We start from the raw sequence: 144,179 nt of genomic DNA, 5'->3' as shown, positions 1-144,179 counted from the left end.
GCAAGGTCAGTCTTTCCTTTCAAAGAAGTGATGCTCACAACTATAATATTGTTTTGTCATCATATGTTATTAATTATACTCCATAAAATACCAAACTTTTTTGTAAGCACCATTGCATTGAAAGTAGTCGCTTCGGAGTTGAGGAATCGCATACCATGCAGAGAGCTGAAGTTGTAAAAGGCTCCGTTTTTCAAAAACTATACCTAAAATTGCTGGTCAAACAATTTCTGAAAACACACGGCGTTGTTTGCATGTGGCCTTGCTTATACTTGCGGCCCGATTATCATGGTCTCAAAATGTGTCTATTTCAGCTTGAGTCAACGTGTACATACATTTGGAACCAGTTTATTACCAAATCCAGATATCAATCAAATTTTATTAGCAAGGATGTAACTAGTCTGGAGAGTTTGGCATTAAATGTACACACTGCCTCGAAAAAAGGTTCTTGAATATCCATCGTCACCTCCTTCAGTGTCGATCGCACTATATGTAAAGAAATCTGACGCTGAGAACTCGCCATGATGTGTTCTTAATTTTTGTTACGTAGAAATACTTCGATGTCGCGCCCTCTACATAGGACGTTCTGGAATGTAATCAGTTAGCGAAGTTCACGTTAGACCGAGTTTGCCTCTTTAGCTGGTTAGCAAGTTTGGTAAGGCCGAGTTGGTTTCGGCTTAGACCAAGTTGACCATGAACCAGTAATACGGTAGTTGTTCAAGTTGAACTTCAAAAAAGAAACAGTTATAGTTGCAAATTGTCCCCGTGTCAAGGATTACCGAGTTTCATCTTACAGTGGGACACAAGACCATTTAGAATGTTTTTCGTAAATTTGTTCTGATTTTTGATGCATTACTTTTCGTAAAACGTAACTCGCTTCGTTTACGAGTCACGGTGATGCGTATAACATTACAGAAAATTGACTCAAAAACCTAAAATGATTTCATCAGAAAATTCGCCTAAGTTGACAAAGTCACATTTTTTAGCAATAAGTTAGTGTTTTCAGAAAAAAAAACATTTGTGATACGGGATACTGATTTGCCATGTCATAATAATTGTACTCAATATTTTCACATGAGTCAATTAACGCCTTTCTTTATTATCAACTGACCTTCAGTTTACATATTCTTTTATGGCAAAGGATATTATATTAACCCGATGGTACAATTTACATATTCCTTGCTAACCAAATAAATAGAAAAAGATGCTTTATTAACTTGATCTAAGGTAGGTATACATTGGCTTTTTATCAAAGATTTATAATGTTCAATGTTTCTGCTCTAATTATAAGTTGTAAAATAAGTGCCAAAACCTTTTCGTTTCTAAGTTTGTGTTTTGTCCTGGTTCCTTTAACCTTTTTCGTCAGTTACTTTGTCCCGTAACCATTTTTATTTCTCTTTACTAAACCCTCCTATTCGTGCAGATGGAGATATGGTTTTATTTCGTATCTGCAATTGAGTTAGAAATTAATATTTTAAGGTCGGTAAATATGAATATAAAATACATATTTCCCTAACCACTAATCAGTACTTTGCCTGGAGCTGGTTATTAATATACCTTGAACGATAGTTATTCTTGCACCTATTTCGATGCCAAACTATTATACAAAGAATGCAAACTTGACTAGACCAAATCTTGCCTTCGGAGGACATAATGTGACTCAACAAACGGAATGATTGCCTTCCAACGACATCTCTTTTCTACTTATAACATACCTATGTAATTTATCAATGTAACCTAATATAATTGTTTTAAAGGTTTTACCTAATATGGTTGCTGCCATACCGAGTCCTGTTCCGATAAAACCCGTCAGAAATCTGAAAGTGATGAAGGCGGCAGTGTTTGGCGGGAAGGCAGAAACGATTCCAAAGATCGTCATCCCAACAGCACCGATCATGGCAGTTGCTAAGCGACCAATTCTAAATGAAGATCGAAAAGCACACATTCAGTTATTATTAAATAGTACGAACATGAGTTGCTAACTCTTGCCTATGAAAAAGATAAGGATTTTGAAACAGCGTTTAAGATATAACAGGAACGTCAACATTCTGAACCTTTTAAGGAGGCGAATTCTATACGCAGGCTTTACGAGTAAGTATACTTATTTGCACCTCCTTTCACAATTCGCTGTCTCCCACCGGGAATAGCCGTTCAGAGACCATTGGGTTACAGAAACAGAGTATTGACTAAGGGTCCTTAAAGATAACATCATTTATTTTTTATACATGGGTGTCACGTGTTTTCCCTTCTTTGCCTGTATTTGTAACAACATAGTTATGTACAGTGGTTATAGGCATACCATGAAAATGTAAAGTCACTGTACATGTTGATATCATGCAGGATCGGATCCGCGCACTCTGTGACGTCAATATCATATCATTTTAATGGTTTTGTTTATGAGTTCACAAAGCAAAGGGTATCAAGTGTGGTGGGTGAAAGTAATAAATGTACGAACTTCGACGTATTACATAATAATAGCAAAATTGATATCAATGTGAATGACCTGTATAACAACCTACCTGTCGGAGAGATAGACAAAGGGGATAGGTGCCATGAAAACACCCAGCATATATACCGATGATGATATTGAAGCCATGTAATATCGATCACAGACAAGATTAAACTGAAACGAAAAAAAAAGCCGATGTGATAAAATATACTTCGGTACGGGATGACTCATCTGAACAAACAATAACAAGGCCATCTTAGTGGCAATATTTTCAATTGCGTTATCTTGTGACGGGATGATTACAAAGTTGCTGGCTGATATTATGCATGGTATACATTTTGACAGGTAGATATGACTGGCAAAAACCCAAAGACCTTAGCATAACATGCTCGGATTTATGATTTTCTGACTTAGTGTTGATTATAGCATTGTATTCAGTAACCCCCATTCATCGTGGCAGTAATTATGCCCTACCTCCTGAATTACTGTTGACTTGTATGTAGAACGGTCGTACTTCCATCCATGGTCACACTTTATCGTTGAATTGGTGTACTTGGTGACATCTTTACCAGGATGATCGACGGCTGTGATGTTATAACGGTAGCATTTACTGTACACCAGCCTATCCCCACAGGCACCATCACTCTCCTCCAACGGGATGGTGAAATTCTTGAAAGTTTCCAAGCAGATTTCATAGGTGTTTTCATTTGTGCAGTTGGCGTTGTAGTACTGTTCGAGTTGAGGAACGTAGCACCAATGGTCGGTCTCAGCCAGTATGAAAACTGGAGAGAATATGTGCAGCGCTAAAACAGCACTCAGTAAGAAAAGAAGACAGTGGGTGCGTCTTTGAAAAGGCCCAAAGTCGCCAAGATATTCTAAAATGTCATCGAATTTTACCATTTTAGAAAACAATGATTACTCCAGTAAGTATTTACCCCGCTCGCTCGACAAAAACAGAAGTTACGATATCAGACGTTGTCCATTGAAATGTAACCAGTAGAACATCTGAAGTGCCTTGTTAAACCACTTTTTGACAGTAGCAATGTATCATTAACAAACAACCTATTGTTATGTAAAGGCATTTCATTTTAGAAGTCGCACTGGGTGCCATATCACAAGCGCCCATGGGTTGGGTATCTACTAGATCGATCGATTTTCAGCTCAATCTATCGATACAGTGCTCGATCTGCCCGCCACTGTAACCTAAATACTCTATATTTAGGTTGCAGTGGTTGCCAGGGCGCCCGTGTGCCATTTATAGCCTTACCGTTCTTCAGCAGACTTTCCTGGGGTACTATAAGTAGTACAAGGTCCAATTGGAGCGCACATATCGCGTAACTCGATATTATGTTATTTAATTTTACGAAATAAACAAAAGTTTGTATACCATTCTAGCTTGAGGTACCACCCATAAGAAGCCTGAAGGGATGTCAGAACGGATGAATGCAATTGCGTCGGCTGCACACAACACAACAGACTTGGCGCGAAGAAACTTTCCCATCACGCACAGGGATCAAATGTCAATCAAAATTCAATACAAAGTTTCTCTGCCTTGGCAATAATATTATGACCCGGTCGCGTTTACTTGACCCGCTTGTTCTGTTTAAAGCAAAGGTTACACAACCCACAGAGGTCGCATAAGTCAACGAATTCGACCCATAAAAAGAAGTATAAATCAGCGAGTAATATGCCAATACATATATTTGGCATATTTGCTCCCTGGGTTGTCAACCCTAGCAACGTATAGGTATACCCTTATAAAGCACAAATTCTTCAATTTTCCATGAAATGGAGGAGGGGAGAGTTTTGGGAAGATATTTTAGTCAAAGCATTTTCTACAAAATAATGTGTCAAAAGTTCAATTGGGATAAAACGTTGTGTTAGAGTAAAAAGGGGTCAAAAGTCCAACATTTTATCAACTTTTCTAGGTTCAATAAAATCGGATCAAGCATATTCGTCTCAGGACATAAAAGCTTCAAGGACAAAATGGCTGTTAGATACCAAATTTTGTACTGTGAAACAAATGAAGTTCATTATGTAATATTATTGTTCATGATGCTTTGCCGAGTTTTACAAAAACTACTAGAGACTGTCAGTGTTATTGGTAAAGACATAAAATGTTTTAAATGTATTCAAACTAAGCCAGATATACATGTGGAAATTGATTATAGTAAAGTTGAAATCATCTCCCTTGTCGCAAAGTCTTGTAGAAAGGTGGCCATTAGAATCAAATCCGAGCTTAGTCACTTCTCACTTGCAGAGTAGATGTGCCCAAAAGTCTTTAATTTAAGTCAAACTGTACAGATATCACATTTTTGTTTAACCTTTTCTGCACGGTTAAAAGGCAACCGGTAAATTTAGTATGATCACAAAATCTTTCACCTAGCAAAAAATTTCTGTCACGGTCACATGAAATTGTGAATATTTGTACGTAAAGTAGAGAAATGCTGTCGACAACTTAATATTTTTGCGTCATCTAGAAAAAAAACAACCAAAAGAAAAGGTCAAAGTTCAAAAGGTGATAGCGTTTGGTCTTCAAATGAGAAGCATGAAGCCAAGAAGACAGAAAAGGAATGGAAAGAGATTGGATACATCAGCTAAAACCAGCATTAATGTTGAAAGTGAGACAACTGAATTGTAAAGATCCTATTTTGAGTACTAAAACTTACTACTCATGAAATATTGTACTATGAATTCACAATAGCAGCTCTAACTTCTATGTGGTCTGAGGATTCAAACGTTCAACTTCCTGCATTGTTTTCATTTTATACGTGCTGATCACTGCTCCAAGTTAACGTCAGAAAAACATATTAAATCACCTCTTTAGATTGCGGTACCTGTTCCAGCTGTTTTAGGAAGAGTTTTGGAAATTTAATGTTTGTTTATGACAAGACATCATATTATCCGCACATAACTACAAACACGTAAGTACGCCCATGAGGGTACAGGAAATACAGAATTATAAGATCAAAGCCGCTATTTTTAGACTCTGTAATACATTTTTATATCCGTTCTTATTGAATTTGAGCTCTTGAAAGAACATACCACACTGTCCATGTGTTCGCGTTGACTTGCCTTGCTTTTACTCTTTTTAACATCGTACTATGACGTAATTAGTATTTTTACCACTTCAGGAATTATTATATATCATCCACCTACAGTGGTGCACAAATTGTCATGCATATTGTCTTACATGAGTCAAAACTAGTCGACAAAAGAAAGGTAGCGAACAAATTATTACGTTGTATCAGCATATATAGAAGCTTCATGAGCTGCTGTACAGAACTTAAAAGAAATCAAATTATGCAATTATTGACGGATCAATGTTTACAGTGCAGGCAATTTCAGGGTTTCGTAAATGAATCGAAGAAACGGCTTTGCTTTACTTGAGGATTTAAACTTGTGAAATATGTAAAATTTACAAGGACTTACAGTTTAAAATATCTATTCATTGCGACATGTTCTGATTTGTATATTATTAAATGTATCCTTCTTTTTACGACCATTTGATTACATTTCATATGTTCATCATTCATTTGGTCAAGCTTGTAATTGTATAGCGTTGTGTAACTGAGAAGCTGTTATGCTGTCATACTTCTCGAGACTCTTATAACATACGAGAAAATTCGATAAATGAACGAACTTTGAAAAGATTGTATCACATGTGAAGGTTAACATGTCCATTATGTCTCCCTTAACTCACCAATTTTATCACACAGTAGCATTATATCAGGACAAATTTAACAGCATCGCAAGTCTAGATATTAGTCAGATATCAATGCTAGATAGTGACTATCAGTAGCTCTCCTGTGTTACTCTGCCAGATAATGGTAAATAGTCACTGTCTTCTACTAAACACAGTTATATTACTCTGACAATCAGTCACTCTGCAAGAGAGCGACGATCAGTTTCTCTACTCCTCCAGGTATTGGAAACCAATCGCTCTGCTAGATAGTGAGAAATAGTGACAATACTGACAAAGGGTCACTCTGGCTTTTTCAAAATACTCCTCTATTGTATTTGACGTAACAAAAATTACACCATTATATACACTGTTGCATTAATTTGTTAATTCCCGGAAATACTCGTAGTATCTCAAATTTATGTTCATGTCCTTTGCATTGGTATACCTTATATTGAATTAATTCATTTTCAAAAGTGTTTCAATGGAAAAATTATCTTTAGTTATCATTGAATATAATAAATTGATAAAACACGCCACAGAGTATGCTGCTGCAGCAAAGTGGCATCACTATTCACTATCTAAATAAAACTATGACCATGGTAACGCAATCCATATGGCATCTTTGCTTCCGACTAATCTTCACATTCACATGGCTTGCAGTGCTTGCAGTTGGTATTTCACAATAACATGCTTTACATCTCAACAGTTGTAACTACTTTCGGGCAATATTCAATAAGATTTTGTACTTTATAACAGATATCTTCGTGTATAAATATTACAGAAGCAAAGTACTGTATCTTTGATACAGCAAGATGTTTTCTAATAACAGTTCGCCTATAAATTGTGAGATGACGCATGTATTGAACAGTTTTCTAGTGTCTTTGTGGTAGCTTTTGTGAGCTAAATTTGAAATAAGTAGAAAATCAAAATCATGAATGTTGTGCAATATAAAAAGCCATGTCATCAATTGAACATGTAATTGCTAGCAGGTCCATAATGTGCGATATCGGCCTGCAATTCGACTTATTTTGTACTTGATTCATTGGTTTGAGTGCCAAAATCAACATTTGAAGTAACTGACACATTGATTTGTCCGATTAGAATGGCAGCACCTTGACCAGCATTGTGAGTAGTTTTTCCTGAAGGAGAATAAAAATTCGCGTGTCAGCATTTTGTATTTTGGAGAGAACTATTTCCACCTGTCGATTAATTCCAAATGCTGCAAGTTGTTGACAGAAATTCTTTTCAGTAGGCGACTGCTGCGTACCGAGCAAAAGATCGTAATAGTCAACAGTTCTTATACTTACTTTCCGAACTCTTCTCGTTCTGCTACTGTGTCGAGTATTTCTCTTTCCTTGTTTCTAGCAATGACAACGTCAACAAACCAGATAAAATCGAAAACACTCCGAAGATAACACCTGGCAAATGTGTCCAGAGCGTCCTCAGTGTCAGCGACTGAGGGGCCAACACAGTTCCAATGCGGAAACACATAAAACACAGACCAAACCCCGTAGCTCTGATTAAAAATAAAAGTAACAGAAGTGACTATAGGACAGTGGTACTCTAACATTTTACACCCACAGAAAATTCTATCGAAAAAACGTCTACAGATACGAATGTTTACAGAACACCATATCTGATTTCGAGTAAAATTGATGATTTATTGAGGAAATATACTAGCCTTATGAAGTATTATCCTGTGGGTGTGTACAGCAGCAATAAACGCGACATTTACTTTTACCTTAAAGGAGTTGGGTAAAGTTCTGCTGTAAAGACAGCAATGATCGAGAATGCGGCTGTAATGCAAAATTTACCAATCATAGTTAACGTAATTCCAATGCACTCCATCTCACCTTTGTCAGATGTATAGATTATTGAGTCAGTGTGTCAAATAATTAAAGTATCCACATCCAAAACGTATAACAACATATGTAATAAAGCCATGGTAAGGTTTCCGTCATTCTCCCTCACCCGTCTACGATCATTTAGAAATCTTTAATTCTTTGACTGGTGAACGAATATATCTGTCTGCTAAAGACAATGCCGGCGAATAGTTTGCACATCAACGAATAAAGCATTGTTTTAGAAGCCTACCTAATATTTCGCAATATGAATGTGCATTTAAAGACAAAATCTTCAATATCTGTACCTGAACGTATTAATGACAAGTAGTGGACTTCGTATTCTTAGTAGAACTCCATAAAATACAAATGGGCCACGGGTTAGTCAGAGTGAAGAGTGAAGTAATTAAAGCAGCGCCCCCAAACCACGAAAGTGCCACATATAGACCACCTTCTTCCAAGAACCATCTCTGGTACGTATAGGCCAGCAGCAGACGCAGAAAGCAATGGTTCTTATGAAAATATATCTGTGTTTGTGTGAAACTAATTGTAAGCTTACCTAGGCGGTGTATACTTGAGCAGTTGAGAAATGCGATAGACTTTACTGTGCATGACAAGTTTGAAGTGAATGTCGTCATATACATTGGTTTGGTTTAGTTAATGAAATACACGTACATGGACTCTAGTGTCACAATGAGAAAATTAGTTCATTTGTGGCATCAAAATAAGTCCAGCGTCTACTCATGTCTTTTTGGTTTCGCTCATTTAAATGTTACAGTTTAATTGAAAAAGAAAGATGATATAAAGTAACGATTTAATGGTATATCTGCTTGATTTATTGATAGGTGTACTAGTGTTACAATATATTTCATTCGTTTCCTCTAACAATCGCATTTTGACTGTGATGACTCAGCAAAACTGTATGCGCGAAACCCAATATACATTAGCGGGTGTTGTTCGTGTTAAAAGCTTATCTGTACGAGAATGGAAACTTAAATAGTGTGATGCTGAAGAGACTTTTTGTGGTAAAATATTTCCTGTAAACCTAGAGACTTACCATCAGAAGAACAACTTCACTGTTCTTTTTCTCATGTTAAGATATCTAAATAAATCAAGACGACTGTTGCATTGCTTTGCATTGTCTTCTTCCTAAATATTGACCTGAAGATGAGTATCCTCTGATGGCATTTCAACATTTTGTAACCCTTATTTTTCATGGATTCATAGGTATAGTTCTGTGAAGTTTATAACAGCTGTAAGATGATAAAATCATCAAGTATTCCGACTGAAAGCCCTGTGCCTTGTAGCGTAGTTTCGAAATAAGGGTACGTTGATAATCTAAAGACGGATCAGTATTCTCTGTTTTCGTCTAATGTAATTTACTTTCTTTGTTGTTTCTGGTGCAGCTCTTATTTCGTCAAAGACAGTCTATGTTACGTGGGTACTATTGACTCTTTGTATTTTGCGAATAAGTCTCTCGGCTTTGTTTGTTCTTCCGGTCGTAAGAAGCCATCTCGGTGACTCAGAAGCTACGCTAGATCACAAAAGGCGGGTCGCAAGGTGTGGAAAATACAAAACAAACGAAAATGATGAAAAGGTTTTAATATATTAAATAACTTCTGTAATTTGTCTTGAAACGTTGAGTGTACCCAGGACCCGTATTCTTGATTGTTGTTGTTTCATGCGACACAATTATCGAATTTTTCAATCTTGTACGGTTATCTTGGCGTATGATGTAAACCCTGAACTCGATTATGCAGGGTGTCTTAACTCATAAGAATACATCGAATGCATACTACCAAACGGATAATTAACGGAACACTTGACAGGCCTATAACCAGTTGAAGTATCCACCATTCGCGAATAAAGTAAGCCAAGGCAGCCAATACTATGTAGCCAACGGAGAAGCAAACGTTTCTCGCCGATTGAATGGAAATTCTCCATGAAGGGCCAACCAGTTTGGTACCTATTAAAAGTAATGGCGAATCTGTCGTTAATTAGAGACGTTTTACTGTTTGTATGACGGAAGGACAAAGATACATTAGCTTAGTACATGATGAAGCTGTAGACTTGTGTAAAATGTTTTCATTTTCATTTTTGCACATTTTTATCAAAGTCAGGACAAATTTTCATTTTTACATAGTGTTATCCAGGTTTTATCTACTTAAATGTAAACATTATAACTCCTTCGTATTCCCTATTCCCCTTTCCCCGTTCGTTTCCGGGTCACCCACATAACGCCCTGGATCAAAGTAGAGAATAAGCATTTATTCGATGTCGCAATGGGGTGCTTCTACGGTACCGAGATATGTGAATTTGTGGGTCTGTTTATCCTTAGCACGCTAGCCCAGAAGTATGATAAAAATCAAATCGGCTTATACCGGGCGGGCTTGGCGTACTCAAGAATACCACGGCCAGCAAGGTAGAAAATTTGAAAAAGGAAATCACGAAGTTATTTCGTGACATTGGTCTGAAGATCACAATGGAGACAATCTAGAAAATAACAAACTTCTTGGATGTGACATTTAATCCGAATGACGGTAAGGTCTTTCCGTATCCATACGACCAAACAATGCATGTCAACAAGCAGTCTAATCACCCGCCGACTATAATGAAAGATATACCTGACGCAATATGCAAACGCTTCTCAGCAATATTCAGTGATAAGGGCATCTTTGATAGATACGAAGGTCACTACAATCGGTGCTGAAGACAAGTGGATACACCGAACAGATTAAATATGTCAAGACCAACCAATCAGCGAAAAGAAATAATAACAGGAAACGTAACTTCACGTGGTTAAACCCCCTTTCAGCAGAAACGTTGATACTAATACCGGCAAGAAATTTCTTATACTTGTTGACAAACACTTTCCAAAGGGGTGTAAACTTCACAAGATCGTCAATAGGAACACAATTAAGTGAGTTACCGCTGAACGAAGAATAGGGCTATTATAATCAAATCGCAAAATAAGAGGGTAATCACCGGAGATCAGCGTAAAGATCTACCAGCTAATTGTAATTTCCGGAACAAATCTACAAGCCCCTTGAAGGGTGACTGTCAAGTGAAAGATGTAGTTTACAAGGCCAGGGTATCAACGGGACAGCACAGAGAAGGTTTACATCGGCCTCACTAATAACACCTTCCAGGTGCTCATCGCTAATCACATGCAATCGTTCCGTACCGGAACTGCACAGACCTGTCAAAGTGTATTTGGTCTTTAAAAGACAAGAACCAGGTCTTGAACGCCAGTTATCGACAAAGCATGATGTTACTCTAATATAACAAGCGATATAATCTTTGTATATCTGAAAAGCTACACGTTGGTTCAAAATGTCTCCAACAAAACAATTATTATTTGTCAAATTTTAATACCACCTGCAAATAGAATGGTACATGCCAACCATATAAATCAATACTATGAATACTTTTAGTAATGTCTAAAGATTGCGGGATGTATGAAACTTAAGCAACAGATAGTATTACTTTGTACTTGAAGTAATTCGTATCATTATTTATAACGCTCTGCTTTTCTAAAGTGTAAATACAGTATTTGAATGAGCTGTGAATGTATTTCAAACTTCATATGCAAAACCAAATGTCCAGAAGTGACAGTTGTACATAAATTGATGTAAATCACTAATATCAAAGAAAGAATACCAGTAAATCAAAAACTTCTGTAGGTAATTAGCTACATACTGTTGCCACTTACCATGTTAAGTGTTTACGAACCCATGGGTGAAATTTGTGAGGGACAGTCAGTTGTATCTTTTGACAAGCTACATTTTATAAGTAGTAGCTAAATATGATGTGCACAGTGTCTGAGAGGAAATTTGAAGATACCATAATTCCACAGCTAATAATGACGAAATACTGTCTTTTGTTGACTATAATAATACGAAATATGAAACAATCGCCTTTTATTTGAACCTGTTCAACCTAACATTAACCATAGATATCCCGCAAGAAATTGTTACGTTAGAAGTTTTCAATCAAGAACCAAGCGCAAAGGATTCCAGCCCAGTTGTTTATCGTGTTAATTCATTACGCTATTGAATGTGGATTTTGTCATTTGTGATCATCATGTTGTTAATGTATGCGCCACCTTCAGTGTGAAACTGCGCAGAGTTTGGGTGACCATTTTGTCGAATGCCTTCGTACAGTGAACTTTTGGAAAGTGTTTTTTTTCAAAATGTATCTCTTTATTAGAAGTGTGATAACAAATAGGTTGTACAATACTGATAATTCAAGACACATTACATATTCTATGCTTGCAAAAGAAAATCACAAAGATCTAATTAAATCCCCTACAACTGAATATTTTTCATCATCTGAGAAATTGTTAGTTCCTCTTTAAGAAGCCGGTAATATGATTTGCACCAATTATTTTTGTTTCCAATGTAGCTGAATATTAAATTTCATACTTTTGTTTATGGAATTGTTTATAAATTCCCAGAAATGTCTTACAAAATTGCATGTGAAGAGAAAATGCTCGCAGGAGTCTACTTGACCGCAAAAATTACAATTAGCTGTATCTATTATTTTTAATTTACAAAGGTTGTAATTATGAGGTATTTGGTTATGTAAGAGGAGATAATTAAACTGTGCCACCTTCTTGATATAAAGATATTTTACTTTAAAAGCCCAGGTCTTGCTCTTGCTTGTATAGTTGATATGTAAATCACTCAAAATTAAAGGTGAATATGATTTGTCGGTTTTTCCGCTTACAATGGCCAAATAGAAATCTTTCCTATGAAAATAAAGATATATCTTTTGTTTTACCGTCATAACCGTATCTAAAATTTATTCTTTTTTTCTGAACAATTATTCTTCCATGAACATCTTTGATGAGTGACATCCATTCTATAGGGATTGCCCTTTTCAGTATTAACAATTGTACAATCAAATTCCTGCTGGTTTTTACCATGTCTTTAAAAGGCATTGAAGATAGATAATGACCGTTAAAATACATCAATAAGATAAACTTTACCACTGTCGATCCGTTTTTTAAAAAATGAAGGCTTGTTTTTACATGGGATTACATGGGATTACATAGATTAAGTATCTTATGGTGTTTCGGAACAAAAGACGGGGTTCCTTCATCAGTCGCTCTCTTGTTTTGTATCCCCTTCGCTTGGTTGTGTGATAAAGTCATCTTCGTCCTCGAAGAGGAGAAGTCAGATTCGTTATTAGAGAGTTGATCACAGTGTAGCAGGCTTTCGGGATAGAATTTAGAGCATCGCAAGTCCGGATATTGGTCAGATATGAATGCTAGATAGTGACCATCTACTATGCTACCCTGTTAGATATCAGGTGCAGCCAACGGAGCTATTCATCGAAAAAGCTATTCAGGAAGAATTTTTTAGAGGAGGGAAAATTTTAAACTTTGCTTGGGCAGGGGACATATTTTTAGCTGGCAGGGAGCTGATTTTTTATCGTCAGGGAAGATATGGTTTGATTGGCCCGGGGACCGGGATTACGGGAAAAATGAGGAGAGAGGAAGTTACTTGCCTTTTTACAGGGCAGGGGAAAATCGACAGGTATTTTCATAACAAGGAAGGGGAGGGGGCTTCATGTGAGCAGGGGAATAAACATTTTAATGGGATTTTTTTTCAAGGGAAGGGGAAATCGACAAGTTTTTTAACAGGTTTTTTCGCCACTGGGCATGGGAGCTTTCAAAAGTAACAATGGGGAGAGGAAACAGGCAAAAAATATGTGCGGAGTGGGTGAAAATGAAGTTTGAGTGGGGGAGGGTAAGTCGAAAAATTTTCAGTTGGAGGGCAAATTATGAACTGCTAATTGATTACCATCTGGACTTAAAATTAGTCAGTTCACATTACTTGTCCTACACAATATATCTTATCATAATAAGGACCCCTTTAAAAGTGTATTATTCGTTTGCTGCACCTGAGAGATTCAAAATACTCACTGTATTCTACTCGACATAGTTGCTTTACTCTGACAATCAGTCAACCAATCAACCCCTTTATTGCTTTTAACTTAACCGAAGAATTACATCAATATGTCCACTGTTACATTAATTGGTTGATTCTCTGGAAAGCTTGTATATGTAGTATCTCGACTTTTCTGTTCATGTTTTGTAAGATTATACTTTCGTTGAATTCGATTTTGAAAATTGTTTGAACAGACACATTAACATTAATTATCATTTAGTGTAATGCACTGCTCGGTAGAACACGCCGTAGAGTATGCTACTGCAACAAATTGGCATCATTATCTAAATAAATGGTAACGCAGTGCATGTCACATATTTGCTTCCAACTAATCCTCTCACTCATATGGCTTGCAGTGCTTTCATCTGAAATTTCATATTAACATGTTTGATACCTCAAGAGGTATAACTACTTTCAAGCACTAAATTGATATTTTTCTTTTACTGTTAACAAAGTTGTCAATAATATTGTGAACTTTATAATAGATATCTTCTGGTATACCTATTACAGAATCAAGGTACAGTATTTTTGAAACAGCAAGAGATTTGTAATAAGAATTCGCCAATAAATTGTGAAATGACGCCTTCTCCATGAATTTAACAGTTTTCGAGTGACTTTGTGGCAACTTATAAGCTAAATCCAAACTTCAGCGGCAAATGCAATTTATGAACGTTGTGAACAGTTGAGCAAGTTAGTGTTAGCAAGATCACTATGAGCGATACCAGCCTGCAATTCGACTTGTCATGTACTTGGTTCAGCGGTTTGAATGCCAATGTCAACATTTGAAGTAATCGACATATTGATGTGTCCAATATGAATATCAGCATCTTGACCAGCATCCTGAGTCATTTTCCTGAAGGTGAATCAAAATTCACGTGTCATAATTTTGCATTTATGAGGAAACCATTTCCACCTGTCGATTATGAATAACTAAAATAATGTGAGCAGTTTACATAAATTCTTTTGGATCCTTCATGAATGACAGAAGGCGACTGCTTCGTACCAAGCGAAAGATCGTAATTGTAGCGCATTCTTACTTACTTCCCAAATTCTTCTCCTTCTGCTACTGTCTCAAGTAATTTCTCTTTCCTTGTTTCTGGCAATGACAGCATCAACAAACCAGATAAAATCGAAAACACTCCGAAGATTACACCTGGCAAGTGTGTCCAGAGCGTCCTGAGTGTCAGCATCTGAGGGGCCAGCACTGCTCCAATGCGGGAACACATAAAACACAGACCAAACCCTGTTGCTCTGGATAAAAATAACAAATGACTGTAGAACAAGTAAAGCTTTTTTTGTACAACTTAACTTTGGGCTATGACACTAGTACTGTAACATTTTACACCATAGGAACATTATATCGAAAAGACTTGTGCAGATATTAATGTTTACTGAACACCAAAACTGATTTCGTGGGAAATTGATTATTTGAGAAAAAAAACTAGCAGTATGAAATGTTATCCCGTGGGTTTGTAAAGCAGCAATAAACGCGACATTTGCTTTTACCTTAAAGGAGTTGGGTAAAGTTCTTCTGTGAATACATAAATGATCGTGAAGGCGATTGTGATGCAAAATTTACCAATCATTGCTAATGTAATTCCAATCCACTCCATTTCACCTGTGTGGAAATTTATAAATTATTGCGTAAGTTAAAAAATAAAAACACATGGCAGCAAAATGGCTCTGAGCAAGAGGATGGCGGGAGCTCAGCTGGGAAAGGTGCATCGGCTACTGGCCGGTGCGACGTGCCCGTCACATGGCTTCCAATATTTTCGCATTTAATGTTGGTTCATGCCGAGATTATATATAAGAGAGGGTGCCATATTGGCCTTGGCGGTGGAAGGGTGATCCGTCCCAGGAGACAGGGATTTGGCGTCCCAAATGCGTTAGAACGCCCATGCAAATTTTCACCCTCCACCCTGGTTCACGCCAAGAAGAGGAAAATGTGCCAGCAAGAATGCACGGGGACTGCAGGAGGCTAGGCGGTAGAGGCGTGCAGAGCTCCGGCAGGGCCCTTAAGCTCCTGCAGGAGAGCGGCAGGAGGCCTGGTGGGAGAGGTGCATCGGCTCCCGTGCGGCGCCCGACGTGCCCAGCACATGGCTGCCAATATTTTCACCTGCACGGTGGTTCATGCCAAGACTATAAGAGAGGGTGCCGTCTCGGCCTTGCCAGTGGAAGGGTGATCCGACTCGGCCAGAATGCCCTCGCAAAAATTTCGCCCTATACCCTGGTTCATGCTAAGACTATATATTAATTCTTGACCGCGGAGTGACGTCACTTTTACCTCATGCACGCGAGTGAGGTGAATTGGGATTTGACTATACATGACAGTGAACAATGCAGAAATTATGTGACAAAGGACAGAACTTAGTGTTTACCATTGACATAATGTTGAAACTTTGAATACTGGTGTAAAGGTTGAAAAATCCACACTTCAATATTTTGTTCTCACGGCAGTGTGACGCAAAAATGACGTGAAAAAACCGCAAGTTCCCGGATGTCTGCGGTAAAAAATACGGCTAGTTTTCAATCAGGTTCGAACCCACAACATACGGCATCAGTCGCCTAGCGGAGAGGCAGCAGACAGAGCCGCATGGCTAAATCCCCACTCTCAAAAACGAGTGGTTAATTAGCCGGCTAAGTTGTTACAATTTCCTGACTGCGACCACTCCACACGTTGTAGAGTTCGTGAAGCACTCACGCACGTACGCTCACTATCACACATCGCACACACAAACTTTATCGAAGCGAAGCAATGAATACAACGCTATAACTGGGCGAACGAGTAGTCTCGGGGACAATTCTGTCCACCAACAGAACTATCAACCCAGGGTAGAAAATACGGCTAGCTTTCAATCGGGTTCGAACCCACCCATTAAAGAGAGACATGTGCAAGCAGGACTGCACGGAGACTACAGGAGGTAGAGCGGCAGAGGCGTTTAGGGCCACGGCCGAACTCTTTGGCTCCCATAGGAGAGGGGCCGAGAGGCTAAAGCAAGAATTTGTCTTCTTGGACGCGAGAGCAGGGGTTTACCGAGAGAACTGTGACGGTCGGAGACCCTGCTTGGAGAGGTGCATCGGCTTCCGGCCAGCGCCTGACATACCCCACACAGGCTGCCTTCCTGGACCCGAGAGTAGGGGCATGCCGAGAGGACGATGATGATGGTAGGCCTGGCGGGAGAGGTGCGTCGGGTCCCGGTCGGCGCCCGACGTGCCCGACACAGACTGCTTCGTGGACCCAAGAGCACAGGTATGCCAAGAGCACGGTGATGGCGGGAGGCCCAACAGGAGAGGTGCGGCGGTTCCCAGCTGGCGCCTAAGTTGCCCGACACAGGCTGTCAGTATTTTTACCCTCCATGGTAGTTCATGCCGAGATTTGTGGGGGGAGGTTCTTTAATATCGGACGTCACTGAGAAAACAGCTGGACTCGGAATAGTTAACAATAAACACGTAACTATTTATTGAAAACACTGGAGAGAGGATCCTGAACTCCTCACGTTACATGGAAAGTCGGAGCCCAAAAACGTGGAAAGCCTCCTTTCCTTTCCCAAAACGGCGGGAAAGCCACACAAAAACTTGTATCAAAGTTAGAATAAACATGAACGTCATTGGCTAATTTTCCAATGTCATGCGTGGAAACAAATCCTGGTTTTCGATTACGTTCGCACTGTGATGTCAAACAAGTTTAGGATCCTATTTAAACATCAAGCTATAGCACGCAAAATATGCAGCTTATGAAAACACAACAAAATCACTCAACAATCTCAAATTTTCACGCCGAGATTATATATAAGAGCGGGTGCCATCTCGGCTTTGCTGGCGGAAGGGTAATCCGGCCCGGCAGACAGGGATTTGGCATCCCGTAACTGTCATTACACCCTTGCAAAATTTTGCCCTCCAACCTGGTTCACAATGAGACTATATATAAGAGGGACAAGTGACAGCAAAATAGTCTGTAATAACGACGCGATATGGTTTCCGTCAATCTGCCTCACCCATCTACCATCATTTAGCTATCATTAATTCTTCGAATGGTGAACAAATATAGCTCTCTGCTAAACATGACAATGTTGGCAAATAGTTTGCACAGCTCCAAATAAACATTGTTTTAGTAGGCTACCGGACATTTCACAATATATAATATGCATCAAAGACAGAGTCTTCAATATCTGTACTGGAATGAATTGAAAACTAGTGGATTCCGTACACTTTGTATTACCCAATGAATTTTAAATGGACCATTGGTTAGCGTGAGGAAAAGGCTTCACTTACACGAGGGAGCGAAGAGTGCAGTAATTAAAGTAACGCCTCCAACCACGAAAGTGCCACACATAGACCACCTTCTTCCAAGAACTGTCTCTGGTATGTATAAGCTAGCAGCGTTCGCAGGGATCTCAACTGCACCAGAAATTGCTGTGTTGAGATAATCGTTCCCTCCAAGGTTAGACGTGTTCAGTGATAGTCCATAGTATACCAGACTGACAGTAAACCTGCGTGAATATTTAGAAAGCAATGATTCTCATAAACATATCTCTGTTTTTGTGTGAAACTATTCGCATAAACATATCTCTGTTTTTGTGTGAAACTATTCGCAAGCTTACAAAAGTAGTGTGTACTCGAGCAGATGAGAAATTCGATGGGCCTTACTGTGCACGACAAGCTGGACGTGAATGTGGCCATATACGTGGATTTGGTTAAATTAGCGAAAAACATGTGGACTCTGGTGTCACTTTGGGAAATTTAGTCTCATTTTTCGCCCCTTAAAATTATCAAGCGTCCGATCATGTCTTTGGGTTTCGCTCATTACATCTGGCTTAGTCATTTAATGTTAAATTTTGTTACAAAAAGAATGATAAAATAACGTTTTAACGGTATATCTGCTTAATTTATTGATAGGTGTACTAGTGTTGTAATATAGTTTTATTCGTTTCCTCTAACAACCGAATTTTGACTGTGATGACTCAGCAGAATCGAAATGCGCTGAACCCAGTGTACATTAGCGGGTGTTGTTCGTGTTAAGTCTTATCTGTATGACAATGGTACCTAAAACAGTTTGACGATGGAGAGACGTTTCATGCTAAGAGCTTTCCTGTAAACCTAGAGACTTACCAGCAGAAGAATAACTTCACTGTTCTTTTTCTCAAGTTAGGATATCTAAATAAATCAAGACGACTGTTGCATTGCTTTGCATGATCTTCTTCCTAAATGTTGACGAGAAAATGATTATCCTCTGATGGCATTTCAACATTTTATCATTTTTGTTCTCATACGTTCATAAGTATAGTTCTGTGAAATTTATTACAGGGTTGAGATAATAAAATCATCAGGTACTTCCGACTGAAAGCCAAGCGCCTTGTAGCCTACACTTCAGAAATAAGGGTACACGTTGGTAATCTGAAGACGGATTTTGTTTTCGTCCAATGAAACTTACTTTATTTGTTATTTCTGGTGCAGCTCTTATTTCGTCAAAGACAGTCTCTGGTACGTTGGTACTATTGACTCTATCTATTTTGCGAATGAGTTTCTCTGCTTTCTTTGTTCTCCCGGTCGCCAGAAGCCATCTCGGTGACTCTGCAGCTACCCTAGATCACAAGACGTGGGTCGCCAAGTGTTGAAATTAAATACAAAATAAACGAGAAATGATGAAGAGGTCATAAAAATACTAAATAACTACTGTAATTTGTTTTAAAAATTGAGTGAACCCACGGCTCGTATTCTTGACTGTTGTTATTTCATACGACACAATTTTCGAATATTTTAATCTTGCAGGGTAATCTTGGCGTATATATAAACCCATATTGGATTGTGAATATATTGATCTTGCAGGGTAATCTTGGCGTATGATATAAACCCTATATTGGATTGTGCAGGATGCGTTGAGTAATAACAATAGTTGAATGCATACCACCAAACGGATAATAACGGAACAATACACAGGCCTATAACCAGTTGAAGTATCCACCATTCGCGAATAAAGTAAGCCAAGGCAGCCAATAACATGTAGCCAACGGAGAAGCAAATGTTTCTCGCCGATTGAGTGAAAATTCTCCATGAAGGGCCTACCAGTTCGGTACCTATTCAAAGTGATGGCGAATCTGTGGTTAATTAGAGACGAACAGACTTACAGACATCATCTTATTACAGGATTAAGCTGTAAACTAGTGTAAAATATGTTTTTTGTTTGATAATCCTCGTCAATGTGGTTAATATAATCACATGAATATGATAACATTATCTGCGAGATTCTCTCAAAGGTATCACATTTCATGGAAATACAAATTTAATTTCGGCTCAAAGGTACCTTTGACCATGTGCCAGATATTACCAATGAGCGTAATGATGTCACCTTTCCAAAAGTACCAACAATATGTTCGGGTTGTTACTCCAAACCCGTTATGGCTGTACAAAGTTTACTTTGTATCGATGCCACCTAACTTTCTTTTAGTGTTGCGTGACTTTGTTTATACCATCGTTTCCGTATACTATTTTCTCCAAAATGAAAAAAAAATGTATATATATATTTAATGTATTGAATTAGCAAAACAAATGAGCACGCGCTCATTGGAACGACCGCGACTTTACATACTTTACATACTTAACGCTCTAAGTTGTACATTAATTGCCAAAGCGTTTCGCTTCTAAGTTTGTGTTTTGTCTTCGTTCCTCTAAACTTTTTCTTCAGTTACTTTGTCCTGTAACCACTTGTTATTTCTCGGTACTAAGCCACCCCTCCCCGTTCGTGCAGATAGAGATAGGGTTTTTGTTTCGCCCATCTGTATTTGAGTTAGATATAATTATTTTAAGCCCGGTAAAATATGAATATATAATACATATTTCAGTAGGTTGCTTTGAGCTGGTTATAAATATACCTGGAACGATATTTGCTCTTGCACCTATTTCGATGCCATACTATTTTACAAACAAAAGCAAAATTGCCAAGACTAATCTTGCCTTCGAAGGACAAAATGTGGCTCAACAAACAGAATGATTGCCTACCTACGGCATTTTTATCCTTACTAATTGCATACCTATGTATATTACCAATCTCACCTTATAAAATTGTTTTAAACGGTTTACCTAATATGCCTGATGCCATACCGAGTCCTGATCCAATAAAACCCGTCAGAAATCTGAAAGTGATGAAGGCGGCGGTGTTTGGCGGGAAGGCAGAAACGATTCCAAAGATCGTCATCCCAACAGCACCGATCATGGCAGTTGCTAAGCGACCAATCCTAAATGAAGATCGAAAAGCACACATTTAGATATATTTAAAAAGTACGAACACCCTAGCCTATGAAAAAGATAAGCATTTTGAAACTTAATGTGTAAGATATAACAGGGACGTCAACTTTCAGAAGCTTTTAAGGAGGCGAATTCTATATGCAGGCTCTACGGGAAAGTGTACGTATTTGCAACTCCTTTCACAGTTCGCTGTCTCCCATTGGGAATAGCCAGTCAGCAGTCATTGGGTTACAGAAACAGAGTATTGGCTAAGAGTCCTTAAAGATAACACCGTTTATTTTTTATACATCGGTGTCTCGTATTTTCCCTTCTTTGCCTGTATTTGAAACGACATAGTTATGTACCGTGGTTAAAAGCATCGATGAAAATGTACACTCATAGTACCATCGCCTGTAAATGTTGATATCATGCACGATCAGATCCGAGCACTCTGCGACGTCAATATCACATCATTTTATAGTTTTGTTTATGAGTTCACAAAGCGAACGGTATCAAGTGAGGTGGGTGAAAGTAATAAATGCACGACCTTTTGACGTGTTACATAATATTAGCAAAGTTGACGTCAAAAGGGATGACCTCTGTAACGACCTACCTGTCGGCGAGATATCCGAAGGGGATAGGTGCTAAGAAAACACCCAGCATATATACCGATGATGACAGTGAAGCCAGGTAATATCGATCGCAGACAAGATTAAACTGAAACGAAAAAAAGATGATGTGATAAAATTTGCTTAGGTACGGGGTGACATATCTGAACAAACAATAAAAAGCTATCTTAGTATACTCAGGAAATATATTTTTACGAATACCTGAGCTAGCGGCTGCTCGATCCACAGTCTATAACCGTTCGAGACAGCCATGGACACCCCCCGTCCAACAGAAATCCGTACTGACATTTGCATCATACCTCGTCTCCAGATCTACTGTGCAACATTCGGCGACGAACGTTAAAAAAAGAAAACTCAAGCAGTTTTTTAGGTCATTGTTGGTCTGTTTCTAGTAATGAGACAACTTTTCGATTTTTACTTCTGATAATTTTGGAGAAATGATCGACAAAATATGATTTGCTTTCAAATTGACAAAGCCTAAACAGGGGACTGATAATTAACGTCATTTGTCTGTAATACTGCATGTTAAAACGGCCTTTTTCAGAGTTTTCCTATGTATTGCACCTTTTGTGTATATGTCCATAATTTTTACTGAAATGAGTTGTCAGCGAACTTCATATGTCATGATTTCTCTGTATGTTTCAAGTGTCAGTCAATGCAAAGTTGAATTCCACAGGGCACACTTTTGTATTTTACTCGAATACGTTACCACAGTGCTTTTACCCTTGGATGTCTGGTTTCTGGGTAAATGCTCTTACACGTTGGATAGCTCTATTGGAAACAAATTGAGAATAACCTCATACGACAAACCATTTGATAATGCGGTGAACCTGGCGTTCAAAATCGGTAAATCGGTTTGATTAGAGCAAATAGCAATATTCCACTCAACGGACAACGCCGAAAGAAATAACAGCAAAAGGGATAGTTCGCCAATGCGGTAGCCGGGTGTGAAATTATCAAAAGGGTAGAATCGCTGGAAAGTTGTAATTTTGGGTTCAACAGTCAGATTTTTTCCCGTTACATGATTAATATTCATATAGTATAAGAATACTATGGGCGAGCTGGCAAACTTTAACCTTTTCCCCAAAAATATTACCAATTTCAACCATGTGTATCTTCATTCAGGTATAACTTCGTAATATAGGTCATTACCAGCGCAAAATTCAGTTCCTTGCTGACTTTGCCCGACTTTCAGAAAAGTTCCATCCTGGTTGCAGATCAGTTATTATTTGATTCATCGACTCCTCAAGTTCGCGAGTTTATAGTCATAACAGCAATCTATTACCTAACGGAACCATTCTATACATCGCGACTTCCAGAGTGATCAAACATAATATTGAAAGTGAATATGAAATTGTAAAATGATGGATTTGTTGATGACAACGGCAATAAATTGACAGGTATCCGATAAATGTAGTTTTCAGCAACAACTGCATATTGTGTATCATGAAATGTATATATGTAAATGTTATAGGTGATAAAAGTGGCGACATACTGATGGATCACAATGGATACGAAACGTAGAATGTACTGTAAAGTAAAGTAACAAGTAAAGAACACCAGGCATTGTGGTTGTTCATACGCGTAAATCTGGAAAGATGAGTCAGAGATATGTATCACTCGGAAGAGTTCACCCGGAGGTGAGGCACGTTACGCGGAGGTGAGTTACGCGGAGAGAGGCACAGCAGGACAATGACGTAACAGGAGATGCCAGTGATACTACTAGGGCCGTAGTCGGGGGGAGCCCCCCTAGGAATTTTCCACATCGTTAATATGTATATATGTAAATTTCCCAAATCGCAGCTTCTGCCCCTTTGCAATTTGGTTAGGCTACCAATTAATCGATAAAAAGAACAAACACACAGCATATCCTCCTAGTACTGCTTTTATAAGACTTTATAAGGAACGGAAACATTAGAGATCGTCATGTGCGCACTAACTTATACGATCGTTTCAGTTTAAAGGTATTATTTATTGTACCGATTGAAGACGTTGTAGCAAGGTATGAATTGGCAAAAAATCACGTTAACAAAGATTTTGATCTTTGTACTACCATGTCGGCGACTGTTTTGCCAGACACCTTCGTACCCTGAAAGAGTCGAATTAATTGTAAGTTATAAAGTGATCAGGCATTTCTATGCCTCTCTTGTAAGGCTGATGTGGGTGTTACAGTTTAAATGTCCATTCAAGATAATCAATCAGTACGTCAAACCAGAGAACAAATCCTTATTTACAATTCTCGGATCTTATTTTCGTATTCAAGCTACTGAACTTAGCATCTTATCTATCAACTTTCGAATCCTGGCAAAATACGAAAAGTGTGGACCTAAGCTAAGAATCTGTTAGCTTAGTTTCGGGTTGACTATTTGCCATATGTATATCCGGCTGCACAAAAAGATGACTTCCCCTTATGCGTAATTTCATGACCCTTGCAAAACTAGGGAAGATGACCATTTCTCAACCACCAAAACATTGGTCCAACCCGTGTTATTCTACCCTGTCCCTTAGTGTCAATATTTTCAACTGCGTTATCTTTTGATAGGGTGATTACAAAGTTGCTGATATTATGCATGGTATACATTTGAATTGGTCGATATGACTGCCATAGTGCTCGAGATAACATACTCAGATTCATATCATGACGTCTTATGACCTTGTCTTGGTTATAGCATTGTATTCAGTAACCCCTTTTCACAGTAATTTTACCCTACCTCCTGAATTACCGTTGACTTGTATGTAGAACGGTCGTACGTCCACCCATGGTCACACTTTGTCGTTGTATTGGTGTACTTGGTGACGTCTTCGCCAGGATGAAAATCGACGGCTGTGATGTTATGACGGTAACATTTACTGTACACCAGCCTATCGCCACAAGCACCATCACTCTCCTCAAACGGAATGGTGAAATTCTTGAAAGTTTCCAAGCAGAAGTCATAGGTGTTTTCATTTGTGCAGTTGGCGTTGTAGTACTGTTCGAGTTGAGGAACGTAGCACCAATGGTCAGTCTCAGCCAGTATGAAAACTGGAGAGAATATGTGCAGCGCTAAAACAGCACTCAGGAAGCAAAGTAGACAAAAGATGCGTTTTTGGAAAGGCCCAAAGCCGCCAAGATATTCTAAAATGTCGTCGAACTTTACCATTTTACGAAACAATGAAAGTATTTACCCAGCGAGCTCGACACAAACAGAAGTCAACGAGATCAGACATCCTTCCAATTGTAAGCTGTAAGATGTTTGAAAAGCCTTCTTAAATCACTTTTTTACAGGTGCAATGTATCATCAAACTGCCCATTGTATGCAAAGGCACTTCATTTTTGCGGTAGTCACGGGATACCATATATAGCCGTACCAATCCTCAACAGACTTTCCTTTGAGTGCTATAAGTAGTACTGAGAACGCATATCTCGCGAAACACGATATTACAATTCAATTTTAAGGCATAAACAAGAGTGTGTAAAAATTTTAGCTGGCGGAACCAAGTAAAAGAAGACTAAAGTTACGTCAAAGCCTATCGATGTCATGCAACTGCCCCGTCTGCCATAAATAATAAAACCAAAGACAGATGAACTTTGAGCATAGAACCGTTCCTGTCACGCACAGATCAAACTTCGATACACAGTTTCTCTCCCTTGCTATGCATACCACGACCCGGTCGCATTTACTTGACCTTCTTTATCTGTTAAAAAACATTAGGTTACACATAGAGGTCTTAAAGTCAACAAATTCGAAGCGTAAAAAGAAATATCAATCAAAGCGCGCAATCTGTCAATATATATTTGGCATGTTTGCTCGTTTGGAGCGATCAACCCTAGTTTCGTACAGGTATGTCCTGTAGAGTTTGAACTTCAAAGCACAAATTATTCAATTTTCCGTTAAATGGAGGAAGCGGAGAGGATTTAATAGCCTACAATGTATGGCAAATACTTTGGTCAAAACTCGACATTTTTCTACAAAATAATGGGTCAAAAGTGTTCATGTGGGATTTAAAAATGTGCGAGAGTAAATAGACAAGGGTCAAAAGTCCAAAATTTTGTCGGCATTTCTCCGTTATGAATCTAACAAATACAAAAGTTGGTTCAAAACCGTGTTGCATAAGGGGCAACATCAAAAGTTCAATATAATAAATCTAACTTAATTGCTTAAGTTTGGCCTCAGACCCCCCCCCCCCCTTTTACTTAACTGAACTAAAACTGAAAAACATTGCGGACTCATACCCTGTACTAATTCTTTCAAACGACGTACCAATTACCATTGAATTAAATAAAAATTGAAAACCATTATAAAGTAACAAAAATACGGGTGACTGGATCGGTTTTAGCGTACAAAAAACAGTCGTGAAATCGTAAAATTTGCCAAAAAGACGTTAAATCGTTTTTGACTGCACAGAAATTAATTTGGCCAAAACCCCCCACCCCCAACTTAAGAATTAAGTTTTTCTTCAAACATCGATCTTTTGACGTCGCCCCTAAGCTTATGTGTATACCTTTCTTATGGCAGTGAACCATCCGGGCGGTATACCAAAGTTTGTTGTCTTTAGGGTAGCATATCATAGTCAACATCGACAAGCGGGGCAATGAAACGTTGTTCTTATGAGTACTTTGGTGCTCAAATTGTCTAAAACGTTTCACACAGTCCTACGTACGATTAAAAAACACAATTTGTGTTTTTGACAAATTCTAGTGCTTCCTAAATTGATAAAGTGTATGTGAAATATAAAATTATATTGACAAATTCATGTCTGTGTTATATTTTAAGTAAACTTAGGCACCATACCAGTAGGCAGTAGTTGCATAAAGGCTAGAACACGATTGAAACGGTTTCAGATAATCAGCTCTGTATATCTTTCAAATTATTCAAAGGTGTTAGGTGCCCTATAGCTGAATGTTGCAATACTACAAATTACTCATAAAAAGTGTGTAACTTATAAAGAAAAAGTTGATGAGCTTACATTTGCAGTCTACTGCATAGGAGATGTATTCGGGTAATATAAGCCCAAATAAACAGCTCTCTTTATTTTTTATTATTAGACTACTGTTAGTCGAAAAAGTCATACTCACAAATAAACTACAACAAACACGGGAACAGCAAACACAATTCCTAGAACGTGATATAATAACGCTTCAATAGAAAAACAAGATGTTAACTGAATGTGCTCACGTGTTTTACAAAAGGTTCATTTATAGTAGTACGCTACACAGAACAATCAGATATCTGTTATATTACTATATGTAGCAGGTTTCATCAACTTTTTCACAGTACTCTAAGAGTTAAATCAGTATTTACAAAACTTTATTTCATATGCAAATGAGCTGTTTATGAACTTGACACTGCTCAATGCTCTATGGAACAATAAGCTATCTATCAGATCAACATTAGTAGCACGTTTCATTAATTTTATGCCGTAATTTTGGAGTAATATCACTACTTACAAAGTTCATTAACTATGTAAACGAACCCTTAATTAACTTGACACTGCTCAATGTTTCATTGCACAATTAGATATTTATCAGATCAATATCTGCAGCAGGTTTCGCCAAATGTGGTGCCGTAATTTCGGAGTTTTATACCTAATTACAAAGTTCATTAAGTATGTAAATGAAACGCTTTAGAACACAGTCAGATATCCGTTGGATCAGTATCTGCAGCAGATTTCATCAAATATGGTGCAGTTATATCGGAGTTATATGACTAATTACAAAACTTAATTGAAATATGCAAATGAGCCATATGTTAACTTGACAATGCCCAGTGCTTCTCAGTACAATTAGATATTTATCAGATCAATATCTGTAGCACGTTTCACTGAATTGGTGCCGAAATTTCAGAGTTATATACCTAATTACAAAGTTACTAAAATATGCAAATGAACCCTTTATTAACTTCACACTACTAAATACTTTACATTAAAGTGTAAAGCGATGAATTCGTTTCTTTGCTTCGATAAAGTTTGTATGTGCGATGTGTGATAGTGAGCATGCGTGTGTGAGTGCTTCACGATCTCTACAACGTGTGGAGCGTTCTCAGTCAGAAAAATGTAACAACTTAGCCGGCTATTGAACCACTCTTTTTGGGAGTGGAGATTTAGCCGAGCGGTTCTCTCTGTGGCCTCTCCGCTAAGCGACTGATGCCGTATGTTGTGGGTTCGAACCTGATTGAAAACTAGCCGTATATTAGATATCTGTCGGATCAGTATCTGCAGCAGATTTCATTACATTTGGTGCAGTTATATTGGAGTTATATGACTACTTACAAAACTTCATTAAATATGCAAATGAACTATTTATTAACTTGACGCTGCCAAATGCTTCTCAGTACAATGAGACATCTATCAGATCAGTAGCTGTTGCATGTATCATCAACTTTGATGTAGGAATTGCAGAGTTATGTCACTAATTACAAAAATGCATTAAATATGCAAATTAACAGATAATTGACATGACACTTACAGTATTATCATAACGTTCTGAGATTGTCATCTGTGAAAAGTTTCATGAAATTGAATTTTGTAAAGCATTTCTTGATATATGTCGACACTGTCATTACTGTCTCAGTATGGAAACCATTATATGAAAAAATGATATCGCATAACTTCATTAATATGCAAGCCATACCAACCAAAATCTAATCAGTTCTTGCAATTAACATATGGTACCTGTCTACCAAATCTAACTAGAATCTGTTCAGGCGTTTTTGAATCATCGTTGTAAACAAACAGACAGGCAGACACACACACGGACAAACAGACAAACATCGCTGTGACATTAGCTCACGTGTGTGAAGACATGAGCTAAAAACTGAATCGACCACGCAGATTGATCTCTTGTTAGGATATTGATTTATACTCTCACCTGTGCAAATCAAGTGCAAGTATAAACGTTGACTGATTTTAAAGTTGAGTGCACACGTGGCGACTAAACTGTTGATGAGCCTCACTTGGTGCACTCAGAAATTATGTTTGTATAATGTCAAAACCAGCTATACCAACGGTTACAGATGAAAGGTTAAGATTGACACAACATTGTCATGTCATTGTAACTTATAGACTATTGTCTGCAGACCAAAAGGAAATTCTCCTGCATACATTTCTACTTATCACAGTGCTTTTTAGGTTATGAAAATTTACAAACATAATTTCCGATTTCATGAAGTCAGCTTAGGGAGCATTCAGTTATTACGGCAGGGGTTGGGCTGGCAAAATCCAGGGGGGTCACCTCAAATTTGAAAACTGCAAAGGGGAGGGGAGTCATGTATTTTTCAGACAGCTCAGAAGGGGGGGTCACTTAATTTTTATAGGCATCCGTTCCGTCAAAAAGCAGTTTCAGTGTTCAGAAATATTCTGGGAGATAAAAATGATTCGTTGCATGATTTACTTCTCTGAAGTCATTCAACTGTAAATCTGCACAAAAGTATAATTATCTGTCACATGAACATCTTGACTTGGAAACTCTGAGGCTTGTCTTATTGTAAATCGAGCTCACTGAGGGCAATGAACAATACCTACTACTTACATATTAGAGTTATAGCAAGTTTTGTCAAGGAAATTATTTAACAGTTACCTGTAGACTACTAGTACCATTAAAAGTTAAGTAATTCTTGTAGGTGAAATTCCTATATCATAATTGTTATCAACATCTGAACTTTCAAATACCCTATTTGAATCAAGTACATTTATATCAATTATCAAACACCTATAAAAGCACAAATTCATTGACTTTAGCATTGTAAAAAGATATTCATAGTGTTCTCAAAGACTCCAATGTATAGTGAAGCAACATTTTGGTGAAATTCCAAAATCCAATTTCTTGCACACATATCAACCTTTAACCATCCCAGTCTAATCAAGTACTTTAAAATGAATTATCAAACGTCTATAAATACACAGATTTAGATATTTTGTATCGGTAAAAAAATCTTCATAGTTTCCGTATAGACTACCATGTATAGTGAATCGACATTTTGGTGAAATTCTAAAATCCAATTTCTTGCAAACATGTCCATTTTAATCAGCCTAGTCTACTCAAGTACATTAATATTAATAATCGAGAGTACATAAATTCACAGATTCACCTATTTTTGTATTGGAAAAAAATTACTGATAGTTTCCTCATAGACACAAATGTACAGTGAATCTACATTTCGGTGAAATTCCAAAATCCAATTTCTGGCGAACATATTCATTTGTTACCACCCTAGTCTAATCAAGTACATTAATATTTATAATCGAGAGTACATAAATACACAGATTTACCTATTTTAGTTTGGAAAAAAATTATTCATAGTTTCCTCATAGACTCCCATGTACAGTGGATGAACATTTTCATTGAAATTCCAAAATCATATTTCTTGTACACATAATATGCATCTTTAACAATTATATTCTAATCAAGTACAATTATGTTAATTATTCAACGTCCGTATATGCACAAGTATAGCACGTTTTTCATAGGAAAAAAATTATTCAAAATTTTATCATAGACACCCAAAATGGTGAACATAGATGAACATTTTTGGTGAAATTCTAATGTCAATTTTTTTGTCCATACCAGTTGTAACAATCCTATTCCAATTAAGTACATTTGTGTCAATTATCAAATATCTATAAATGCATAGATATAGTTTTTTATTGAAAAAAGTATAACATAGTTTTCTCATACACTATCATGTATAGTGAATCAAAATCATCAACAGCTGATTATCAATGAAATCCAAATACCAAAATTTTGTATACACACGCTTCCGCAAAAATATTGCGATCCACCAGTAATTTCTGTCCAATCCCTTTGAGGGGTACACTGCGTGAAAAGGCTAAAATACAGAGTGTATTGACCCTGTATTTTGGCTGTATTTGCTGCAAATTCAGACAGATACAGGTAAATACAGCCATGTATTTATGGTAAATACAGGTAAATACAGCCTGTATTTACCTGTATATGCACTGTTGATACATGGTAAATACATCTCCTGTATTTACCTATATTCACTGTAAATAAAGGGCTACATTTGCCTGTATTTACGTGTATTTCTAGCCAATGTACTGGCAGCGCTTCCTGTTTATTTTTCAGGATTTACATAAATTCTGGTTAATACAGTTCTGTATTTATATACAAATGTTACCATATATGGTATCTGTAATTATCATATTTGGTTTGAGCTTCTCAAACATTAGAATGCTGGCAGTGAACAATACTGAATTTTCACGGAATAATTTCAGCCACTCAATCAATGAAAGCCCACCGAGAGGCGTGTACTAATCTACAAGGCAAATTATTTCATTTCAACAGTAACTTAGGACAGTAACTGAGTTACTGCTACAAATAAAAACATTGGATCCGATTATAAACTTGAGGATCACTGTTGTGATTCGATATTTAAATCATGTGAGGGTAAGAAGGACTCATCTGGGTAAAAAGTTGTCTATGTATCTATAGATCTTTTACCAACATGATGACATATTTTCGCCAGAAGTAGTGTCACTTATCACACGCACACTCAACAAATATTTTACACAGCAAATATTTACAAAGAAAAATTAAAACTTTATTTCAAAACTAGAATTCAATCAGAGTTTTAAAAAATAAATACATAAAGGAGTAAAAAGAACCACTAGAACTGTAAACAATATTTCAGAACAGTTGCATGTTGCACAGATATTTGAATTACTCCACTGGTCTTTGGGAAATTCTCTAATCGCGGGTATAGCACATGTTCTTTTTTGTTTGGAAAGAAAACAAGCTATGTTGCGGCTAACAGAGCCCCTTTGTGATATTGGCATGCATTACAACTCATCAATGGGGATAAACATATATCAGAAGACAACTTACTCAGATCACCAGTGGCAACCTGAGTGCAAAATTTCAAAGGAATAAGTTGAGTTGCAGTTTCTCAGAAGATATTTGTTTCATTAAAAGGGCTAAAATTGCCACCAAAATACAATTACATGCAAACTTCACCATAATTTGATAAAATCTTACTCGGTTGTTTTGGCTTCAGGAACCTGCCTACTAAATTTCAAAGCAAATGAACAAGTGGATTAAGAGAAAATTTCATGTATAACAAAGTTCACAACAAGTTGTTTTAAGATATGTTAACTATGGAGGGACAGGTGGAGGGCCAAGAGATAATCAGCGTTTGAAAAAATTGAGTCAACAATGGTAGTGAAATCTGGGTTATCATAATGCGTTGATAAGATGAGATCTGCTGCGTATTTCTCACTGTTTTCAGATGCAATGAGTAGAATGACTCCTTCCTCTTAGAATTTTAAAATACACTTTTTCTTTTAGACAGGCATCTAATGTACATGAAAGTTCATTCAATGGGTTTGCTCTTCAAGCAGGAGACCTCAAGATGACAAATACACCCTCCTCTTTTTCATCTTACATCAGTTCAGGAGTAAACCCGTCAAGAGTCATGTTGTCGTCATTCAGAAGCACACGATGATTCGTCTTCATGGCCTGCAAGACAAAATAAATTGAAAACAGATTAGTAAAAAGGGTAACTAATCACAGAGGCAGTAAATGAATAAATAAAAGATAAGGGTCACTGCGTTATTGAATAACAGTGTTATTTATATTTGTGTTCGCAATTTATCTATGAAAATTGTGTGATATTTTTATCTCTTGATTCTTCATTTTCAGCTTTTTAACATTGCTGAAAAAGATGTTATTATTTGCTATAAAACAATACTGCATTAACATTGGCTCAAGGAATTGTGTGAATCTTTCAGCGCTAAAGCATCAGCTTGACTTTCTTGTCACTGAAAGGAAACCCAAATTTTTAGAAGTTCGGAAAGGTTTGGTCAGGTGTGAAAAGTCTGCTCCCAAGGAATTACTGATAGCAAAATGGCTTATTTGCATAACAATGTAATTAATTATAGTAGTGGCCATCGCTGAATGGCAACTGAGTGAATGGAGATGCATATGCCTCTAAGAATGCTACCAAAACGACCCCCAAAATTGAATAGGGCTCTTCCCATCATGAAATCACAATACATGGAACATAAATTTTGAGATGTAAGAATTAAGAGTCTGGTCATATTAATCCAAAATCCTCGCAACATATTTATACAATGACTGCACTTTGAGAGGAAAACAAAAGACAGAAACGCCTAGTCTTCTCAAGACTTCAGTTTTTACGATCCCTGACCTTTTCGAGTCGGGATTTAACGAACGGTAGAACGTAAACCATTCCTGTTACTTTGTCATTTTAGGGCTTATGCGTGTACATATGTCTGCAAGGCATTTACACTCTTCCCTGGGTCTGATGCAGGGCATGGCATGAAAAGGTCAAATTAGCATAAAGCCTTTATAAAGGGCTTTGGAACGGAGAGCTAGGAATTGGTGTACATTTGCAACAGTCAGGACTATTGGTGAATGAAAACATATTAAAATGTTAGATACTTGTACCTTATAAAGATATTTCTATAAAGAGGTATACAAGAAAAAGTATCGAAAACACTGGGACAAGTTGAGAGAACAACGATACATACCTGGATTAGACAACGACTGTCCAGCTGATGTTGTATAACTATGATAGCGGCGATTTAGGTACTTGGCGACATGTCGCTGTTGTTGAAAAGTTTGCTCTCTTCCGTCCAAGTTTCGAAAATGGGTTGTGTAGTTTCGTCATGGTTAAACTGGGGTTGAACGGAGAATAACTTGAATAAAACGTGTTGCTTGTCGAACTGGACGGCTCGTAACTGCATGACAACCCACTCCAGGGACCAGGTACAACTTTAACAGGTACAGCAAAGTCATCAAGGTGGCGCTTTACTGTTTACGACCCCCTAAGTGCTCAAATATTCACAGGAAGAATTTGCTTAGAAGTTATTATTATTAATGTTCAATTATGACAAAATGCAATTTCTGTCACTCTTGTTAGACAAAAAATATTACACAATGCACCATATATTTGTGATTCACCAGATTAATTAAGAGACAGGTTCGAATTCATCTACGAAGAGCAGCTGCAGGCTAGGGGGATCATTTTTTATATACAGACTTGCCTGTGCCACAGTCCCTCTATCCACTGTGCCTATCCCGTCCGTCTATTTACAGATTCACTGACTCGTTCTAGCTGTTTGAGTCAATCGATAAAAATATTTTCATCTTCAATATGCTGTGTTAATTTGACCGATATAGTATCCTAAATTACTGTGGCGGGTTCCTTGCGAACGCATACGGACGTGTCCCATGCAATAAGCCGGAAAGCTGACGAGATCTTTGGCAAAACAACCACGTTTCGGCCTGAGTACGGAATTAGTAAGAGCATGGAGGTACTACCTCCACGGTAAGAGCTATTCTAATTCCATGGCCTGAGTGAGTAATACGGAGGCGGCTAAGACCTTCATACTGACTGAGGACTGAGTATTCCCTCACGGAACGGAGATGTCAGGGAAAGACGAGTTTACTTTTCAGAAAAATAAAACGTTCATTCTCGTTATGTTAGTCAATAAATCGAAATATTTTCCTTCCCTGTTGATGAAATCATAGACAGTCTAACTGTGATTAGACTGTGATTAGATATTTGACACATGCTTGATAAAAAGAATTTTTATCGACTATATTATATTCTTATTTGACCGAAATAATATCCAGCCTACTGTCATTAGTTCCTTTAACATTACAAAGACGTAGCCCATGCCCCAAAGTTGAAAGTTGGCGAGATGTTTTTCGAAGCGGCGAAGAAATGTATTTGTAAGTACGACAGCGCCCAACCAGGTCGGTCTACTATGTATGTGCACAGACAAGGAGAAGTGTCTGTGCGTGAAAGAGAAATGGATTTCAAGACAAGCATGTGTGTCTAGACTATAGCAAGTGCGATAAATAAGTTCAATTGAAAAAAAAAACAGAACTTTTTTTGACATTTTATCTTATTATGTCAATTTTTATGAACGCTTTTCAGATATATTGATAACTATTGTTTAGCCTACATGTCTGATTTCTGTCGGGCGAAAATTAACTATACATTCATGATTTATGCAATCTCATCGGGACACAGCCTCGCCTTCATATGCAGGACTAGGTTAGTATTTCTTGACCACTTGACGCGGGATTCGATTCAGAAACTAGAAATTAAAATTTCTTGCGCCGCTGTTGGACTCAGTCGCGATGTCTTTGTGTTTTTTAATAGCAACTTTAAAGTGAAAAACGTAGAGCCTCGAAGTCTATATACTTGTCGATTCGATGTACGACCGTACGATACACAGCTGTCAGATGAACTGATGTATTTATATGTTCTAAAAACCAATAAAAAGTCCACAACATACACGTCGCTGGTGTCTTTTCCTGGACGTCCTTCGACCCGTGACTGCGACCCTTGTGTTGTATTCTGTAGTTGAGTATAATATATAATTGATGAATTTACAGATTCACATAACTGAATGATCTTGTTGATGTGTAGGAGCGAGACGGCGAAAGTCTAAGCCCAAAGGGGGCAGTAAGTAATACATCACATGTTTTCTGAGAAAGAACCACCTGTTTCCAAAGCTACCATGCAAAATCCGGGCTTGATCAATGCTACTGTCCTGGTTCCGACAATAACTTTCGTGCGGTGAAGCTAGTTATATCCAGTTTCAAATATTCTAATGTTTTGCATTCAAATTAATAGCAATCACACCCATCTGTAATCCAAAAGTCGTAGGCAAAAGTCATGTTACACAGTTATAGTACAGGTCAAAAGTAAAGCACAACTACATTATCAACCAAAGTACCGGTATACATGTCAGTCAAAGTCGTGAGAGAAAGATATGTGGACCTCCAGTAAAACAATCACGAATGACGTCAGGTGCGTCTTGATTACATAGAGGATAGTCAACGTTATATTGTTGTTAGTTTTGGGGACCAAACAAGCCTACAAGGTTGTAATATTTCTACAACTCACTCTTGCGTGCTGTTGCGATGAAAAAAATCACGCTGTTTTTCTGAAGTCGGTATCATTGCTCCGTCATGTTTCATTCTTACTGTCGTACACATTCTCAGCGGTAAAAATTAATATTGCCATTCAACGTGAACTTGCCCGTGCGTTTAAGTTTATACACTTATAATGGTGATAACTTGCTCCATGCTTTGACATGTCATCAGTTACGAATTTTACTGGCTTTCAAGACTAAAGCCGCAATATTACCAGCGTTGTTCCTGTTCTAAGTGTCTGATATTGAGCACGGCAGTAATAAATCACTAAAGTGACGACAGAGACCATACCCGTTATCGGAAATGAACATCAACATACAGTGGTGACTGCGAACCCGAAATAAATGTCGACAAATCAAAACATCGAAACGGCTAGACAGAGAGAGAGAGAGAGAGAGAGAGAGAGAGAGAGAGAGAGAGAGAGAGAGAGAGAGAGAGAGATATTTTTACGCTTCCACGAACCGATCATGATCTTTCGGAAATCGCCGTCGGCTTGCACAATTACGCTGTACGGATCACGAACGGATACTTTCAGGAAATTTGACTGACATTACAACATGCGTAGAACACGAGGACACCGCGACATTGCACTTTTATATGATATCCGATATTTACGGCTACTAGACTCTACAATATCGAACTTAGATTGAACCGTGAGGTGGTGAAATCTCCGATATATATCGGATATTTACTTGCGATTTGACGGAATCTAGTATCGTCTAGTATCGATGCTAGAGTCAGTCCTTTAAAGTCGGCTTGGCCAGAACCTTGACGTGGTGAAATCTCCAATACATATCGGATATTTACTTGCGATTTGACTGAATCTAGTATCGTCTAGTATCGGTGCTAGAGTCAGTCCTTGGAAGTCGGGCTTGGCCAGAACTGTAAGATGGTGAAATCTCCGATATATATCGGATATTTACTTGCGATTTGACTGAATCTAGTATCGTCTAGTATCGATGCTAGAGTCGGTCCTTTGAAGTCAGGCTTGGCCAGAACTGTGAGGTGGTGAAATCTCCGATATATATCGGATATTTACTTGCGATTTGACTGAATCTAGTATCGTCTAGTATCGATGCTAGAGTCAGTCCTTTAAAGTCAGGCTTGGCCAGAACCTTGAGGTGGTGAAATCTCCGGTCATTCTAGTATCGTCTAGTATCGATACTAGTCCCGAAATCGTCGACATGTCAAACTTCGATACTAGATTGTAAATATCGGATATTTAAAAATTGTGCAAAGTCGCGCCTTCATGGAGGTAGAACACAGCCAAAAAGTTGAAGTCTTCTGATGTTGGTTTCGCAAGTTTTCAAACTTAGAATACTCACAGGAAAATGGTCGCCATGGTCTTCTCAGACTGTTAAAATGTTCTTCAACATCGCGTTTCTTACGATCGGTGATGTCATTTTATTATTATTTGATAGACGTAGATAATGCACTGTACGTCTCATATATCTCATATTACCTGCCTGTCACGAGTTACTATTTATTTTCTATTTACTGTTTATTTTCAAGGGCCGACACAACTTGTTCATTTGTGACGTACAGTATAGAACTACTGAATGACGACCATTTGTCGATGTCGAGGCACCAAAAAATTCACCCATCCTTTGAAGCAGTCTACAAATAAAAACATGTTTCATTTAAACTTTCACAATCGTCTCGTCTATTAATTCGACCATTTATTTCGGCAGTTTTGATTTCCTTTCAAATTCGATCCGACAATTTAAAATCATAATCATTTTTGTGTTCGAATTATATGGGTTTTTACGGTAATATTAAGATCCCGTACACATTGACAACGCTGGGTTTTTTACCCGCAATTTGGCAATTAAATGATCAACTGAATTGCGTCCAGCACATGTCCAATTTTCAGTCTTGAGACAGGCAGTTGAACAAGCGTACGGTCCGACAAACAAACCTGGCATGAAGTGGATGTGCATGTGGCTTCAAAACCTCCCTGCGGACCATAGACCCTCGAGGGTCATTGTGCGAACTAACCGCCGTGTGCTAACAACGTCGAAACCACAATTTGTATATTGCGTTGATTTGGGTCACTTTAGCCTTTACAGTGGACGGTGTGAGGCTGGGGTAATAGCACCAAACTCATGACCGGTGACATTTTTGCCAGGGCCATTTTAATAAAGTTCGGTTGGTCACTGTTGTGAGCCTGCCGTTGTCTATGCTGTGGGTTGGTGTTGACCTGGTTGGTTAGGCAAAAAATGAATTGTATGCATTTTCAGGGGTTCAGGGCGGTCAAACACTGGCCACAACATTTCATCTGTGTTCAAGCAAAAATCAAATGCCAAGTAACGAATGCGTGATTTTATGGATTTTTTTCTGTCTTTCTTTTACTTCCGTGTTTACGTAGCTCTAAAAAGTTTAGGGTCGGCAGGTAAAATAGCGCAGGTCGGGTTATCGGAACAGCACAATTTTTTTTGTTTGGCCTCAGCCCACTGACAAAAAGTGGTTAGTGCCAGGGCCTGTACGGAGGCTGCGGGCTTGTCAAACACCTACTTGTGTCAACAGATTAGTCAATTAGCGGGCGCTTATCCAACAGGTAGCTGTTGAAAAAAACAATACATTGATTATAATAGGGAGAATGGTAAATTAGGTGGCAAGGTGTTTTTCCCACAGAGCACAGATCAGTGATGGAGGGACTCTACACACAGTGCAGACTGCATGTCTAGAGGCATATCAAAATATGGTCTGAGGTTGACACAGTATAAAACACATTACAGCAATAGAATACAAATCTGTATTGGGAAATGTGTATTTTCTTTCCAATAGAGCCTTAAAACATTTTTGATCAGCGTGGTCGCTTTTTACCTCCATACACACGGGACTGTGACATACACTCACGTGTATCGTGCCTGGTTTAACAATTTCCCCGGACTGCCAGTGAATCCCTGTCCTGCCAAACAGATATATTCTCTTCGTTTTTTAATGACAAAATTCGTTCAGTACATGGTGAAATAATTTGACAGAGTGAATAGATTGTGGCATGGTCTTTATGGCATTACATTTATCATACATAATACCGACAACGGCTCTGTAAAAATGTAAAAACTATGAGAGTATAAACCTTAGACTTGGTTCAAGTCTGTGATTTGTGAATGTTTGAGTGGAGTGAACGCAATGATTTGTATTTTGCTTTCATGTGAAACGCGCGCGTGAGTGGACGCGATGAGTAGGGTGAACGCGATGAGTGGAGTGAACGCTATACAGCGGAGTTTCACCCGGAATCCGGCAGAAACTAACTCACTACTGCGCAGACTTAAACGTGACGCATTCAATCGCTGGGAAAATCTGGCGTGAGCTGCCAAATTCCGGATAGGTTTGTACGAAATAGGAGAGACACAAGAGAAACTATTATAAATGATTAAGATGATAAGAAAAAATGATAAGAAAAGTGAATAAAAATTGCTCAGATAAATGGAGCTAATCTGAAATTAGCTCCATTTATCTGAAAGTAGCTCGATTCCTAAAATGGCAGATTGTGTTTCGCTTTCAGCAGTTTGACAATCGGTCATCACTTTTATGTTATATATGTTCGTTTTTTGTCTCAAGGCTCTTGGCAAGATAAGTCTACACACGCCTTGTCAATGTTCAATTCAGCAATGCGTCAAGCCATTTAGCAAAACGGTTCACTCAGGTTCCTTTGAGGCTAAGAAATTCATGGCAAATCTAGGCATAATACATGGTAAATTCAAGCCATGGAAATACATCCCAAATACAGGAATGAATATAGATGGATTTAAACCAGACAAATTCATGGCAAATACATGATTGATACAGATTGTATTTATAATCTGTATTAACCTTTATTTACCTGTATTTACAATGTATTTGTAAGAGTGCATATACAGGTAAATACAGGCATAAATACAGGGTCTGTATTTGTGTTTCCTGTATTACTGTGTATTGCCCTTACATGTATTCACCCTAAATACAGGCTAAAATACGTGCCTGTATTGGCCTGTATTATAGGGTTTTCACCCAGTGGTACTTTCAAAATTATAGCAAGTCAGAAGGGGAAATTTGAACATTAAACTTTGTGAAAAAAACTGAAATTTGAAAAAATCTGAGAATCTTTTTTATAGATTCTATCACCCCCCCCCCCTGAGGTGTTTGCGTTTGCAGCTTTACTCAAGAAATGTGGTGGGGTCATAAAGTTTTTGTCATCTTAAAAGGGGGTCATCAATTTTTTGGTGCAATGGGTAGGGGAGTTCGCTTATTTTGACTGATGCGCAGGAAGAATTTGCCGGCCAACCCCCGGCTATAATAACTGAACGCTACCTTAATCAACAGTTAAGTGGTCACGGGTGTAAAATGAACCAAATTAAGAGACGTTTTGTAAGTTGAGAAAAAAATATGAACCTTTTGTCAACGAGTATCAAGTCATACAGTAAATGACATTCATGCCGAAAGAGTCAATGTACTTCAAGGTTGATCGTTAAATGGTTTGAGTTCCAATGTCAGCTGTTGAAGCAATGGACTTACTGACGACTAGCTCTCCGACTGTAATACTTCGACCCGTTACTTCATTACGTCTCGTTTTCCTGTCGATGAACCAAAGCCAACCGTTCATCTATCAATGTCCAGTGGCTACGAAATACGAGAAGCGCTGGCTTAATACGCCGCTGACAGGTTTAGTGGTCTGCTTAAAGCTAACATCATTCAAACCGAATCAATTACTTCATACTTAGACTGATCTGGAGATGTTCTTACACTGCACGTACTTTCGTCTGTCTTTCAGAGCGCCATCTTTCGAAAGTAATGGAAACATTTATCAACTAATCCCGCCTAATCCTTTGAAGATCTTAAATATCAACTTACTTTCCAAATTCCTCGCCTTCTTCTGTTGTCTCAAGCAATTTCTCATTCTTTGTTTCTGGTAACAGCAGCATCAAAAAGCCAGACAAAATTGAAAATGCCCCAAAGATAACATTAGGCAAGGGTTCCCAGAGCGCCCTCAGTGACAGCGCCAGAGGGGCCAGCACTGCACCAATTCGGGACCACATGAAACACAGGCTACAACCAGTTGCCCTTGATTAAATAACAAACGAAAGGGACCATTTCGAGCAAATTTGACTCACATTCAAAACATAAATGTGAGTAGCGTTCATAGATATGTATATTTTGACATTCCAATTATCAATTATTGACGCCTTGCCTTCATTGTAAGTGTAATCACATACGACAGTTATGAACAAAAATAATGGTCTTACCTCAGAGGAGTTGGATAAAGTTCTGCTGTGTACACAAAATTTATCGAATAAGCGATGGAAATGAAGAATTTACCAATCATCGCAAGCGTTATTCCAATCCAAACCATTTCACCTGTTTAAAATTTATAGAAATGAGAAACAAAATTCAAGACCAACACATCAGTTTGAAAATATCACCGATGACACTTTTTGTCAAAACAAATATACGAAGTCACTACAAATTTTCATTTTGCATTGAAACAATACGTTATCAGTCAAGAAAACTAACAAGGTACATCAATCACTTGAGGTTTTTTATTATGGTGTTTTTCGTTTTGCAAGCCATTGTGAGATAACGACAAATTATGCCGTACTAGTAGTAAACGAAAACCAGATGTGAACTGAATGTACTCACGTGGTTTGCAACAGGTTCATTACATAGTGGTACACTTCACAGAACAATCAGATATCTGTCAACATTATATGTAGCAGGTTTCATCAACTTTCGCACAGTACTCTCGGAGGTAAAAGACTAATTATAAAAACTTCATTTAATATGCAAATGAGCTGTTTATCAACTTGGCACTGCTCAATGCTTCATGGGACAATTAGATATCTATCAGATCAACATCTGATCAACAGACAGACAGACACACTCACATACACACACTCACACACACACTGACAGACAGACATCCAGACAGACAGACATTGCTACGACATTAGCTCAAGTGTGTGAACACGTAAGCTAATGACTTACAAGAAGGGGTGAAGAGTGAAATTATTAAGGCAATGCCTCCAGTGACGAAGGTGCCACACATGGACCATCGCCGTCCGACCATTGTGTCCGGTATTATCCAGCCAGCGAAGTAGGCAGGGATCTCAAGCGCAGCAGAAATAGCTGCATTAAGATAATCATTACCGCCGATATTTGAAGTATTCAATGACAGACCATAGTACACAAGGCTGACAGTAAACCTGTGTGAATGTTGACAAAATTAAACAACAATTCTTTATCGTAATAATTTTCGTGTTGTCTGGATTTTTTTTTGTAACAGTAGCGTTATAAGCAAAATAAAAAAAATCAACTAGATTCAGTAAGAAAGACGACGATGTTAAAGTACATAGGCCGATATTCGTAATGTGTCGGTTTTCATGTTACAGTGGAAAACCTAAGTTTATAGCCTTCAAATTTCGCCAGGGTGAAAATGAACGTCATCTCAGATACCTCTTTACGCACAATGTGAAGTGTATTTTTCTCTCTGAAGCAATCAGCGTTTTGATAAACACCCCTACGTCCTTAAATTCAATGAAAAGGGATTCCCAGATACTCACCAGCCGAGGAACAAGTTCATTGTTCTTTTTCTCATGTAAGGATATCTAAATATATCCAAACTGTTGCCTTTTCCAACCGCAGTTTCTTCTTCCTAAAATTTATGAAGTATAAATTCTATGGTGAAGTCTATCACTTTCTCTTCATTATTTACATGAATGTAGCTGAAAATTGAGTTTACATATACGCCACAACATAAAGGGCGATCGCTGCATGTTGTGTCTGTGGTTGAAGAACCAGCATTTGGAAAGAATGCTCGTCAGTGTTAGCCTCCATCGCCCAAATCGTTTCTGGTCAATGCGCACGTTATTTCAGAACCTGCGCGTTATGGCTTTTTTTTTGGGGGGGGGGGGGGGGTTACATACTCATCAGTACAACTATCTTTGATATCCCTGTTTGAATATCCAAAAATGCTAAAGAGAAAACGGAAGTATTATGCAGTCGGTGATAAAAGACAATAACTGTTGCATTAATAGTGCCAAACCAGCATTGTTAGGAATAAAGAAAAAAGAAAACCGCGTTGTCGTATCATTTTTGCTGAATGTTTAGGACCAGAAACACTTTTTTTTTTGCCTCAATGCATTACTAAGAAATTCTATAGTTTTTGAGGAAACACCAATTTTTATTTTGTCTTTGACCGACTCTCAACTTACCTTCTGCGCTTTTTCTGGATTTGCTTTTATTTCTTCAAACACACTTTCTGGCACCAGCGCACCATTTGCCTTTTGCATTTTTCTGATGATTTTCTCTGCTTTCTTTACTTTTCCACTCGACAACAGCCATCTTGGTGATTCTGAAGCTGTCCTGTTTGAAATATTTATATAAGGAATTTGATGTTGAAGAGGTGTGCTCGATCGCTATTCTATACGAGGTAGCCCTTTTAGCTGTGTTTAAATTGTGTGTCAAAACAAAGTACATAGTGTAATCACATCTGCTCAGTGTAAGATAAGTTAAACTTTCATAACATTCGTCCGTTTAAAGTCAGCAAATCCTTTGCACTTTGCAAATTTTGGCGAAATCCAGGGCATGGAAAAATCGAGCAAATCAGCAATCTTCAAAAAATGTTTCTTTAATTTATTTATAGAAATGTTCTTTAGTGCTTAGGCAAACTTTCCCGTATTTTATCACGAGATAATCAACAGATACATACCACCACAACGTTAACAAAGGAACACTTAGCAGGCTCATAATGAGTTGAAGCACCCACCAGTAACGAATGAAGTAAGCCAAGAGAGCTAAGAACAAGTAACCAAAGGCGAATGAAAAGTTTCTAACAAAATTGGCAAGGAGTCGCTTTGACGGCCCAACGAGTTCGGTACCTGTTGAAAAGTACAAGACCAGCAAAGTATGAATCTTCTCAAGTTTTGACTTGGTCTGATTCGTCTTGATCATAGTTACAAGCCAACAACTGTCAGAGTAGGCAATTCCTTTTGTAATAGTGATATTATTTTCACTACTAAAATATTTTACTATGAAGTCAGGGTGGTACATCAGTGTACCTGAAAAAGTTTACCCCTCCGGCCTATCTTTCTCCGTTCTTTACTTTAATTTGCATATGTCGATATGAATTTCGGTTGCAGTTTGGATATCAATTGAACATAAAGGCTAAGCATATATTTTAAAATATTGTTATGTGATTTAGATCTTGTAGAATTTTTTTTTCAAATCTACCGGCATTGAACAGAAAATCTTGTACCCTGGGACGTGAAAAGATATATTGCTAACACATTACTGATCATTTAAAAATCTTTAAAGCTTTTTTGCATCTCTGTGTTTGTCTATGGCAAGCAACCGGCCGTCTGTATGTTAGCCTTTTTTGTCATTTCATCGCGCTTTCCCTTACAAATACAACACCAGAAATCCACGATCGTAGACGATGAAATTTAAACGGTAATTCAATTATCACTCCCTCCAACAAAATCTTCTCCTGCTAGTTTTCTGACTCTGTGCTACCTATAGTTTTGAGGTTTTACCTATAAGATCCGTCGCTATAATGATGCCCGTTGACGTGAAGCCAATGAAAAGCCTGAAACCGGAGAAAGTGACTATAGTCGGCGAGAAGGCAGTGACAATGCTGAAGACTGTAAATCCAACCGCACAGATCGTGGCAGTGGGTAAACGACCAATCCTGAAAGAAGATAGAACCACAGGCGACCCAATAAGTTCTGAGTTTTTCACACTGTTTTCTCTATCATTTTCTCTTCTTTCTTCATGCTCTGAATGATCGGAATAAATAAAATAAATGGTTTATATAACCTAACCTAGCCTCTGTGACTCTTTATTTATTTTACACTCCATTACAAGGATATATATCTCTCATACACACATGCTGTAATTAATTAGTCAACACAACTAATTATGCTAATCCGTGAACTTATCAGGGATTTTACGGGTTGGTCAACATCGCGAAAGATAGGAATGATTTATGATTTGAGGTATATCAAAACAAGCCAAGACAGGTCATGCGGCGGGCAATTAGTCGTAGCAAAATCAGCAGAGCATATGCATTATTTTGTGGTAGAATTGTAGCTGCCCAAATCATTAAATACAATGACAATGGCAATAACAAAGGTAGAGCAAGTTAAAGTTCTTCGAAGTATAAAGATGTCAAAATCATGATTTTTACAATATTTTATATCAGACTGTAGCAAATACAGTCAATGTAGTGTGTTTATAGGGTTGTATTTATGAGGCTTTTAACACTTTTGGATATCAGACTTTAACTACTGGTGTTACCTTGACTACCATTTCTACCTTGACCACTCTTGTTACTTTTACAACTGGTGTTGCGTTCTTCAACTTGGTCTTTCTCAATAAACCATCTCTTTGTTTCTAACTCCCTAACGGTCTTTGCGACAAGAGGTCTGGGGTAGACTCATCTATCGCAAGGACCAATGGTAATCATTTTGATAACTACATTCGAACAGATCTTTTAATAACTGAAAGCTGATGTCCTAAAATGTATGAACGAATTTTTTCAATCCATCGGCTACACATGAAAGTTCTTCTCAAGAAGTAAATTTTGAAAGTTTTACAAGGACTTTTGGTATCGGGTAGCTAAATAACGGTGGCTCATTTGTTGGTTTTTCACAAATTATGAAATACAGCATTAAATTACTCAAACACCAATATTCAGTTCCAGGCATTTACTGCTCCGGTCTCACAACGCAATTAACAGTAGGTCATCACGATTTAGGTTATTTTGGGAATTTTGAGATATTTTGCTGTTTGAGAACATTAACTTACATTGTTGTATTCAGGATTATGTACGGTAGCTGTCGCCAGTCGTTTACGGCATTTTCGTTGCTGCAGTGTCACGGCTGAGGCCTTGTGCTTTTGGCACTCATGGTCATGCTTCAACATCCCCGATTTGAGCATTCGGCGCTACGCTTGAGAACCATCCCCCGGCCCCCGACTCCAAACCCCGTATGTGCGAGAGACTCGGGTGTCCTATGTCATTTTCTAAAAGTTTTACTCAGTAAAAACCTCTCAGATTGCACCAGACTGCACTATTGCACACATCAATTTCGCAAAATTTTCCACTCAACAGAGGGGACACCCCCTTCTGGCATTCTCCTCCTCAGCCTCTCGCGTGCCCCCCCCCCCCCGTTGTGCGAGAAATGCATCACCAATGTTCACAATTACCGATAAATTGTAATATGGTTCACAAGCTGCTCTTTAAAGTGACCTTGACTTATCAAAGCACGTTATATGCAGCCTCTTCAAAGTTTGGAAAGCACCATAAATTTACTCATAAACGAAAACACTGTTGATAGGTGTCGTTATGGTGTGAGAAAGTCACGATGGTATACTAAAATCATCGTCTGCCACATATGCATAAAGTGTGATTAGATTGGTGGCAAATATCCTTGTACAAAACTAAAGACGATCTTTCTTAACTTACTTAAATTTCTATTTCCATCGGAAAATCAGCTATGGAAACAGGTGAGCCTTTCAAAACCTAAGACAGTATCGACCAAAATTTACACAACGCCTCATATTCAACATTTCTTATACGGTCATTTAAAAGACGAACGTCACGCAACTAGATTCTGAGTATTAAGTGGTTAAAATATTTGCAATTAGAGAAGATTTTTAAAGTTTATATTAGAATTGATAAAATGGGATCTCATTACCTCTATATACTAAATTCGAATAAAAGATTCAATGATTTCATTAATATAAGGTTTGTTTATGAAATTCTATAAGTTATATTTCATCATAAATAATCATGAACTGACAATGCTCCGTCTTTATGAAAACGGACAAAAACTGAAACACTTTCAAAAAGTTTGCATCTTGATTTTACACTCTAAATTTCATTTTATAAAGTTTTAATTTTTTTCAGATACCTGAACCAACACTTTTCTTTCATTTTTGCATACATTGATGGTTATTTGTCACCGGGCTATCTTCTGCATCGCACATAGAACTACACGACTCTAACCTCCACCCCCAATCGCCCCGACTTTTCATTCGAGCAATTTTAATGAGATTTGTTCATACTTATAACTACTCTGTATTGTATATTATGCAAATATCATTCTACAGTCTTTAGAAGCGAAAGAAACGGCAAAAATTGCAACTAAGTGTATCTTAATACTAGTACGCTATTTGTCATTAAACTACCCATGATGCATTGCAAAACGTCGTGCATTCCTAGATCCTTTAAGAAACGATGCTTACTTGAACAATGTTTGTAAGTTTCATGGAACATGAGCAATGTCGGATGCGTTTCATTTTGGCTTAATGATTACAATTACATTATATTCTACTCATACGTACTCCTTATAATCTCTCTTGATCGTATTATTCTCCTGAGGACATGTCACGTGGCTTAATGACAATAAGCTGATATGACCTCACTACTCTCATATCTAAGGAATCAAGAATTAAGAAAATTGTGTCCCATGCGCATGTAGTTCCTTTATAATATTTATCTACTATTATCAGATGAAGACGATATTCAGCTTCAGTCGCTTTAAATTCCATCCGGCTGGCTTTCGGTCTATCTCTGGAGTAAAGATGCGAGAAATGTCGGTGTCTTGTCACTTCTACAAGATTTATGGTCTTAATTATTCAATATTTATTCTAACCTTCGAGAATGATAAGCGGCGAATCAGCAGGAGATGAGATCTAAATACACTAGTACCGTTTAATGATCAAACGCATACAGAAAATCCACGGTTGCCAGAACTTTATTGAAAGTATACCATTTGGTCCTAGTTGGATCTTAGTCTACATTAACATTGATTGGATTGGTAGCAGTTTTCAGTCGGAAAGTCTTAACAAAGTACTTGGTATTCATTTGACTAAAATCACCATCCTAAGACAATAGGTTCGGGTGACTTTCATATCATCGTAATCTATCATTTCTTATACATAACCAGTCATGCTTCATCAATATTTTATCAACGTGGATGGTAAATACAACAACAAGCAATTTTTTACTCCCTTTGCCAAACAATAAGGATTTGCAATACATCACATCAAGTATTCCGGCTCAATATGATGCTATATGTCCTCACTACGGCCTCGATTTGAAGTGAGTCACAGACGGTCTCTTAGTTGTTCGAATCTGTCTCTACGGTACACTTTGTTATAATTATATATTGGGGTAGGACGTCACCTTCAAAGATCTTGAACCATAAATAACATGGTGTATATTTATCAATTCTCTCCCACTGCTATTCATCACAGATAAAATCAAAACACTTTGACCAATAACTATCGTCAGGCCATCGTTCTATGTAGACGTAGATCACACCGCTATTAAGTTTCGGAAAGCTCATTAAAGCCCCAGTATTTGTAACTTTTAGCAATTTTTTTCATATTTTTGATTAAAATGACATCCTCAGTATGTGAAAGTAGACCATAATTAATACTGAATCGCATGGTTTGCATGCCCAGCCCGCCTCATAAACGTGTACGGTTAACAGTAAAAGGAGTGAAAATGACTTCTTGTCCGGACCAGAAGTCAGGCAGGTGCAGCCAACGAACAAGGCACTTTTTAAAAGGTCCTTACTATGATAAGATATATTGTGCATGACAAATAATGTGAACTGACTAATTTTAAGTCAAGAGGGTAATTAATTGAATGTTCATAATTTGCCCTCCCACAGAAAATTTTTCGACTTACCCTCCCACTCTCAAATTTCATTTTTACCCACTCCCCACTTATGTTTGCCTGTTTTCCCTCCCACTGTGATTTTTGAAGCTCCCTCGCCCTGTGGCGAAAAAAACTTGCCACTTTCCCTGCCCTGGAAACAATTCCCCTCAAAAAGTTTTTTCGCAAGCCCTGTCCCCAGGACAATCACCGATATCCGCCCTGCCCTACAAAACAACTAAAATTTGCTCCCCTATCACCTAAAAACATGTCCCCTGCCCTAGAAAAATTAAAATTTCCCCTGCCCTCAAAAATCGCTCCTGGAATAGCTTTTTCGATGAATAGCTCCGTTGGCTGCACCTGGTCAGGCTTGTTGACACACGAAACGAAACGTAATCACACACCGCGCATGCTCAACCACATCTACGCAAATTTTACTGTGGCGTCCATAGAAACCTACGCTCTTCGAAAAGGTCTGGTCCATCGAAACTGGAGACTCGGCTTAAAACGCGCGAAAGTTGGGCGAAATACCGGAAAGATATAAATATGTAAGTGTTTACAGATTGTTCCGACTATAATGAGCCGTGCAAACAAACGTTTTTGAACAGCTAAACTAACGATGGAGGCAGTCGATTGTAAGCTTCATGCACTGCATTGCACGTTGTGACCGACGGTACGGAGATCAAGTTTGCTGAATGAATTGAGAGAGAAAAACATATATAAATAAAAATTCAATACTTCACCATCGTAATCATTGAACTAGTCGTTTCTTCCATTATGGAGTATAATGAAAATTTCGTTGAAATAATGACGGGACTGATTCTGCTCCATCTACTCAAACGAAGTTTAGTGTAAGGCCAGGCTTACGCTGCAGGCAACACGGCCTATCAACTTCGCATGTCGTTTCCGTAACTGAAAACGCTCAGAAAGGAACAAATTGTATCTTGAATGCAGTACAAAAGTCTTACTTATTAAATTTAAAAGTATTTCCAAATAATATCGAACGCAACGGGTATCTAATCCTCACAAGGACTACCGTAGTGCAATTACCGACTAGCTGCGATGCGACGGAGCTCCAGGCATGGTGGCAGAAGTTCGAACACAAGAGCAGTTCGTTACCACTCTAAATTTGGAGGGTCGTTTTCGAACGACTGCGCATGCCCAGATCTCAACTCGATTACGTCACTGACTTCGAAGTCTTCGTGTTTTGATTTTGACATCGGCTAATTTCGGCCTTTCTTTTAACGCTATGCAAGGCCAAGTTAGGAAAAATTCGGTCGTGGTTAACCTTCTGACTAACCTCACTACAACATCATGGCAGCAAGAGAGCATGATAAGTCGTAATTTGCCAACTTTTCGAGCTTTCTGTTTGACGTAGTGCGATCGTGACCCCAATGTTTTCAGTATCTGCAGTGACAGGTCAAGCACCTGCAGTTCAAAAATGTCCCATTTTCGCGTCCTAATGTGTTTGTGAGCAATGTCATTCAAGTTATTCAATCGATAAATATAGATGAACAAAGGATGGCAGTTTAATTGAGCTACGTTGATGGGGGACGTTGGGGGACATCTTTGAAAATCTGTCACCCTTCCAAATTGTATTCGTTTAGCCTGGTCAAGCCAGCGAAATTGATGTTCGCCGAACTGTGGATGGTTTAAAGACTTTTGAAGTGCAGATTTTTGATAAAGAGCTATGTTTATTGACTGAATGTAATTGAGGCATTTATCAAACTTCATAAGATTATTTCCAAATACCCACACTAGGGTAGTACGTGGGTAGGGGTTGACATTGACTTCGTACTTTCCACTGTCCCTTATAAAGTTAAACCACATCGTAAATATGTTAAGCTTCAGCATGCTCGAGATACAGGTTTTAATACAGATACACTGCTGTTAGTCAAACACGTGTATGTCACACATTCAGAACCGACCTAGACACATTGGGCACGGAGTGAAATCAGTTACTTTGCACGTCTCCTCTAAGTTCAGCTTAATTCGCATTTCGAAACGGCATCATTATAGTACATACAGTGATAATACCAATGAATTGTCCCGGGAATTTACCAATGAATGGGCGCTCAGTTATGAACACGGACGAAAATGTACGGCAAAGCGAACATTGAGGTCTAAATCAGCTTGAAATTGGTGTGTAAACAACCTATTTACCTTCGCTAAGTGATCGGTCCCGGCATTATTAGCCTACCGGGTACCAGTCAACTCGCACCTTTTCCAACCCGCCCAGAACCAACTCGCCCGATTCCAACTCGTCCGATTCCAACTCGCCCGATACCGACTCGCCCGATGCCAACTCGCCCGATACTATTTTGCAATTTTTATGAGTACTTGGTACGTAAAAAAAGTTTTATTTCTTAAAACAGCCTACAACAAATATTTCTAACATTGAGAACCATAGGTGCGGCTAGTTATAGGGCTTGAAATATGTGCCAACGCGGAAAAGTTTTTATTTGCGATATTTCATGTTTTGCAAATCTCTTGAAAGAATAAATTTCGTTCGGTTTCTTTACGTATAGGAAAATTTACTGCAGTTACTGGCTCATGTCTTTAGGAACAGTAGGACCGTCTTTTGCGAGTTACTGGCTCGGCATGAAAATAGCTGGCCTCTAGCTCTGCATGGCAGGGCTATGTGTTACCGGCGTTATAGGGCCTCCCACCACATGGGCAGAGCAAGCTGGCCTCGGGCCATCGGGTTTGCGTACATGGAATCTACAACTACATCTCAAACAACGAGCAACTTGGCATCGGGCGAGTTGGAATCGGGCGACTTGGTATCGGGCGACTTGGAATTGGGCAAGTTGGTTCTGGGCGGGTTGGGAAAGGTGCGAGTTGACTGTAATTCGTTACCCGGCTGTACTGTGGCCGGTCATCGTCCATTTCCGCGTCAGATAACGTAGGCAACATGTACGTACATAGATTCCCACAGTAATCCGTTTGATGCATTCTGGGATTGAATACGCATGCGAATATCAAAGTTCACCGAGGTCATCCAATCTGCGATTGGGCAAACGACCCTCCAAATTTAGAGTGGTAACGAACTGAAGAGAGATCCCGGCCTCACTGCAAAGTCGTCCCGAGCGCACCCTGCCCGACAGCAAACTACATGTAACCCTTGGTTTGATTCTGTTGTTTACTTAGGGACTGGTCAGTTTCTTCAGCCTGGGGGGGGCCGGTGGATTCATGGGGGGGGGGGTCACCCTGTTTTTGACTTTGGTGATAGGGGGGGGTCACCATGTTTTTGAAATGCCCAATAGGGGGGGTCAGTGTGTTTTTGAATTTTGACACAGGCTCATCATTGCCTAAAATGCTAGTGTCAGCCACAAAATTCATCATTCAGTTGTATTTTTCGGCGCGGCCTTCGGGCGCGTAACTTTAATTAATAATCAGTCATATTTTTCAGCACGCCCAACTTTAACATATCAAGCATACATACATCAGAGATATCTGTATGTTCAATATTTTTCAGCGTGCTCTTCAAGCTCATTACTTTAATATATCATACATCTTTCAGCATGCCCTTCAGGTGCATGACTTTAATATACAAGGCATATATATCAGAGATATCAGGATGTTTCATATTTTTTGGCGCGCCCTTCGGGCGCCATACTTTCAGAGATATCTTGATGTTTGCTAAGTGAAAGTGTACCATTATGAAATCTGCATTTCATATGAAAAGGATGACAAATTCCTGATACTTTTCTGTTCTCTCTGTGAGAATTCAGTATGAGAAAGCAACATGCACAAATATTTCACAATATATATTTGATACAGTGACTTATTTTAGAGATAGAAAAATGACAAGATATCTTTCCTTCTCATTGATGCAATTATTTTCCTTTGTTTCATAGGTTTTCTGTAGAAAGATGCTTTTTATGAACAAAATAACAGTTAAAAAAGGTAGTTTTTTGTCATTATTAGCTGTGCTTTTATGGTTTCAATGTTACACAAGAAAGGTCCTCTCAGACACTGTACACATCAGATTTGGCTAAAAAAGCTCTCTATGGCTCCTCAGTAGATTTAATTGGATGGTTGGCAAGTCTTAACACCCATCAAAGTTTTTGATTCACTGCTTTTTCCTCTTTGATATTAATGATTGACATCCATTTCTGTACAACAGTTCAGGACATCTGGTTAAGCAGAGAAAGTGTGAAATACATTCACAGCTCATTCAAAATACAGCTCATTCAAATGTACTGTATTTAAACTTTAAGATTGACACTTTGAAATTCCTATCTTACAACTGACATGTCAACAATTTCACTAAAACATAGAATGACTATTTAAAATATAAATATATGTAAAATGTAAAATATAATATATATATATATATATATATATATATATATATATATATATATATATATATTATATATAATTTATGTCCATCTTTTGTTTTACCTTTGTCGAGCCGGGGGGGGGGGTCACCCTGTTTTAGAAATTTGGAATAGGGGGGGTCACCCTGTTTTCAAAATTGGAATAGGGGGGGTCAGCCACTTTTTGACTTCGGCAAAAAATAATCCACCGCCCCCCCCAGGCCGAAGAAACTGACCAGTCCCTTACTTTTGGAAAGAATTCTTGATACATATATCTGACTTTCACAACTGCACAATTTGCTTAGGACTGTGATTTTGACTGTAGTCTAGAGACAATCGGGGGGAGCTAAGGCAGGCCCCAAATTTGCATGGACAATGCCCGGGACGATTTATACACGCAGACACGCAGCTCGATGAGAAAGTCGTTCACATAAACCTAAATGAAGTGATCAATACAAAAGTTTTAAACATCAGTTGTTCTGTAAATTTATGATCAATGGTTCTGACCTACGGATTTTACACTGCGGCGTCGTTTTGGTTATTTTTGCGTTTGGCAGGCTACTAGTCCTGTAAGACTGTACTACATGGAGGTAGTAGACTTTACAAGTGCACCAAGGCCGTGCCGAGATTGGCGCGCGTGGGGCCTGTAGCAAGGTAAAGTTGACAGCGTCCATTGCAGAATGCCCGCGTCTTCGCTTTTCGCGTTTGGGAGGAAATTTACCGCTGTATTCAGAATGCCTTTCTACCGGTATAAAAGCTCAAAAACTGATGCATCAAAAGCCAAAAGTCTGTAAATTTCTTAGCAGTAGCTTCATTGTTGTTTCTAAATTTTCGCTGAGATATCAGCCGTGCGTGTGCTGGTCCCGGTCGTTCTGACTCGGGCGTACACAGCTGTTTAGGGAGCCGTCATTATTTACGGCCGGGGGGTCGGAGGAATTACATTAGAAACTCCGAAATTTTGAGTCACACCCCAGCCAACCATGATGAATTTGAGTAACCCCCTCTCTTACACAGAAATTTTGGCTTACCTGAGCCCATGTAACAATATGTAGATATAAAAGCTCACCTAATAACCAGTCTCCGATCATATAGTATTGTTGAATTTGGATGGGTAGCATGTCATTATGGTATGGTTAAATGTCCAAATAGTTGTTGAACTGAAGTCAATTAAAATATACATTTCTGTGATAATACAGAGGATGAATTCACAACAGTTCAGTTTTGTCCTAGATCCTGTGCACTAATAATGGTATCTCGAGAACATTTCTCCATGACCCAGCCTCTCCTTCCACCTCTGGTAACGACTGTAGAAAACTACTGTGTGACATCATCATCACCACTGTCGATCCTCATCTTCACTGTCGCTCGTACCATTGAGTACATGAACAATGATATCATTCTCATCGTTACTATCTTCTCTTTCATAATAAGTATTGCTAGTATTGGCAGCTACTTGCAGTCTTACCTGGCTTCATGTAGTTGATATTTATTGTTCTGTTAAAGTATTTATTTGCTCTTTATTTAACATGTATCACAGTAAAATATACATTATCAATTTATCATTATGTCATTGAGGACAAAGTAAGACAAATAACATTTTGAGCACCCCTTTATAGCTTTCAAATTTTGAATGACCCCCAGGTCGTAAATACTGACGGTTCCCTTGCTTGCCGCCAAAGGCCATCGCGTTCACTGCATTCGATAGCCTGCCATACGTTGCCAAAGTATGTTGCTTCGATTTCGCAATCACCTTGCCGCTAGAACAACAATCAGCTGAAATTTATTACTTCAAGTTACTGAATTTTGATAGTTATTTGCCGACAGAAGTGAGCTAAGTGTATTCAGTGTCGTCTTGATTTTACATCGGTACCGGGAGTTCCTGAGTGACCAACTGCAGGGTGCGCATCGGTGCACTGCCGACTGCAGTTTGAATAATCCGTATATAACGCACACTGTAGCCTACCAGAATAGAATGTCAGGCTTCTCTGTTAAGTTCTGTATCCTCTGAAACACAGTAGCGGAACGTAGGTGAAGAGAGAAGAACAAAATAAATCATTCGCAGGTCATTCAGCCAGCGACCGTGGGCGATTGCCCGGTCAGAGCGGTGTGGCATGGCATGGCCGCAGGAATGTTGCGAGCTCGATGATGTCATCAGTATCGGCGTTCTCGGTCACGTGATGAATGTGAGAGAATAACATGTAATTTCGAACGTAAAAAGGTTAAAAGCTGCAAATACTGGGGCTTTAACAACCTCAGTAGTAGTATGGTTTTACATTTTTCTCACATTCCTGGCCACTGGGAGTTTATTACTTCAAGTTACTGATCCGTCGATCCCACTGGGAGTGTGGGATCGACGGTGTAGGAAAAATCGATCCAACACTCTCAGAAATCGTCCCACACTCTGCAGTATAGATTACAGGACTCTGATTGGATAATAAACCGCCTTTCGTTTCACTCACAAAATATTATCCAATGGCACGACGAGTAACACACGGACTACAAATACAAAGTAGACAAGTCAGAGTGCAGTGGTAGACGACAGCGTTGTCACGATTTGGGATAATGTTGTACGTCGTTGGTGACAGACTCACAAAAGACGGTCGAATCTTTCAAATAACTGGTGAACATAGGCCACTTGGAACATATCGCAAATGTTTTCCTGATGGATATCTCGTCCGCAGCAGAAGTTAAAATCTCGACGGTGAAACTCGCTACGGAGTTCGTGTTAATGACGCTGAATAATAAATGCCCACGAAGTAGGACAATCACTGAAACAGACCATTAAATGATCGTTCAATGTTCCCAGTGTGAATTTGATGCATTTTGTGGTCACGAGAGAAAAAGAATCTCACACACCAAGGACCTTGGATCAGATTTCTCACACTCGTTGTCGATGCTAATGTGAGAAAAAATATCCCCAAGTCGTGTGAGAAATCTGACCCCAGGTCCTTGGGGTCTTGAGATTCTATTAATCTCAACAGTTTGATGTTTACCTCACAAACATAACAGAGGTGTATCACGTGATTGCTCATTTGCTTTCCATATACTCATATAATATGTGACAGTAAACATAAGTACGGGAATAAAATTAGGTGTACACTAAAATGATGTCGCTAAAGCCTAAAATCTAGTCAGCGACATATGTATCCACGGTAGATTTACAAACGATATATCTGAAATTTGAGGTCAGCAAACGCTTATCATACTGATAAAGCACTATCACATTAATCAATGAAGATATTGCTGGCATTGTTTAAGAGAAATAACGTATAGGTTGGGGTGATCATAAAAACAGATGACTGTTTGGGGAAAATACAAAAACATGCAATACTGAGGGCAAGACAATCCATCTGTTTCGTAGATTGTGCAAAGGTACGTTACTATTTTGTAATATGTCGATGTAAAAGAAGAACAAAAACGATGCAGAGAAGTTTCTTGTGTTTTTCGAATTTCACATGTATTGAGGAAAGCTGTATTCAAGAATTAGATATGTCAACTAATAGGCCTTTCTTCCCTGATAGGCTTTTCTTTTGAAACTTTTATCTAAAAACATTAAAAGTGTCAACGCACACAGTTTGGTCAAATAAGCAGAGCATTACACGGTTAAGGGAGTATCAATTATTGTTGATTTATGGAAATGACACAGAGTGGAAGAGACCAACGTAGAATCACAATCAAATGCAATCGAAACATTATTTACTATAAGCATTGGCTGTGAAAACCGACAATAGTTCAAAAGACTTGGCATGGCCGTGAAGGTTATCTACATTTTCCTTAGGAGCATTCCTTGTTTGTTTCACAAGAATGAACAATATACAGAATATGTCTATGTGTATATATCAAACAGGTCAGATCATTTGGTCTGATAGAAAGGTTTGCAATTTTGTCGAGGTATCTTAGATAAGAACATGTTGATGTTGTCTTATCTTTGCTAATGATTGGTATGGTTAGTAACAGTGCAAGTATATTCAAAATGAATGTTTACATGTTACGGTGCCAATGATAAGGTAGCGACCATAATTACTGACAAGGGGAAGGAATTCAGCTGAAGAGTTCATGCTTTTAAAAGTCCACATTTGTTAAAACAGGTCACATTTAAATTGTCGTAATTATTCCAGTTTTTATATATATATGAGAGTATGGCCTTGAATGGAATAGAAAGGTACATAAGGGAAACTCAAATTTTCACGAAAGATATTCGAGTAATTTGGATGACCAACGTTCAAAAATAACGAATTCTATAACATACTGCAGGCAAATTTTACTTACGTTCAAGAGCGTATTTTGGAAGAAATTGGATGACGGTAAAACAAGAAAAGTTGATACATTCCAAGTGAGAATAAAATATTCAAAGTATAGCGCTTTGTAATATGACTTCAAATCAATTCCAGATATCGTTATCATTCAAGGCAAGTAAAGCGCCAGGTCCAGAAAACATTACCAAAAAAAACACTGATAAAATCAATAGTGCAATCTCGAATCACTATTTAACTGGTGATACCAGGTGTCCGGAATGGGTAAGCGTACCCTGCTAGCATGCTGCACTCGTCAAGATTGAACGAAAATGACAAAGTAATTGTACAGTAATTCAGCTAGCTGCCAAATTACTGTTGTGAGTCAAAGCCAGGAATACTGTCCCTCATCATCTGAGTAACATATTTGTCATTATTTTGATATAAGATCTCCATATCTACCGCAGAACTTTTTAAATGATCTAGCCAACCTACTTTGCGAAAATCCCTGTCTCACTAGCTTTAAGACTAGAAAGCTGTGTCTCGCTTAAAAGTCTTCATATGAATCACAAGCTCTACAGTATCTCAGGAGTTGTGAAATGTATACACCATAACATAGCACAACTTATGCATAAGCCAGACCCGACGGAATATTTCTGGTTAAGTAGGAAAAGTTAATGATTTCAAAATTAAAATTGCCCCTTTTATCATACAGCTTAGTGTGCAATTTATTTCGTCTAATTTCAAAACACAGATCGAGGTATGAGGCTAAGCCCACACTTTAAAACACTTTCCAACTCTTTTAGATCCGGGACTATTAAGAGACTGCATGAACTCAGCTTCATAAGAATACAAAAGTAAGTCTGCAAGAAGTGGTGCACGGTTTGTCCCCATTGGAATACCTATAGTTTGCCTGAATGTCATTCAAGCAAATGTGATACATTGTCAATTAGGAAGTGTAGCATTGCAATTACTTCCGTGACGGTGTATTTGCATTTGGCATCACTGTTGTTACTGAAACAGCCTCAGTTGTGTTTGATAACAATGTATTCATACATACGACTGCTATTCCTGAGGAACAAGGCTTGCTTAACCAATGATGACAACCTAGTTATAAGCTTGTTGTGTAGGATTGTGGTATATAGTGTAGAAAGAATATGTGGATCGAACTGTACATGCTGTTGTTGGTTTCTAAAGCATGCAATAATTCTTTAAATTTTTTTAATATCCATATCTGATTAATCCCACTAGTTTCATAAACCTTGTCACAACAGCGTACCAGACCAGATTTTATGGTGGATAAAATCATGGTCAAGAGTTGTGACAAGCGCTTGGTTGTACATCTGCTGGAACCAGCTATGAAACGTTGTTTATTGGGATTCTTGTGGATGTTAGGAATCCAATAAAGCCAAGGTAAAACCCTGTCATCATTCGTCAACTTGATGCCAAATTCATTAAATAATTATAAATGATTCCGAAATATTTCCTCTTCAGATAGAGTTGAGAGACAGAAGGTGGTATTACTCGCGCCTGAATTAATTTCAGTTCATACATCAAACACTGAATATGGTATTGCTTGCAGACAAAAATGATGTTATTTGGATACATGGTCTCCAGATCTACCATAGAACTTCTTAAATGATGATAACTATAAGTGTTGTGCAGATAAATTGAAAACATTATCCAACACTGTTATTTGAATAAGCAATGTCAACAAATATGTAAACAAGCTACTGGTAAAATAAGGTTTAACCTTATAAGATGATATAACTATACTATATGGCATTGTACCCCGAGAAGGGCACGAGACGTTGGTTAAAGCTAACTTGAAAGATGCCCATATGACAACATTTAGGGTCAGTACATACTTAACAATCTTAACAATCTTTTCAAATCCTATGCAACCATTTTTTCAAGTACCCTTCGACATGTCAAAAGTCTTCAAGTCTTGTTCACATATTGACCCAGCCGCTTAGACTGGTGTATTCTCTCACACATACAGGGGCGGCGAATGCTGCAAGTATATAAACCGCGAGTGCTTAAGCTAGACATAACGGTGCTGGCGGCAATCGCGTTCATGCCAGCAGCATTTCCAGTTCGGGACCCCCCTCCGTATGTGCGAGAGACTATAATAATAATAGAAAAAAGGCACGAGGAACTGTCTACAGTCTACCCGCCTCTCAATACTTGTGAAAACAGCCTTAGCGAGGCCCCCTCTTTTCATAGAACCGAGCCACTTTTAATGCTTTGCCATCAGCAGTTAATCGTGCACAACAAAAACCTCCGAGGTTGGACGTCGCAAGATGGTGAAATATGATAACATTTTGCAGCATCTCGGCGAGTTTGGACGTTGCCAAAAACGAGTTTGTTTCTATCTTTGCTTCATATCAATATTTCTGGCTTTGCACGCATTTTCTACTGTCTTCTTAGCAGCTGAGACCGAGCACTGGTGTTATGTCCCCGAGCTAGACAGTTACTTCGAGACCTACTGTATGGGTCAAGACTATAATGATGGCTGCCTTGAAACTATCAAAAACTTCAGCATCCCCTTCGAAGAGATCTCTGGTGCCTGTGGCGACACCCTGGTCTACAGCGCTTGTTACCGTTATAACATAACCATCAATGGAAATTATTCAAGTGAACATGTAATGGAATATACAAATACAACGGTACAATGTGACCACGGTTGGAAGTATGATCGCACTCAATATAAGTCAACCGTATTTCAAGAGGTGAGACTGAATTTCTAGTAACCGTAGTTTTTGACAGTGTTTGTCAGAACTTTGATTAGAGTATTGAGAAGTCTCTAATTGGAAATTTTGAAGTCATTTTGGAATGCCATGACTGGGGTTGTCTCTTTTCGGAGCAAGCTGCGAGCCAAGCTACTTTGTTCCTGAACGAGACAGAAGCTACGTTCTCAAACATTTAGGAGAGGGTTTTTGTAGGTGAAGGCCGTGACCGGACGACCCCAAATTGTTATTCTCCCAGTGTGCAGTTCCAATAACAGGTTAAAGTTTGATATATCTCATTGTTCAGTTTACTAACAGCCTTAAATTATGGTAGACAAACTTGCAAGTGAAGTGGTGTCTACACTAAAGCAGACTGTTTTTATTTTGTCTTCGCTATTGTTGGCAGAGAATGTGATAATATATTGTCTTGTCGATGTTGAACACATGGAACAATTAATGATCCATGAACTGCTGTGATCAAGTACGCTTAGAATGCTTGTATTTACAAAAATGCGTATTCGCAAACTCACTTCTAAGTTTGCGTGGACGCAGCCGTCTTTTCTCTCTTACAACTTCACCGAAAAATTGCTTCGTTAAAGAACATCACCTTCGTTTACATCTTCTGCTCCTGCATTAATTAAGTTTTTCCAACTCCATTAAGTTTTGTATGTAGAAGCTGTACCAATGTGAACGGTCAAGTAACAATCTTCATCGCCGTAAACTTGTAGTAAGAAATCAAACGAAAGATGTGTAACAGATGGAGGTGACCTAGTTTAGTACGACAAATTACCAGCTGTTTATTTTGCTATCATATTCAAGTACCTGCACACAGCACACTCTACTGTCCACAGTCTGCCATCGATAAGCGCAGAATGAGCCAAAAGCTAAAAGCTAACATCAACTTAGAAGCCTTCAACTATTACATTTAGTTCGATCGTTAACATAAGAGTGATCAGACAGTTACTTTATGTGCCACTGAGTCCCTTCTTTCACTCCACTTTACATATGAGCATCAACACTTCAAATCATAAGCAACTATGCTTTTCAGCACTCTGGTGTATTATAATGCCCTAGGGTGATTATATACTCGTCAGGGTCAGGTCTGATCGGCTAAACCATGGCGAAGCGATCTGAAGCTCAGTGAGGGAGGGTGGGAGAATTCAGCGCCCTAGTCACTACAGCTCTACCCTTTGTGTCCGCTCTGGTTGTGTTCTCCTTTGTTATGTTGTAATGAGGGAGAAAGTCTAAAGGACACGTCTCCTATTTATACATACTTAATTTTATATGGCGTATTGATTTTGCTATGTGATGTAGCTTTAAATATAGCTGTACAAGTACTTTTTGATGAAGGTAACATAATTAGGTGAGATGACAAAATTATTTCCATATTGTAGTTTACGTTATTTTGACAGAGCCTTACGCAAAAAAGATTATGAAGCTAAAACAAGCAATTTTATTTTCAATTTAGTCATTGTGACTGTAGTGTGCGTACATCATTTGCAATATTTTCGAAGACTGCAAGTACAGTCCAAGTCTCCTGTATGCCGTAATGGTATTATTGAATTAAAGCCACCTGAAAAAAGGAAATATTCAAATTACCGAATCAGGAAGTTCAGCATGAATTGGCTGATAATTGGCATTTGATAAGTAAGTAAAACAAAGTGTACAAAGGCAATACCACCCACTTGCTCTCTGCCAAACTAGCGATGAAAGTTGTGTCTTGTTCTGGTCGCAAATCAACATCAACATTGTGAGAATTTTCTTTGGAGTACTTGCAAATAAAAAGAGAGGCGTATAGAAAAATCTCCCGGCCAAAGCCTTTTTAAGTACAATCACAAGAGAATTTCGAAACAAGAGATAAAAACAGGTGGAGTTCGAAATAAATAAATAAATAAATAAATCAATAAATAAATAAATAAATAAATAAATAAATAAAATAAAATAGATAAATAAATAAATAAAGTTGTAACAAAAGCTTGCATGTAGTCCAAACCTTATGTTACAGTGTATTTTTGGTGCAGACTGTAAAATGTTTCACTGAAATGTTTACTCTTGTCTGGCTGCAAGCAGAGTTGGGCTTGTGCACAGCTGACCTGTATTTCAGCAGGTTTCAAGATGTCAAACGAACGACACAAACTACTTTTTATACCGAACATATTCTTGAAAAAAACCTTTAAGGTAGAATGCGATAAGGGAAGACTTTGTTGAATGTCAAATATCAGTAAATTTCAGACATTTTGTTTCTATAATCCCAAATTTGATCCTCGACCTCTGATTTTTTGCCTTTGAGTTATAAATGGTATACAGTACCCCAGAAAAGTTTGATGAGATAAGTGATACATTGTTTTCCGATAGCCAGAATTTCTACTGTTTCAGGACCATGAGATAATGCATGACTTAAAATTACTGTTGCTTAAATTTTTTTGAATTTCATGATACAAGTGAGTGAGCACTACGCTGGCAGAAGATAGCATCCCTTCACAAAATACAAAATTGTAACAGGCTTGTTTCCGTCATTTTGTAGTTGATACTATCTCTTTGCAAAGAACTCTAGAATTAGATGATCCTGATGTTAAATCAAAGAAAACACTTAAAATCTTCATGATTACAAGAACTTCCTCTTTCATTTTGTATTTTAAATCATCTCATTCTGTTGCCTTTGTCGTTACAATGCAGTTCGACTTGGTGTGTGATCGTTACTATCTGGGGGCGCTGTCAACGTCCATGTACATGGTAGGTCTGCTGGTTGGGTCATATTTGTTCGGCATTCTCTCTGACAAGTGAGTATGAGTTTTCTCCAATCTTAATCAAGTTTTCTGCTCACGCAAACGGTTGTAAGGCGATTAGATCATCACATTCAATGTGCATTTTGTTAGCATGACAATTGTTTTGTAACTATGATTACAGAAAATAGTAGCATTTCCTTTCTACGGTACAACTACGCAGAGCGCCGATTTCCCCCTCCCCCACCCATCCCGAAATTTTAGGCGGTTAACGCTTTGCAGGAAATACTCTCCTTCATGGTGAAATTTTGCTGCTTAAGTGACAACAGAATATATAGATGAACCACTGAAATACCCTACTTGTAACATTTATAGCATGAAACCAACATCTTTATCGAATATGAAATTACTGGATCATGAGATTGCTTATATCATGACTCGGATATCATGACCCTTGATACCGATAATGTGCATTTTCCTTTCCACCTTCAGGATTGGTCGGTTACCAGCGTTCGTTACCGCATTCATCTCTCTATCCATCATTGGCAGTGCTTGTGCATTTTCACCGAATATTGTTGTTTTCTGTATTTTCCGATTTGCTAATGGAGCTGTTGCATCGGGAATACTCATCGCTGGACTTGTTCTCGGTGAAGCAGCAAATGAAAATATACACTGGTTCATGGCAGCCATTGATAATACATTTTAATACTGAGTTTTAATACTTTGCTAGTTTTCTGATTTCTGATTTTCTGATTTTATAATTTTGACTCGTAAGGAAGATTAAAAGAACCAAACGCAAAGTTTAAGAAGTTTGATCGTTATCCGGTTTGAAAGACCGGCATTATTATGACAAACCTGATTGTTGCGAAATGTGAAATTATTTGCTTTTATTATCATGCAACAGACGATGCATTATTATCTCTGTTACTTTGCCGAATGGTGCCAGAATACAACCTTTTATCACATTAGCTATTTAATTACGAGTTACACCTTCCGGATTGACTGAGAGTATGTCATGATTGTATTCCTCTTCCTATCTGCCTATTCAACACCACGGACATAATATAATAATATTGGGTTCTTATATAGGGCACATATCCACAAGTACATGTGATCAAGGCGCTTTGCAATTATTATTACCCCTGGTCACTGGACCTAATATGATACCACTCAACTCCCTGGGGAGCAAACAACAGCTCACATGTGCAGCCGATAAGCGCAGCACATAACAAGGCACACATAACAACCTCCGTCCTACCCATCACTCCTGGGTAGGGAGAAACAATGAGGAATAAAGTGCCTTGCTCAAGGACACAACACCATAGCCATGCCGGGGCTCGAACTCGCTTTCCTTTGATCGTGAGTCCACTGCTCTATTCACTGGCCCATGATGCCTCGACAATATTCGTAGAAACCTAACGGATGTCCATTAGTCAGACACATAAATGTCAACTTATTTCGTGATGCTTAATATAAATAGCTACCTAGTACCTGTCGACAATCAATAGATATAAGGTAACCATTAAATTCAACGACATTCATTTGCAGTTATTGAACACGTCGGTCAGTCGAAGAGAATCTTTGCTGGAATGATGTTACAGTATTCCTTCGCCATTGGTTACATGCTGTTGGCGGGAATCGCCTATTTTGTTCGCTATTGGTGGCTTCTGCAGTTAATAATTAGTCTTCCATGTGTACTGTTCTTGAGTTATTATTGGTAAGCACGAATTTCTTTTTTACGTTAATGTACTTTAAGCAAAGGGAAAGAAGACAATGGCCGCCTCAATAAATCCTAACAAAGAGTAAAGAAGTTACAGTTCCTCAATTTGAAGGCAAATAGAAAATTCGAATATCTTAATGGTAAATATACTTTAAACTATTCAGCTCTTACATAAAATTCGCAAAAAACTTTAGTCTCCTTTTTTAATCATACGTATATGTTAAGACATGAGTCTGGACTTTTTACATATCAGAGTACGTAAGGATCAAGTTTTTGAAAGTTCTAATCGAATAACTTAAATGTCGGCAACAATACATTTTTAAGTACATTTACACGGAATTTTGCAAAAAGTTTAGATTTTGACGAAGACACGTGACTGACAGCATAGTATATTTTCCCGCCAAAATCATTTAATGGTATATAATGCGATTATTCAACTTAAAGACAAATTTATTCAAACTAAATTATTAGATTCAAGTAGCATGAAAGTTCATATAAAAGCCTTTTGACTAATTCAAACTTAATACGTTTTGATAATTATTTTCTTCAAAAACAGTTCCAGGACATTTTTAAATATTTATGAGATATGACAAATTGTTTATTCAGGCTAAGGTGCCTGTTGTGTTGAGTGATAATTGCTCTTTCAGAATATGCAGAAAAACAGACAAAAAGTTTGAGTCTCCAAGTTGAAATTTAATCATTTCTTAAATGTATGAATTTTTGCGGGAAAAGGGCACTTTTCAGTCAGGTGACAATGTCTGTCAACATTTATCATATTCTATCCGTTGAAATATAACAAAACAAAAAGGACCAATTTTTAGTCAACTCTGACCGTATCCCTTGAATTAATACAGTAACCCCCGCCTCAATGTACTTGCGCACTTTTGCCGACACGATTTCGACTTCTCCAATAGCTGTATATTCTGGTGCTTTCTTTTTGTTTTTCATCTAAGGATTATTCCAGAATCCCCACGGTGGTTGATATCGACTGGGAGAGTGAAAAAAGCTGAAAAAGTAATCAGACTAATTGAGAAAGAAAACTCTGTCCATTTACCAAACGAAATTTCTGAAATAATGAAAGAAAAGGGAAAATTAAAGGAGGTAGGTCGCTTGTAGTAAGAAATTAATACAGTTTCTAATCTACCCACATATTGTTTGAATTGGGCATTTGAAGTTCACGTATTGCATTTGTGAACTTGACGTTGTATGCGTTTGCTTTGCGGGGTGCTTTTTCACGGTTTGGAGGAATCATGGTACATATCTGTCTCGTTAACAACGCTCGGTTACGGGCTCTGAGGTCCCGTTTTGCCCACGTTCCATATATTTCAAATAGGTTTTCTAACATTTGTTGCGCAAACTACGAGGTAAACAACTTTTGAATACAAGAAACAGACATGCTGTTATAGAAAACAGCAGAAAGAGTTTGAAACAACATGAATTGTTTCCCTCACTGTAAATATTTATGTGTATACGAGTAATAGATCTGGTTTTTAACGAGTTATAAAAGTTGCTTTGTATATAATGGAAGAAAATGAATGCTCGCCATCAACATTAAACATGATATCAGAAAACGCTCCACAGTCATTACAATTTTTAAAAGTAGCTATGTCATGATAACACTGCATATGTTCAAACGATGGGGTATCACGAAAGAAGGCAAAATATTGGTTTAGTCTTGTCACGCCCAGGTTTTTCAGAATAAATGATACATAAAGATCAAAATTATTGTAGAATACCGTCTCCAGGGAAATCAGATCAATTGTGCCAGAAATGTTTGGCAGATAATCTTTGATTAGATTAGTTAATGCCGAGTTATGTATTTCACTCTATCACTTTCTAACCAGTGACATAAGCTGTCCTATTGCCTCTCTTTCAGAATCTAGAAAACAAAGGAACGGAAGTCACTGTTCTCGACATCTTCAGAAGTCCAACTATGACAAAGACGTCAATTAATCTATTTTTCGCAATGTGAGCAACTTAATAACTTAATAATTGTACGACATGTGAACGGTAGGTATGACAAGATCCAAGCACAGAAAGAGACATTTATGTAAGCAACGGCAAAGATCTATTCGATATTCTTTACGAATTAACTTTTTAAAAACTCTTGGTAAATGTTAATTAACTCCAGCATTTAATTCATCACTTTACAACTATCATTCATTCCTCACATCCATTTCGGGTTTCTTTCTTTTAATTTGCAGGTTTACCATTACTCTGGTGTACTATGACCTGTCTTTAAACACGTCTAACCTAGGTGGCAATGATTACGTCAATGCTTTTATTTCTGCAGCAGTTGAAATACCAGCGTACACGATCAGTTTGTACTTGCCAAATACAGTGCTCGGTCGATGATGGTCCGTGTCTGGCACCATGGTTATTGGGGGCGCTGCCTGTATCGCAGTAATCTTCACACCATCGTGTAACTTGAATTTATTTACTCAGTTGACGCATAACCAGTATAACATGTATCACCAGTAGCCTGATCACTTCACATACATAATTGTTAAAGAATCACCAGTCCAGTTGTAGTTCCTTTGTGTATTTTGGGGTAGTGTACATCACAACTGGCGCGAGACCGATCACTCCATTACCACATTTAGTACGTTTGTGATAATAGTAACCGGCATGACATTTCAACTCATGGCCACGGGCTAATTCGTAGCGTTTTTCAAAAATATAACTTTAATTCAATCGCATACCTGTGAATGCTGTATATTTTAGATTTAATTTTACTTTCTGTTTGAAACTTGCTACAAGCCTCCTTGTTTCAAATTTGGAATTACCCAAATATAAATGCGCGGACTGATTAATCATAGATGCCATGTTACTACTGTGTTTCTGAATTTAGCTCTTATTGTCTGAAATTCGCTTCTCGACAGCGACAATGTATGGTGACAATATAGGACTCGTAAAAATAATTATTTCAACACATATATATTTTTTTGTTCTAACTACTAGGTGGTATGCAGTCGATAGGTATATCTATTGCAATGTTGGGAAAGTGTGCAATTACAGTTGCGTTTTCGATCATAGGTGTTTTTGCTGCTGAGCTTTATCCAACAGCAGTAAGGTAAGATCAAAAAAATTAAACGGTAATTTGAATCCCATTTTTGTATAAAAGTGTATGCATGGACGAGTGACTGAGCTGATGGGTGGTTAGATTACTGGTTTGGTGGAAGGTGTGAATGGATGAGAAGGCCACTGATTGGGTCACTGAGTCATTGTGAGTGACTTGAAAGGAAAGTAAATATTACACGTTTCTCATCGAAAAAATATATTTTCAGAAACGTTGGTACAGGGCTGTGTTGGATGTGTGGTCGTATTGGTGGAATATTAGCTCCTCAGATGCTACTGATGAGAACGATATGGGCGCCTTTGCCACTGATTGTGTTTGGAACAACACCAATATTATCCGGATTGTTGGTTTTACTATTACCTGAAACCAGAGGATTAAAGAATTTGCCTGACACCATAAAAGAAGCAGAAAAGACAGGAAGGTAAAGTACCATTTAATCTTATGGCGTGAATTAAAAGTATTGCGTTATTGATGCATGATGCAGTAAATGATATCAAACAGTGAGAAAGTACCGGTGGTACGGGGGTAGTAACAATATGAATACCGGTCAAATATAGATATATTTTCCCCTATTGTGATAAACAACTGCCAAAGCATCAATAACAAAAAGAGAGCTCTGGCACTTCAAATTGAGTAGGATTTGGGAAATGAAATATCGATTTCTTTTATGATGTTAATATAACATATCCATTATGATGGAATAAGTCAATGTTTAAGGGATATGTATTTCAAAATCGAGATTGATTGTGTGGATGACTGATTAACTGGATTGACCTATTCTTAGCTGGAACTTTGTATTTCATATATTGACGGTGGTTTTACAAATTACACGGGTGAATTTATCGTGCAGTTTTTCTCAACAGTATTCTATAAATACGTTATGTTGTATTCTATAGATATGCTGTGATTCGCAAAAAGTACGTTCTCAAATACATACGGCTGAGATAAACACTTACAATAAATTTTGTTTCCTTTCGATCGTTGAAAGACATCAAAACCCACGATCAATAATTAATAAAATTAAAAGGCATGATTTTTCGAATTATCTGATTTTATTTGGTAACCTGTGACACACATATAGAACTGAGTTTCTTACTTTAAACATGATATATTTAAATATGATCTTATAAAAGTCAATATTATTATGACAATATGACTGTAACAAGCAAGTCTGTATTGAGTATCAACAATCAAATATAAAAGACAGCTCATCTTAAAAACTAACAAATCTAACTTAAGGTTCCAAGACAAGAAATTTGACCTTTTAATCTAACAATTCTCTAAAGGTTAATAAGCTCAGAACTCCTGTAAAATATACATTTCCTGAAAGCCTAGATATACGGGAACATTTTGGTAACCACAGTGTCTCCATTGTTTACATAACTATCACGTGACACTGTAATTTGCATAACCTTTCAAAAAACGGTTTTCCCTATGTTTTGTCTCAATGCTTCAAAATATCTGACTCAAACTTGCTGAAATGCAAGCTGTCACAACGTTCTTCCAAAGTGTGTCTCAGATTTTTTATATCTTGCTTAGTTTTTTTGGAGCACAATTTTAAAGAAATCAACTATGCTTAAATTCACTGCTCTGGAAGTTTTTCTGGCATAAAAACTGTTGTAGAAGGTTTAAAAAAATTCTGAGACACACTTTTGAAGACCCTTCAGAAAGCTTGCACTCACACAAATTTCAGCCACATATCTCAAAGCATTGAAACAAAACATAGGGAAAACAGATTTTTGAAAGGTTATGCAAATTACCTGTCACGTGATAGTTATGTAAACAATGGTGACACTATGGTAACCAAACTGTTCCCCTATATGTAGGCTTTCCGAAAATATACAATTTACGGGGGTTCTGAGCTAATTAAACACTAGAGAATTGTTGGTTTAAAATGGTCAATTTCTTGTCTTGGAACCTTAAGGTAGAACGCACTCGGGAACAGATATTCAGACTCTCAAAATTTCACAATTCTTTTCTGATATACCACTCGTAGGAGGGGTTCGTTATAAAGCTCCTGGTGTAAGAAAACTTTTCACCAGTAAGTTTTTCGAAATTCAAAATTTTAATTTTCTTCATAGAGTCAACACAGGGATGGCGGCCATTTTTGAATTTCAAATATCGGTTAATCTTGAGTTGTTTTCTCTAGTACCAAAATTTGCACGGTGACTCCGATTTTTCTTCTTGATTTTGAAAGTGAATGGTTGAAAGATATCTTAAGGAAAGCTTCATCAAAAGTTCAAGTCTTTCACTTTCGAGGCCCATACTAACTTGATCACAGTATACATTATCTTTGTTTTTACACGGTACGTATACATTGTATATTCAATACTTCTTTATAGAGATGAAGAACAGCCATTGACTTCTGGCCATTACCAGTCTATCAAGTTTGAATTTAATAGATAAATGAGTAAACACAGAAACAAAAACAATTATAATAATGATAATAAATGCGATATGAAACATTAACTAGAGTAACATAAACGTTTGCAGTCATATTTAAAGTGAGGAAGACGTGTCGTTTAAACGTTGGGGAACGAAAATGCCTTCTACAGGTTTGACACCTTTTAAATGAAGCTGTTTAACTCAAACTGTTAACACTTTTTTCTAGGAAAATAGCCGAAACAGAAGAGGTAGAAGATAAGAAAACTGACCAAGTAGAGCTTCAGGCTAATTGATCAAGAACTGAACAAGAAGATTGCCTCACAGAGCAACTATGTTTTGTTCTCTCAGCGACTTAAACACATGCCACATAATGACAGCAATAACAATTGTGAATGAACTTTAATTATTTAGACCTACATTTTCGTTTACAGCATGCTAACATGTCAGGTGTTTGAAAGCTAAAGCCTGACTCCGGTCCTGTAAATGGTTAACAAATACCAGAAACATTATTAGTTTCGCAGCAAATACAATCCCAAAAGACATTTTCACCATTCTTCGTTATGCTGTAGATATGATCACTCACAAACGCGAGAGTTACACACTGTGATTATTCAATTTCATTATGATCTGTTCTAACAGATATTGTGTCAGCAAGACCGCCGAGTCGCCTAGTTGTATAGAAATTCACAGAGGACTGTTAGACATTCAAAGTGTTCAGTTTTACGCTCATATTCATTCTCGTTGTAATTCAAATGGATTGAAAAAATATTTGTTGTTCGTGGGAGGAGATAGCAATTAATAAAGGTTGCAAAAGGTTTTGCAGACATTCAAATACAGTTGTCTTAACACAACTAGATGCACTTATTTTCGCCAATATGAAGCAAGAGTAGTAACTTTTTAGATGACAAAGGGACTTACATGATGTTACGGTGAATGGCTTCCAAACTGTCAATAGTTAAGTCCAGTAAACCCTTAATATGGTAAATTTCTAACCCTCTCCGTTTTCGAGACAGCGACTTTGTTTGACGTGACCTGAAAATTTGACAGTTAAATAAATATTCAGTAAACTATCGATCGGATTAATTCGAACTCACAAGATACGGCATCACCTAACACTATGCCGCCAATAATTCAGAACATCATGCGTGTAATCAAACTCAAAGATGTTCAAAGGAGAGCAAGATCGACGATGTACCAAAGCGGTAGTCCCCAATGCCCGTTTTTTCCTTTGACTATTTATTTGATGTAAATCTTTTGTTCTCAATTTCAAAGAAACGGAGTATGTTGAAAATTCAAGAACGAAAATTTTACCATTAATCAAGCTTTACTGTCACTGTCAGTACTGCACATTTTTTGTGTTAAGTGTTAACATCTTGGATAGCAATCCTCTGTCAGGAACTAACATTTATAGTTCCTTGTCACAATAATCTACTAAGTCCAGTCAATCAATTTGTTTTGAGATGACGTTGATACAAAACTGTCCCTTGAGAGTGAAAATTCGAGCTCAATGAAGGGGAATTTTATAAGCTTTTAGTTTTACAAAACCGATACTTTTTTGTCTTTGATAAACTTCGTCAGTTTTTATTCCCACCAATCGTTACAATGAAATTACTCTTCTCAAATCTGAGCTGATCCGGTTCGAAACTTTTTCAAACCGTTTAAATAGTCTGCAGCTGATATTTCGTGTCCCTGAAATTTAGAAATTGTCTTTTAATCTCTTTTAGTAACATAGATTTATCCTTGGTGTGATACATATATTGTGGTAATTCTGAAGCTTGAAAAGTAACATTTTTGATACACAATTTCCACTAACACATGACTTGTTTAAAAATTTGTTGTCAGGTCGTCTTTTTTCCAAAAACAGTCTTACATTTTATAACATGTGTTAATCCAATTTATGAATTTGTGTCCGGAATTATCATTAAACCATTTTTGGCTTTCTGGAGATCACACATCCTGCAGACATTGTGGTGCAAAATGTCTTTCTACACAGTGCAGTGTTCTCACTAAAAGCCAGTATTAAATAGTATCCGCAGATACTGTAATTATATAAAAACAATAAAAGCTAACTTACATAACAATTAAATCTATTGTTATGTAAAAACAGCTTTTAGTAGTGTTTCATAAACTCCTTCAGAGAATACTGCAGAGGTTAGGGGGGAGGGTAAAGTTTTCGAATGTCGGACATAGGGGAGGGTCACACTTTAGACTCATGGATGGGAGGAGGGTCACATTTTAGAGTACAAGTGTGCCCTGAATTCCCCCGGCCACACCCCTGTAATTACTGAAGGCTCCCTTAGAGCATATGAAAAGGACTGACAACTATAGTCAAGTGTCTCTTTTTCCCATTGAATCATCAGTTCGTCTGTGGCACGCATTCATTTCATTTAGTCAAATCAGACAGTACAATGTATCTACCCCCCTCGCCCCTACCAAGTTCACTCATTCAGATCAATCTTGTACACTTTTTCCTGAATTTCGAAATGAATGTTGGAAAGGCCCGGTAAGCAAAGGGCATACGAACTAAGTCTATGTCTTTGCTTTGGTTGTATTTACCTGCAAATGCCGATATCTGACGAAACAGACGGCAACGTTAGCCTCTTTAAATATGAATGTTAAGTATAAATAAGAACACTGCACTGAAGTTGTTTTACAGTGAATATATAGGCGCTTTAAGAAGATGGTCAGACGAAAACCTCGAATGTGTTGTTAAAACCAGAGGACATCGCAAAATACAGTCTCTCTTATTCTCAGCAAGATCACCTTTCATAAAACGTTTTAATATCTTTCATATTCGATTTAGACGGATCCGACCGCTAGATCAACTTTATTGTCTGGGATAATAAACACATCACCATCGATGGAAAACAGTATAGAACCCTATATTACTTAACGATGTTACAAGCCTCCTCATTGAAATTGTTGTTTGCCCGGGGAAGACCTGCTTTCCAATATCTCAATGAATCGCCTCATCTTTAGGGCGGGCTTAAGTGGACTCACTTTAAAATGATCAGATCTATCACAATGTGAAACACCCGAAGTACAAGCCATACTAGCCACCTTTTGACTGTAGTGTTTATTGGAGTAACCAGAAAGTTATAAGATGGTCATCCTTTGTCAAGAAAAGCCTACATCACTAAGTGAAAAGTACCGAACAAGAGTGTATGGCTTCATTTAGCATGGCCAATTACTTACTATTGCTTTTTAAGTATCTATGATTACAGAATCATGTGAATTTAAATTTAAACACATTCACCATATTTTCTACATCGACTGTGATCTCCACAAATAGCACATGGATCAGACACCCTTCTGCTACTTCTATAGAAACATTGCAACAATATTTTACTCAAGTAAAGTCACTGAATCTCCTTGGACAAATTACATATTTATTACATTTCTATAACGAATCTCTCTTTCTTGTTTTGATACTTAGCCTTCATGATGTACTTCGCGGAGACACATATAGCTCTAGTATTCTCACAATTGTAGAAAAGCGATATCTCTGTAAAAGGAATTGCCATCGAAAAATTTTGCTATATATCTTGCGACAATTGAAACTGCTTTGGAGAAAGGTAAAGGAGAATCGCATTGCTGTAACTGAAATACACATAACAATAATGATTGAAAACTTTACAGTTAAACCTAAAAATGAGTGTCTTATCATAGAAACCCCCAGAAAAGGAGATCTTGAAATTTTGCTCAACGAGAATGGATACCCAGCCATACTGCTATCCATGCCACAATCTGGTTGATGTTGTACTCAGTTTCTCAATATGTTTTAGTTGTACAGCAACCTTCATATAAGGGAAGTCATTTTACATATACAGAATGAAATACACCCTGTATATAACCACAATTATATTATAGCTTTGTCAATACTAGTGAACTTGTGATGTCGTACTCTCGGATTATCACTGATAGCGTATCCGATTATCCATCATGTTTTCTACATCTACAAATTCACTAACATCGCCAAACTATAAAACAATAGCAATAATGTACCCCTTCAATAATGGACTCAACCAAACTTTGCACTCCATAATGTACTCGGCTCCGCCTCGTACATTATGTTGTGCAAATAATCATGTTATTGCTTTAAGTACAGTCGTCCATCTAATTCAAGATGCGAATATGTTAGTGCTGTAATTACACTTCCTTGCCCAGACTTCGCTTCACTCGCTACAGTTCGATACGCAACGAGAAATGAGTCAATAAAAAGTTCGCACCGCGGATCTTGCTGTGCATGCTGCCGTCTGTTATTCACATATTTCATGTTGCTGTTAATCGTTTTTGAACTCCAGTCGATGAGAATAATGACATTGCATGGCCGTCTTTTTTGGAGGCTTTTGGAGGCTTTTTGGACTCTAGACTTTAGACAAGACTTTGTGGCAAGGCTTAGACTTTTGTCAGACTCGGCGTCCCCTGGCCTCGGCAGACTTTTCATTGGTCCCATCCGGCTGTGAATCGATAAAATAATCGCAATCATACCAATCCATAATCCAATAACACTAGGTCAGAAGTCATCTACTTCAACTTTGCGGCGTCCCTGTGTAGTAGTATCCTAGTGGTACCTCTCGTCGAGCTGATTCGCTGAGAGAAGTTGTCAACCGTAAATGAACAGTGATAACAGTCGTTATATAATTCGATATTCACACAATTCCACAATTCCAGAGTTTTGAGAGTGCTTGTATTCAGGTCAGGTATGCATACATGCTATCACAATTTCCAACGATGATACCATCCGCGCTTTGCCTTACACATGAAATATTCCCTGTAAATGAAAGCAGATACATTAGCAAAAACAGGAGAATATCAACCTAGCATCACCAGCCATCCCTCGATCCTTTCCTCACACGAATATGATCACCATTTATGTATATACACATATACGTATACATGCACAGCACTTTTACTCAACTCATTTATCTATTTTGATGTCGAACACTGGCTGGTACTTCGTACTGATGTTTCAATGATTGATTCAAATTTTGGCCATAAAGATAAGGATGATAATTCCTTACTAACCATGTCTTCACGAGTAAACATCTCATCAAGGATGTCAACAGCCTTGGACGCTGTGAGACGTTCCTGGGGATTCTTTGTCCAACATCTTAGCATCAAATTATAGAATTCTTCAGAACAGTGTTGTGGTTTAGGAAGTCGATACCCTTCTTGCAATCGCTGTGGTATATCAGCAGAGTTGATGTTATGATATGGTGTTCCTCCTGCAAAACGGAAGAAACACTATTTTTCGGAGCTACTCAAAAAGAAACACATGCTGTTTTCTACATCTGACTGACAATTTTGTCATTTGTAATGAGAAGCATAAAAAATTGTGTGGACATTCCACTCAATGTAATACCAATCGGGTTTATGAAATTCTATGTCTTGCTTTCTAAGCTCTCTCTTAGAAATTTAATGAACAAGATTTATGCTGGGATTAAGATTCGAACCACTTAACTACCAAAACCATTGTTCAGGACCGAAATTAAGATGTCTTTTGGCAAGGCTGATAATACACATCTGTACTTTCAAAACCACCAACTCAATATAGTAAATGAAATGTAACACTTGGTGAGAGGGTTACTCAGCTTGTGAGGATATGTGCCATAAAAATGTTTCTGTGAACACTGTCTTGCTATGTTTTAACGACGCCTGATGACCTTTTACTTTTATGGTATTGGTGAAAGGAAGACGTATACATAAGTTTGTCAACTCATTCCGAAAATGAATATACTGGCTCATGAAAGTGAATGTCCGATATACAATGCATTCTTTATTAAACAATGGAGAAATCGTGAAATGGAATGTGGAATGCCAGGTGTTAAATATATGAAAACATCACTTTTACCTAAAGTAGCTGCCTCCCAGAGGAACACTCCGTATGACCACCTGAAAATGATGTTTAATGGACATTTGCAATTAGAAAAAGCTAGAAATAACAGATAACATTCTCCGTTGCTCACATAAAATTATTAATGAGCTTAAGTTTGGAAAAAAAGTATGTGAATATGCATATTGGTAACTCACTTGCCATACATGTCAATACTTCACAAAAGTGTGGCAGGTTTTACCCATACCCTGTTGATTTATGTGTCAACTCATGATTTTGCTTCATAGCTATAGCATTTCGTATTTGAAGAAACGGCAAGTCTCAATTATCATGTATATACATTGAGGTCTACTGTCCATATGCCTATTTTGAACGAAATCGGTTGAGCAGTGCCAGAATAATGGTCATGTAAAATCGAAATAAAAGGTTATCTGTAGGCTCCATTTGAGTATATCGCAAAACACTGGTCTCGTATACCATAGCATATGGTGTTGTTATGCCACCTTCGAATGAGATCATGTTCAATCAATGGCTTAAGAAGCCGCAACGTTGAACAAAACTGCCCCTTGGGGGCTATAGTTTATCATTAAAACAATTTACAAACATTTATCGTAGTTCGTTTTTGCTTTACACGGGAAAGCGTGCACAAATAATTCATCAGAATAGAAAAAAATGTCAACATGACCACCTAGCAGCCATGTGGAGCACATTGCAAGATAAAAGAGCATATTTAGGTTATAACATGTTTAAGAATTTGAGCGAAATGTGTTATGCAAGTATGAATCTGCTTTGGTATTCATAATGGACCATGTCACTAGTCAAGTCGCTACTTAAATTAACGTAAATTAACATTAATATGTACGCCCCATCGCTTTGCTTAACTTACAAGAAATTTGCGACAGCATGTCTAAGTAAGGCTCAAAACATGACGACTGTGACCAAATATCTGCCCTGCAGCCATATAGTTCACTACTGCAAACAAACTGAATTCAGATGTAAATGTCACTGTTCGTCAAAAATTGATTCAGTGTAAAAGATGACTTTGAATATAAGCTCCCTCTCTGAACACGGGCAAGAAAAATCGTATATTTTAATCCATGTCAGCAACTGCATCACGAAATGACGAAAAAGAATAGCGTATATCCAAATGAAATGTATTTACTCAAAACTGGGTCATAATGTAAACACAATTTTGTGAACTTACATGTCACTCACATGAGTGTAGACGCCGTCCGCTAATGATTCCGGGGCCATCCAACCAAGGGGTACTTTTTGGCCGCGCTGTTTGCGAATCAAATGTATGTCTTTTAAAATAAAGTTTGTATATGACAAATTGATGAGATGCCAAGTGCAAAAAGCGGAGCGTTAAACAAAGACACAAGTAAGAAGTAATATTTTACTTAAGTTTCATGCATCCTGCACACAGATTGCACGATGCATGAAACTGGGCAACAGAAAATATCGCTTTGTGCTTGTGTATATATATATATATATATATATATATATATATATATATATATATATATATATATATATAATCTCCCAGTATTTTGAACGAGTGTGGCGTCATCGAAGACGAGGGTTTCCCCCAACATAGCGGCAGTATCCCTCCGAGCCGGTAGGCGAGGAGGGATACAGCTATGTTTGGGGAAACCCGATTCTTCGATGACGTCACATGATTGAGAAATACTGGGAGATTATATATTTATCACATGCATAGACCCACTTTTTTATTTTCACTTTCCCGCGTGATGTAATTTGGACGTCTATTATGTCGGCGTGGCGGATGAAGTGGTACGGCTCCAGCTGATTCCGTTCACATTCCGACGGACGCACATTCCTCACGATGCGAGAGAGTAGTCTCTCGCTGTCGGATTTTCCGCGCAAAACTGAATGAATATAGCCGTTATCAGCGAGGACAAGGGAAAGAAGGATGATATAGTATCTTCACATGTATTATTTGTTTGAAGGTAAAGTAATAATGTAAACAATGCATCGAAATTTAACCTTGTCTTGCTGTTAATAGCGGTGCTTATATTTTATACACGTTGTTCACTGTACGATTCGAACGAACACGCTGTGCAATGCTGCAGTCGTCATTTTTACTGCTGTCAGTTCCTGACTCGGTCATAATATATGAATAAAACCACAATTGAACTGTATCACATCGTTCTTGTTGGTCATTTATGCAACCACACTGTACCTAGGAAATTTATATTGCTCGAAACTGGCGAGGACTGGAGGAGTACGATGCCGTATGAAAATCGTACGTTCGCATATATTCTCAACGCCTTGGACGTTGTTTGAAAGTGAGAGGAAAAGTGTATCATCGTATATATACATATATATATGTATATATATGTACAAGCATATATATATAAGCATATATATACAAGTATATATATATATATATATATATATATATATATATATATATATATATATATATATATATACACACTAGGGATTTGTGTGTGTGTTTAGTGTGTTTAAATTTAAGACATTCCTCACTCCCACTAACCTTCGATGGTGATTCTTTATACGTCAAAGTTTCATATACGTCTTTTGCCGATCCGAAGTCTCCGATTTTTGCGACATCGTCATAAGATATCAAAACATTACGGGCAGCGATATCGCGATGTATTACCTGTCAGGTTTTAGATAAAATATATATGTGCATGAAACTTTTGTTTTATATCTGTTTCTGCGAAATGTAAAACAAAATATCGCTCACAAATACCTTATCACGGATTTGATTTTCATGTCTCAATATAAGAAATCCTTACCGCACATATTTGTCTGGTAACCTTAGCCTATTTCTACCTATCTATACGAAGTATATATCTGATTCAACAGACTTTACATAATTTAATGTTGTACACATTATGACAGGTTAGATATACGAAAGGTAGAAGAATAAGTTCATTCCATATTTCATTCAAGAAGTACTGTTCATTGACATGACGTATTTCTCATGAACTTATCAGAAATTAAATTCACATAAAATTACCTTAACTGTTTCCATGTACTGTAGGCCTAAAGAAACATGGCGGCAAAACTTCATCAGGCGTTTACCTGTTACCTCAGAGTAATTGCATTTTCCGAGGAGATATTTGAGCTCAGAATGCATGTCATCGCGCATTAACTCCATGACAATACTCTTCCTACCTGCAATTGTGTTTAAAGAAATATTTTCTTACCCGGTAATGTTATACACCCTGGTCGCCTATCTGGGACTGGACTATCACATCCGCGCAGATTACTTGATAAAATCAGTTTGCTTAAATACTGGTGATTTTGCCGCTCTACCTGGCATACTCATTATGTGGCATGTCACAGAAAAGTAACTTTTAGAAATGCGGAAATGGACAAAATGTAACATAATAAAAATATTTATTTTACACTAGATGGTCCCTTTATGAAAACTATAGTCTGGTTTATGTCGATAAATTGCCGACGGTAATATGGAAATATACTTTAAATTTACTGGAAAATATTGGTCTGCTTGTAGCTGCTATTGAATTCGGCATGTTTAGCAGAAACTATAGCAACTCGCGCGTCAGTTTTAAATTTTTCTTGAAATTTCCAAAATTGTGTACATTAAACAAGTCATTGTAAATGACGTGGTCCCCGCTTGATAAATAAATTTGGAAACGATTGAAGTCAAATTGGTCAAAACACTTATGGCTGAGAAAGTATTAACCTTGCATTGACCTGTATGTGCACTGTTGATGTACATCGTATGCATTTCACAGACTGGAACATTGTGCATACATTTTGTGGTACTTTGAACTGTGATGTTGAAGCATAGACAGTGGAGGGTTGTCTACGAATCAAGGTTCAGGATATTTCAGAATATGGTTCAGAGAAATCGTACTTCAGAGTTTATGAGCTGACATGCTCATAATAAGCTAATAATGTACATGTTATACAGACCAAACTTAAAGTACACATAAAAACAAATTGTGCTCAATGTACCCTAGAGGTATATCAATTTCCGTGCACTTAGCCTTGACATACGACCTAATTACACATATCAATTAAATATAATAACAAGCCAATTATGAAATAAATTCCATTCTCATTGAACCTTGATCATAAGTACATCTAAGTATAACCAATGTATCCCAGAAGTTTCAATCAAATTAATTGTATTCAATTTTCTTATGTGACCTTATTATAGAATTTCATCAAATATGCAAATGAGCTATTAGTTGGAATGTCCCCTTCACCCGTAGGGACTGAGAAAACAGATAATGAACAGAAGTCAACAAGCCGTGACGAAAGAAAGTAAATCACTGGCGTATCATTATGACGTTCATGTTGAAGGTGCACTTGATCGCATACCTTAAATTTGATCCCTGAGTGCATCAAGTGAATAATGATTTAACCATGAAAGGCCGGTTGTAAGAAGTGTTTTATGGTGATTGCCAGTCTGGGCCATACAGCATTTTAGGGAAACGTAAAAGTAATAAAATGTCTGAACAGTATTCGTCAGAATACTGCTGTTCGAAGCAAAGTTTTTAAAGTAATATAAACCTGAATTACGTATCAAAAACCGCTTACCTGCCAAAGTGACGACACCAATGATCTGTACTATGTAAGGACAGTCGCCTAAGTCAATCAAGTTATGGATTTCACACCAGTACCGGCTATTGAGCCCAAAGTTATCTGGTACGAATAATAAAGAATGCACATGTATCTATGATACATAGACTCATGTATATATATATATATATATATATATATATATATATATATATATATATATATATATATATATATATATATATATATATATATATTATATATATATCTGAAAGAGAGAGATAGAGACTGAGTGTGTGCGCGCGCGTGTGTGTGCTTGGGGGTAGTAAAGTATGTTTTTGAAAATCAAAACAAATCATAGAATCAAATTACGGCATACCAAATGATTTGAGCATAGTTACTTATTGCCAAGTTGCTGCCCCCCAACACAGATAATACACACACTGTCTGTCCGTCTGTCAGTCTCTGACTTCTCTCCCCTCTCCCTAGTTCAATCCATTGACGTTGTTACACTTACTCGTAAGGATTTTCACAGCAACATTTCTTGTTTCATTGTTGACCTTTAAACTTCCACAGTGCACCACTGAAAATTCTCCCTGGCCTATCAAATGGCCAACAACCAATTGCTTCTCCCGAAACACGTTGACGTCGGCCTTAATTAATGATATAAAGGGGAAGACTGTCACATAACGTATGCTATACCTATCGTAAAGACAAATCAATTCGTACCTGAATTTGCAAAGTTGTACCATGGACGACTGTTCCCCAATTTTCGAAAATGAATGGGTGTTGATTTTACACGTCGATTTTATTGGCCCGCAACTCACTGTGGTTCGAATTATACCTTACACGAACTAAATGTTGGATAAGAGGTCAGGCCTGTGGAAGAATGCTAGGACGATGTTTGCAGCTTATGAAGAATTTGGTAACATTTAATCAAGACGTAAGCACGACTCTGTAGAGACTTACAGAATGCTAACTTTGATCAAACATCCAGCGACCAGGCCAGGGTTTGAATTACGAAATCATTATCGGTAATATTCAGTGATGTGAGAGCGACACTTCAATTTTCTGCTCGTATGAAAGAAATATAAAGAAGCCATGGAAAACTGCTTGATTGCTTTAATTAGTCACCTCTCATGAATAATTACTAATTCCCCGTAAAACTCAAATTTCCCTGTCGCTCACTCCACCAAATATTAGCCGTGTCATGAGGCATCTACTAACCAAGGGAGTATAATTTGTTCCGCTTCTTTTGGTTCTTCTCCTATGACGTTTTAAAATTAGAGCGACGCCAACACCTCCGGCACTTATACCAAGAAGAATAACCATCGATATCGATATTGCCAACTGGTTATTCCGTGTTCCTTCGAATATACAAATTAGGTATTTTAATATTAACAATCCATCTATCAATGACATTGTGTCACATACAGACAGCAGTACACTAATGCACTCTATAACACAACAGTCTTTTAAATGTAATGGCAGAATCTGAAACAATAAATGAAATAATATATAAAGTAAACCGTGTGCACCAAAATACCTTTGTCTAACATGTCACATTTCGGTCCCGTCCATCCAATCTCACAGACACAGCCAGCGTAACGACTGCAATTATTCGAGTGGGAGCAATTACATTGGCGTTCGCAATGTGCTCCCCACATACCATTCTGACAGCCTAAAGTTAAAGAAAGAAGGATTTATGAAAACACTATTTCTACTGACTATTGTGGTAGGCAGCGTTGCCACTAGAACTTGAAATTATAAGAAAATATTTGTAATGTATGTTATGCCTCTCAATAAAAAATATTACGTTTGACCTTGTTTGTCTGACGTTCAATACAAGAATGCAGTTAGATATCATGCTATCCATCCAACATCTGTATGTTGCTCTTTACATTACGATACAACGACAAACTTTTGATTTCTCTTCTCCTTCACGTATTTGCACATTGTGAATTTAAGTCATGCATATGATACGATCGATGCGTTAAGTTCTATTTTCACTTTTACCGCTTCGTATCAAATCAAAAATTGAGTGCTCTCCGATATTCAGAATTTCAAACTACAAACGTTGGTCTGGTTCTCCTTGGTATAATGCTCGAAGCTTGTGGGTTACAGATAGAAAAAAAAAACATTTAGCCCAGACCTCTGTTCATAATTATAAAATGATACCAGACGTTGTTTTTGAAATTACTAATCTCAGACTTTGAGTGAACATAGCCTACGATTTCCGGATATTTTACCACACAAGTCAATATTTTGATGAAACAATAAAACTGTAAACAAAACGTCAATATACGATATTACGCATTACCTTGTATTGAGATATCCAAGAAATTTGAAACAGCATAAATATGGGGATCTGGGGAAAATACGATGCATCTGTATTTCCCTTCGAAGTCTTCAGTCATATTTGCAATATTCAGCTGCGAAAGACTAGGCAAAAAAGGTTACCACGATTTAAATTCATGTCGATCGATGATCAATCTACTCACTTATCTACGTCACGCAAACTAAAATACATATACAACAGCTGCGCGGAAAACATGCCTTATTTGAGGATACAGAAAACAAATCACAGACAACTGCATAACAAAGTCTCTGACCACTTCCATTATCGTGTGACTGATTCGTGTCCTCTTTCAGCGTCTTGTCAAGCCAACGGTATCATTTCCAAGGGAGATGTTTTGGCAGATGATGGTAACAGCAAGTCCTGTCTTGGTTCGACAGACAATATTTTCATACTAATATATTCCAACCTCGTGTTTACTTGAAATCATTTGACACATGCCAAGTCCAGAATTATCAAAATATATATGGTAGTTAAAAGCTAGGAACAACCCATATGAATGCAGCTGCATACTCAAATTTTACAAAGAGATGCAATCTGTACTTAGCTGAAAAAGCTGTATATCTTCAGTAGAAATAGATCAAACCTTCTCAATAAGCATAAGGCGTTAAATGCAGACATGAAATTAAACATTGCCCACATACTGGATTAACCAACCACAGACAAATAGAAAGACAGACTGGCAACGGGTATTGTTCAAAATGTGAAGCGCTTATATACGTAAGTCCTCAATGTTCGCCTCGCCTCAGGTAGCTCTCGCCTCGAGGAGTGCCGACCATGCATCCTTCGGTAATTTCCGGATTTTCGCTAATTTTGAAACGAAAGTATGTTCGGCAAAGTTTGTGTTGTTTTTGTCGTGTGGTGCTGAGCGGAATTGGCGTGCTGGCGAAAACGGGAAAGTTTTAGCTTCGGGAAAGTGAGTTTTACCATTTTAAAAATTCCTCTCACATTTTTATGAATATATAATGAGTGTGTTTGAACTAAATTTGAAAGTCTTTTATCGATACTGTCTGGTTTTACTCAATGGTTTACGGTCAGTCAATTCGTATTTGAAAGGTTAGTCATGGAAGGACGTGTTTATGAAACTGCTGGCGTGTTATATTTTGATTGGCGTGAAGCAGTGTTTCTGCCCTGAGAGCACACAGAGTAAGTATGGTTGCTACGCGACTGGCAGCACGATGCCATCTTGTCGTACTTTTCACATAATCTCGTGCAATTATCTCCGAAGTCAAAAATATCTAACACCTGTGAAGCTCATTTTAATATGAAAAGGCCATGGTCTACCGAGACGACCATGGAACAAAAGGCATGCCGCGTTGCTAGTCTGTCTTTCTATTTGTCTGTGAACCAACCAAAACAAAGAACCGGAAGTTCGAACACGAAGACTCAGAAAGGCAGTTGAATCAGGTCATCTGAAGATCGCTGAAATACGTGAAACTCTGAGTTATGACGAATTTTTCATCTTTACTTATGAGTGCATAATCACGCAGTAAATTAGAAGCTATTTAGAGATAGAAACATACGTTGCCTAAAATATTTATTACATATGCTGCACACTTACCCTGTTACAGAATATGAGATTGACGCCGCCGTATCATTTCCGAACAAAAGCCTACCGTTTAATTCAAATACCAAAGGGTTTTGGAAAATGTTGTAATAACTACATTGAAGTCGAACAGGAGAGTAATATGTCACTTGCTCCGTTGAAATAGTAAGTTTGGCTGATGGCTCCATCGCTGAAACAAAATTATGTTGATTTATTTAGTGAATAATGAGAGTAACAGTAACAAAATATATCAAAATTCGCACGTCTTAATTGCACAGATATATGAGCTGACTTCAATTGCTTAAGATTATAGTCCAATTGTGAAAATATATACACTTTAATAGATCTATAGATAATATTTTCAAGCCACATACGTATATCACATGTTGGACCACGCCATCCTTCAGCACAGAGACAAGCACCATTCCATGCATGGCAGGTTGCACTGTTCTTACATAGACAGTCATATTGACAGGCACCGCCATACTTGCCATATGGACAACCTTTGAGAGAAAGTAATGGACTAATGAAAAGTTTGCAATTTGTGAAGATTTTCCATGGGCAAAATTACACCTGAATTGTTTGGAGTCGAGAAACACAGCAAATTAGTTTACATAGTATAGTTAATATTTCCGTTGATTGTACAGGCTGATGTTACTGGCATATCTCTAACATTAATCGTTATCACATGCACAAGCCAAGTTTGTCGTCTCCGAACAAAAAAATACGGGATTTATTCTCTGGTCGTTCTACGTCACGACAACCGGCGTCTATGTCATCAATTTTGGTGCGTCGGACCTTTTATGTCGATCTTCGGTGTGCTCGTAAATATGTAAACAAACAACATGGCGGCCGATGTTTCTCCCACGATCAAAAGTCATGTAATGAAATCGATATTTTCACAGACTACGACATTATTAATCCGAACAATGTAAACACAAGAGTGTACCGCCTATATATTCCGAAGGAATTACGTGAATAATTTGCGGAAACAACGAACTCTAAGCTGGTCGCGTATACCGTGGGTTCCGTACGTATTGCAAACAGGGTCAGGCGCGGCGTTGACAGTGTTCGCGCCGTCGAGATTCAGTCGATATTTGTTCCGAAAAATAGCGTATCTTCGTCTGTGATAAATTTCTAGGACTATGCTATCTTTGAGATAGAGTATAACTTTGCGGAAGGTAGCCTACGTGTAGACCGAGAGCTGTCATTTGCTCCACACACGAACGAACGTGGGCGCTGACGCACACGACGGACGACTGGAAATGATTGACAACTTGTGCACGGCGTACGGATATTTACTCCTAAAGTAGTTCAAAAGTTTAAACGCGGTATCGTCATGGAAAACTTATTTTATTTTGAAAAAAATAACGAATTCTTTGCTTGTGCATGTGATAAATATTATTTCCCTAATATTTTTCTTCGTTCAGCTCGGAAAAAACTCGACGTGACGTAATGACCGTGTCACCACTCGTCTTCGACTCGTGGTGACACGGTTATTACGTCACTCGTATTTTCCTTAGCTGAACGAAGAAAAATATTAGGGAATAACATCTAATTACATTCGAAGAATTCCTGGTTGGCTTACCAAGATATGAGAAATCTCATACCTTCATCTGTAAGAAAAACTGAGCAGTGCCCATCGTAAGACTATCTTATCATACAACAAAAGCATGATGGAATTTGGTAATGTGTGTCCTTTAAGAAAACTGATATAGAGTATATTGTTGAAAATGATGATTTAAAGGAAGTGAGAGAAACGTTGCTTTTTATTGTCTCTGGAATATTCAATAGTAGTGGATAATAGTTGTTTATCGGTAAACACATACCTATGAATAGCAATTCAGTGGTACCAATGGAACGTGTCTTTTCTCTCTGTAAAGCTATGAGACACCTCGATCGCACATGCGTGTCGATCATCTTTATGGTCACCTTTCCTATGTAGTCTGATCGCATATATTTGCCCAAATACTTTACTATTTGGATCTGATTTGGGTCAGTGTAGTTGACCTAGTAAAGGTTAATTCGGTAATGGAAGTGTTTAAACAAAATATATGTTATTATATATGGTTACAATCATACATGAACATTTACCAACTTGAACACAATGACATGCATACTCGACAAATTTATCAATGTGTACGTGAATACAAGGATATACACACTCCATGAATTTATCCTCAGTGCGAAAGAGAAGAATGTCTGATACATTTCCTTGAGTGTGAACTAGAGACTGGTCAGCTTCTTCAGCCTTGAGTGTCGGTGACTTGGCATTAATTTAAGATTATTCCAGAAGCTTTTCCTCTTCTCACAGATGTCACGGACAAATAAATTTACTAACACCATAGAGAAACATAGATAGAGTCGCAACGGGTATTGTTTAAGGCGTGAAGCGGTTACGTAACTCATCCATGTTCGCCTCGCCTCAGGTTGCTCTCGCCTCTCTTTTCCGAAGAGTGCCGACCATGCATCCTTCGGTAATTTTCGGATTTTCGCCAATTGTTAAGCGAAAGTATGTTCGGCAAAGTTTGTGTTGTTGTTGTCGTGTGGCGCTGAGCAGAATTGACGTGCTGGCGAAAACGGGAGTGTTTTGAGCTTCAGGAAAGTAAGTTTTATCGTTTTAAAAATTCCTCTCATTTTTATGAATATATAATGAGTGTGTTTGAACCAAATTTGAAAGTCTTTTATCGATACTGTCTGGTTTTACTCAATGGTTTACGGTCAGTCATACCCTCTTTTACACGTGCGTCAAGGAAGGACATGTTTATGAAACTGCTGGCGTGTTATGTTTTGATTGGCGTGAAGCAGTGTTTCTGGCCTGAAAGCTCACAAAGTAACTATGGTTGCTACGCGACTGGCAGTACGATGCCATCTCGTCGTATTTTCGCATAATCTCGTGTAATTATCAACCACAAACAAAGCCTCCAAAATGTTTAACACCTTTGAAGCTCATTTTAATATGAAAAGCCAATAGTCTACCGAGACGACCATGGAACAAAAGGCATGCAAGCGTTGCCACTCTGTTTCTCTGTGCTAACACGTTAATATTTTTGGAAACACTTTAATTTATTAATATTCTTGTAAAAAATAGATACTTACATTGTCATTGCCGAGGTTTCTTGTACATATTATTGCTAAATCTTTACTACCCACCCCTGCCAATTAACTAGATTGGACTCTGCGTCCACTGATATCGAAATTGATAGGATACAGACGCAGGTGTATAATAATTGACCCATTTTGTGCGCAAGAAGGTTACAAGAAAGGCATTCCTACATGGCAAAGAATGCTTCACACTATATGTTATATTCGTAAGTCTTGTCTGTTGGCCATCATTGTTGACATGGTTCGAAACTGTGCCATTTCGGGGTCACATCCGCCGCACAAACACTGTGGGACATTCCCTATGATGTGGCAGTTGGTTTGGTAGCGTTGGATCATCAAGTTCCAAAGGTTGCCACAGGGTTCAATGAATTTCATTTTCTTTTTCAAAGAGCTGAATCAGCCAATTCGCTGTACATCGAAAGCAATCCATAGATTCCAGTCCCTTACAGGTCGGAGAAACTGACCAGTCCCTTGGACTCTCTCAAAGTCACTTGCTGGAAACGCAAAGCCTGAACGTTGAGGGCAGAGATTGTAGAGGCTGCGTCGCGAGCGAGTTGTGTTGTGTTAGAGTGTAAAGGCAAAATTAAAATATAGATACAAATCATTCTAATTAACTTATAACTGAATTCAAGTTTTTATCTTCGTTACCTTAAAGACTTCACTTTTAAAGTGTGAAGAGTTTCCTCCATTGAAATTTACAACTTCTTGGTAGTTTTTATCCCGATCGATGAAATCCACGACCCATGAGAGACCGTCAAAGCTCAAATTCCCTTTAGTTCCCAAGTAATCTATCAGGCTTTTAAAGACACCAATATCCACTGCCACAGGATAATATATACTCAAAGCACCTTATGATGAATATGAGATAAAAGGATGTTATTAGATAATGTTGCGTATGTTTCTACATGGTAAGAAAACTATTTACTTTTACAAATTTATGAAAAACGCAGCACTCCTTACATTGTAAATTTAATAACACATTTCACGCTCTATACAAGCCTCAAATATCTAATCAAACGATTGTAATAGATGAATTAGTACCATTAAAATATTTGTTTGATTTACTGAATCGCGTACAAATTGTGTGTCTCGAATACACCTGTTTTCTATCAAAAAGCCATCCTGATATTCGTGCTGACATCTTACATGACACACAGCGGCTTTACTGAAATTCAACTGTGGACTTTAAGTACGTTCTAAGCTCGAGCCATTACGGCATAATGCCACGCGATGTCGATCTTCATGGCTGCCACATTCACGTTAATAGTAGCGAGGGGGTGGGTGGCAAAGTCAATCGTGTTCTATTCAGCCATATTGCAGATTGATACGAGAAACAAATTCAGGTAAAGTGCAAAATGCTTTGACAACTTTGATAATACGATAACTAAAGCGATGGCAAGTCCGGCGATCTAGCCAAGCAAGAGATCAACGGTACACCGGAAGCATGACCAGCGTCAGTAAAGGTGAATAGATCATAGTTCACTTTGTCTTTGCAGAAGTGTGAAGTGAAACGACATTTTCCCGATACCTACAGGTGAGTTTATATTTGCTTCAATTTTTCACTATTTCATTTTGTAAAACGTGCCAGAATTCCGTTAGACTGTATAGTTTATTATTTTGGAGCCACTCCTCCATCATCATACTCTTTTAAGTCGTCGTAGTCTTGACTACAAATTAATCACCAACAGTTTATAATTATTGAGAAAGACTTACAAGCTGAATTATTGGCAACAACTCCAAATTGTTTGTAAACGTCGTGGTAATCATCAGATACTCTTTTATTTTCTAACGAGATATCTACCATCAGTGGCCACAGATTCTGATGTCAGAAAAGAAATACAAGTTAGTTACAGTGAGCTGCCAACATACTAAGATGTGTCTCTGCATTCAGTCCGACAGGCATTAACAGTCAACCTGTCCTTACTCCTGACAGTTATAATTTTGTCTGCGTGCTCTACACTGTTCTAATTTTTCTGACAAAGCAACAGCGAAGAAAAATTGTTTAAAGAGCCATTACCAGTAAATTTATGATAATACATGTTGAGTAAATGTATATGACAGGCGAGAAACAACCAATAACATAACGTTTTCAACGACTTCATTCATTTTGTAATGAAACGTTAATACTGTTGCTTATATAGTGTTTTATTAAAAAGTCAAGTAGCAGCAGGTTTTCAAATTCTTTCATTATTTTGGGATTTTTGTCCTAAATATAAATCCAACTATACCGTTCGAGCCAGCGCAGAGGCGAATAGATAGAAAGTTGACAATTTGGAAATGACCAAGTATAATAACACGATTGAAACAAATTTGGGATAATTTGATAGTACACTAACTAATGTCGGTTTAATCTGGAAATGCAAGCTCATCTGCTTTTCTCGTTAAGCAATGCACTTGTTTATATGAGTAATTTGCGACATTGCAGCATTCAGCTTTATTGCACCTATCACTTTTGAGAAATTTTAAGAATATTAAAGATCCAATTCTCCAAAATTAATTCAACTTTATTATGCTAGTTTTCGACGCTTTCTATCCAGACGACCGTATGTTCTTGATGTCGCGAGTTAAATTGCCAACGACAATAATGCTCGAAATACATTCAAGTAAGTAGCGTCAATAAAGTGAACGACGAACGTTGAAACAGGGACTTTTAAAATAGAACAAGAAATGCGACAGAAATGCTCAATAACAGTGCAAAAAAGTATTATGCATACATCTGTTTTCCTTTACATGTAAACTTCCTGAAGATGGCAGACCTACCGTGAGATGTTTCATTTTACCTAGACACCTTGTTTTGCTTCTTTACCGATGCCCTGCACATTTCACACTGCGATGTGATAACACTATACTGAGGTCTGATTTATTTCATATAATCATCATCAAAACAACGTAAGAGCACAGTGAATGAGAAACAACATGTGTATCATTGCTTGCTGTCGTCCATTGGGTTCATGCAATTTCAGCTTGTCGTACAACAACTCTATTATGAAAGCCCTGGTTGATGAAATATAGAGACTGAATAAAATGTCATCTAAAATTATTACGGAGGTACTTGCAATATATATCGCGGGATCCCCTAAATAAAGCCAAAGTGGTAAACGGAGGAAGGACGAATCATATGGCCTAATCAGTGTTTTCTCTGATTTGTTTAATAGTAATAATTCGTATCATTGCAAGAAAGTGCGGATGGAGAGGAAGCTTAAGTACTTACCCTGTCTTTGATTGGCGTTTCGCATGTTTTATTATAATATGGCGGCCAGTCTTCCCTGTCGATCACATGCACCGTCAGCCCGAACGCTAAGATTTCATGTTCCTTTCAAAAGAAAGCGTCATCACAATTCCTTATAGATTTAATTATATAATTTATAACTGCATTATATCAAAATAATCAGTCAAATTTGTTGTCTTGTGAAATGGGACCTGGATCATGAATTACAGATATGTGTACATAAAAAAGGCATCATATAGTGACACGTAATAATATTTTAAAATGTACTTGATTGCGGAAGTTAATGTTGATCGTAAATAAAACGTTTATTTTAGCAATAATCCCACCCCGGACAGAGATAAGCAAGGAATGGGTATAATCATATGGGCCCTCGAGAAAAACTGAGAGTCTATGGTATAATGGGCGACACACATAATGGTCGACACACAGAATTGGCTGCTATGCAAAAGCTTCATGGAGCAAATTGTATCCAAATTTAGTATGTTCCCGCCTGTGAAAGGGTCATTGATATGATATTATAATCAACATTTGTTGTTGCTACGTATACGGGAGCGTTCAGTTATTATGGCCGGGTTTGGGCCGCAAATTCTTTCATGCGCATCAGTCAAAATAAGTGAACCCCTCCTACCCATTGCACCAAGAAATTGGTGATTCCCCCCCCACACACACACACACTTTTAAGATGACAAAAATTTCATGACACCCCCTCCATTGCTTGAGTTAAGCACACACACACACACACACACACACAAACACCTCTGGAGGGGGCGATAGAATCCAAAAAACATTCTCAGATTTTTATAAAATGACCCCTTTACATACTTACAAGGTGTTAGTGTTCAAATTTCTCCTTCTGACTTGCTATAATTTTGAAATGACTCCTCAAAGGAATTGGACAGAAATAACAGGTGGATCGCAATATTATCCGCAAGCGCGTCTGTACAAAATTTTGATATTTGGATTTAATTGATATTCAGCTGTTGATAATGTCGATCCACTATACATGGTAGTCTATGAGAAAACTATGTTATACTTTTTCAATACAAAACTAGCAATATCTATTCTTTTTATACATTTGATAATTAACATAAATGTACTTAATTTGAATAGGGTTGTCTCAACTTGTATATGTACAAAAAATTTGATTCTGGAATTTTACCCAAAATGTTCATCCCCTATACATTGGAGTCTATGATAACATTGCGAATAATTTTGTTTCCAATTAAAAACTTGCTATTCTTGTGGATATACAGACGTTGGATAATTACAATAATTGTACTTGGTAAGAATATGATGGTTACAGGTGCATATTATGTGTACAAGAAATCTGATTTTGGAATTTCACTGAAAATGTTCATCCACTATACATAGGAGTCTAGGAGGAAACTATGAATAATTTTCCGTATACAAAACAGGCTAAATTTGTGTATTTATATACGTTTGATAATTCATTTTAATGTACTTGATAAGACTAGGGTGATTGCAAGTGGATGTATGAGCCACAAATTGGATTTTGAAATTTCGCTGAAATGTAGATTCACTGTGCATGGTAGTCTATGAGGAAACAATGAATATTTTTTTCTAATACAAAATTAGCTGAAATTGTGAATTTATAGACAGTTGATAATTTATCTTAATGTACTTGATTAGACTAGGGTGGTAGCAAAGGATGTGTGCTCAAGAAATTGGATTTCGGAATTTCACCGAAATGTAGGTTCACTATACATGGTAGTCTTTGAGGAAACTATGAATATTTTTTTCCAATACAAAAATAGGTAAATTATGAACTCTAGATTATATATATTAATGTACTCGAATAGGCTAGGGTGGATACAAATAGATAATGTGTGCAAGCGTTGAAATGTGGATTCGCTGTACATGTTAGCCTATGAGGAAACTATGAAATTTTTTCCAATACAAAAATAGCTAAATATGTGTATTTATAGACATTTGATAATTCATTTTAAAGTACTTAGTTAGACTAAGATGGTTATAAATTGATATGTGTGCAAGAAATTGGATTTTGGAATTTCACCAAAATGTAGATTCACTATACATTGAAGTCTATAAGAAAGCTATTAATAAGTTTTTTACGATGCTAAATTAACTTAACCTGTGCTTTTATAGGTGTTTGACATTTGATACAAATGTACTTGATTCAAATAGGGTATCTGAAAGTTCAGATGTGGACAACTATTATGATATTCGAATTTCACTTAAAAGAATAATTTCACTTTTCATGGTACTTGAAGTCTACAGGTAACTGTTAAACATTTTCCCTGACAAAACTTGCTATATCTCTGATATGTAAGTAATAGGAATTGTTCATCGCCCTCAAACAGCTCGATTTACAAAAAGGCAAGCCTCAGAGATGCCAAGGCAAGATGTTCATGTGACAGATGGTTATACTTTTGTTCAGATTTATAGGTAAATGACTTCTGAGAATGAAATCATTCGGCGAATCATTTTGATCTCAGAATATTTCTGAACACTGAAACTGCTTTTTGACGGGGCCAACCCCCGCCCGTAATAACTGAACGCTCCCTAAAGGTTATTTTCTTTGCAATTTTGGCAGACAAAAAGAAAGCAAGCAGGATTTTAAAAAAAATGAACGGTTGTCGTCGAACAGGAATTGAGCAACTTGGCCCGACAAAAAAGACAACGCTAATGCATCAAAACACGAGCTAATTGCTCAAATAGGGCAGTTCTAAAAGCAAATTTCCTAGACATTCACACTGGCTTTTTAATCATTCCATGTATTCAATCATTTTACAAGTTTTAACGTAGATTATTTCTGCTACCTAAACGCTCTTTATCTCGGCATTAGCGTCTAGGCTGCTTGAGGGACCTGTTTTAGCACTGGTTTATTACTTTTTGACGTCAGCGGTGTCAGTTCTTAAAACAGGACAATACACTGATATAATAACATTTCCTCGTCAGCATATTTTGGACAGGTGGTGTCACGCCGTATCATTTTGTGAAATATTGACAGCACATGTCAATATTAACAGGCCTCAACTTCCACATTTTCATCATATCTCAGCATCGTGTTATCAGTATAGGTTTATAATACTCTATTTACGCTCGATAATTCCGCTTGTAATATAGTATATGGTCATAAATCATAATTTACAGCGGTATTACAAACACGTCTAAAATGAATGTTCACTTCTTTCCTACATATTTGTGGAAATACTGCACAGGAGTGACACACACATGAGGTGTCTATTTAAACTCGACTAGCATAATAAACGAATTATCCGAATGCTAGTCATATTGGAGTCTCTTGTTAAGGTGTAAGAAGTTTATGATGGCACATTTACATAACATTTTTTCGATACAGGCATAAAAGACTTTGACAATTAGGGACAAATATAGATGTTCATACAAAACCAAAAACACTGACGCTTCACTTTGTTCTGTAATTCAAACGGAAAATCATAATAAAGCTAAGTCAGTTCATGGTAGCATATAATACCTAATATGCATACGATGTCATCAACAACTTTCCGACTTAATTTTTATCTATACTGGTCAATAAACTGAAAAAACCTGTAGCCCTCATAGTTCCCGAGATATAAGCTTATGGAGGTCAGGTCAACCCAAAGTTTGAAAGAAAAATTTGGTGCTGCAAGTCAATATCGATAAAGTAAACTTGAAGTTTGAACAACTGCTGAGATACATTCGAGAAGGTCAAAGGTCATCGAAGGGCATTTTCAAGTTTGTGGGAAAAAATGCTGCTATACTGGTCAGTCTCCAGCATCCCAAATGGTTACTGATTGACCTTCACATAGATTATTTCATGGCTGTAAAAACCTTTCAAAGTTCTGAATGGTCTATCGACAGATAACTTAAACCAGAACCATTACATGTCGAATATGAATGATTTAGATACTCGTGTTTCCAGTGAATGTAATGATTTAAATACTCGTGGTCCAAGTATATGTAATTTATAAGCCCCTTCATTCAAGATAAGTACTGGACAAACGTCAGTTATTTAAAGTGCAACTACATTTCGGACTCTCTTCTTCTTTCTATCAGAAGCATTGGGAGTACTCCTACATTTAAATACCCAGTTCAGCCATTTTCTCCACAACAAGCTTTTAAATGAAGCCTGTTCTTCACTGGATTGACAGTTTTCTTGTTATATAATTTTTTGTGTTCGGTTGTTGAATCGTTTCAATGTGCTACATATTGGCGTGCAGTAATTATAGTAAATCAACTGTATTATATTATTTTTTTCATATGTTTAATGTTCTTCCCAAGGACTTTAATGTAAATTACAATATTTTTGTAGCTTGGACTTCCCTTTGAAATAAATGAATAAATAAATAAACAAATGAATAAATAAATAAATAAATAAATAATGAATGAATGAACAAAACACAAACTTAAATAATAATAATAATAATAAAGTATTATATAGAAATAATAACACGAATAATAATAGGTTAAATTTCCGTGAAAATTTCACCATAAGGGTATTTTGGGTCGAAAAGACCAAATATAATATCGATTTCACTGCCCATGTTTCCATGGTAACCTTTTAGGTGTTGAAAATTTCAGTTTTTTTAATATCCCATGAAAAGTTACTTTGATTGAAATGAAAATTATCTAGTGGGGGAGTTCGGGTCAGAGAACACAAATGCAAGACTTTTTTTAATGTTTCGAGTTGCCATAGTAACTATTTTGGGATTGAAAATGTTACTTTTTCCCTAATTCCTATTAAAGAACTATTAATTGATGTAAAAATTGATAATAGGAGGTTTTCTGGTTAGCACACCAAAAAAATCACACTCATTTTAATGTGAGATGTTTCCATGGCAACCATTCAGGAGTAACAACATTTTTTTTTCAGAAGTCCCACAGCTTCAATGAACTGTTTTTAGATTTCTATATAATACTTATAGCCCCTAAACTTGTAATAATAATAATAATAATAATAATAATAATAATAATAATAATAAATCCTTAAATACAGGGACGTAAGCTTTATTATCCCTTAAGCAGATATGAAAACCTTTCTATTAAACCAAGTTGACTAACGCTGTCATAGAACTTCAAACTACTCTAACTGTTGCAAGAACTTTTAAGATAAGTCATTGATTGAAAAATTACAAGTTTGATACACTTTGCATTAGTGACACCGGATCTATAAATAATCTAGAATTTACCTTTGTTAGTGAGTGGATGACAAGGAAAAACTCTTCTGTTATAGTGGCATCAATGAGATCAGCGACAACGATAGACGTGTTGTCTTCACTCACACAAAACCTGTTGAACTAACATCAGTGACAGATTATTTTTAATTTGTTGATCGATGTTTCTGTGGTTTCTCGTAAAATATATACGGTATTGTTGTACTCTGCACTTTGAAAGATTACTGTTAAAACATGCGAATTTTACAGAAAATGAATAAAGAACAAGTCTCGATTGAAGTCTCGGGGTCAAATTTTTGGTACGTTGTTTCATTAAAACCTTGTAAAGAAGCAGTCTGGTGATTTGCTTACCTGGTTTCCATCAACGATACCCAAGAAAATATTCGATGAAGAAATGTTCCACTCTTCAAACCAGAACACGCTGCTACCAATTGATACATTCTGAAATTATTTAAAGTAAGTGTTTATATCGATGACTAGTTTGTATGGAAAGACACTTTAAGGCAAATATATATGTAAAGGAACAGCAACACATATGTGATCCATCCATCCATCCATCCATCCATCAATTCATCGCGTTAATACCTACACGTAATCCAACGAAAGGTACATCTTACCTCCTCAATCACAATGGTGGAATTGTACAATATTCGGTGTTTTGATAATTCTTCATCAGAGATGCAAGTGTCTGTTCCATGCTTTCCTATTAGAACAAATATATGTACCTATCATCAGTAAACAATATCACCAAGTCTCGTTGCGGTCCGGGCGGCAGTTCTTAAAAACTGCATCTGTCGTTCGTTTAAAGGCGTACAAGTACATGACTACCCAGCACCTTTGTTGTAAGTTCCATTTTGCAGTAGTTGTAATGTGTGGCACTTTAGTTGAGGAAATCATCACTTACTACTTTATCCACTCACGTGGATCATTGTCGCAGCGATGTCTGTCTGTCTGTCTATCTGTCTGTCTGTCTGTGTCAGTGAATAGGTTCAATATCATAAGAATTGACATGAAAGCTAATGAACTTTTGCATTTTGGTAATGGCTCACTAAAATGAATTGGTATCTATTGCATTATTGATGGTTAAGATACTGAAGGTGGGATTTTGTTGACATGATATCTTTTAGGAAAAAAGTTACAAATCATTTCAGCTGTCCGTGAAGGGACCCTGATATATGTCCCTCTATGGTGCATTCCATTGGGCTGCATCTATACTTTCTTTGAAAAGCACAACATGGCTACCTGTGGTTGTATTTAATTTTTCATGTCCAAAGAATTAGTCAGATATATGCATTTAAACTTTTAGTTAAAGTTGGCACGACATAATATGACATAAATAAGCATTTCGATTTTTTCAATGTGATTCAATAACCATCACCTCCGCTTGGTCTACTCACCTTGACAGCAAAATCTTATTTTATAATTTTGACAGGGTTCCCCTTCTTCCAACGAATCGATACAAATGTATTCAGTTGATGAAGATGGGTTGTCACAAACTAAGCGTGGAAAAGCCGTGTGTATTTCATAAAGTGCTTTCTTTTCATCAATAAAATCCTCTTGCAGATGAAACCAACGAGTCCAGTATCCATCTACAAAGGAAGATCACAAGATGATACCAAGTTTCAAAGTTCACTTCTCCCTTCCTGGCTCTATTGCCTATTCTACTTGTACAGGTGACCTGCACTATAACAAGTCATCGTCAGTGATACAGTTCGCTGCATCAATAATTAAACAGCAGTCACGAACTGTGTGTCTTCGAAGGTAAAATTCCCCCGACCTTTTTCTATTTATTTATTTATTTATTTTCGTATGTGGTAGAAAGCCACAGTTAAAAGTATGAACCTTGTACTTAACTTGAACGAAGTCAGTTTTAATAGGCGTGTGCAATTTGCAAAATAACTGCCAGAAGGGTGGTCAGGCCGGCGTAAGTGCGCCACCGCACATTGATCTTGTGCAGAGTCTGAGTGAAATATGTTCACCCGTATCTGTGTCAGTATGTCTCACATAAATATATACTAACAAAACGAGGAAGACATATTGAATTTTATCACGGTATAATTTGACAAGCCTGTGCATGTTATTCATTGTGCGATGTACTTATGTACTGTTTTAGTGCTGCTGTTGTGCGCAAGTTAAAAATTTTGTGCCACGGCCTTCACCCAAGTTAAAATTGACCTCGTTTACTTGATTTTAGGCATCTATTTGCACAGGCTTTACGCCTGAGATCAAACAACGACCCTGAATTAAGTCTGTCATTGACTACTGAAATATTGAATTGGAAGGCATTTTGAAGTTACGCACATGCGCATTCAATTCAGGGATACCACTACAACCGGATTCATCTGATTTGGAAGTCAGAATACAATTTATGACAGATGTAATGGCATCTAATAATATACGTGTAAAACGACAGCAACAAACACAGTAATGAACGTTTTACAGTAAGGAGCACAATACGAAAACGCTTCGCTCGACATTTCTAAGAGACCAGTTAGTTTCTGATGAGTTAATTCATTTTGAGGTGGTACTTTATCTCATTTCGATTTTCTTTTAGGGTTACCGACATTGCACTGAAAAGGAATGACTCGAACTAAACAACCTGTTTCTGTAGAAAATAAAACCATAATTATTGTACATATTGATATGAACATCGGTAATATCGTTATGGACGCGCTTGAATACTCAGATTGTAATCTGATAAACATGTACTTCCCAGGTGCAGCAAACTGACAAAATCGGTCAATTCCACAAATTCGTCACAAAACATGTTTCGAAGACTGATATACCGATTTTACATGTTTTCGACCCCGATCTGAAAATTGGAGGGGAAGTAAGTAAGTACAGCTGTTCGTAACTGCTCTCCAACCCGCACGTGCAGACAATATGCCTTCCCATTGCCCTCCAGTGTCAGTCGTCTACCCGGTTCACAGACACTTTGCACCAAAACCACTTCGTACCAAAACAACCTCGTACGAAAACCTGTTTGCCCCTGGAGTCATGTTGCATCAAGCTACACTCCGCATCAAACTATCGCCAACCGGTAACGCTGAAAATAACCAATCACTGCCCTCAATCACTGCCCTCAAAGTTTTCATCGCCTTTCAATCATCCCTCGACTCTCGTCTTGAAAGCGTAGTCATTCCCAGAAAATGACAGCTTGTAATACCGTGCAAGGCACCAGATAGCAGTTGTATCTTTTAGTAGTAGTAGGCGCAGGTACAGGGCGTGTCATAACTCCCCTACTATGACTCTCGGATCGATGATTTATACGCAGTTTCGCCGCACATTTGCGTATTATTTTTCTTTTTACTTATTCTAACGTTTATGCTTTGGTGCAAGAATAAATGGTTCATGTTAGCCAAAATGTATTGACACAGTAATGAATCAAAGTTGCATGTAAAAGCAACAGCGTGATGCGTCGTGGCTATACTATAAGGACGACTTGGTATGGTGGATACTGAGGGCGGAGTGGTTAAATAAATGGTACTTGGGGCGAAGTGGCGTTGGACGAAGTAGTACTTGGGACGAGGTTGTTTTTGTACGAAATATTCTTTGGAGGAAGTTGTGATGGTTTTGGGTCGAAGTGTCTGGACCACGTCTGCCCGCTCCAACTCCACAAGCTCCCGACTGCCCTCTTCCCACTTCTGAAACTTCCCATTTGTCCACTACATGTACATATTCCCAAATGTACATTTCATTTACGCAACTTTTTATCTCTCACCCAATGTGAATTCGTTCAGCGCACGAATGTAATATACTAGTACATCCGTGTTCTGTGTAAAACAACCAGACTATTATACTGATCATTTCAAACGTTGGACATTGATCCCCTCTTAGTCAGGCGCTTAATCTTTCCTGAAGTTTTATCAACCACGGCATTCCCCTCCCTCTGTCTGTTTTCCGGTGCCCACTACAAGAAATTTTCTCCTTGCAAACTGTAAAAATGACATTTCTTTCCTGTCCACTGTAAAAATTGACTTTTCCTCCTCGCCTATTGATTAGTTTTTAAGTTTGTCCGTCCGCTGAAAATGTTCGCACGAACACCTTTTTGCACGAACAGTTTCGTTGGCTGCAACTAACTCCCACGCGTTTTACTTATAAAGGTTAGGTTACATTATCAAGGCCGATGTCCAGTATTTCGACATCAGGAACACGCTTATCATTTTCACGATAAAAGATGTCAAGTTCATTTCCGAATAATTTACCTATGTTGGTATTGAAATAACAGCATTTGCGGTCTCGACGATGTTTTGATTTTCGTTGTGTAAGCCACATTACTGTCATAGGTGTCTTTTTATCAGGTTGGCAGATAAACATATGCAGTGCACAGTTATGCCGAATTTCTACATCTATGAGCCCAGTGACATCCAGGTACGTTATGATGACATTATGCCATGATATGGCTCCATAACCAAACGGGCTTTCTTACACGGAAACATGAACTGTCAACGATGGCACAAAGTTTTTGTGAACATAACAAGGAAGTACGAGAGTGGTGCTTCGGTCAACTTTTTTCTTGAATAAGAACTAAATCACGAATACCACAGATGCTTTTAACTGAGTCCATCGGCAACTCTATACCGCAGGGGATCACAAGACGACCAGATAACATAGTTCAAATGTACTAAACCATGTCTAACCTTTCAGAGTCCCAACTGGTCTGTGAATGCCGAAAGCAACTTATGACTTCACAACAGGAACAATGTAGTAGTATTTTTCGTACATTATCTAGATCAACGTACATAGCTTTCTGAGTTCGTTTACACATAATTATGGTATTATTGGGGATCTTACTTGATAACATCGCTGCGTCAAATGCGAGAAAAACGAAAACCACGGTCGTCTTCAGGGATGTCACATACGCCATAGTTGCCTCCGTAGCTAGATTTCATAGCAATGGAAACGGAAAAATATACACATATTTTACACAAGGTCTTGACATATACTCAGTAATGCAAACATGTACGAGATTATTTTATGGCATCACGGCGGTTTACAGTTAACATACTTGATGTGATTTACAATGTTCATCAGATCAAAAATAGCGATGCAGCTAAGCTACGGACAGGTGGTCTACGATCACTTCATCGTTTCTGTACCCTATGATTCCAGATGTTTAACATTGACCTATAGCAATCAACGTGACAAGAATAATTTCACTAACTGAAGCTGACAAAGCAAATTTTCGGTTGCAAGCCCACTTTAGATCTTCATTTATATACTAAACAATAACGGAGAAGACGTAATTCCAGCCATCCAAGCAACTCTCAGCCCTACTCTTCTTGTATCTAGAAGTGTAAATATTAAAGAGTTTCCAAATCTACATATTATAATGAATGACTAGGTATACATCCAGTCCCTTCAATTAAATACAAATAAGTCGGAAAATATTACAGGATAGGCAAAATTGTAAAAACTGGATAAGATGATCTTTTAACTTGAAGCCTGAGTAAACATCAACTTCCGGTCATTTCTAATAACTTAAGCATCGTGATTTGTAAAAACAATACATCATTCAACACAACGCAAGGCAGATGGTTATTTGTAGATTGGAATTTCAACAAGCTTAGTTAATCCACAGTCGGACAAATTGATTACTATATGTTAAATGCCTGTCTTGAATCATGGAGAGGTGATGAGCAGGGCGTACACTTTCCCACCTTTTGAATAACCAGCGTCCTCGATCTCAAGTGGTGCTTACAACCGACAACGTAGTGTGTCGTACTTCTGTTACTCAAGTGTTACGTTCCCAAGCCGGTATCTGAGCTCATAAACCGTAAAGAAGCGTAACAATGCTACCAAATATACATATCTACTACTTACCGAAACTAAAATATAGACACATACGTACACGTAGGTATGCATGCATGTATGTATGCATGCATGTATACATGGGACCCCAACATAACGGCAGTATCCCGCCGTGCCGGTAGTCGAGGAAGATGTATATTAAATTATCTGTCAGTCATTAAGTAAGGAGTTTTTAGAGGATTTTAGAAGTATTTTAACACGTGACAGGTAAGGTAAACACAGAATCCTAAACTTGTATTTTCTCTGGTAGAAATGAATGTTAAAACAAGGTCACAAAGTCGATTTCTCGGGCCAAGAGTGATTATTACAATAATTTGATTTCTGGAAATTCGAACAATCCGTCAAATGCTTTCTGTTATTGGGCCTCTGTAGAATGTCTTCCAATTTAAATCATTAATTGTAACAGTAAACTATACGTTATCAGATAATTTGTATGCACAGGAGGCATTTTGTTTTATATAGGGTGTCAAAACTTTGTTTCTGCAATAGTGTGTTTTTCAAGAAAATGCCAAAAGCAGTGTCAAAGACGCCAGAGAAAATAAACAAGATAAAGAAAACAAAAATTTGGTGTAAAGATTAAATTTACACTAAGTTGAAAGATACAAGAAATCCCAGTTGCTAAGATATTTTTGAGTGACCCCCTCACATTATTCCGACCCCGGGCCGTAAAGAATGATGGCTCCCTAATCTCATTGACTGGTCGAAAGGTTGATAACAGCTGGGTTCACTACATAATCCGCAATCCCAGGCATTATGACAATCGTTAACTTCTTGGCGGAAATGGACCACGACGTCTTGGAAAGCAGCTATTTGTGCACTCTTGTTCCACAATATCACACCTGCGACCGGGAAGATGACTGATGAATTTCATGAAAAACAGCAGATGCAGTACTCGCAATATGCAGATTACTTGATTTGTGAAAATTCACCAAGTAAGTTATCCTACGTATGTAGAATGTATCCTACATGCATAGTGAATCAACATTTTCGGTGAAATTCCAAAATCAAATTATGTGCCCATCCTATTCTAATCAAGTACAGTTATGTCAATTATCCAAAGTTTATATATGCACAAATGTTGAAATGTTGAAATGCTGTATAGTGGATGAACATCTTCCACATTCCAAAATGCCAAAATCGAACGGTATCCATTCACTTAGCTCTATGCCCCAGGAATCTCTACGTCTGGCACAAGACCACTAATTAATTTCCCATAGGCCACCACAGTAGCGTTGAGCTTGATTTTCCTATTTTAAAACATTCAGCGGCACGAATCCTCTTAACAGGTGTTAGGTCAATGTCAGCTTGACTACTGATTAATTTTTCGTGTGGGCAAGTCCACGGAAATTTTGAGATAGCGATGAAAATAGCGCCCTCAGTGGTGTTTTTGACAAAATTCAGGCTTATTGTTATGATTTCTATTAGCCCTAGAACTCCTCATATTACCACCAAATGCTTCAGCCATTATTCACAACAGTCTGCATTTTGATTCAGGCAGAAAAATATCTTTACAAAAATTCTTGACGTTAAAGTTCAAGCTGAACAAGCATCCATACAGATATCAAAACTTCAAGGTCTATTTTCTTCCGAACTATCTTCGTTACCGGAAGTGAATTAGTTGGCTTGTGCCGTCTGGCGTGTGATCAGAACCACAGACAAATATAAACAGACTGGAAACGCAGCATGCCTTTGTTCCATGGTCGTCTCGGTAGACTATTGGCTTTCCATATTGAAATGAGCTTCAAAGGTGTTAATCTTTTTGAGGCTTTGTTTGTGGTTGATAATTGCACGAGATTATGCGAAAAAATACGACGAGATGGCATCGTACTGCCAGTCGCGTAGCAACCATAGTTACTTTGTGAACTCTCAGGCCAGAAACACCGCTTCACGCCAATTAATACATAACACGCCAGAAGTTTCATAAACATGTCCTTCCTTGACGCAGGTGTAAAAGACGGTAAGACTGACCGTAAACCATTGAGTAAAACCAGACAGTATCGATAAAAGATTTTCAATTTGGTTCAAACGCACTCATTATATATTCATAAAAATATGAGAGGAATTTTTAAAACGGTAAAACTGGCTTTCCTGAAGCTCAAAACACTCCCGTTGTCGCCAGCATGCCAATTCCGCTCAGCACCACACGACAACAACAACACAAACTTTGCCGAACATACTTTCGCTTAACAATAGGCGAAAATCCGAAAATCACCGAAGGATGCATGGTCGGCACTCTTCGGAAAAGAGAGGCGAGAGCAACCTGAGGCGAGGCGAACATGGATGGGTTACGTAACCGCTTCACGCCTTAAACAATACCCGTTGCGAGTCTGTCTATGTTTGTCTGTGTCAGAACTCAAAGATTATTAAAAGAGGAATGAGATTGAAGGCGTATCAAAACGACAGTCCAAAATCCATGGGTCTCCTATATACTCATGTGATGTCAGTGTCTTGTTCACTATTCAAAGATGCAGATATGTCGAAAATTAAAGTATGACAATTTACCCATAATCAAGGTTTATTGTCACTGTCGGTGCTGTACATTTTTTGTATTAATTGTTAACACCTATGGAAACAATCCACCGTCAGAAACTAACATTAACAATTCCTTAATTGTCACAATAATCTATCAATTTGTTTTGAGATACATAAACGTACAGCATTCCCCTTTAGACTGAATACTCAAGCTTAATGAGGGAACTCGTACGCATTCAGCTTTACACAGCCTATACTCATTTTCTTGGATAAACTTCATCGGTTCGTATTCTCGCCTATCGTTATAAGTAATTTTTCTTCTTGACTCTGAGCTCATCCAGTTCGAAACTTTTTAAAACTGTTTAATAGTCCGCTAACATTTCATATTCCTGAAACTTGGAAATTCTCTGTCTTTATCGCTATCAGTAACATAAATTTATCCTTGGTGTGATATTTATGGCAATTCTTAAGCTTGAAAAGTAGCATTTTTGACACACAATTTCACTAAAACTTATGACTTATTTAAAATATTCTGTTATACGATTTTTGTCTTTTTCCAAAAACAGTCTTACAGTTATATGTAACATGTGTTCATCCAATGAACCTGAGTCCAAAATTATCATTAAGGCATATCAAAAGGACTGACAACTACAGTCAAATTCATCATTTCTTCTGTGCCACTCATTTATTTCATTGAGTCTTATCAAGCAGTCAATGTATCTAACCCCACCCCCAGTCCACTCATTCAGATCAATCATGTACCGCTTTTCCCTAAATTTCGAAATGAGTGTTTGAAAGGCCCGGTAAGTAAAGGCATATGAACTAAATCTATGTCTTTGCTTTGGTTGTATTTACCTGCAAATGCTGATATCTGACGAAAGATACGGCAACGTTAGCCTCATTAAGCATAAATAAGAACACTGCACTGAAGTAGTTTTACAGTGAATATGAAGGAGATTTAAGAAGACGGTTAGACGAAAACCTCGAATGTATTGTTAAAACCTGGAGATGTCGCAAAATAGTCTTGGCAAGATTGCAGAAAAAGTGCTCCGGTGTTTATTCCAAACGTTTCATAAAATATTTTAATATCTTACTTATTCGAGGTAGCTGTGTCCGACCGCTAGATAAGTAGATCGTCTAGGATAATAGGCATATCATCGTCGATAGGAACAGTATAGAACCTTATATTACTTAACATTGTTACCAGCCTCTCGGGGATGACCAACTTGCCAAAATGTCAATGAAAATTGTTTCATCTTTTATAGGGCAGGTTTAAGTCAGTCTCATCAAAATGATCAGATACCAGAGGTAAAAGCTATGCTATCATTGTTGCTTTGACTGTAATGTTTATTGGAGTAACCTGAGAGAGTTAATAAAATATCGTCCGAAGTGAAGAAAACCCTACATCACTTAATGAAAAGCAATATATAAGAGTGTACAGCTTCATTCAGCTTTTGGTCACTTACACACTATCGCGTTTTTAAGTGGCCATGATTAAAGAAACGTTTGAATTTTAATTTAAACACATTCACTATATTTTCTACACAAACCGTGATCTCCACGAAAGGAGTTTGGACCTGACACCCCTCTCTACTTCCATAATAGCTGCTGCAGTACATACATTACAGCTTTATTTTGCTCACGTAAAATCTCTGAAAACTTGTTGGACAAGTTTATGATATTCTCCAAAGAATCTCTCTTTCTTGTTGTGATACCTAGCCTTCATGATGTACTTCGCGGAGACACTAATGCTCCGGGTATTTATAACCACCCCACAGTTGTAGTAAAAACGGTAGGCCTACATCTGTGCAGAGAAGTGCTATCGAAAAATAGGAACCAATATTTGTTATATATCTTGCGGCAACTACCACCCAGACTATGAAATTGCTATGGAGAAAGAGAAAGAGAAAGGAGAATCACATTGTTGTAACTGAAATACACATAACAATAATAAATAATTGAAACTTTTACGGTCAAATGTCTATTTCAAGATACTTGTACAATGTACATTTCATAATATAGACCAAATATTTTATATCGGATTGTAATTGTCCGAAAGCTACAACTATCGCAATTCAGGAAGAGAATGTTAGATGATGTCGAGTTACTCTTTACCATTTGCATGCAACAGTCCGTATTGTGGCATATCTGGCTGTTTCAAGTCCTACGTCACTGCATGAAAACCCAATAATACTTACTGTATTAGCATGGATTATTGGCTGTATTTTAGCTGAATAGTGCATATACAGATGAATACAGTCAATAATCCATTGTTTGTATTCAGCATGCCTGTATTCATGTGGATTCACATGAATTCACGTGTATAATTCTATAATACAGTCAACTTATTAGTGTGAATGTATCTGTATTATTGCGTTTTCATGCAGTGTGTGTGAAACGCACGTAAATATGACTGTACAGAAGGCTGGGGTGTTGCGTAATGGAAAGAGCTCACCAAATTTGTCAGAAGTCGCTTAAAATCAACTTAGTTCTGTTAGTTGGCAGACTGGAACAATTAGTACACTAGCAAACTTAGGACAGGAATGGTACACAGGAATTTTATCAGCACTTTACTGACACAGCACATCATGGCCGTGACACAGATGGCAGTAGTGACGGTGACGGAATCGCCCAAAACAAAAGTCCGTAGAAGTTTTTTATAGGACTGTCTTGCTCTGAACATTTCCATTATCGTTAGGTCATCATGGTGATTATCTACAACACCGATCCTGGTTTGTGCTTACGCTGACAAACAATAGGCGCTGTACAGATTAGAGCTCCACAACGTGACAGAAACATGTATCATGCGTGCTCCCAAAATCACGGAATTGGGGTATTCGTTTACATAAGATGGTATATATTTACATAAGATGTTACTCTCAGTATCTCAATATATGTCTCAGTTGTACAGAAACCTTCAAAGAAGGCAAGTCATTTTACATATACAGAATATAATACAGCCTGTGTACAACCACAAATCAACAGGTTGTTGCTTTAATTACGACCGTCTGTCGCTTCACATATATAACGTGATTTCTTGGTGATATTGCATCTTTTTAACTTAAATCGATAAGAATAATGATATTGCATGTTCATTTTGTGATTCGGATTCACATGTTTAAACGATTCCACAGTTCTTAGAGTTAGGATTGAGAACAGGTATGCATAAATGTTATCAAAACTTCCAACGATGATATCATCCGCGCTTTGTCCTACACATGAAATATTCCCTGTAAATAAAATCAGATAGAAAAAATGAGAATATCAGCCTAGCATCACCAGCCAGCCATCGATCACTTTCCTCACACGAGTATGATCATCATTTGTGTATATATGTATATACACACATAAGTACATATGCATATCACCTTACTCAATTCACTATTTTATTTTATTTTAATGTCAGTGTAGTGAATACTGACTAGTACATGTACTTCCTATTTAATGTTTCAATATTTGATTCAAATTTTGACCGTAAAGATAAGGATTATAAATTAATTTCTTACTTACCCTGTCTTCACGAGTAAGCGTCTCAAGGATGTCAACAGCTTTGGACGCTGTGAGACGTTCCTGGGGATTCATTGTCCAACATCTTAGCATCAAATTATAGAATTCTTCAGAACAGTGTTGTGGTTTAGGCAGTCGATGGCCTTCTTGTAATCGCTGTGGTATATCAGCCGAGTTGATGTTATGATATGGTGTTCCTCCTGTAAAACCGAAGGCACACACATTTTCGAAAAAACACATTTTTTCGGAGCTAATCCTAAAGCAACACATGTTGTTTTCTACATCTGACTTACAATTTTATCATTTGTGATGAGAAGCATAATAAATTGTGCAGACCTTCCACTCAATGTAATGCCAATTAGATTTGTGAAATTCTATGTCTTGTTTCCTAAGCTCTCTCTTAGAAATTTAATGAACAAGATTTATACTAGGATTAAGATTCAAACCAATCAACTACCAAAACCAATTGTTCAGGACGGAAATTTCTGTGTCTTTTGGTGTGATTGGTAATAACACATATGTAGTTTCAAAACCACCAACTCAATATTGTAACTGAAATGTAACACTTGGTTAGAGAGGTACTCAGATGCGAGGACATGTGCCATAAGATGTTTCTATATGAACACTGTCTTGCTATGTTCTAACGACGCCCGGTGACCTATATGCTTTTATGGTATTGGCGAAAGAAAGACGTTTACATGAGTTTGTCAACAAATTCCGTAAATTAATATGCTGGCTCACGAAAGTGAATTTCCAACATACAATGCATTCTTTGTTAAAAAATGGAGAAATCGTGAAATGGAATGTGAACGCCAGCTGTTATGTATGCGAAAAATCACTTTTACCTAAAGTAGCTGCCTCCCAGAGGAACACTCCGTATGACCACCTGAAAATTATGATATCATATATGAACTTCATGGAGCCATTTTTGCGCAATAAATAGATTAATTAATATAGTATTACATATCTATGTAAATGGCCAGTCATTCTTATCAGGTATTTGTACATTGAGGTCTCTAGTCCTTGTGCCTCATTTGAATGTAAATGAGTGTGTCAGAATATTGCTTATGTGAAATTGAAATAAAAGGCTACCTGCAAGCTCCGTTTGAGTATATCGTAAAATACTGATCTCGTATGTCATAGCATATTGTGTTGTCATGCCATATTCGAATGAAATCATATTAAAAAATGGCTTAAAAAGTTGCAACATTGGAACAAAACTACCCCTCGAGGCTATAGTTTATCATTAAAATATTTATATAGATTCATGATAATTCACCACTGCTAAAGGCGAAAGCGTGTACAAATAAATTATCCAAAGACAAAAAAGATTGTCAACATATCCCAGCCATGTGATATGTATGTGAAGATAAGCGTGTATATTTATTATATTATACGTTTTTCTTGTATGAATTTTTGAGCGAAATATGTTATGCAAGTATATATTTTTGTTTTGGACAAGAACAAATGCAAAAAAATGTTAGTCATAATGGATCATGTCGCTAATCAAGTTGGTAATTAAATTAATTAAATATGTATACCCCATTGCAAAATTATGTCTCAGTAAGGCTCAAAACATGACGACTGTGACTAAATGTCTGCCTTGCAGCATTATAGGTCACTGCTGCGAACAAATTCAATTCGTATGTAAATGTACATTGGCCGTCGAAAATTGGTTCAGTCTAAACGATGACTTTAGACATAAACTCCCTCCCTAAACATGGGGAAGAAAAATGTGTATTTCAATCCATGTGTGCAACTGCACTACGAAATGACTACAAAAGGTATAAATCCAAATGAAATGTATTTACTCAAAACTGGGTCATAAACAATATTTTGCAAACTTACATGTCACTCATATGAGTGTAGACGCCGTCCAATAACGATTCCGGGGCCATCCAACCAACGGGTACCTTTTGACCTTGCTGTTGGTGAATTAAATGTGTTAGTCTATTTAAATACAATTGCATATAATACATTGACCAGGTGTGTCTTGCCCACGCTCCTGTGCTTCGCCTTTGTCTTCCGACTGAATGTTGTTTAATGGTCGCTTTGAATACCACGTTTTGCAATCGTAGGAGACAATGGGCATTGTTTCTGCTTAGAAAGAGACTGCATATTATATATATATATATATATATATATATATAATATATATATATATATATATATATATATATATTATATGTGTGTGTGGTGTGTGTGTGTGTGTGTGTCTGTGTGTGTGTGTGTGTGTGTGTGTATGTGTGTGATATAAGTGGTTTAACTTTAGAAATGAACGCAGTCCCTACTCCCACTAACCTTTGATGGTGATTCTTTATACGTCAAAGTTTCATATACGTCTTTTGCCGATCCGAAGTCTCCGATTTTTGCGACATCGTCATTAGATATCAAAACATTACGGGAAGCTATATCGCGATGTATTACCTGTCAGGTTTTAAATAAAATGTGTATGTACGAATCATTTTCTGATAACCGTAGCCTATTACAGCTGACCAACGAAGCACATATCGACAGACTCTACAATAATTTAATGTTGTACACATTATGATAGGTAAGGTACACGAAAGGTAGAAGAATAAGTCCTGTCGTGTATTATTCAAGAAAATAGCGTTTATTGACTTGACGTATTTCTCATGAACTCATCAGAAATTCAATTCACACAGAATTACCTTCACTGTCTCCATGTACCGGAGGCCTAGAGAAACGTGGCAACAAAACTTCATCAGGCGTTTCCCTGTGACCTCAGAGTAATCGCAGTTTCCAAGTAGATAATTAAGCTCCGAATGCATATCATTGCGCATTAACTCCATGACAATACTCTTCTTACCTGTAGTTGTGTTTATAGAACATTTTCTTATAAGTAATGCTTATCACCATTTTGGGATGATTACTTGACAAAGTCGTTTTGTTTATAATTGTTATTTTGCCGCTCTAACCCGCACACTGATTGTTCATCTGTTACATGGCGAACTTTTATTGATTACCGAACAAAAGCATGCGTAAACAAAGGGAATGTACGGAAAAGTTGAGGAAATGGCCAAATGTGATATGTTGAACTAACAACAGATGGTGCCTTTAGGAAAAACATATATGTCGATAATTTCAATAGAAGTATGCTCAAAATTTACAGGAAGATATTTGTCTGTTTGTTGCTGCTATTGAATTCAGCATTTGTAGCAGAAACTATAGCAACTCGCCTCTTAGATAGCTCGGACGCGCAAGATCTAAACTCTACTTGAAATTCCCAAAACTATGTACATTTAAAATAAGTCATTGTAAATCAAATACCCCCTTCCCCCTTGATAATAAATTTAAAAATCATTGACAGAAATCATGGTGACTTGACATTGGTCAAAGCATACCCGCCTGAGAAAGTATTAACCTTTTATTGATATGTATTGCACTGTTGATGTACATAGTATGTATTTCACAGACTGGAACATTGTGCATACATTTTTGTGGTTCTTTGAAATATGATGTTGAAGCATAGACAGTGGAGGGTTGTCTACGAATCAAGGTTCAGGATATTTCAGAAAATGGTTGAGAGAAATCGTACTTCAAACTTTATGCACTGACATGTTCATAATAAGCAAATAATGTTATACTTACCACCGTTCATTACACATAAAAACAAATTGCGAACAATGTACCCTATAAATTTAATCAATTTCAGTGCAATCAGCCATTATATATGGCCTAATTATACATATCAATTAACTATGTAAATAAGCTCATTATGATATGTCACGCTCACTAAACCCTTAACACAAATACATCTATCTGGGAATGACCGTCACATCTCAAAAGTTCAATCAAATGTATTTCATTCCATTTTGGTACATGGTCTAATTATATGATTTCATTAAATATGCGTATGAACTATTAATACCCCCCTTTATCCGCAGGGACCAATGAAAGAGATCTCGAACAAAAGTCATCAAACAGTGGTAAAATAAAGTAAATTATTGTCGTATTACTGTAGATATTGAAGATGCATTTCTTAAATTTTACCACCGATTGCATTTAGTGTATAATAATTGTAAAGCCTGCCGTGAAGAAGTGTTTATGGTGGTTGTATATATGGAGTCTTGGCTTTAATATGCAATATTTAAGGGAAACGGAAAACTGATCAAACGTCTAAAGGACGATCGGCAGTTTACTGCTGTTCAAAGTACAATAATTAAAATGATATAAACTTGATTAAGGTCTAATTAAGGGCTTACCTGCCAAAGTAACAACACCAATGAACTGTACTATGTAAGGGCAGTCGCCTAAGTCAATCAAGTTATGGATTTCACACCAGTACCGGCTAGCGTGCCCATTGTCATCTGGTACGAATAATAAAGAATGCACATGTAAATATAAACCATACACTCATGCACGCATACACACCTTTATATATATATATATTATATATATATATATATATATATATATATATATATATATATATATTTTAAATCCGTGACATTATTCGGCCAACCATATTTTCACCCTGAAATCAAGAAATGGAAGTCGTAATATGGGCAAATTTCATTATTTCACTGGTTAACATGACCATTTACATTAAAATTGGACAATGTTTCGAGCTTCGATGTGTTTTCTTAGCCCTGTATTTCTGAATTGAGATAACACGTTCAGCGCGGTATCTTTATCGGTCAACCATATTTTTAGCCAATAAATGCAAATAGAAATTACGAATTGCGTAAAATGCTAAATTGTAATTATTTTTCCCGAGTACGAATGGCGGACTTTACGGACGAAACATCTAGTTGTACGATGTTAACAGCAAATCGAAATTAGAAATTAGAAATTTGCACCACGTGATTCCAAATTAGGGAACTTTTCACTTTGATCGGGGGAGTCGATAGATAGCAGGGGATTTAGCTTTACAACACTGTTCGGGAGTCACACATTAAAAAGACTGTTTGGGGAGTTGCATTATTGTACAAAAGCTGTTTGTTTAACTGTGGTAACACCAACACAATTGAATGATGCATTATTCGACCATCCATTTTTTCACCCTGAAATCAGAGAATGAAGGTCGAAATATGGGCAAATTTTATTATTTCATCGGTTCACTTGAACATTTTCATTAACATGGACCAAATTTCGATCTTGAATTTGCTCTGTTAGCATTCTTTTGTCAATTAAGAATGTTATGTTCAGCGCGGTACTTTTCCGGCAACAATATTTGTAATCAATAATGCAAATGGAATTTCGAATTGATGTTGGTTTTTCTGAATACGAATAGCGACCTCAATGACGAAACTTCTAGTTATGCAACATGCTAATCAAAATTAGAAATTAGAAAATGGCTCGACGTGATTTCTACTGACCCATTTTAAACATCACTTCGTAGGTCCTTGATCCGATCTAGTTAAGGTTCACATAAGTGACACAAAGTAAAGCCACCGGACACGATCAGGACATAATTGTAACAATTTTTTGGAAGACCCGCACTAGATGTGACAATTTTATGACCCTTATGCGCGCAATTTTAGGGGAATTCTTAGATGTAATATTGCAGAGGTGCTAGTTGGGTCTATCGAACGCGCTCGGGTCAAGAGTCATCGCCACCGAACCACTGCGAGCCAACCCATAGGCTTGTTGCCAATTTTGCTAAGCTCGGGAAATTTTCAACCTCTTTCCCGGTATACCTGTCCCCGGCAGCCCATTCAATGCAATGAAAATCGTCGCACTTTAAATATGGGAAATTTGTTGCCCCTTCAATTAGCGCACTTGTCGTCCAATCGCCGCCATCCGACATTCAAATACCTGTGGTACCGAAGATTATCAGTCTTTCACCGGACAATCAGTTACCCTGGTCCGGCCGCCTGACATCCTTATTCACACTCTTTATGTCCGGAAAATTGTCGGCTCTTTATTGGTAACACTTGTCGCCGATTCCCGCCGACCGACTTTCTAGTCCTCGGCAATTTTAGAGGTCGGTATTGCCAAATCTTTACCGAGCACATTCGTCGCCTAATTTTCGATACCCGGCAACATACATCCGTCAAGACTTTGTTTGACCATTCAGGAGCAGTACGAGACTAACTTTAAGCTTCTATTAGCATGGCCGTCAACTGCCTCAGGGAAGATATTAAAATCCCTGTAGAACAATGCCACTCCCACACATCAATAGACATTTCATCAATTAATTGTTGCTGAATCATTAAAAGGTAAATTTCGTTTATAAAAGAAAATCAACCTAAATTGATGTTTGGCATCTATAGATAGTTCCATCTGCGGCAAATGTAGAGGCAGAATAAAATTTGTACAGTTTTGTCTGTATTTACTTTTTTGACGGGAGATTAGTAGTAGTGTAGCAGCATACTTGTCGGCTTCTGCACATTTATGACCACTGAAACCCCGCATTTAGGTACAGAAGATAGTCAGCTGTTCATCGGGCACTTATCGAAAGCTACCCGCTCAGAGTCATGTGTGTGTGTGTGTGTGTGTGTGTGTGTGTGTGTGTGTGTGTGTGTGTGTGTGTGTGTGTAGGTGTGCGTGTGTGTGTGTACATATACCGGGTATGAACATACATATCTCAAGCATACATATTGCTGTTCTTTACTATTATTGTTGTATTAATTCATAACTTCACTGAATGCTTCAGTACATATCAACAAAATTGAGTAGCCCCCTTCTTGTTCTCCACTTTGAGGCCCCCCCTCCTTGTAGCTTTCGATTTTTGAGTGACCCCTTCAGATTCCTCCGACCGCCCCCAGGCCATAAATAATGACGGCTCCTTATGTCCTGATCGTGGCTTTACTTTGTGTTAACCTTAACTAAATCGGGTCAAGGACCTTGAAAGTGAAGTTGAAAATGGGTCAGTAGAATCACGTGGAAGCAATGTCTTACTTCTAATTTCGATTTGCTATTAACATGTCAACATGTCACGGATTGTTGTCACTTAATGTCTAGTTACCGTTCGATACCCTCCACATACACATACTGTCTTTCTGTATACCATCCCCCTCTTCCTTGTTTAATCCAATCACGTTGTTGAACTTACCCGAAAGGATTTTCACAGCAACATTTCTTGTTTCATTGTTGACCTTCAAACTTCCACGGTGCACCACTGAAAATTCTCCCTGGCCTATCAAATGCCCAACAACCAATTGCTTCTCCCCAAACACATTGACATCGGCCTCAATATTAAGATATAAGGGGAAGACAAACAGCTGTCACATAACGCACGCTATATGTATAGGATAAAGCTCGAGTACGAGGGCTCTTCTGGTATATAAAGTCCAACCCAACGATAAAATGTCGAGGCCGCAGGCCGAGACATGTTATCATAGGGTTGGACTTTATATACCAGAAGAGCCCGAGTACGAGGGTTTTATCCGACTTAAAAACTATCGCCCCCTAACTGATATATTTTCGTTTTCAATGTGTTTACGTCAACCGTCCCTTTGTCAATGTAACATGTTTAGGATATGTTAAAACTTTTATTTGTGAAATAGCCTTCCAACGTAATGGAACATCCTATAAATGCCCTGGGGCACATTATATAAATGCCCTAGGGCACAGCAGATTTTGTGTTGCAGCTGGTTTCTGCTGTGTTACCAAATTTGAATATTAAAATGTACCAGATGTCTACAGAATATGACATGTTCACTTTTGATTGGACAGTACTTTACTACGGCGCTGTCATTCGTTTCTGGAATTTGGTGACCAAGGCTTTACGAGTAAATAAAACACCCTGAATTGAACCCTCTGATTGGTAAATCAACAGTAGTTTTTAAAGATCATAAAGAAACCAGTTCGTACCTGAATTTTCATATGCCGTTGTACCATGGACGACTGTTCCCCGATTTTCCAAAATCAATTGGTGTTAACGTACTACACGTTAATTTTATTCAGTTTATTGATCCGCAACTCACTGTGGCTCTAATAACACCATGTACGAACTAAATGTTGTCTAAGCGCTCAGGCTAGTGGAAAAATGCTAGGAAGATATTTGCAGCTTATGAAGAATTGGTAACATTTAATCGAGATAGAAACACGACTCTGCATAGACTTAAAGACTTCCAACTTTGGACAAGCATCTATCGACCAGGCCAGGATCGTGAGTGATTTGCGAGCGACACTTCAATTTTCTGCTCGTATGAAAAGAATGTCAAGAGACTATGGATTCTGATTGATTGCTTTGATTAGTGGCTTTAATGTTTGCTAATTCTCCGCAAAACTCAATTTTCTCTCTAGCTCGCTCGGACAAATATTAGCCGTATCTACTAACCAAGGGAGTATAATTTGTTTTGCTTCTTTTGGTTCTTCTCCTGTGACGTCGTAGAATCAGAGCGAAGCCAATGCCTCCGATACTTATACCAAGAAGAGTAACCATCGATATAGATATTGCCAAGTGCTTATTCCGTGTTCCTTCGAATATTCAAATAAGGTATTGTAATATTAACAATCCATCTATCAATGACATTGTGTCACATACAGACAGCAGTATACTAATGCACGCTTTAACACAACAATCTTTGAAATGTAATGGCAGAATCTGAAACAATAAATGAAATAATATATAAAGTAAACCGTGTGCACCAAAATACCTTTGTCTAACATGTCACATTTCGGTCCCGTCCATCCAATCTCACAGACACAGCCAGCGTAACGACTGCAATTATTCGAGTGGGAGCAATTACATTGGCGTTCGCAATGTGCTCCCCACATACCATTCTGACAGCCTGAAGTTAAAGAAAGAAGGATTTATGAAAACACCATTTCTACTGACTATTGCGGTAGGCAGCGTTGCCACTATAAGTTTAAATTATAAGAAAATATTTGTAATATATGTTATGCCTCTCAATAAAAAGTATAACGTTTGACCTTGTTTCTCTGACGTTCGATACAAGAATGCAGTTAGATATCGTGCTACCCACCTACATCTGTATGTTACTCTTTACATTACGATACAACAACAAACTTTTCTCTTCTCCTTCATTTATTTGCACATTGTGAATTTAAGTCATGCATATGATACTACCGATGCGATAAGTTCTATTTTCACTTTTACCGCTTCGTATTAAATCGAAAATTGAGTGCTCTCCGATATTCAGAATTTCAAACTTCAAACGTTGGTCTGGTTCTCTTTGGTATAATGCTCGAAGCTTGTCTGCTACTTGATAGAAAACAGCATTTAACCCAGACCTCTGTTCATAATTATAAAATGATACCAGACGTTGTTTTCGAAATTACTAATCTCAGACTCTGAGTAAATATTATCTAAGATTTCCGGATACTTGACAACACAAGTCAATGTCTTGAAGGAAACAATAAAACTGTAAACAAGACGTCAATATACAATATTACACATTACCTTGTATTGAGATGTCCAAGAAATTTGAAACAGCATAAATATGGGGATCTGGGGAAAACACTATGCATCTGTATGTCCCTTCGAAGTCTTCCGTCATATTTGCAATATTCAGCTGAGAAAGACTATTAGTAAGTAAAAAAGGTCACCCCGATTTAAATTCAAGTCAATGGATGATCAAATCTACTGTTTTGGAGTAACTTCGAATGCATTTCCTAAGCAACGCAAACGGAAATACATTACTTATGTGATGTTCTTAGGATTGCATCTAAAGTCAGTCTTAATACAATAATAACAACAAAGTGTTAGCCCGAACGTTGGCGTAGGTAAGATTTACTAATTGAAATTAACTTTCAAGCGCTAACACTCTTTACATGATTAAGTGGTATGCTTTATAATAATGTTAAAGGCACTTTCGTTCGATGATTTGTCACGGATTTGTCACCAATGTGGATTCTAAATAGTTCATAAAGTGCGCCCGCTTGAAGATTATGATAACACTTGACACTTCTTTGTACTACGCTTTTCTATTGGTTCACTCCCTGTACTAGCGCCACTCTACAGCGAACACTAAAAGCAGGTGATTAAAGTGACTAATGGAAGTATTGGATAAGAAAGATAAACCAAGCCGAAATAGGAATACTACAACGCACAGCTTAATTTGGTTTAAGTTCACTTTCTCTAAATCGGCCAAGACAAACGTAGGAAAGTCTTTCCCAATAAAAATTTCCTAGACAGCAAACTAAGATTTTCAACAAGAATAACGTCAATGTCACTAACACAGACTTACAACTGCACCAAAAACATGTCTTATCGTAATTCGAGCATACAGCAAGCAAATCACTGACAACTGCGTAACAGAACCCCTGACCCCTTCCATTATCGTGCGAATGATTCGTGACCTCTTTCAGCGTCTTGTCAAGCAAACAGTATCATTTCAAAGGGAGATGTTTTGGAAGATGATGGTAACAGCAAGTGCCGTCTTGGTTCGACAGAGAATATTTTCAGACTAAGATATTCAAACCACGTGTTTATTTTCAATCATTTGAAACATATTATTAGTCCAGAATTATCAAAATATATAGTATAGAAGTTCAAAGCTAGGGATCAGCTTTATGAAATGAAATAGTCGATCCTATCCAATGCAGCTGCATACTCAAATTTTACAAAGAGACGCGATCTGTACTGACTGAAAAAGCTATATATCTTCAATAGAGATAGGCCAAGCCTTCTCAATAAGCGTAAGGCGTTAATTTCAAAATGCAGACATGACGTTTAACATAGCCTGTTAAATACCCGCTCGGCCCACACACTCAGGATCCATAAAAAACAAAGAACCGGAAGTAAAAGAATGTCAGAAAGTCAGTTGAATCGGGTCATCAGAAGATCGCTGGAATGTGTGAAACTCCTAATTATGACGACGTTTGTTTTTCCTTGAGGTTTGTTAACAAAGGGATTGACATGATTAACATCAGCAATATCTTAAACAACAAGGACGTTATGGACAAAGTACCACCTTATTTTACATTTCAAGACCCTCCTATAATGTCCTATACCTATTCTAAGACCATAGGTAGGAAATGTTTAATTACAATAGGGTCTTGAAAGAAATTGATATTAAGAACAATGTTCATGATGGTACTTGTGATTGTATGTCATCTCCCTTTTGTTACAAACCTCACGGTCATATAATAACAGGTGACATGAAGATAGTTACACATCATAAGCTTCGGCAGCTGTTCCAGTTTGGCCCAAAATATCGCGAGCCACCCAAAGTAAACTGGAACTTTAACTTTAAGTTAATCATGGATGCTGCTGAGGCTTATGCTAAGAAGTGGGCTGCCCTCGAAGACGAAGACGTTGGATGTCTTTCGGACTGGCTTCGCACAGTCCGTGATAAGGTAAAATCTCGCATTTCACGTCTTCGTTCTTCCCATACTGTCATCAACACTACATCTGCCTTTGATGACCCTTCTGTACGGGAGTGTCTAGATGCTTTACACGATAAATATGTTGTTGTGCCTGCAGACAAAGCATCAAACAACATCATCTTTGTCTGCAAGCAATATTACATTCAATGTTTAAAGAACGAACTTCAGATTAACTTAGATGATGAGAGTAGCACAACATACTCTCTTTCAACCTTATCTGAAGAGGAAATATTGCAGAACCATTCAACAGTTTTGAGTGAGTTTGGCATCAAGTTAGCGCAAGATGACAAGGTATTACCTAATCTATATTGGATTCCTAAGATCCATAAGAATCCTTATAAACAACGTTTCATAGCTGGTTCCAGTAAGTGTACAACAAAACGCTTGTCACAACTTTTAACCATCATTTTATCAACCATTAAATCTGGTTTGGTACGGTATTGTGACAAAGTTTATGAAACTAGTGGGGTCAATCAAATGTGGATATTAAAGAACTCCAAAGAATTGTTACATATTTTACAAAATAACAAAAACATGTACAATTCAATCCACACATTTGATTTTTCAACGTTGTACACAACCATCCCACATAACAAACTTAAAGACAGGCTATCATCTCTCGTGAAGAAAGCCTTTTTTTACAAGAATGGTAGTCGTAGGTATGAATACATTGCCATCAAGCGCAACTTGGGCTATTTCACCAACAACAGCGATGCCAAACTCAAATACAGTGATGTTGAGGTGATTCAAATGCTATATTTCCTAATTGACAACATATTTATCAAGTTTGCTGGCATGACATTCAGGCAAACCATAGGCATTCCCATGGGCACAAACTGCGCCCCACTTCTTGCAGACTTATTATTGTATTCGTATGAAGCAGAGTTCATACAATCACTTCAGAAATCTGGATGTAAGAGGATTGCCAAGCGATTTAACAACACCCACAGATATATCGATGATCTCATCAGTTTAAACAATCCTGGTATATCCAATTATCTACACCACATCTACCCAGATGATTTAGAAATAAAAGAAACAACTGAAAGTGTGGACTCGGCTTCATACCTAGACGTATTGTTTGAAATTAGACAAAATACACTATATACTAAGCTGTATGACAAAAGAGACGATTTCAATTTTAAAATCATAAACTTTCCCTTTTTGTCGAGCAATATACCATCATCTCCAGCTTATGGTGTTTATATTTCCCAACTTCTTAGATACAGTAGAGCATGCAATTCATGAAGACTTTCAAGTTAGACACAGCCTATTAGCTCAAAAGTTAGTGAGGCAAGGGTTCTCAGAAAGTAGATTAGTGAAATCATTTAAGAAGTTCTACGGTAGATACGGAGATGTTGTATCAAAATATGACCTGTCTGTTACTCAAATGATGAGTGACAGCATACCAAATTTGACTCACAAAAGTAATTTGGTGAATTCACCAAATAACAATGGATTTGTCGCTTTGGGTACGCTTACCGATTCCGGACACCTGGTACCACCACTATTTTGTGTTTCAAGATGACCCCATTGCCTTTGTCATTTTCAATATGTTCCTTGGACCTGGTTACTTTCTTAGTTACCTTGAATGATAACGATTATTGGACCTGATTTTATGTCTATTGATGTACACTTGATCTAATTATACAGACACACTTACATATACATACTCTGAGATGTGACTAAGTTTATCTTTACCTGGTCTAAGTACATGTTATATATTATTATATATATATATATATATATATATATATATATATATATATATATATATATATATATATATATATATGTATATGCAATGAATAAGAAGCTCTCCAGAGATAGAAGCATGTTTTGCCTAAAATATTTATTGTAAACGAGAAATCATTACATATGTTGCACACTTACCCTGCTACAGAATATGAGATGGACGCCACCGAATCATTTCCGAACAAACGCCTACCATTAAATTCATATACCAAAGGGATTTTGAAAATATTGTAAAAACTACATTGAAGACGAACAGGAGAGTAATATGTCACTCGCTCCGTTGAAATAGTAAGTTTGGCTGATGGCTCCATCGCTGAAACAAAATTATGTTGCTTTATTTAGTGATTGATGACTGTTAAAGGAACAAAAAATATCATTTTCTGTATTTGTCTGAATTGGACAGATGTATCAAACAATTTAAAACCTAGTATGGACGACCAACCTCAATTGCTTTATATATATAGTCAAATAGTGACAATATAGTTTAATAGACCTGTAGATAATAGTTTAAAGCAACATACGTATATCACATGTTGGACCACGCCATCCTTCAGTACAGAGACAAGCACCATTCCATGCGTGGCAGGTTGCACTGTTCTTGCATAGACAGTCATATTGACAGGCACCGCCATACTTGCCATATGGACAACCTTTGAGAGAAAGTAATGCGCTAATGAAAAGTTTGCAATTTTGTAAAGATTATCAGTGGATACAATAACACTTTTTGGACAAATAAGCTTACATAACATTGCGTGGATTCAGTTGATTGTACAGACTCATGTTACTGACTTAATAGCGCTGACATTCACTGTTAGATCTGAATTATTATACGGCTTTCTTCAACTATTGATGGACGAATTCCTGGTGGGCTTACCAGGATATGAGAAAAATGAAAAATCTCACACCATGCCTGTGAGAAAAACTGAACAATGCTCATCGTAAGACTATCATACAACAAAAGCATGACCAGCTGTTGATGTGTCACTAAAGAACACTGATACAGCTCTTTGTGTGCTAGGGATAATTTATAGAATGTGATAGTAAACTTGTACATTTGACTGTTCTCGGAAATATTCAACAGTAATCAGAGCTAATGCATCAGAGTCTATTATCAGTAAACACATACCTATGAATAGCAATTCAATGGTACCAATGGAACGTGTCTTTTCTTTCTGTAACGATATGAGGCACCTCTGTCGCACATGCGTGTCGATCATCTTTATGGTCACCTTTCCTATGTAGTCTGATCGCATGTATTCGCTCAAATCTTTTGCTACTTGGATCTGATTAAGGTCAGTGTAGTTGACCTAGGAAAGGTTAATTCAGTAATGAAAGTCTTTAAACAAGAAATATTATTGAAGTACAGAAAAGTTCTCTTCTTCCATTGTGAATTAGCAAAACAGACATGTTTCGGACAAATCACTTGTCCTTCATCAGTGTCCACACTTGATCTGACAGAAAGATCCAAAATGCAGGCATTTAAACAGCTGGAGGTGTAAACAAAGTCGAGGTGTGAAAATGTTTAACTGTGTAGCAGTTCGGGACATACCATTATCATGTAGGTGTGGCAGCATCATTAACAGTAGAAGCTCTAAAGAGTGCCATTATCTGCATTATTACATGATATGTACCTTAGTCGTCCATTGTGCAACCATAGACCGTACAGAGACCAAATATTGTCCACATTAAAGGTGTACTGTCACCTGTTCCAATTTTGCTACAGTTACCATGGAAAGAGAAAATCTAACCAATCACAGATTTTAAGCGGGTGGCCGCTTTTTAAAACAGCGCCCTCACATGGACATTTTGAATACCAAGGAACGCCCCTTTGACCATATATGGGCATATTTAGATTACAGGTGACTGTATACCTTAAATTCCAAGTAATACAATATTACAAGAGGACACCTTTACTTTGGTATAGTAAAATGTTTCACTAATTATGATGTACTGGACTGCATGGTGTTGCATAAGTGTGTGTCTTTGTTGCAAGAGTTGCCAACCATTTCATACTTCGATGGAAGTTGTATCAAAATTTTGTTCAAATGCATCTGACTATGAATATCACCGGCTAAGATCCATAGAAGCTATTAAATATCGTACGTACACTCACTCTGGCTTGCCAAATGAAATCAAATGTGGGCAAAGTGTCATTGACACTGTGTTTCATACATTTGTTAGCTTGTTTTGATACTGTACGGGAGCGACGGAGACATTGTCTATGGTGTTCAATCCATGCCAAAATTACTACTTTGATTTTACAACTTGACATGCAACTCCGTTTTCTATTCCACTACGTGTGTTCCCGGCGTTATACAGCCTGTACGCAGGGCTACTACTCCACATGCTATTCCACTACTCCGTATCCTATTCCACAACTCTGTATGCTATTCCGTTTTCTATTCCACAATTCTGTATGCTATTCTGAATTTCATTTGACAAGTCCACATTCGATTCTGAATTTCACTTCACAACTCCACATTCTATTCCGAATTCCATTTCACAACTCTACATCCCATTCTAGACCTAGCTCTGCGGAGCAGGGCAGTGTTACTGGCTATCGAACGAGATTCACAATGGCGGACGCGAAATGGTCCCCTCGCAGAGAGAGAGAGAGAGAGAGAGAGAGAGAGAGAGGAGAGAGAGAGAGAGAGAGAGAGGGAAATGCGAGCTTTGCACAAGTCTAAACACGCAGCCTAGCACATTGTGTATCTAAACAAGATGAGCGTGCTCGAAAACTGGGATCGATCACGATTTTGAATTAAAAATCGGCTGTTTTCGGAAAAGAAACTGCGCGCTGCAATCAGCGGTTTTGTCTATGGTGCACGGTGAGAGGCTTATCATGTGCAAGGCTCCTGGGAAAGACCAAGATTCACAATGGTGTCTGATACGGATATGGTCCCATCGCATAGAGAGACAAAAGTGGGCTTTATGTAAGTTTAAAAGCACAGTTTAGCACATCGTGTATCTAGACAAGTTGAGTGTGCTCAAAATAGGATATCGATTACGATTTTGGATGAAAAATCGATTGTTTTCGGCGGAGAAACTGCCCGTTGCAACCAGTGGTTTTGGCCTATGTCAGTCAGCAGGGCTGTGGCGGGAGGCCTTTAGCCGGTAAGGGGTGGACCATTTGATATCCTTGGGAGTGGAAAATTTTCGGAAAAAAAAGATTGCCCACAAATGTCAATAAAAAATCGGTCAAAGAAACTTGACAAAAACAGATGACGCACTTAGGTAAAAGAAAAAATCCATCAAAAGTTGCTTTCTGAAACACATTTTTATTTTAGTCTGCAGCAGATATACTATGATTCTTTGGCCAAGAGGGGAGGGGAGAGAGATATTAAAGTACAATGTGTCCTTCCTATAGCTGCATCTGAAGGGTATAATCGTGGCCAGTAAATGAAGTAACTTTTTGATTTTATAACTTTTTTTCTGTTTATTAGCTTGTTTCTTTCACTGAAGTTTGGCATCGCAAAGTAATTCGGGATATAAACATAAGATAATATAAACTTATCATATCTGTGATTGTTGAAAACTGTATTGTGGATCTTTACATTATGACTAATTAACAAGAATTCAACATTTAGGCAGCTTGCATCGGTACGAAAATGGGAAATACTCAGCAAGCATATGACAAAGAAACAGTGATTGTTTGTCATATGCTTGCTGATACATATAGTTTAAAGCTGCCATTCTCAATCCCAGGTTTGCGCTTTAGTGAGTGCTCCACCCGGTCAACATAGTTCATTGTTTTGTGTCAAACGCCGCTATATTAGTAGATTTACAAACATACACTATTCACGTCGACTGTCGATGAGCACGTCGGAATACGTACATTTTGGCATGAGGTGTTTCACCTTATATGGTGCGTTCGAGTTAAGTTGGCGCCGGATGCTGACAGTGTCCTCGACCCACAAAATTACCACTACATGTCAATATACTGGTATACAAAAACACGATCTGCATAGCTCGAATCTCTCAAATTCTTAGAACTAATATGTTTTTATTAAATTTGGAAACATCGGTGTCAAAATAACATAAAACTAGTACTTTCTGAAGATTGAACCGTGATCTCGACGTACTCAACCAGCCAACATAAAACTTTTATGAGGCCCATCATTCACCCAACTTGTCTTGGATTATACAGTACACCCGTCAAATATTTCACTGACAGCCTATTCTGATGACCTGGAATGCTGGAGCAGGGAATACAGCTTTGCCACCCACAACCGACGATCTATCCTTCTGAAGATAATAGGGGATGAGTTGGAAAAACAACCGTGAACTTCCATCCCATTGTTCACATGTATTTTTCGTTTACATCATAAACGGTACTGTGATAAGTCAACGCAGTACAGGGATCTACAGTAAAAGAACCGAACCGAACAGATGGCGGTCGGAAGTCAGAAAACAAGCCCAGATTATCATGTATTACATTATTTGACAATTTGTGCTGTGAGACTTCGTTTGCATTGGAACCAAAAAAGTACAAAAATCAAATGCATTTCCAAAACTCAGACAGGAAATCTCGTAAATTTCTCAGACGTAGTGAACTTTGACCGATACTATTGGGAACTGCATCGCATGTTATCGATTATGATGGCATTTGCTCACGTAGATACGTAGAATGCTCGAAGTGACGACGGAACAAAATAGAGGAAGTCAAATTATCCTTTTTAGCTCCATGGTAAAATATACATTTGGTGTATTAGTAGACTCATGGAAATACAAACGACACTCGATTGGAAACTATACACTGTGCCGGGGTATTGAACATTTTATTTGTCATTCTGAGTTTAGTATCATTAGTTTGGCAACGCGTCTATTCGACTCCGACTCTGTCGGAAGTATTGGGACATCCTGGACCGGACACACGCTTGGCGTGAAGAGCGATTTTCGGTCGTTGATTAGCCAAGTATTTTGCCCCAACTGATTATGATTAAGAAGTACAAAACAAACAGTTGCCAGAAATCTTCTAGGCCCACCTCAGGATATCAAATGGTCCACCCCTAACACACAACCCTGCAACGCAGAGCTTGATCTATGCGTACTCTCTGTGTGTATGAAATTACCGCTACCTATGTTTTCCGTCGAACTAATTTGCAGTTCCGTCAACTTGCGAATAGAATTATTCAAATTGTGAAAAATACACAGAACGGTCACAAAGACGATCACAAATTAAGGACGTTTTCAGAAAAGCTATTGCTAAGGAGTGAGATCCGCGTCATGACGTCAGATTCTGAGTCTTGGTCGAACACTATGAAAAGTAATAGAATAATATGGAAGACCGGTCACGACATGCGACATGCGACCTGCGACCTGCGACTTCAAAACTGCGACCTGCGTCCTGCGAGTTTGAAACATACGACCTGCGACTTCGGCATTTAGACCAAGGTGTAACCTGCGACTTCACAACAGCGACCTGCGTCCTGCGTGTTTGTCAAACTGCGATATCAGTCTTGATTTGTTCGCACCATTGCTCTGAACATGAGCCTGAAAAACACGAGGGACACCATTGCACTGTATTAAAACAGCCGGTTTACCGCATTCTCGCGACCAGAGCATAATTTTCGCACCGCTGGCCTACGCAAAAATCGGCCAGCGAAAGAATTCAACCAGCGATAGAAGTGCATGAAGCTGTGACGGTAGAGAATTCCACAAACGAAGAGCACAAATTTATTTTCCTTCTTACGAAAGGCAAACTGATCTGAAATAATGCAATAGCAATAGGGTTTTAAACGTCTACATCAGTGTTAGTTTCTGGAACTTTTCTGCCCACATGATCTAAAATATTATATACACACAAAAAATAATATGTACATATTATAGTATGTACATATTATAGTATGTACATATTAGGCTGAAAATAGGATTGTAGGAGGGTTTAATGATGTACATATTATAGTATGTACATATTAGGCTGAAAATAGGATTGTAGGAGGGTTTAATGATGTCCTGTTTTACAGTTTTAACTCGCGTTATCTATAAAGAAAGTCGGTCACTGGCTATTCATGGTTGGCAAATATGTTTGCACTTCTGTATCAGTATTATTTTAACTGCTTTACTTTGCATATGTTATTTGTGTAGACAAATGTAGTCCGAAGTAAACCAGTAAGAATATTTTTATTTTTCCAACTGAACAAAAGTTGGATCAATTCGATTTTTTGACGAAAAGTAAAAATGAAATTAGACGAAAAGATGGCAACATCGATGATCAATCACTGGAGAATTGGAACAAAACTGGAAATGTCAGAAAATGAACGACAATAACTGAAAATTCGAATGTTTGCAATGACACCGACGCAGACTAGTTATGATACAGGGGGGGGGGGGGCAACTGATGAATTAAACAGACAGCTAAATGGTTATACCACTGTGAAATGAGGATAAATACCAGAGATATCTAAAAATCAAAAGGTTTGTCGATAACATAAGGAAAGAAGCGAGGTAAGGCAGACGAAGAATATCTAAAATAATTTGAAATTATAATATAAACATATAAATGCCTATCACGTAGCATATTATTTTCCATGCATTAACACAGTACGTACTGTCAACATTTCCGTCATAAAATTATCTCTCCAGATGAAAATGACTGAACTGGTGTGTACATGAATTGAGTTTTGCCAGACTTGGTGAACGATTTACCAAAGCGAAAGCAATGGCTTATTAATTGATCGATGTTGAACGTTAAATCTCCTTTCCACGTTTTACCCTTTGAGCGCTGTAATTTTCTCCCACCAAAATTTTAGTGCAAAATTTTACCAATTGTATGAATTTTTTGTAATTTTTTGATAATTTTGGACCAAATCGACATCACATTTCATTGGCTACAGGTTTTTCCCAAAATTTTTGCAAAAATTGGAGAAAAATTGACAGGGGTTTATTATATAAAGGGGACAAAAATAGACTTTGGCGCTCAAAGGATTACACTTCACGCAAGACGCCTCCAATCTAATACTGAGGAAAACACCATGAAACGTTACGTGTTGATGTCGCATGTCGCAGTTGTGAAGTCGCAGGTCGCAGTTTGACAAACACGCAGGTCGCTGTTGTGAAGTCGCAGGTTACACCTAGGTCTAAATGCCGAAGTCGCAGGTCGCATGTTTTAAACTCGCAGGACGCAGGTCGCAGTTTGAAGTCGCAGGTCGCATGTCGCATGTCGTGACCGGTCTTCCATAGAATAAGGAGTTGTGAAATGGAATTTCGAATAGAAATGTTGACTTGTCAAACGGTATTAAGAATAGAATGTCGAGTTGTCAAATGGGATTCAGAATAGAATGTAGAGTTGTCAAATGGAATTCAGAGTTGTGGAATAGAAAACGGAATAGCATACAGAGTTGTGGGATAGGATACGGAGTAGTGGAATAGCATGTGCAGTAGTGGAATAGAAAACGGAGTTGCATGTCAAGTTGTAAAATCAAAGTAGTATTTTGGCATGGATTGGACACCATACATTGTCACTATTTTTCAATCATGTTAACAACTTTATTCCTTGCCAGTCTATAGTGGAAAAGTTTGCTCTGGTCCGATTTTACTTGGTTTAGCAGAGCATCTCTTTCACGCATTACATTTAAAATATCGGCATTCATCCATTTAGGTTGCCTGATACGTCTGGATCGTTTTTCAATGAATTGAGCGTGAATATCACAAATTTTGTTAAATATGGAAACCCCAATTCTCATCGCAATATTTACGTTGTTCGCAATATCTACTAAAGTCCATGGTGTATGATAATAGTCACGAAGAAATAAACTATGATCAAAATTAGTAAAGGAACGAAATTTGTTCATAAGATGAGAGGGTACACGTAAAAAAAATTGAGTTTCTTTTGCGCTTATAATAATCGGAAAGGCAATTGATCGGAAAGGCAAATTTCTGGTACAAAACTTGACATTCTCGGAGGCATAGATATGGTCAATGCAAGTCTTAGTAACTGGTGTGGTGGGTTGCGATACGAGCTGAAGTAAAGACATATTACTCAAAGATTTGTAAATGTAGTTACTTTGGCCTCTAGCAGTTAATAAGTCAATGTTGAAGTCTACCAATATAAATTTCTTTACAAGTATAAAAATCCTTTTCAAGATTCGTTTAAATGTTAACATCTAAGGTATGTAAATTGTAATGTGGTCTATAAATACCAGCGGTCAGAAAACTTGAAAATAGGGGGCGCGATTTCAAGCCATATGATTTCAAGTTGATCAGACAAGTCAAACATTATATGGTGTAACAAACGTTTGGACGAATATAACAGCCTGTTTTCCTCAACTCCATCTTTTCGTTCAACTATGGATCCAAGAATAGTAAAATCATAGACAGAATTTGCGCCACTTATAAAGGTTTCAGCGAGAAAGAGCATGTCAAACGAGAAACGTTTATCAAAGGTAAGATAATGACTTATCTTATCCTTTTGGACTCTCCATCCCTAGACTCTTTGCCAACCCCTTGTTGGATACGCAGAGCCCGACCGTTGAGGGCAGAGACTAGAGAGGCTGCGTCACGAGCAGTGTTGTGTTAGAGTGTAAGCGTGAATATACAAGACAAAAATATAATATAGATACACAATCATTCTAATAAACTTATAACTGACTTCAAGTTCGTGTCTACGTTACCTTAAAAACGTCACTTTCAAAGTGTGAAGAGTTTCCTCCTTTGAAGTTTACAACTTCTCTGTAGTTTTTATCCTGATCGATTAAATCCATGACCCATGAGACACCGTCAAAGCTCAAATTCCCTTCTGTTCCAAAGAAATCTATCAGACTTTTAAAGACACCACGATCCACAGCCACGGGATAATATATACTCACAGCACCTTATGATGAATATGAAAGTGAAAGGGGGTTACTTAATGACTTTGTGTGTAATACTATGTTTCTACAGGGTGAGAACAAGTATTTCACGTTTACCCAATTTATAAAAAGCGCAACAGTCCTTGCATTGTAAATGTAATGATACATTTTACGCTCTTTGCAAGGCCCTAACAAAGAGTACGATTAGTATTATTAAAATATTGGTTTGATTTTGTGAATCACGTACACATTGAATGTTTTGATGAACACGTGCGTAACTCTATCAAAACGTCATCCTGATATTCGTGCTGATGTCTTACATCACTTCTTATGCATGATGACACACAGCCGCTTTACTGACATTCATATGTGGACTCTAAAAACGTTCAAAGCTCCAGCCACATATAGTCCGAATATCTGTCCCTGACGCACGTTCTACCTTAAATATGAATCATATCATTGGAGTCATTACTGAAAATCTGGTAGACATTTTCCTATGGGACAGCTGTGCTGCAGTAATTATTCAACCCGAAGGGAATTTTCCAGGTACCGACAGGTCAATAAAAACCAGTTTATAGAGGGAGTTGGTTTGTTAAATCAGAGAGTCTACCCATGGATATATAGTTTTGGCTTCAAGGTTTTACTTTTGCATTTTGTAAACGTGAAAGAATGCAGTCCATTCCAACAGACTATAGGCTATAGTTTGTTTTGGAGTCACGCGTCCATCTTCATAGTCTTTCAAGTCATTGAAGTCGTGACTAAAAGATAAATATCACCAGTTTATATCGAGAAAGACTTACAAGCTGAATTATTGGCGACAACTCCAAATTGCTTGGAAACGTCGTCGTAATCATCGGATACTCGCCTGTTTTCTAAGGAGAAATCTATCATCAATGGCCACATATTCTGATGCCAGAAAAGAAATAAATATACGTTAGTTACGGTTAGCTGCCAACATACTAAGCTGTGCCCCATCTCCTGAAAGAAAGTCATCAATTTGTCTGCGCGCTCGACAATCTTCCGACTGTAGTTCGAATCTGTACAGAAGAGAGTCGATGAAAAGGTTGACAATTTGAAAAGGGTCAAGTATTATACTTATTTGTAACGCTTCCTATCCATACAGCCATATTGCTCTCGATGTCGCTAGTTCAAGCCAAAATAATAATGCTTAAAACATATTCAGGTGGCGTTCACAAAGTGAACACTGAGCATTGAAATAGTGTTTTTGATAGTTGAACAAAAATGCAAAAAAGAAAACAGAATAACAGTGCCGGAGAAAGTACACGTATACACTCTTGTCTTTTACATGTAACTTTCTTGAATGGGAGACCTACCGTTTGTGAGATTTTTAATAACTTTGACTCAGTCTTTTGCCTCTTTGCCGGTGCCCGGCATATTTCACATTAAGGTGTATAACACTAAACTGAGATCTGATTTATTTCGTATAGAAATCATCCAACGACGGGCTGACACTCTGAATGAGAAACAGTATGCGTAATGATACAGTTGTTTACTGTCGTTCATTGGGTTCATGCAATTTACAGCTTGTCGTAATACAACTCTATTATGGAATACATGGTTCAGGGGGTTGCTGGAATAGAGACTCAACAAAATATCGCATCATATACTTCACCACACAGTTGTGTATCGTCTCATTTTATAACTTAATAGTCACAGATTTATTGTGTCCTGTAACTTTTATCACTATTGGACTCCAATAAAAATATGACAATCTTGCCTAAAAAAACAATACGGAAGTACTATGCAATACACAGTGGGGTTCCTTGCTGTCCCCCGAAAAAACCCAAATAGGTAAACGTAGCAACGATGAATCCCATGAACAATTTTATTTATGTTCATATAGCCTAATCAGTGTTTCTCTATGTGGTTTAATTGTCATTTATCTTATCATTGCATCAAGTACTTACCCTGTCTTTGATTGGCGTTTCGCATGTTTTATTATAATATGGCGGCCAGTCTTCCCTGTCGATCACATGCACCGTCAGCCCGAACGCTAAGATTTCATGTTCCTTTCAAAAGAAAGCGTCATGACAAATCCTTATAGATTTAATTATATCATTGATAACAGCATTATATCAAAATAATCAGTCAAATTTGTTGTCTTGTAAAATGGCCCCTGACTAATATTTGCACATACAATAATTGGGTACAATGGGCGACACACAGCATAGGCTGCTATGCGAAAACTTCACAAAGCAAATTTTATCAAAGTTGAGTGTGTACCCGCCTTTAAAAGGGTCGTCGATATTATAATCAACATTTGTTGTTCCAGCTTATAAAGGTTGCTTTCTTCGCAATTTTAGCATCCAAAAAGAGACATGAGAGAGAAAGCAGAATAAAAAACGAACTATTGTCGTTGAACAGGAATTAAGCGCCTGGGCCAAAGCATTATTGACGAGAAAGATACGTAGCAGGCGTGGGCACGCATGGCAGTACAAGACAGGCGATGACGACAAAAAGGACAACGCCGATGTAGCAAAGCTCTAATTGCTCTAATATGGCAGTTCTAAAAGCAAATGGCTTATTAAACATTCCATGTATTTAATCATTGAATAAGTTTTAGCTTTTTATGGTTTATTAAACATTCCATGTATTTAATCATTGAATAAGTTTTAGCGCCAATTCTTTTCTGCTATCTTTACGCTCCTGGTCTCGGCATTAAGCTTCTATGATGGTTGAGGGACTTATTTTAGCGCTGGTTCGTTACTTTTTGACGTCGCTGCGCGATTGTTGCTTAACTAAATGTGTTCTGCAATCAGAACGATGCATTGGCATGCTTAACACACTGATATAATGCATTTCCTCGGCAGCATATTTCTCAACAGACAGTGCAATGCCCTATCATTTTATTGAAATGCTGACAGCATATGTAAATATTGAACAAGCGTCAACTTCCACATTTTCATCAGAGTCTAAGCATCGTGTTATCAGTATAGGTTTCAGTTTGGTAATTCCGTATTTATGCTCATTAATCTTACGTTTGTATTACAGACACATCTAAAATGGATGTTCACTTCTGCCCAACATATTTGTGGAAATATTCCAAGGGGTCAATCACACATAAGGTGTCTATTCAAACTCGACCAAGTTATAAACGAATTCTCCAAATGCTACACATATTGGAGTATCTTGTTAAGGTGTGAGAAATTTATGATGGCACACTTGTGTAACATCTTTTATGATTCATGCGTGAACGATTGAGAACCAAAATATATGTTCATACAAAACAAAAGCTGACGCTTCACGTTGTTCTATAATTCACAAGAAAAATTGTAATGAATCTATTTCAGTTCAAGGTAATAATAATGTCTTCCGTTATGCATACGATGTCATCCAAAACTTTTCGACAGAATTTCGTCGCATACTGGTCGCATACTGGTCAATACACAAAAAACATGTAGCCCTCACAGTTACTGAGATACATGACAGCAGGTTAAAGCTCACCCCAAATTTTGGAAGAAAAATTTTGTGCTATACTAGTCAATATCTACCAAACACCAAACTTAAAACTTAAGGGTGCAAGGCAAGTAATTGACCTTTTTAATCTAACAATTCTCTGGTGGTTAATAAGCTCAGAACCCCCGTAAATTATATATTTTCTGAAAGCCTAGATATAGGGAAACGTTTTGGTAACCACAGTGTCACCATTGTTTACATAACTATCACGTGAAAGGTAATTTGCATAACCTTTCAAAATCGGTTTTCCCTATGTTTTGTCTCAATACGTACTTCGAGATATCTGACTCAAACTAGCTGGAATGCAAGCTGTCACTACGCTCTTCAAAAGCGTATTTCAGATTTTTTATATCTTTTTTGGAGCACAGTTTTAAAGAAATCAACTAGGGTTAAATTCACCGCTCTGGAAGTTTTTCTGGCATAAGAATTGTTTTAGAAAGTTTAAAAAAATTCTGAGACACACTTTGGAAGAACCTAAGGACAGCTTGCACTCACACTAATTTCAGCCACACATCTTACAGCATTGAAACAAAACATAGGGAAAACCGATTTTTGAAAGGTCATGCAAATTACCTGTCACGTGATAGTCATGTAAACAATAATTACATTATGGTAACCAAAATGTTTGCCTATATCTAGGCTTTCCGAAAATATATAATTTGCGGGAGTCCTGAGCTTATTAACCACGAGAGAATTCTTAGCTTAAAAAGGTAAATTACTTGTCTTGGAACCTTAAACAGCTGCGGAGATACATTCGAGAAGATCAAACGTCATCGAAGGCCATCTTAAATTTTGGAGAAAAAAAATGCTGCTATACTGGTCAGTCTCCGATTGACCTCGCATAGATTGTTTCATGGTTGTACAAACTTTATAGTTCTTGAATGGTCTAGCGCTAGATTACTAGAACCAAATCCATTATGATTTAAATACTCGTGGTCCAAGTATATGTAATTTATATGCCCCTTCATTCAAGATAAGTACTGGACAAACGTCAGTTATCTAAAGTGCAATACCATTTGAAACGCCAGTCTTCTTTTTTTAGTAGAAGCATTGGGAGTTCGACACATTTTAAAACCCAGGCAATTTTCTCCACAACAAGTTTATAAATGTAGTCTGCTCTTCACTGGATTAACAATTTTCTTGTCATATTTTATTTTCGTTGGGTTGTTGAATTGTGTCAATGAGCTACACACTGCTTTCCAGTAATTATATTTACATTATTTCGTTTGTTTTATATCCTTTCCGAGGGCTCTGATGTAAATTACAATATCTTTTTGTAACTTAGACTACGCTCTTTAAATAAACAAGTAAATAAATATATAATAATTATTATATTTATTATTATTATTATATTATTATTATTATTTTATTATTATTATTTATTATTATTGTACTTGGGCCTCAGCCCAAGTACATTTGTTTTCATTCCGTGGGAAAAACTGTAAGGTATAACCATTTCTGGCTGAGACCAGGGAGGGCAAAATGTATTGGCTTCATCTTTCTTGGCATAATAAATGGCGTAATGATGTTAACTGAATGGAAGTGCTGCTCTCAGCCAGTCTTGAATAAGTGAGATGTGAATATAAATGCTTCTCTATCTGAGTTTTTGCCACAAAATCTTCTGAATATAATCAAAATGTGCCTCGAAATGCAACAATTAATGCACCCTCCGTTTCCTAGGCGATGGCACGACCCTTGCTACACCCACTGGACGAGCCAAAGTGGGAGGGGTAATTTCGGTTTGGTCGAACAGGAGGGCTCGAGACCAGAATTGAACATTTAAACTTGAAACATGTTTGATCACTGACAAAATGTGGATTAGTGTTAATCAAAGAGAAAGTTTGAAAAGGAAAGGTTTTATATCCCGGACACAATGAAAAACATTACGACTGGAAACTGTGCCCCCGGTTGAGAATAGTAATGCCCACAGCGATGGAGAACACTTATCCTTGAGCTGAGAAAACCAGACCATCATTTCGAAATAGAGCTGCAGATTCGAGAAGCTCGTTAAAAATAGCTAGGTACACCCCATAAAGGGGTGGTTTCGAGTCTTGAGGGCAAATTTCGCCTCCTTCATTTAGAAATCGTACGTTTGTTTTTCCAGGGGAACACATCATTTGACACAAAATTTGCATGAAAAGGGGTCGCCAGTAAGCACGTGGTCAAATCTGGCATAAGAAACAATATGAAATGTTTGGTAAAGCCAGTCCAAAATAAACTGATTTGAACTTTTGTGTTTTGTAATTTATACCACTGCAGTAACATGACTTTTTTTGACAACATCACACAATGTAATACGTTTTGAAACTGAATACTCCGACGTATTCTGTGTCCCCTTTGCTAAAAAATACGGTATGCCGATTACCATGTAAGGAGATGATGACGTCAAGACATTTGTAGTGCGTTTGGTCTTGGATGGTGCACGAAGTTTTGTCGAGGTAGCTTGTGTATTTATTTCCTAAATGGGAGATATTAGGGTCGATCTAAAAGAAGGCCGAAGAATGTTATGATACTCTAAGCGAGCTGAACTCCAATGCGAATGGTTGGATAATTTGGAGGATGTCTAGACTGATCTCGTCTCATTAAGATTATTTGGCGGTCAGTATTGAATTTCAACTGCGTCACAAGTTTGCGAAATGAGTATTCCGTCGAACGGTCAACGAACGATATTTTAGAAATCTGGAGACATGGCACATCGCAGTTTTATTTTAGTATTTTATATTTTACAAAAGATGTAAGAAGCAATGATTTTGTTGAAAATTCTGAAAAAAAAATATAGGAAGATTTGATCGCGAACACATTTTCACTTGGGGGTCAACTAGCCCTGCGTACGATGCTGTGTGTTCCGCTAGAGCTAATAGCCCCGCTCACCACAGCCTTGCAAAGACCCGTACGTTGGGTTGGTGACTTCAAATCCATTTTGGGACTTGACGTAAAAAGCCAAATTACTGCCGAAATTCAGCGTTCTTGGGCCCAAGTCGTATCCCAGCCTACCTCAGCTACTCGATCGCTTCCAAAAATGACAGTCTTTTATTCACTTCTCGTAAATAACCGTCGATGTCGGCAACTCTCTCGCTAGCCCTGCGTACGATGCTGTGTGTTAGCTGTAGCACATAGCATCGTACGCAGGGCTAGGGGTCAACATGGTGTCGCAGCCATGTTGCCTCAAAACTTATTTCTGTCTGCACTCAAAACTCAAAAATGTCGCATATGAACCTGAAAAATCGATGTAATTTTGTCAAACTTCGGCGACAAAATTTCATCTAGGTAAGGTAAATTTACTGAAATTTGATCGACAAATAATCCTGAGCTTGAACGTGACAGCTCGCCTTCTCCGGGAAGTCATGCATCCGGCCAGCTGCCCATATGGCCGGGTGCATGAGATTGTTTTCAAGCGACGGCGGCAGACCGTACGGGGCTCTGGATATGAACCTACCGCCGGTGTAGCTGTAATAACTGTTGCGTTGTTTTTAATCACCACGGACGAAGTCCGAGGGGACTTATAGGTTTGGTCATGTCCGTGCGTCCGTCCGTCCGTTCACGCCTAGTACCCAACCCCATACAGATGCACGTCGATTTGTTTCACAATGCTATCAATTTGGCCGTGTTAGAGGACTTTTTAGTTTACACCTCCATAGACTCCCATGTATAAGGCAGTTCTCCATAGACTCGCATGTATGATGCCAAAAAAATAAAAATTAAGTTTCTCATCGTATTCATATTGCCTAAAGGATGCAGTGACACAGTTTTTTTGTCCCCACGGATAAAGTCCAGGGGGCTTATAGATTGGCTCATATCCGTCCGTGAGTCCATCAGTGAGTCCATCGGTTCACGCAGATATCTCAGACATTTTGACAAAATATCATGTGACCTTGGTGACCTTTGACCTCAAATATACATTATTGTCCATAACTCAGTAACCACAAGTGCTAAACCTTTCATATTTGGTATGATGGGACACATTAAGACGCCACATATTGTACCTTATTAATTATGCGCATTTTGAGCGAGCCAATAGAGCTAGAGGTCTGATTTTTGGTATATAGGGATAAGTTAACAAAATAATTTGTTTGACAAAACTTCACGTGACCTCAATGACCTTTTACCTCAAATATACATATTTGTCCACAACTCAGTAACAAGTGCTACACCCTTCATATTTGGTATGATAGGACACCTTATGACACCATATATTGTACCTCATTAATTATGTGCATATCTTATTTTGAGCGAGCCAATAGAGCTAGAGGTCTGATTTTTGGTATATAGGAATAACTTAGCAATACAATTATTATGACAAAATGTGACGTGACCTCAATGACCTTTGACCTCAAATATATATATTTGTCCACAACTCAGTAACCACAAGTGCTACATCCTTCATATTTGGTATGATAAGACACCTTATGACACCACATATTGTACCTCATTAATTATGCGCATATATAATTTTGAGCGCCCCAATAGAGCTAGAGGTCTGATTTTTGGTATATAGGAATAACTTAGCAATACAATTATTTTGACAAAATGTCACGTGACCTCGATGACCTTTGACCTCAAATATATATATTTGTCCACAGCTCAGTAACCACAAGTGCTACACCCTTCATAAATGGTATGATGGGACACCTTATGACACTACATATTGTACCTCATTAATTATGCGCATATCTAATTCTGAGCAAGCCATAGAGCTGGATGTCCGATTTTTGGTATATAGGGATAACTATAGGGTAGAAATCTAAATATGCCCATCTAAATATTAGACATCTACCATCGAGAACAAAAGAAATTTGCTGTAATTTGAATATTTAAGGAGTTTAAGCAATTCCGCTATAAATAAAGAACCCCTGCCTCAAACTCCACAAAAGTTGCTAGACATATTTTGCCGTTGTCATGCCATTGCTTCGTTTAATAACCAGTTAATCAAATGCCTCATTGACAGGAGGAAATTCAAGACCATATTTGAATAGTAGTATATATTGTCCTCAAAATTACCCTATCACGGCCCAAGTACTCATTGCCTTCAGCAATACTGCCTTGTTATTATTATTATTATTATTACTTAAATGCAAGGACGCAAGTTATATTATCCCTCATGCAAACATGAAAGACACCCTAAAACGGACTAACACTGCCTCAGAACTTCAACGCACCCGAACGGTTGTAAGGACTTTGAAGATCAGTCATTGATCGAAAAATTACAAGTTTGTTATACACTCCGCATCAGTGACACCGGATCTATAAATAATCCAGAATCTTACCTTTGTTAGTGAGTGGATGACAAGGAAAAACTCTTCTGTTATAGTGGCATCAATGAGATCAGCGACAACGATAGACGTGTTGTCTTCACTCACACAAAACCTGTTGAACTAACATCAGTGACAGATTACTTTTATTTTGTTGATCGATGTTTCTGTGGTTTCTCGTAACATACGGTGTAAATTGTTGTACACTGCACTATTGAAGGATTACTGTTCACAAATGAGAATTGTATAAACATGAATAAACAACAAGTCTCGATTATGGTCTTCGGGTCAAATTTTTGATATGTTGTTTCACTAAAACCTTGTAAACAAGAAGTCTGGTAATTTGCTTACCTGGTTTCCATCAACGATACCCAAGAAAAGATTCGATGCAGAAATATTCCATTCTTCAAACCAGAACACGCTGCTACCCAATGATACATTCTGAAATTATTTAAATGAAGTGTTCATATCGATATCTAGTCAGTATGGAGAGACACTCTAAGGCAAATATACTTGTACAGGAACAGCAACGCACTGGTGATCCATCCATCCATACATACATACGTACATAGCATTCATACCCATGGGCCACGTAATCCGAAACGAAAAGTAGATCTTACCTCCTCAATCACAATGGTGGAATTGTACAATATTCGGTGTTTTGATAATTCTTCATCAGAGATGCAAGTGTCTGTTCCATGCTTTCCTATTAGAACAAATATATGTGCCTATCATCAGTAAACAATATCACCAAGTCTCGTTGCGGTCTGGGCGGCAGTTCTTAAAAATTGCATCTGTCGTTCGTTTAAAGACTAACAAATATTAACTACCCGACACCTTTGTGTAAGTTCCATTTCGCATTCGTTGTAATGTGTGGCACTTTATTGAGGAAATCATCACTTACTACTACAGAGTAACTTGCTCCTGTGTCCACTCACATGGATCATTGTCGTAGGAACGTCTGTCTGTCTGTCTGTCTGTCTGTCTGACTGTCTGTATGTCTGTCTGTACGTGATTATGTCACTTAATAGGTTCAATATCTCAAGAATTGACATGAAAGCTAATGAACTTTGGCATTGTGGTAATGGCTGACCAATTAGATTCGGTGTATGTCGTATTATTAATGGTTAATTTACTAAAAGCGGAAATTTTGTTGACTGTGATATCTTTCAGGGACAAGTGCCGCATATGTATTTACTTTAAATAGCACAATAAGGCTGCCTGTGGCTGCTGTGTGTATTTTGTCATGTCCAAAGCAGTAGTTAGTATGTATGTATGTATGTATGTATGTATGTATGTATGTATGTATGTATGTATGTATGTAAGTATGTATGTATGTATGTATGTATGTATGTATGTATGTATGTATGTATGTATGTATGTATGTATGTATGTATGTATGTATGTATGTATGTATGTATGTATGTATGTATGTATGTATGTATGTATGTATGTATGTATGTATGTATGTATGTATGTATGTATGTATGTATGTATGTATGTATGTATGTATGTATGTATGTATGTATGTATGTATGTATGTATGTATGTATGTATGTATGTAAACTTTTACTAAAACATGGCTCAAGAGCAATATACTGAGTGTATCGATTTTTTCCCAATATTATTCAACATCTATCATCACCGGTTGGCCATTTGTAACAATTTACCAAGACATGCATCACCCATGTTGCTTAAACGTTAAATAGGAACAATAGACTGTGTATATTCTAAATGGCCGTCAGACCGTCATTTCATTGCAATTCTCCAAGTGTTAGGCCATTACGAAGAGCTATGTTAACCAAAGTCAAGTTGCCACGCGGAGAAACATACATGCCAAATATACCCCACTCACCTGGACAACAAAATCTTATTTTGTAATTTTTGCACGGGTCTCCTTTTTCCAATGAATCCAAACAAATGTATTCAGTTGATGAAGATGGGTTGTCACAAACTAGGCGTGGAAAAACTGTGTGTATTTCATCCAGTGTCTTCTTTTCATCAATAAAATCCTCTTGCAGATGAAACCAACGAGTCCAGTATCCATCTACAAAGGAAGATTATGCAAGATGATAACAAGTTTCCTTTCTGTTCCCTTTCAAAGTTCATTTCTCCCCGGCTCTAATATTGTACTGGTACAGATGACCTGCGGTATAACAAGTCATCGACAGTGACCCTCATTCAATAAATAAACAGCAATGCGGACTGTGAGTGTCTTCAAAGTTAAAATTCTAGTAAGCGAATTTTTTCTATTTATTTATTTGTTTTCTTATGTGTTAGAAAGCCGAAGCTTAACGTATGAACCTTGTGCTTAACATGAACGAAGTCAGTTGTAATAAGCATGTGCAATTTTCATGGCAAAATAACTGCAAAATGGTTGTCAGGCCGGCGTTTATAGTGCGTCACAGCACATTGATCGTTTTGCAGTCTGTGTTAAATATACGTTCACCCGTATCTGTGTCAGTTTTTCTGGCATAAATATATACTAACAAAACGGGCACGAGGAAGACACACTGAAGTTTATCATGCATGTTATTCATTGTGCAGTGTACTTATGCACGGTTGTAGTGTTGTTGTTGTTGTTGTTGTTGTTGTTGTTGTTGTTGTTGTGTTGTTGTGCACAAGTTTCAAAATTGTGCCATGGCCTTCGCCCTGGTTCACATTCATCTCATTTACATGATTTTAGGCAGATTTATATTTCGAACGGGCTTTACACACGAGGTCAAACAACGGCCCTGAATTGAGTCTACCATTGACTGCTGAGACATCTACAGAGTAGCATTTTGAAAGTTACACACATGCGCATTCAATCCAGAAATACCTTTACAACCGAATTAATTTGACTTGGAAGTCGGAATACAATTCATGACATCTGTAATAACATCTAATAATATTCGTGTAAAACGACGGCAACAAACACAGTTATGAACGTTCTTACAGTAAGACACACACACTATATAAACGCTTCACTCGACATTTCAAGGTTTGTGCCAAGAGGCCAGTTAGTGAGTGAATACATTTCGAGTCGGTATTTTATCTCATTTAGATTGTGTTTTAGAGTTCACCGCCATTGCACTGAAAAAGATTAGTTCCAACTACACAACATGTTTCTGATACAAACAGTAAAAGGATCCGATAAAATTAAACAAAACCATGTTATGCATGTTGATGTAAATATCAGAAATATCGTTATGTACGCGCTTGAATACTCAAATTGTAATCTAATAAACAAGTACTTCCCAGGTGCAGAAATCTGGCAAATTCGGTCAATTCTACAAAATCATCACAAAACATGTTTCGAAGGCAGATATACTGATTTTAGGGACTGGTCAGTTTCTTCGGCCTTGGGGCGATGGATTGTTTTTTGCGGACGTCAAAAGTGGCTGAACACCCCCTATCCCCACCCCATCCCACCCCCGAAAAAATGCAACTGAATTGTGCAAGTTAAGTTGTGGCTGGTATGATGCTTTGCAAATCAAACTTCCAATACGCAAATAACTAGATATCTCTGACATATATGTCTCATATATTAAAGTGACGCACCCAAAAGGCGCACCGAAAATGTATGTCTTATATATTAAATTGACGCGCCCTAAGGGCGCGCCGAAAAACGCATTAACTGAATAATGAAATTCGTGGCTGGTCCGATGTAGGCCTATTTAGGCAAGTATTAGCCCTTGTTGTTGTTTAAAAACACACTGAGCCCCCGACCCGACTATTAAGCATTTCAAAAACATGGTGACCCCATCACAAAAGTCGAAAACAGGGTGACCCCCATGAATCCACCCACCCCCCCCCCCCCCGGCCGAAGAGACTGACCATGCAGTCCCTATCATATTTTTTTTTATTATTTTATTGCAGTCATCAAAAAGAAAGAAAATACATTATACTTCACTTATTCACTGGATTACAAATATTACGGTTCACAGATAAAAGAAAAGGTGAAAATTAAGATTATTCCAATACTTGTAACATGTCTCCCCACTTCTTAATATGTTTGTCGAGTTTACTCTTTCGAATAGCAATGTAACGTTCAATTTTTTGTATGTTGAAAATAAAGGACTTAAAATTAACAAATGTTGGTGTTTTCTCTTCACATCTACTAATGTAAATATATCTCTTGGCAACTAATAAAACAAAATTTAACAGCTCTGGTAATGTGGGGTCTCCTAACGAAATCACTCTGGCTGAGACAATATTCGTACAGTGAAAATATATTCCCCAGGTCTGGAAAAGAGTAGACCAAATTTCTCAGTTACCTCACACTCATAAAACAAATGTATAACAGTTTCAATATCACTCCGACAAAAGGACAATTTGAGGTAGGTACTTTAGATGGAATTATTTTATGCAATCTTCTGTTTGTCATAAGAATGTTATGAGTCAATTTCCAGTGGAAGCTTCTAAGCTTAACATCAAGTGTGATTCTAAAAGGCAATTGATATATTTCTTTCCAACTTTCAACAGAAGTACCTAATACATGATCATAATAGAGCTGCGATGTTGGAACCTTAAAAAAATTAGAAATAATACTTGGAGTAACAATTTTTGTTTTACACTGAAGCAAACTTAAGGAAATATCTAAAAAATTAATATTGTAATCATTTTCATTCATATCATCAGCGTTAAATCTAGATATGTCAGTATGTTTTTTCCACTCTTTTGGTAGCGAATGGATAATACCACACCATTTCAAAAAGGAATATTGTGGAAGTCTGTTCCCAAAAGTATTCCAATGCAAAATATTGCCTACATTATCAAAAAGTTGACCTACGTAAAAAAGTCCAGCATCAAAGGTGATGCTGGACCCTTTCATATTTTAACCTTGATCTTAAAATTTTAGGGGAAGGGGAGCACTTCGTAACTCCCCCCCCCCTCACCAGCATATGCGGAAAATAATAGCTATTACTTTATTTTTGTAAATTTTACAAATACATGTATTGGTATTTAACTCTTCTAAGTTGGGGAGGGTCAGTCATAATTTCTAAGTAAGAGCGGTTACTGAAATTCACCATGGTTGGCAGGGAGGGGGTTACTCGAAATTTCGGAGTTTCCGATGAAATTCCTTCGACACCTACTCCCAAAGGCCGTACATAATTACGGTTCCCTTAGTTTTTAAGTTTGTCTGTCCGCTGAAAATGTTCGCAAGAACACCTTTAAGGCTTTTTGCACGAACAGTTTCGTTGGCTGCACCTGACTCCATACGCGTTTCACTTATAAAAGGTTAGGTTACATTATTAAGGCCGATGTCTAGTATTTCGACATCAGGAACACGCAAATCATTTTATTTTCACGATAAAAGATGTAAAATTCATTTTCGAATAATTTGCCCATGTTTGTGTTGAAATAACAACAGCATTTGCAGTTTCAACGATGTTTTGATTTTCGTTGAATAAGCCATAATACTGTCATAGCTGTCTTTTTATCAGGTTGGCAGATAAACATATGTAATAAACAGTTACGCCGGATTTCTACATCTATGAGTCCAGTGACATCCAGGTACGTTATGATGACATCGTGTCTCAAAGACTTATGCTACATTGTAGTTTCATAACCAAACTGGTTTTCTTAAACGGAAACATACTGTCATCGATGACAGAGAAATGCTTTACTTCGGTCAACCAATTTTCCTGAACCAGAACTAAATCACGAATACCACAGATGCTTTTAACTGAGTCCATTGGCAACTCTATACCGCAGGGGATCACAAGACGACCAGATAACATAGTTCAAATGTACTAAACCATGTCTAACCTTTCAAAGCCCAACTGGTCTGTGAGTGCCGAAAGCAACTTATGACTTCACAACAGGATCAATGTAGTTGTAGATTTACATCTCTAGATCCATAAACGTACACAACTTTCTGAATTCGTCTACATATAATTATGATATCATTGGGGATCTTACTTGATAACATCGCTGCGTCAAATGCGAGAAAAACGAAAACCACGGTCGTCTTCAGGGATGTCACATACGCCATAGTTGCCTCCGTAGCTAGATTTCAGAGCAAAGGAAACGGAAAAATTGGCAAATTGGCATATACTCAGTAGTGCAAATATCGGCAGTTTACAGTTCACTTACTCGTGATTAACAATATTCATTGGATCAAAAATAGCGATGTAGCTAAGCAACGGACAGCTGATCTTCGATCACTTCATCGTTTCTATACTCAGATACTGTAGCGCGTTCCCCATTCCCTCCCCAATTAACGTTGACCTATAGTAATCAACTTGTCGGATAGGTTAAATGCGGATAGGTCGGAAAATACTAGAGGACAGGAAATATTGTCAAAACAGGATGAGATAATCTTTCACCTTGAAGCTTGAGTCAACATCAACTTCAAGTCATTTGTAATAACTTAAAATCTGTAAAAACAATACAATACTGAAGGCAAGGCACATGCATGGTTATTTCAAGATTTAAAATGTCAACAAGCTTAATTAATCCGCAGTCGGTCAGTTTGCGTGCGAGCGTGCCTACCTACCTGACTACCTGCCTGTATATCTGTCTGTTTGTCTGTCTACCTATCTTTGTATGTATGTATGTATGTATGT

At 37.6% G+C, this 144,179-nt stretch overlaps 7 protein-coding genes across 9 annotated transcripts in view; 1 reads left to right on the top strand and 6 right to left on the bottom strand.

Annotated features, from left to right (window-relative positions):
* Positions 1-3,399, bottom strand: part of LOC139142955 (organic cation transporter protein-like) — a 9,973-nt gene extending 6,574 nt beyond the window's left edge. The window contains exons 1-3 of the mRNA XM_070713150.1: positions 2,921-3,399; positions 2,517-2,620; positions 1,667-1,916 (exon numbers count right to left, since the gene is read on the bottom strand). Of these exons, the coding sequence (XP_070569251.1) occupies positions 1,667-1,916; positions 2,517-2,620; positions 2,921-3,346 (780 nt within the window). The 5' untranslated portion in view covers positions 3,347-3,399. The remainder of the gene's footprint in view (positions 1-1,666; positions 1,917-2,516; positions 2,621-2,920) is intronic.
* Positions 3,400-13,937: 10,538 nt separating this feature from the next.
* On the bottom strand, positions 13,938-40,272 carry LOC139141745 (organic cation transporter protein-like). 2 transcript variants are annotated; one of them, XM_070711371.1, is made up of 11 exons: positions 40,183-40,272; positions 24,488-25,451; positions 21,761-21,864; positions 21,004-21,158; positions 19,832-20,000; positions 19,358-19,508; positions 19,036-19,127; positions 18,199-18,416; positions 15,433-15,544; positions 14,968-15,177; positions 13,938-14,779 (listed from the first exon to the last, which is right to left on the bottom strand). In XM_070711371.1, exons 2-11 carry the CDS (start codon positions 24,914-24,916, stop codon positions 14,668-14,670), a joined length of 1,752 nt encoding a protein of 583 aa, XP_070567472.1. In that variant the 5' UTR covers positions 24,917-25,451; positions 40,183-40,272; the 3' UTR covers positions 13,938-14,667. The 2 variants fall into 2 exon arrangements, with proteins under 2 accessions (XP_070567472.1, XP_070567473.1); XM_070711372.1 differs by lacking the exon at positions 40,183-40,272 and having other exon boundaries at positions 24,488-25,946.
* A 242-nt stretch (positions 40,273-40,514) lies between these two features.
* LOC139142954 (solute carrier family 22 member 21-like) lies at positions 40,515-45,585 on the bottom strand. Its single transcript, XM_070713149.1, has 9 exons — positions 45,469-45,585; positions 44,959-45,070; positions 44,196-44,438; positions 43,373-43,541; positions 42,876-43,026; positions 42,225-42,316; positions 41,650-41,867; positions 40,911-41,022; positions 40,515-40,573 (listed from the first exon to the last, which is right to left on the bottom strand). Exons 1-9 carry the CDS (start codon positions 45,583-45,585, stop codon positions 40,561-40,563), a joined length of 1,227 nt encoding a protein of 408 aa, XP_070569250.1. The 3' UTR covers positions 40,515-40,560.
* A 13,514-nt stretch (positions 45,586-59,099) lies between these two features.
* LOC139142953 (organic cation transporter protein-like) lies at positions 59,100-71,558 on the top strand. The gene is made up of 10 exons (XM_070713148.1): positions 59,100-59,617; positions 62,291-62,394; positions 62,830-62,984; positions 63,886-64,054; positions 65,011-65,158; positions 65,934-66,028; positions 66,262-66,410; positions 67,019-67,130; positions 67,345-67,557; positions 69,748-71,558. The coding sequence occupies exons 1-10, from the start codon at positions 59,189-59,191 to the stop codon at positions 69,812-69,814; spliced, it is 1,641 nt and encodes a 546-aa protein (XP_070569249.1). The 5' UTR covers positions 59,100-59,188; the 3' UTR covers positions 69,815-71,558.
* Positions 71,559-72,586: 1,028 nt separating this feature from the next.
* Positions 72,587-100,247, bottom strand: LOC139141742 (uncharacterized). 2 transcript variants are annotated; one of them, XR_011554228.1, is made up of 23 exons: positions 100,095-100,247; positions 96,698-96,889; positions 95,918-96,003; positions 95,652-95,741; positions 95,316-95,423; positions 90,124-90,225; positions 88,626-88,731; positions 87,561-87,760; positions 85,637-85,817; positions 84,182-84,310; positions 83,823-83,997; positions 82,226-82,347; positions 81,452-81,586; positions 81,133-81,272; positions 80,423-80,558; positions 79,924-80,028; positions 78,368-78,525; positions 77,879-78,004; positions 76,562-76,638; positions 75,376-75,416; positions 74,550-74,749; positions 74,153-74,295; positions 72,587-72,801 (listed from the first exon to the last, which is right to left on the bottom strand). XR_011554228.1 is itself a non-coding variant. In XM_070711369.1 (22 exons), exons 1-22 carry the CDS (start codon positions 100,165-100,167, stop codon positions 74,278-74,280), a joined length of 2,700 nt encoding a protein of 899 aa, XP_070567470.1. In that variant the 5' UTR covers positions 100,168-100,226; the 3' UTR covers positions 72,846-74,277. The 2 variants fall into 2 exon arrangements, 1 of the variants encoding a protein (XP_070567470.1); XM_070711369.1 differs by lacking the exon at positions 72,587-72,801 and having other exon boundaries at positions 72,846-74,295; positions 100,095-100,226.
* Positions 100,248-105,539: 5,292 nt separating this feature from the next.
* Positions 105,540-120,760, bottom strand: LOC139141744 (fibroblast growth factor receptor 3-like). Its single transcript, XM_070711370.1, has 12 exons — positions 120,632-120,760; positions 120,249-120,423; positions 116,428-116,549; positions 115,661-115,795; positions 114,112-115,481; positions 111,317-111,421; positions 109,763-109,920; positions 109,392-109,517; positions 108,939-109,015; positions 107,936-107,976; positions 107,094-107,290; positions 105,540-106,813 (listed from the first exon to the last, which is right to left on the bottom strand). The coding sequence occupies exons 7-12, from the start codon at positions 109,901-109,903 to the stop codon at positions 106,796-106,798; spliced, it is 600 nt and encodes a 199-aa protein (XP_070567471.1). The 5' UTR covers positions 109,904-109,920; positions 111,317-111,421; positions 114,112-115,481; positions 115,661-115,795; positions 116,428-116,549; positions 120,249-120,423; positions 120,632-120,760; the 3' UTR covers positions 105,540-106,795.
* LOC139142951 (uncharacterized) lies at positions 118,247-143,641 on the bottom strand. Its single transcript, XM_070713147.1, has 10 exons — positions 143,533-143,641; positions 139,481-139,672; positions 138,246-138,331; positions 137,977-138,066; positions 137,641-137,748; positions 130,828-130,929; positions 129,700-129,805; positions 128,723-128,922; positions 121,237-121,417; positions 118,247-118,446 (listed from the first exon to the last, which is right to left on the bottom strand). Exons 1-10 carry the CDS (start codon positions 143,603-143,605, stop codon positions 118,247-118,249), a joined length of 1,338 nt encoding a protein of 445 aa, XP_070569248.1. The 5' UTR covers positions 143,606-143,641.
* Between the last annotated feature and the right edge of the window lie 538 nt (positions 143,642-144,179).

This window comes from Ptychodera flava, chromosome 10, assembly GCF_041260155.1.
Source record: "Ptychodera flava strain L36383 chromosome 10, AS_Pfla_20210202, whole genome shotgun sequence".
In the NCBI taxonomy this organism is placed as follows: Eukaryota; Metazoa; Hemichordata; class Enteropneusta; family Ptychoderidae; genus Ptychodera; species Ptychodera flava.
Note: the sequence above shows the minus strand (reverse complement) of the source record. Positions and strands in the feature narration are given on the sequence as shown.

What these genes read in the sequence shown, in the direction of transcription:
- LOC139141745 (XM_070711371.1), bottom strand. Translation starts at nt 24,916, where the DNA reads ATGGTAAAGTTCGACGACATTTTAGAATATCTTGGCGGCTTTGGGCCT. An exon ending in TATGGCATCAGGCATATTAG is followed by an intron (nt 20,001 to 21,003) that starts GTAAACCGTTTA and finishes CACTTTGAATAG; the next exon opens with GTACCGAACTGGTAGGCCCT. An exon ending in CTTTACCCAACTCCTTTAAG is followed by an intron (nt 15,178 to 15,432) that starts GTAAAAGCAAAT and finishes ATTTTTATCCAG; the next exon opens with AGCAACAGGGTTTGGTCTGT.
- LOC139142954 (XM_070713149.1), bottom strand. Translation starts at nt 45,585, where the DNA reads ATGTTGAAGCATGACCATGAGTGCCAAAAGCACAAGGCCTCAGCCGTG. An exon ending in ATAATCCTGAATACAACAAT is followed by an intron (nt 45,071 to 45,468) that starts GTAAGTTAATGT and finishes CTTGTCGCAAAG; the next exon opens with ACCGTTAGGGAGTTAGAAAC. An exon ending in TTCACTCTTCACCCCTTCTT is followed by an intron (nt 41,023 to 41,649) that starts GTAAGTCATTAG and finishes AATTTTAAACAG; the next exon opens with GTGAAATGGTTTGGATTGGA.
- LOC139142953 (XM_070713148.1), top strand. Translation starts at nt 59,189, where the DNA reads ATGGTGAAATATGATAACATTTTGCAGCATCTCGGCGAGTTTGGACGT. An exon ending in TTCGGCATTCTCTCTGACAA is followed by an intron (nt 62,395 to 62,829) that starts GTGAGTATGAGT and finishes TTCCACCTTCAG; the next exon opens with GATTGGTCGGTTACCAGCGT. An exon ending in CTGTTCTTGAGTTATTATTG is followed by an intron (nt 64,055 to 65,010) that starts GTAAGCACGAAT and finishes TTTTCATCTAAG; the next exon opens with GATTATTCCAGAATCCCCAC.
- LOC139141742 (XM_070711369.1), bottom strand. Translation starts at nt 100,167, where the DNA reads ATGGCGTATGTGACATCCCTGAAGACGACCGTGGTTTTCGTTTTTCTC. An exon ending in AAACGCCAATCAAAGACAGG is followed by an intron (nt 88,732 to 90,123) that starts GTAAGTACTTAA and finishes TTCTGACATCAG; the next exon opens with AATCTGTGGCCACTGATGGT. An exon ending in AGTACATGGAAACAGTTAAG is followed by an intron (nt 78,005 to 78,367) that starts GTAATTTTATGT and finishes AAAACCTGACAG; the next exon opens with GTAATACATCGCGATATCGC.
- LOC139141744 (XM_070711370.1), bottom strand. Translation starts at nt 109,903, where the DNA reads ATGGAGTTAATGCGCAATGATATGCATTCGGAGCTTAATTATCTACTT. An exon ending in GGTACATGGAGACAGTGAAG is followed by an intron (nt 109,518 to 109,762) that starts GTAATTCTGTGT and finishes AAAACCTGACAG; the next exon opens with GTAATACATCGCGATATAGC. An exon ending in TACACTCATATGAGTGACAT is followed by an intron (nt 107,977 to 108,938) that starts GTAAGTTTGCAA and finishes CATAATTTTCAG; the next exon opens with GTGGTCATACGGAGTGTTCC.
- LOC139142951 (XM_070713147.1), bottom strand. Translation starts at nt 143,605, where the DNA reads ATGGCGTATGTGACATCCCTGAAGACGACCGTGGTTTTCGTTTTTCTC. An exon ending in TGACGCAGCGATGTTATCAA is followed by an intron (nt 139,673 to 143,532) that starts GTAAGATCCCCA and finishes CTTCCTTTGTAG; the next exon opens with ATGGATACTGGACTCGTTGG. An exon ending in CCACCATTGTGATTGAGGAG is followed by an intron (nt 138,067 to 138,245) that starts GTAAGATCTACT and finishes AAATAATTTCAG; the next exon opens with AATGTATCATTGGGTAGCAG.